The following is a 101,565-nucleotide window of genomic DNA, read 5'->3' on the forward strand; positions in this document are numbered from 1 at the left end:
GCTCCAGAACTATGAGCAGTACATTTCCGTTGTCGATAAGCTATCTATTCTGGGGTATGTTGGTATAGCAGTCCACAGGGAGGAAAAAGCACATCCCCGGACTGATAGATGAGAATGGGGTCCAGGCAAATCAACTCAATTCACTTTGTAGAAAACTTTTTTTCAAAAAATATTTTATTTATTTATTTGACAGAGAGAGAGAGAGAGAGAGAGAGAGAGGGTGAGAGAGAGCGTGAGAGGGAAGGAGGTCAGAAGGAGAAGCAGACTCCCTGCAGAGCTGGGAGCCCCAAGCAGGACTTGATCCCGGGAATCCGGGATCATGACCTGAGCCGAAGGCAGTCGCCCAACCAACTGAGCCACCCAGGCACCCCTAGAAAACTTTGTATTGTGAAAAACTTCAAATGTGCAGACGTAGAGGCAGAACGTTTTGTGAGCACCCTTGTGCCCAGGGCCCGGATTCAACCACTGTTAACATTTTGACGTATTTGCTTGTTATTTATCTGTATTTTTGTTGTACCCCTTCACATAAAAGTCTTCAGCTTGCATCTCTGAAGAAACAAGGACCTTCTCTGCATAACACAGTGACATTAGCACTCCTAACAAAATAAAAATGATCTCACAATCACACCTAACACTCAGTGTATAGTCAAGCTACCCAAACATCCCTACATTATGTATAAGGCACTTTTCTTCTGCCTGAGAGACAAGTGTATTAGACCTGTTCTGGAACAGTAAAGATCATGAAGGTCAAGATCACAGGAGATTCTGATACACCAGTAACCAAGCAGGCCACTAGGTGCAATTGATTTGCATATTGTAGGGTCTGGAGAGGCATCTGGATCCTAAGGCACTCAGGGTGGACCTGTTAAGGACTGATGAATGAATAAGGTGCTATGTTAGCTTTACTACGTGAATGCAAATTGCAAAGGGAACAAAAATGAGGAATTCCACCTGAAGGGTGTCCAGAAAGGGCCCCTGGAGCTGAGGCTTGAAGCATGAGGGAGCATGTGGTGTATGGGGGGCTCTATCCTGCATTGCTCGGCATGTCTGGCGTCCTGGGTGTGTGGGGGCTTTTAGAGGAGAGCGCCCCATGACCCCTCGGGGCAGCCATGCTGGAGTCAATTTGCATAGCTCAGAACGCACAGCGACCATTGCTCTCAGTGGGGAACCAACCGAGGAGGTGGGGGTGACCTGCTCAGACACAGATTTGAGAAGACCACTCCGGGGTGGCTCAGAAGCCAGACTGAGTTAGACGGCCTGTAGGTGAACCATGTGACAGATGTCAAGGGCACTGACAGTTGGGGAGGGGAAGGGGAAGGGGTCGGGGCGGGGAAGGGAACATTTCACAGGACCTGATGAGGGACAAAAAGGAAAGCAGCTGGAGAGACCCTGATATTTCAGAGTCGATAGTTGGAGAGGCAGCGAGGCCCTTCTGGAGAGGGGAAGCATGGGAGACCAAGCAAGGTGGCAGCTGAGATGGACATTAGACTGAAACCCACTGGCCCATGGGCCATACCAGGTAGAGCTGTGGGCTGGGAACTGCCGCTGGTGGCTCACATTCAGATGGCCTCAGGGTGAGGGCCCGGCTGGAAGCCAAGGCTGGCCATCTCCCTGTCCGCTCCTAAGTGGGAACCTGTGCCCTAGGAAGGGGTGCGTGGTCGCAGGAGGGTATGTGGAGAGGGAGAGAAAGGCAGGGGCACGTGTTGCTCCTAAGCGTGTGGTGGCCAAGCCCAGGAGATGGTGGAGAAGGAAGTGGGTGAGAGACCTCACGTGCAGGCTGTGAGGGAAGTGCCTTTCTAGCACGTTCCCAGCCTCCAGCTTTCACACAGAGCAGGTTTGGGTTCTGGTGCCCCTTAAAGCAAGTCACAAACACAGAAAATGATGCCTTGGCCATGAGCCAGGTAACAAGAATTTGAAGTGAATTTTCACAACGTTGGGGAGCATTGCTTCTGGTCTACTGCACTGTCTTTTTTCTCACGCTTTAACTAAGGAGACTGGGGATCACAATGAGGAGAAAGGAACTGTGGGATCGGGCAGATGTGTTTATACGCAGGAGGGTGGGGCTTCCTAGAGGCCTCCAGAAAGCCAGAGCACACTTTCTTCAGTATTCCAGTAGCTTCTGTTCCTCAGCTAGAGGAATGATAACTGGGGCAGAGTGTCAGGCACACTGGGGGTGTGTGTCCAGCTCTGCCACGTGCTGGGAGTGAGACCCTGGACGAGTCACCCAGGTGGACGTTCAGCTCCCCAGGCAAAGTTGTGGCTGGAGGCAGAGCCATGGATCTGAGGGGGTGTGGGGTAAGCTAGCAATCCCTTGGGAGGAGGGGGGCTGGCACGAAACCTCTGTGGGGTGAGGAGGCCTCGGTCTGGACAACTGTTTCTCCATCTAGATTAAAAGCAAAAGTGCCATTCAGTGGGTTAAGCTGCTGCCTTCAGCTCGGGTTGTGGTCTCAGGTTCCTGGGATCGAGCCCCGTATCGGGCTCCCTGCTCCTCAGGAAACCTGCTTCTTCCTCCCCTACTTCCCCTGCTTGTGTTCCCTCTCTCGCTGTGTCTCTGTCAAATAAGTAAATAAAGCCTTAAAAAAAAAAAAAAAAAGCAAAAGTGCTTTTAGATTCTGGAATGGACATTAAGGTTTAAAATTTCTTCTGTAGCCTGCATGGAAACTTCAATGTTGAGTTATTGCCTGCCTATGCCACCGTGTCACCCCAATGCAATGATTCTCAAACTTTTGGGGTTCAAGCTCTCTTAAATAGCTGAGGAAAGCTCTACACCTTTTCTCCAGAAAGTCTCCTAGGATCAACCCTCTTTGTGGGGTTCCACAGGCTCCAGTCTGCGAGTCTCGCCTGGGTGGAAGGGCCCATCCCTGTGGCCCAACACTGGCCCTCGATGACCAGGCTGTGTCTGGCTGGGAACAACCCGGGGTCATCCGCTCCCTGTCCCTGCCCGACACTCATGTTGGCTGTTCTCATTACTGGGAATGTTTTTTTTCCTTCCAAATATAGGAACAAAGGTGATGTTCTTTTCCGCTGACTTCAATTTGAATTTTTCTCTCTAAAGAAAGTGCCCAAAGAAGCCCGTGTTTTGGGGCTAATTCCAGGGTGAACGGTCCTCGCCTCTCCCAACTGGGCAGAAGGGCAAAGCAGAACTCTGCTTTTCGCAATGAGTTGTGCCAACATCAACCACAACACGTCTATAGAAAATAGGACCGGACTCTTCACACAAATACCTTGTCATTATGAGGCAGTTTTATGAAAACCTGACAGATAGGGGAACACCTCAGCCAGTCACCAATTCTGGCCTCATTTCTGCCCAGTTCCTCCGTCCCATGTGAATCCTTTCATGCTTTTTTCTAGGTGATCATATACATCTGAGTGTTACTTTGGGTATTTGTTTATGTAACTGGTGTTGTATGCAACTTGCCTTTTTCATTCACCAGTACGTAGTTCTCCCTGTCTTAGTACGCATTGCCCACCTCTGACTTTTGAACTTCTGCACCGTGATTCACAGCACGGATATAACCTGTTATTCGCAACATCTCCCCTCTTGCTCCATTTTGAGCTGTTTTTAATGGTTCATGAGTAGAAACAGTGCTGGGCTAAGCATTGTCATAAATGCATCTCGTGTGCATGGGTGTTTCTCTGGGGTGTAACACCAAGAAATGGAACCGTTGGCTCTTAGGCTGTGCATCTTTTTTTTTTTTTTTTTTTTTTGAAGTGGACTCCTCACCCCGCACAGAGCCCAACACAGGGCTTGAACTCATGAGACTGAAATCAAGACTCGCATGTTCTACCAACTGAGCCAGGCAGGTGCCCCAGGGCATATGCACGTTTTAAAATGCGAGTAGATACTACTTTCTTATTTCCTACTGCTGAGGGCCCTTTCCCTGTTGTTGCTGCATTGGTGCTTAAGCTGACAGGCAGGCCTCGCTGGACGGCCCTTCTTCCCACTTCTTCTTCTTCTTCTTCTTCTTTTTTTTTTTTAAAGATTTTATTTATTTATTTGACAGAGAGATAGAGACAGAGCACAAGTAAGCAGAGTGGCAGGTAGAGGGAGAAAGAGAAGCAGGCTCTCTGCTGAGCAGGGAGCCTGATGCGGGGCTCAATCCCAGGACCCTGGAATCATGACCTGAGTTGAAGGCAGCAGCTCAATCAACTGAGCCACCCAGGTGCCCCCTTCCCACTTCTATTAAACTGTTTTCATTACAGTAATAATTTAATAGCTGGCATTATGCTTTTCTTCATAACTTATTCAAAAACTTACCTTTTTAAAGCATGCAAAACTGGTTTTCAAAAATGAAAAAAGAGTGACTTGTGAGGAACAGGCTTAAGGAAATGTCAAAACTCACTAAATGATCAAAGGAATATAAAATTTTTTAAAAGACCTTATTTATTTATTTGACAGAGAGACAGAGAGGGAACATAAGCAGGGGGAGTGGGAGTGGGAGAGGGAGAAGCAGGCCCCCTGCTGAGCAGGGAGCTGAGCTGAGCCAGATGTGGGACTTGATTCCAGGACCCTGGGATCATGACCTGAGCCTAAGGCAGACACCCAACAGACTGAGCCACCCAGGTGCCCTATGAGGATATAAATTTAAAAAATAAACAGATGCCATCTTCTGTCTCCTATCCTTTAGTAAATATTTTTTTAAAAACCAACACTGGTTGGGGTGCCTGTGTGGCTCAGTGGGTTAAGGCTTCTGCCTTTGGCTCAGGTCATGATCCCAGGATCCTGGGACGGAGCCCCATGTCGGGCTCTCTGCTCAGCGGGGAGCCTGCTTCCCTTCCTCTCTCTGCCTGCCTCTCTGCCTATTTGTGATCTATCTGTAAAATAAATAAATAAATCTTTAAAAAATAAAATAAAATAAAAACCAACACTGATGAGAGAGCAGTAAAATAGGAATTTATCCTCTTCCTGCTGGTTGGTGTATAAACTGTTCCACTTCTTTGGAAAGTAATTCAAGAGTATGTATACGAACATGAAAAATGATCTTTACCCTTGATCTGTTCATTCCGCTTCAGGGAATCGATTCGGGTAAACCCTGGTATCATTCATGTGTGTTTTATCTTCTCCATCGGCCCCTAAACTCCCTGCATCTCCCACCAACCGGGTACCCCAGGGGGGATCCAGCCAAGGCTGCCACATCACAGAGCTCAGACCACGCCCACACACCCTCAGTTTGCCCCTCCCGTTCCTTCCCTGCAGCCTGCCTGAGCTTTAGTCCCTGGTTTGGGGGGCGGGCTGGGGGGCTCCACTTCCTCTCTGCAGGAAAGATCTTCTCTGACCTTGTCTGGTTGAAGAAACCCACTCTGGCCTCTCCCCTGCATAGTTCAGGGTCTCACGGGGTGGGTGGAGCCCAGACCTCGAGGCCTAGAGACAGGCAAGCTCCCACCTCCGCTGGTGGGTGTCCAAGCCCCCCAGGACTCGGGGTGCCCCCTGCCGGCCAGGGCGCGCCCTCCCTGTGAGGACTCGAGGCTTCAGCCCATTGATGGGATGGATCCTGTTGTCAGGACAGACTCTTCCTCTTTCGGAGAGGTGGGCCAGGTCCTGACTGCAACCCCCGGCCGGAACAGCAGGGCCTTGTGCGAAAACAGCGCGGTTTGGACACTTCGAGGGGATTTATAGCAGAGCAATAAATAAAGCCTGTGTTTCAAGCTCTTTCACTTCACGAATCAGTCCGCACATTCATTAAGTGAGGTGTCTGGATTCAAGGGCCGTGCACTCAGAAAGGGGGAAAGCTTTCGTGCAAAAGAAACAAACAAAATACCAAATTGACTCTCAGGCCCCTGGGATCCTGTCCTGAGCCACCCAGGCGCCCCGAAGCCTGTCTTTTTAAGTTGCTCAGAAAACTACTAATAACATTTGCCTTAGTGGATGGCACTGGGGGATAAGAGAGAGATGAAGAGGAAATGTAATTTGTATTCTATAATCTTTTGTATTTTGTGAACTTCGTACCTTTTAATTTAGAACACGTACATGTGGGCGCCTGGGTGGCTCAGTGGGTTAAAGCCTCTGCCTTCGCCTCAGGTCATGATCCCAGGGTCCTGGGATCGAGCCCCGCATCGGGCTCTCTGCTCCGCAGGGAGCCTGCTTCCTCCTCTCTCTCTCTCTCTCTGCCTGCCTCTCAGCCTACTTGTGATCTCTGTCTGTTAAATAAATAAATAAAATCTTTAAAAAAAAAAAAAAAAAAAAGAACACGTACATGTATTACCAATTCAAAATATTAATGGATCAGTGTGGTTTTGTTTTTGTTTTTGTTTTTGTTTTAATTGAGAGGGAGTGCATGAGAGTGGGGAGGGGTAGAGGGAGAATCTTAAGCAAACTCCATGCCCAGTGCCAAACCCCACACAGGGCTCCATCTCACAAGCCCAAGATCATGACCTGAGCTGACATCAAGAATTGGATGCTTAAATGACTAAGCCACCCAGGCACCCTGATCAGCGTTATTTTTCAAAATTTAGCTCCAAGGGCACCTGGGTGGCTCAGTCTGTTGAGCGGCTGCCTTCCGCTCAAGTCAGGAAACAACAGATGTTGGCGAGGGTGCAGAGAAAGGGGAACCCTCCTACACTGTTGGTGGGAATGCAAGCTGGTGCAACCACTCTGGAGAACAGTGTGGAGGTTCCTCAAAAAACTGAAAATAGAGTTACCCTACAACCCAGCAATCGCCCTACTGGGTATTTACCCCAAAGATACAAATGCAGTGATCTGAAGGAGCACGTGTACCCGAGTGTTTATAGCAGCAATGTCCACAATAGCCAAACTATGGAAAGAACCTAGATGTCCACTGACAGATGAATGGAGAAAGAAGATGTGGTACACACACACACACACACACACACACACACACACACACATTCAATGGAATATTATGCAGCCATCAAAAGAAATGAAATCTTGCCATTTGCAACGACATGGATGGAACTAGAGGGTATTATGCTGAGGGAAATAAGTCAATCAGACAAAGACAATTATCATATGATCTCTCTGATATGAGGAATTTGAGAGTCAGGGCAGGGGGTTCTGGGGGGTAGGGAAGGAAAAAAATGAAACAAGATGGGATCAGGAGGGAGACAAACTATAAGAGACTCTTAATCTCACAAAACAAACTGAAGGTTGCTAGGGGGTGTGGGGATGTAGGGATAGGGTGGTTGGGTTATGGACATTGGGGAGGGCATGTGCTATGGTGAATGCTGTGAAATGTGTAAGCTTGATGATTCACAGACTTGTACCCCTGGGGCAAATAATACATTATATGTTAATAAAAAAAATAATAAAAAAGAAAAACCATACAATTATCTCAGTAGATGCAGAGAAAGCATTTGACAAAATTCAATAAGCGTTCATGATAAAAACTCTTAGCAAAATAAACACAGGGAAGAATTTCCTCAAGCTGATTAAGGGCATCTACAAAACAAAACAACTACACTGGACTTCATGAAAATGTAAAACTTTCACGCATCAAAGGGCACTAGCAGGAAAGTGAAAAGACAACCCACAGAATAGGAGAATATATTTGTAAGTCATATATCTGACAAGGTTCTAATATCTAGAATACATAAAGAATTTTAATAACTCAACCATAAAAATAACTCAATTAAAAAAATAATCAAAGAACAGAAACAGACATTTTCCCAAAGAAGATATACAAACGACCAATAAGCACATGCAAAGATGTTCAACATAATTAGACATTAGGGAAATGCAAATCGAAACCAAAATGAGATACCACTTTACACCCAATAGGATAGCAATTTTCAAAAAAAAAAAAAAAAAAGGAAAACAAGTGTTGGTGAGTATGTGGAGAAACTGGAAGAGTTTTGCATTGAGGATGGAAATGCAAAATGATACAGGTGCTATGGAAAGCCATATGGTGGTTCCTCAAAAAATTAAAAATAGGGCGCCTGGGTGGCTCAGTGGGTTAAGCCGCTGCCTTCGGCTCAGGTCATGATCTCAGGGTCCTGGGATCGAGTCCCACATCGGGCTCTCTGCTCAGCAGAGATCCTGCTTCCCTCTCTCTCTCTCTCTGCCTGCCTCTCTGTCTACTTGTGATCTCTCTCTGTCAAATAAATAAATAAAAATCTTTAAAAAAAATTAAAAATAGAATTACCATAGGATCCAGCAACTTTACTTCTAAACACAAAAGAATTCAAAGCAGGGACTCAAACAGATATTTGTACATTTATGTTTATAGCAGCCTTATTCACAACAGTCAAGAGGTGGAAGCCACCCAAGTATCTGTAAAGGGATGATTGAATAAGTAAAATGTGGTATACCCATCCAAGGGAATGTTATTCTGCCTTCAAAACGAAAGAATTCTGACACATTCTACAACATGAATGAGCCTGGAGAACATTACACTGAATGGAATAAGCCAGTCACAGAGGGACAAATACTATGTGATTCAACTGCTATGAAATAGTAGTCAAATTCGTAGTGACAGAAAGTAGAATAGAGGTAACCTGGGGCTAGGGAAAGGGAAGGAATGATAAGTTATTTTGTTTGTTTGCTGTTGTTGTTGTTTTAAAGACTTATTTATTTGAGAGAGACATGGAGAGAGAGAGGGTGTGCACACAAGCAAGGGGGGGGCAGAGGGAGAGAGAATCAAGCAGACTCCCTGCTGAGTGTGGAGCTTGATCTCACCACCCATGAGATCATGACCTGAACCAAAACCAAGAATCTGGCATTTAACTGACTGGGGGGCTTTTTATTTTTTATTTTTAAAATAATTTTTAAATTTCAATTCCAATATAGTTAATGTAGAGTATTATATTGGTTTCACATGTACAATATAGTGATTCAACAATTCTATACAACACTCCGTGCTCATCATGATTAAGTGTGAGAAGTTAACATTTAATGGATACAGAGTTTCAGCTTGGGATGATGAAGAAATTCTGAAAACGGTTAGTGGTGATGAATGCACAACTGTGGGAGTGTGTTAATGTTACTGAACTACATATACCTAAAAATGACTAAAATGGTAAAATTTTACATTATATATATTTTACCACAATAAAAAAATAACAAAAACAATGACAAAATACTTGAGTAGAAATCTAACAAAATATGTTCAAGACCTGTTTTCCGAAAACCATAAAACACGGACGAAGAAATCAAGGAAGATATAAATAAATGGGGACCAGACCTCTTGTTTGTGCATTCAATATTGTTCAGTACTGATAAGATGCCGGTTCTGTCCAAACTGATCTACAGATTCAATGCAACCCCAATCAAAATGCTATCAGGAATTCTTTCTTTTAGAAAATCAACAAGGTGATTCCAAACTTTAGATGGAAAGTCAAAGGAGCCAAAAGAATTTTGAAAAAGAAGAATAAAATTAAAAGACTCACTTTACCTGACTTAAAGACTTACTATAAAGCTGCAGTCATGGACACAGTGTGGTATTGGGGAAAGGAGAGACACACTGACCAAAATGGACCAGAAAAGAGTTCAAAAATAGATCCATACGTATATGGTCAACTGATCAACAAAATGCAAAGTCCATGAAAAAAAGATAGTCTTTCAACAAATGATTCTGGAATGTTGGCTGTCCATGTGAAAGAATGAACTTTGATCCATACCTCGGACCATATACAAATATAACTCAACCTGGATCACAGACCTAAATGTACAAGCTAAAACTATAACCCTTCTGGAATATAAAATAGGAGAAAAATATTCTGAGCTTGGGTTAGGCAGAGATTTCTTAGCTACAATGTCAAAGTCATGAACCATAAGAGAAAAAATGATAAACTGAACTTTATAAAAATTAAGAATGTTTGCTCTGGGGTTGTTAGGAAAATGAAAAGTCAAGCCATGGATGTGGAGAAAGTATTTGCAAATTACATATCTGATAAAGGTTTTCTTTCTTTTCAAGATTTTATTTATTTATTTGTCAGAGAGAGAGAGCGTGGGCGGGTGGGGAGGAGCAACAGGCAGAAGGAGAAGCAGGCTCCCTGCTGAGCAAGGAACCCAATGTGGGGCTCCATCTCAGGACCCTGAGATCATGACCTGAGCCAAAGGCAGCCGCTCAGCCATCTGAGCCACCCAGGCCTCCCTCTGATAAAGGTTTTCTTTTCTTTTCTTTTCTTTTTAAAGATTTTATTTATTTATTTGACAGAGAGAGATCACAAGTAGGCAGAGAGGCAGGCAGAGAGAGAAGAGGAAGCAGGCTCCCTGCGGAGCAGAGAGCCTGATTCGGGGCTTGATCCCATGACCCTGGGACCATGACCTGAGCCGAAGGCAGAGGATTTAACCCACTGAGCCACCCAGGCACCCCTGATAAAGGTTTTCTAAATAACTCAATGACAAGAAAAGAAACAACTCAATAGAAAATGGGCAAGAGATTTGGAGAGATACTTCACTAAAGAAGATAATTCATGTACAAATAAGCACACTAAAAGAAAGTCAGCGTTATTAGTCATTTGAGAAATGCAAATTAGAATTATGATGAGGTACCATCTATTAGGATAGTGAAATTTATTTGTGTATTTATGTATTTTTTTTGAAGGAGAGAGAGCGCGAGCGGGGGGTGGGGTGGGGTGGGGTGGGGAGGAGCAGAGGGAGAGGGATAAAGAGAATCCCAAGCAGACTCCACGCTTGGCACAACGAACCTGAGATCATGACCTGAGCAGAAATCAAGAGACCACCTCCCACCTGACTGGGCCACCGAGGCACCCCAGGATGGGGCAAGTTTAAAATTTAAAAACAAATCTGACACGGGGTGCGATCTTGGGGTTGTGAGTCCAAGCCCCACGTGTGGTGTGGAGTTCACTTAAAAAACACCACAATGAATCCGACAATACCCAGTGCTGATAGAGCGCTTGGAGCAGAGCAAGAGGAACTCTCACGCATGGCTGCTGGGAATACAAACTGGGCAATAGCTCCGCAGCTTCTTTTAAGTTAAACCGTCAACCAGTCAACTCAGCAATCCCATCTCGAGGTACTTACCCAGGGGACTAGAAACTCATGTTCACATAGAAGCCTGTAGGTGGATATAGATAGCAGCTTTACTCATGACGACCCCAAACTGGAAATGACCACCCAAATGTGCCTCAACTGGGCATGCGTAAACAGACTGGTATACCCGTACAAGAGACGACTTCCAGGCAGGAAAAAGGCATGAATTCCTGCTGCATATGCAGCGACATGCTTGAGCCCGAAATGCCTTTTGCTAAGGGAAAGAAGCCAGACTCCAAAGACTACGGACTGTGTAATCCCATTTATATGACATTTTGGAAAAGGCAAAAATACAGCCACCCCAGGAGCTGGGGTTGGGGAGAGAGTGACTACAAAGGGTGTACCGGGGAATTTTCTGGGGGTGGGGAGTGTGATGGTCTGGCTGAAACTCTTGGCTGTGGTGGTAGTAATACAACTATATGCATTGTCAAGTTTTGCAGAGATGCATATTACAAAGGGTGAGCTCTACCGTTCGAAAATCATACTTCAATTAAAAAACTAGTAATAGAGCAAAATAGTATCACTCTGGAAATCTCTTTAGTGGTTTTTGTTTTTTTTTTGTTCTAAGATTTTATGTGATAGAGAGCACTTTGTTGAGCAAGGAGCCCAATGTGGGGTTTGATCCCAGGGCTCTGGGATCATGACCTGAGCCAAAGACAGACAGTTAACCCACTGAGCCACCCAGGCTATCTTCCTGTCACCTTTCACTACCTTTTCTTCATTGATCTTGCTGCTAATCAGAAATTCATCAGAGGCCAGTGCAGTAACAGGGTAGGGCACCTATACCAAGCACTGAATCCCTACAGTGATCCTGGGTGAGCAAAAGCTCATGCTTTTCTCAAAGCCTAAAATGTGTCTTTGGAGGCAATGTAGAAACACAGTTGGAAGTTATTCCAAGCCAAAAGACAGCAAAGGTCATCTTTTGTATGTGCCCAGGGACAAGATCCTCTGGACCGAAGCACTAGTGGCTCTTTCTTACACAACAACTGGCCCCATTTGGCTCCTGGTTTGGCCCTCCACCCCCACCTGGGGTGCTCCAGAAAGCCTGCAGGGAAGGATGAGGTGTGTCTCTATCGCCAGCCACTAGATGGCAGTAGACACCCCACTCTCCCAGGCACTGCGGGACCTAGAGAGTGCGTGGCCAACAGGACCGGTTTTTCGCCCACCGCTGTCATCTCTCTTGCCCCACACCAGTCCTCCTCCTCACATTCTAGGCTTTGCATAAAGTTTCTCTAGCCATAGCTGTCAATAGGCACATTGGTGATAACCCTGGGGAAGCCCTGAGGTTTATACACACATCTGGTGGTTTGCAAGCTTGGATAATGCTCTAGACAAGACAAGATTATGGCCAATGTATCCAATCGCTTAGGGCTTTTCAGAATTTGGAGTAGCAATTATGTCGTATTTGCATGTCCTGCACATAGATCCGACATAGGTACAGCTTCCTGTGTCCCCTAACAAGACCTTACAAATCTGCTGGAGAGCGCAAAACCGGCTTCAGGTGCACTTACAGGCTGGGAAGCGAGGGATTTGGCTTCCACTGGAAACACCATTTCCCCATATCCTTACCACCGGAATGGGGACTGCAATTCCCCTCCAGCCAGAGCCCCGGGATGACTGCATTCTGTCGCAGAGCAGGGTTTAATCTCACTGCTGCCTCAGGAATAAGATACTACATTTAGATAAATCTATACTTTATGTTCACGCTTTGTAGAACAGTGACCTTTGACAGAAACTGCTTCCCTGCGTGGCTTCGTAGTTTTCATTGATTCTAAAACAAGCTATGTGTCTTGAATGGATCTACTCATTCCTTCTAGGTATCAAGTACATTTGAACTACGCCGTTACTAAGAGTTTTTTTTTTTAACTTTCATACTTGTATGGGACTTGTCACCATTTAAACTCTAACGCCATCCTGTGGAATTTAACCTGACAGGTGTTTACCGAGAGCCTGCTGTGTGTTCCAGTCCTTTGGCAAATAGGGAATCTGCTCAGGTAGTTTTGATGGTGTCTCATTGTAAGACAAATCATGGTCTTCAGCATGGCTCCTAGGGCCCCATGACTTTCTTACAGTTCATGGTGCCTGGTATTGGGTAAGTAAGCCTTCACTGGATGCTCGCTACTAATTATGATGATTTCTTTTTAAACTTTTTAAAAAATAAATATATTTATTTGACAGACAGAGATCATAAGTAGGCAGAGAGGGGGAAGCAGGCTCCCTGCTGAGCAGAGAGCCCGATGTGGGGCTCGATCCCAGGACCCTGAGATGATGACCTGAGCTGAAGGCAGAGGCAGAGGTGCCCCTGATTGTGATGATTTCTCTGGCCTCCCTGCTTGCCACCCTCACCCTCTCTCCCACCCTCTGGTCACGCTGGCCACGGGCTGGTGCTGAATTTACTACACACTGTCATGTTGACTCATCGTCTTTGTTCATGTGATTTCTTCTGCTCAGATTGCTTCCCTTCATCGATTCCAAATCCTAACTCATCCTTCAAGACTTCGCTCAGATGTTACCCCTCCCATCAGGTCTTCTGGTGTCCTTCCCCTCTGACACATTTCTCCTGTCCATTGTCCCCCAGCACCTTGTTCTTGTGTTTTTACAGCATTGATCTTTGATAATCTTACCTTCCTGTTTGTATACATCTTTACTTCAAGTACTTCTTGAGGATGGGAATCATGTCTTATTATGAGTAACTCCAGCACTTAGAACTTAATTGGGTAGATGTAAAAACAAGAACAAACATTTCCTATGAGTCCTTTTGTCTGGCCAACAATGGTGCCGAGAGCACTACGGATCATTTACTCCTTGCCCTATAAGTAGATGATGTTGTAACCTATTTTACAGATGATGAAACCGAGGCACAGAGAATACTAAAAGCCTAAGGTCTTACATAGCAAGTAAGTAGCGTTGCTGGGAGATGTTCAATAAATGATTATCAGCATGCTGAATGGAGTTGAATTAAGATTTTTCCTATTCTGGGAAGATGTTTAAAAAAAAAAAAGCCATGGTCCCTGTCCTTGAAATAGTTAATTGGCAACACCTTTTTTTTTTTTCCCAAGCATTTTTTTTTTAATTAACGAAAGGGATTGAAACACTCAAATGCAAAGGCACTGTGGGACTCAAAACGCTCCAGTTTCTAAGTTGCAGAATCAGCACATACTGGAAAAATTCAATGATATTTGAAAATGTAAGATGAACTCTTTTCCTTGAGTTCCTTTCCTTGCATTTATAAACGGAGAGAGGGGCCCATCTGTTTGAGGGATTCTGTAGCCTTGACAGGTTCTTTTAACTTGTACTGCACCATGTTGAATGCCAGTGCTTTGATTTCTTATGCAGGAAGTGAAGAAACCGCGGACCCTTAACAGCTGATACCTATGAATCCTGTTGAGTGACGACAAAGTATGCAGAAAAGACCATGGAGTTTGCAAATGTGCTGAGGTTTGACACTGGTGCCATCACATCCCAGGAGCACACCCAGTGAGGGGAGCCAGACCACTGCATGTCCCCTCCCCCCCACCCCCCACCCCATGGACTGACGGTGGCTGGTTTTGGCGTCTGAGTGAGCTTTGATTCCTGCTTTTATCTGTTGGAGAGGCTGGGGCTGTCCCACCAGGTGGTGGGTTTTCTCTAGTGAATGGAGCTCTCTCTTTTTCTGAAAGTCTTCTAAATGCAAAGCAGGAAACAGTCTGTGAACCTAAAATTTCACATTTTCCATCTCAGTAGCCTGCTCCATATTCAGTTTTTCCTTCTTGGGGCACTGTACCTCTTGAGGCATTTTTTGTTAATGACAAGTTTAAAACCATATATTAGCAAAATTTCCATCAAGGTGGAAGCTGGAATTTCACTGCCATGGGCTGTGAAGATGGCTGCAATTTGACGCCATTATTTTCATTTGGTAGGTCCTGGAAGAAGGACCCGACTGTTGATAACATGGGTTTGACCCAAATTGACAGCACGCCTTTCTGGATGGCGAAGTAAGTGTTAATAACAAGGGAAGGCCGTGTCTATCATGAATGGTTCCTTCATCAGGGGGCACCGCTCTACTCTGAAGACCTGACTGACAGTTATAGATTTCCACACAGTTTCACTAGCTGCAGTGCCATGCTCTGCCCTAGGGTCCCGGGGTCAGCAGCAGCCGTGGGCACTTTGGCCAAGGACCCCTGCCGAGCATCCCCGGTGCTGGGACACAGGCTCCAGCCTGGGTCAGCGAGCCCTGGTCAGTGGGGATGGCGGGGAGACTCTAGCTCGCAAAACTCTGCATGTCAGTGTCCAGAAGCAGGGCTTCCATTCCATCTTTTATTATTATTATTATTTAAAGATTTTATTTATTTTTTTGACAGAGAGAGATACAGCGAGAGAGGGAACACAAGCAGGGGGAGTGGGAGAGGGAGAAGCAGGATTCCCACAGAGCAGGGAGCCTGATGCGGGGCTTGATCCCAGGAGCCTGGGATCATAACCCCAGCCGAAGGCAGACACTTAACGACTGAGCCAGCCAGGCGGCCCTCCCATTCCATCTTAAATTTCACTTAAAGTCATTAAATGCCTCTTCCCAAGTTACTACTGTAGCCAGGAAAAACAAAAACCACCTCCTGTCGAACACTTGATTAAACTCTGGATGAAGTCGTTCAGTTCCATCTTGTTCTCTTATTGGACTCAGATTTTACATCGCATCTTTACTTTGGCCATGACCTATGCTGACAATTTTCGGTTACCCACACACTGTGGCATACATATTACATAGAATAATGGCATTTACTCCGTCACGATTCTTACATCCCGTGTCCACACAGTCATGGGTACGGAAGAGCAGAGCGGGTAAGTTCCGCCTGCCGTCCAGGGACAGACCGCTTAAATCACACCCTAAGTCTCAGGGTCAGCTCCGAGCCTAAATGGTTTTTGCAGGGCGCCCACGCCTGTGAGCACCTGTGGCCTCGGGCGCCACGCTGTTCGCCACCGCCGACAGCAGGGGGCGGCCTCCGCCCAGCGCCGCGTGGCCGAGCTCCCGGGCCCCAGGTCTAGGGGCGCAGAGAATCACTCCCGGGGCGGGGCAAGGGGGTGCCGGGCCAGTTTCCCCAGAAGCTAAGCTCCTCTCTGGGGAATTTGGTGCAGAAGGTTCGGTCCTCAGAAGTCACTGCCCAGTGGCGAGACTGCGCCTCCTATGACCCCCGCGGCCTGGGCTCCATGAAGAAGAGGAGGGGAGCTCAGGTGGCAGGCGGGGCTCCCGGGAAATAAGTGTAGTCAGCGGCCTCGAAGCTTTGGTGCGCCAGAATTTGTCGTGAGACCATAACCATAACCCTTTGACTGCAGGAAGCTGCTTGCGACATTCTTCCCAGGCATTCTTCCCAGGCTCGGGAGCCTAACTGCCGCTGGTCCTTAAGAAGGACACACCCTGGGGCGCCTGGGGGGCTCAGTGGGTTAAAGCCTCTGCCTTCGGCTCAGGTCATGATCCCGGGGTCCTGGTATCCAGCCCGGTGTCGGGCTCTCTGCTCCGCGGACACCCTGCTTCCCTTCCTCTCTCTCTGCCTGCCTCTGCCTACATTTGATCTCTCTCTCTGTCAACAACAACAACAACAACAACAACAAACTTAAAAAAAGAAAAAAAGAAGAAGGACACACCCTGTCCAGATACCTCTTTCTCTAGCCCCAGACATTTCTGCTCTGGGGAGTAACCTGGGTGCCTTAGTGCTGGCATGGTTTCAATAGAATGAAGAATCAGAATCCCCGAAGATCTAAAGGACATGCTGAGAAGAAGGGGCATGCTACAAGGGGCAAAAGAAAAAGCCCTCTGTGTAATTCTAAAAAGCTCCCTCATAACCAGGGAGGCGTATCTTCATAGCAACACATGTGATTAAGGACTTTGACTTCGTTTTAGTTGTTGAAAATCGAAAAAGAAAAACCGCATACCTACTGTGTGTGTGATTTAAGTCATTAATTTTTTTTCAAAAAATATTTATTTAGAGAGAGAGCGGGGGAGAGGGGCAGAGGGAGAGAAGGAGAGAATCCTGAGCAGACTTCCTGCTACGGTCAGAGCCTTGTGGGGGGTGGATTGAGTGTTGGGGGAGTGGGCTCGATTTTAGAACCCTGAGATCATGGCCCGAGCTGAAATCAAGAGTTGGATGCTCAACAGACTGAGCCCCCCAGTTGTCCCTTAAGTCATTAATATCTTAGTGAGACTCACTCTTTTCCAGGCCAGGGAGGCTGGTGACCTGGCCCTCTGTGCTATGTGGGTCCCGCAGCATGAGAAGGGTGGGGAGCTGCCTCCCTGTCCAGGGCAGAGGCCTTGGGGGCACCCTGCTGACGTTCCACCTGAGACATGGAGAACTGAAGAAGTCACAACGTGAAAACACTTCTGCTACATGGCCATTGGAGGCTGAAACCCAAAACAAAGAGGAAAGGGCTTTTCATTAACCTAACCCTTTACTGAAATGGTTTCGGTGAATCTGGTCCAGGTGCCAGATGTGCACAGAGCTTGGGGTGAGAAGCAAGGCCATCCTGGGGGATGGGGAGGGGACAGAGGTCATGCCCCTGCTGAGTCAGGCCATCTGAACCTGGGCAGGTGATATGGGATTGCACAGCAGTTCCGCATATCAGAATGACCCTGAGCCCTTCCTGCCCCTGCACAGCTTCCTCCTCCCCCAGGGCTGATGGGGGAGCTAAATGACTGATACTGTTGCTTTTCTGGCGGTGACCCCGTCAGGTATACCCCCAGTCTACTGTAAGGACAGTGACTGGTGGGATCTGTAGCATAGAGACCGGGTCATTCACCTGAGCGGGAGGCCGGACCAGGGGATTCCTATGCCTCCCCCATCCCCCCTGGGAGACTCCCTTGTTAGGCTGAAGAAGCCTCCAGGAGACATTGTCAAAGCCCCAAATAAGTTATGCATGAATGCATTCAATCATCTTACAGAACAGAGGACAACCCTGTGGCATGCCTCATGAACAATGAACGTTGCCTCGTGGAATGGCAGCTCACCTACCCAGTGCTGGAGAGGTCTAGTGACAAAAGCACTGTCTTGAGTGTTTTCAGCATGAAGGGCTGCTCTGCTTATCGCTAAAGGCGCTGCGAATTGGCCCTGGTGTTTTTAGCATCACCTTCCTGTCCCTGTCCTGGATGACACTGTGCCCCTCCCCCACCGTGCAGCACTTGGTCCGCACTCCCACTTCACCTGGAATGCTCCGCTCCTGATTCCTGACCAAGCCCCCCACCCCCCCCCCCCCGCCCCCTGCAACTCAGCAACTCACTTCCTCAAACTCAGAGCCATCATCACTGCCTCCAGGAAGCCTGAGCCATGCTCACGGGTTCTCCCGGAGCCCTGTGTAAGCCCCTCCTGCCAGCCCTCTCCAGTGGGACTATGCAGTGCTGGTTACTGGAGGGCAGGGGCTCCAAGGTTACCCCGACCTACATTTGTTTTTTCCCCAACTCAATACACAACTTTTATTGCATCTTTAAAATACCACAAGTAAGTCTGAGGACTCACTGGACATCTTGCTGTTTCTGCATCTGGACCATTCAAATCTTATTCATCAGCCGTCTCTTGAAGTGTTTCTTTTCAGAAACATAGATACCATCCCCATGCTTTCTGGTACCCTTGTCTTTCTCTGTTGGGACTTGCTGAACCAAAGCAGTTGACTTTGATACAAGTTCAAGGTTGTTTCAAGAATTAACTCATCTTTCTGGGCCTGAGAGACTGAGCAGGCAAGCCTGGGCCTCAGGCACACCCTGCAGCTGTATTTTTTTTGGCCCAAGAAACGGCCGATTTCAACAAGAGAACCATTCTTATGAATAATGATGCTGATGGGAAAGCGAGCAGACCAGACCGTACGTTTTGCTGGAAGCCTGGTGTGACACTCTCGCTCATCTGTATGTGAGCACAGATGTGTGAACGGTAGCCAGGTCCTTTCTGGTTCCCCACCATTGGTAACCTGGAGCCTCTCCTTTTCCTTCTCAAGGGGGTGGAGTTCTGCACCGCTGTGATCCAGGTCTCTCTTGGCAGCTTCCTCTGGGCCCTTCGTGAAAACAGCGCGTCCCTGCGGAGTCATGCCAACATTTTCTGGAAGGTTGACAGTCTGATTGCGGAGATGGTCTTCATTCTTGGAATGGGTGTAGAAGAGCCAGAGATAGATGAACCATCGCAGACAGGAACATCTGATCTCCAAGGGCGTAAAGGAAGGGAAGCCTGACGGGTGCTGGGGCAGAGGGAGAGGTCGAAGCCGTGGAGCAGGAAGGCTTTGGCTCCTGCAAATCTGTCTGTTCTTGGGGTGCATCTGTTGGATGCAGTCATGAGCATACAGGTTCATATACTCTGCCTGAGCCTGGGAGCAGCCCAGTTGAACCCAGAGAGGCTCCACGGGGTGGCTCAGAGTCACCCAGCTGGTGAGTGGCGCCCATGGGCACAGCTCGGCACTTCCCACCATCTACAGGGAACACAAAGGGTTGGTTCAGAAGGCCTGCTGCTTCTGGTAATCATCCAGGCTTTTAGGCCACTGATTTTGTTCTTTGCTTATGCTTTTAAAAGCCTGTTCTAAGGGCGCCTGAGTGGCTCAGTAGGTTAAGTCTCTGACTCTTGATTTTGGCTCAGGTCATGATCTCTAGCTCGTGGGGTCCAGCCCACCACTGGACTCAGGGCTGCTGAGCATGGAGCCCACTTGGGATTCTCTCTCTCCCTCTGGCCCTCCCCTGAGCTCTCTCTCTCTCTCTCTCTCAATAAGAAAAGAAAAAAAAAAAAGTCTGTTCTATTTATAGCTTGCCTCCATGGAAAAAAGCATGATGATTAAAGCGTGTTGCATACTTTAATGTGGTTACTGCTGAGGAAAGCAAGGGAGGTATTTTCTGAGATTGCCTAAAGTCCTGAGTGCAGAATAATTATGGAACTGATTGTGAATGGCTTAACAAGTCAGGCAAAGCCTGTGTAAACCTTGGTGTAATCTACCTAAATATTTCTAACTTTCTCCAATACCTGAACAATTCCATTTGGCTGTGAAAGCTGCCATGATTCCCCCCCCCCCGCCGAATATTTAATTGTCAAAGAAATATCACCTGGCATTTCACAGCTCTGGATACCTTCACATATTGTCCTGTGACATCCTCTCAGTAGCCCTGGGAGAGGGGTTGGACAGGTTCCACATTCCACAGGCCACCAAAGACCGAAGAGGGCAAGGCACTTCAAGGTTACACAGCTACTGTAGTGTGACCTTGGGACCAGAGTCTGTTTTCTGACTCCTGGTTTGGATAGTGACATTTAGTGAAGTGCTAAGACAAGTGTTTTTCCTTTTATTTCGGGCTAGATGATCAAAGAGTAGGTGAACGGTATTTTGCAAGGAAGTCAATGATACGGTGAGCAGTCTGGTTGACTATGAAGATCACAAAAGTGGGCCGCTTGCTTGAGCTCATTTGGATTCTGGGAGGCTGGTCCGGGCTTCATGTTTCCTGGTTGTCTGTGCTCTGTGCCCCAGCCTGGCCTGTGGCTTCAGGGTCTCGGGCACCTCCCTGGGGGGGTCTCTCTGCTTCCCTGGAAGAGGCGTGACAATGCTCAAACCAAAGGCTTTGCAAAGCCAGCTCCAGACTCTGAGCAAGTGCCAACCGCAGACGTAAACCATGGGTCAGGACACCCAAGTACGTTGCTTGTAGGGTGCTCGCTCAAAGGCTTTTCCTGCGGGGAGTTATTTCTCTGAAGAAATCTTCCCTTAGACATTTAAGAACTAAAAGGCTTCACTTAATTAATAATTGCTACACCCCAAAATGCATGTTGAAGAAAGTAAGGAATTTCTCGTATGTCTACATTTATACTCAGAACTGAGAATATCCTGAGCAAATAAAATCTCGCAGATCTAAGTGTAGGAAGATCACCAACAGTTTGGTGAATCGTGAGCATATCTTTTAAACGTTCGTTCAGGGGCACATGGGTGGCTCAGTGGGTTAAGCCTCTGCCTTTGGCTCAGGTCATGATCTCAGGGTCCTGGGATAAAGCCCCGCATCGGGTTCTCTGCTCAGCAGGTACCCTGCTTCCCCCTCTCTCTCTGCCTGCCTCTCTGCCTACTTGTGATCTCTCTCTATCAAATAAATAAATAAAATCTTTTAAAAAAAGTTCATTCAAACAAGTCATACCGTTTATTAGAAAGTTCCATTCAGTGAAGTCGTAAAATGGTAAATTGGGGTGTTTCCAGAGAGGAAAGAGAACCCAGCCTCCTCTAAGATTATTATCACTGTGCTTCTGGGCGAGACCAGGGCACCTGGGCCCACGAGCACAAGGCACTCAGCAGTTCTGGGTTTTTCTGGAGGGTGGTCAGACATGGGGTAGGCTTTATATCCTCAAAGACACAACTATTACAAAGTGTAATTAAGATACAGTGTTCAGGGCACCTGGGTGGCTCAGTGGGTTGAGCTTCTGCCTTCGGCTCAGGTCATGATCTCAGGGTCCTGGGATCGAGTACCGCATCGGGCTCTCTGCCTGGCAGGGAGCCTGCTTCCCTCTCACTCTCTCTGCCTGTCTCTCTGCCTACTTGTGATCTCTCTCTGTCAAATAAATAAAAATTTAAAAAATCTAAAAAAAAAAAATAGAGTGTTCACAAGAAGGTAAACCTGTGGAAATAGACAAAGAACCCAGAACTACTTAAAAACACAATGTATTTGCTGTCCCAGCTGGATAATACACACCTCTTCTCCATTCCTGCTGGGAACTTTGGTGAGGTGTGGTATTTATTAGGTCACAGGCTGAGGGGGCAGAATCTGGAAAGAGCCTTGGAGAACTGTAATGCACAAATGTGAGGTATCAAGTGGGGCCTCGGTTTCCATCAGTGGTTTGCCCAAGGTCACATGGCTAGTTGGTATAGAGCCAGGAGTTGAACATAGAACCAGTTCTGATCCTTGTTCAATGTGCTACTCACACTTTTGTACGTTTCACCTTCAATCATAAGCATCTAAAATTTATGCTCAGGAGTGCCTGGGTGGCTCGGTCAGTTAAGCATCTGCCTTCAGCTCAGGTCATGATCCCAGGGTTCTGGAATGGAGCCCTGCAGGGGAGTCTGTTTCTCCTGCTTCTCCCTCTACCACTCCCCTGCTTGCATTCCTGCTCTCAGTCAAATAAATAAAATCTTAAAAACAAAAAATAAAAATTTATGCTCAATTACCCACATCAATGTTTTCAAAGTCACAAATGTATGCCTAAAGGACACTAATTTATGTTCAGAATGACCTTATCATAATATTAAATTACCATAATATTCTGGTATTGCTTTTTAGTTTCTCTTTTTTTCCTTCCAATACGTGTGGGCTTGGAGAAAGTTTCCTTTCCAGTTCATTCTACTAGTTGCTTTATATTATAAGAAGGTTCCCTTGAAGCAGTATAAAAACGGCTAAAGGTCGTCTGTGTGTACGTGTAAATAACCTACAGACTAGGAGACAGATACATACAGAAAGATTTTTTGAAACGATTGCTGTCAGGGAACCAGACAGCCTTTCCCAACACCACATATACTGAGCCCAGGTGATAAGAACAGTGGTCTGAGAACGAACATCTGTTCTCCAAAGCACAGGGGTTTCCAGGAAGCCTGGAGAACCAAGAGGCAGGTGATTGGTGCCTGCTTTTATTAATCCCTACCTTCACGTGTATTTACTATAGACACGGTCACTGCACGGCTGATCACCCCATTCAGATCATAAAAGGAAACTTTTTTTTTTTTTTTTAAGATTTTATTTATTTATTTGACAGACAGAGATCACAAGCAGGCAGAGAGGCAGGCAGAGAGAGAGGAGGAAGCAGGCTCTCCGCTGAGCAGAGAGCCCGATGCAGGGCTCCATCCCAGGACCCTGAGATCATGACCTGAGCCGAAGCCAGCGGCTTAACCCACTGAACCACCCAGGTGACCCGGAAACTCTTTTTTGATAGCAAATTTACCACTTAATAACCCAAGGGGAAGTGGTGGTAAGGCATCTGGGTAACTGACTCCCAAAGGGACTAATCCGCTGGGGTAGTTGGAGAGGGTGCGGCGGGGCACTACTCTTTGTACTCAGCGAGGGGCCTACAGCTTGCCTCTGAGAGGAGAGGCGGGTGGTGGTGGGATTTAGCCGTGCAAAGTGTCCAGAGAGGAGACCCTGGGTCAGCCTGTGGCTTGTGGAGGGGTCCCCACGGGTGTGGTCTGGTGAAAGCAACCTGGGTTATTGTACAGGCCGACCTCTGAATTTTAGGGGCCAGAGACAACAAAAGCCATGGAGGCTTCCCAAATATTTGCTGGCATTGATGGTGAATCAGGAACATAAGGGAAAAAGTTAAGGGCAGGTTGCAATTTTCACTCAACCCTCCTGTCCCGGCCTGATGATGGTACCGATCTGGTAAATGTGTAGATGTGCAGTCACGGTTCTTGACCCTTCACACGACTTATAGGACCAGTCATTAGAAAACCCAGATTTGATACTCTTCGTCAATAGGTCCGATGCTAAAGATGTAGAAGGGAAGTTACACACAGGAATGCTGCAGTAACTCAGTATGAACTACCAGAAAGGGGAATCTTCCCTGTTTTAAGTCTGTAACGAGCAGAGTGACATGCCCTTACTCGTTAGCTACCCAAAGATACCACCAGCACATATGCCTTAGGGGTGGTCTCTCGCTTTGCTCCATGATGGAAACCGAGAAAGTTCCTCACTTCTGGAAAACTGGACTCGGGAGTAGATGAACTTCGCTGCCATTCTATTGTCTGACTGAACTGGATGATTAAAAACGAAGTTCATATTGGAAAACAGAACCCAAGTAATCAGGGAAATGCTCTAGTGGATTTCCATGCTAAATCAGCCAATATACAACTTGAGTGAACTCCTAAGATTGATTCTAGCCAAATTATTTATGATAATCTATATAAAAGACAAAATCAGTCATCCAAGCTGGAGCGAAAAATGTTGAAACCAAGTATACAAATTTAATATTAGATGAGGATACACTGAGGGCCCGGATGGCCTCCTCGTTCTTCCTGAGTCCTTAAAAATACCATTACTAGATGTGCTACATTCTGCAACTCATCATGGCACAGAAAAAAATGACCTAAATTATGAAAAAGCTTTAGTGGGTGACTGTACCAAGGCTGCAAAATTGGTTTGTGACCAATGTCTGATTGATCAAACCCCTAACCCAGGAAGACCATTAAGATGGCCCACTAGATGGAACCTTCCTACTGCCTATAGGGCCATTTGAACACTTACAAATGGAATTCATTCTATTGCTCCCACAATGGGTTATCAATATGTCCTTGTCATTATTTGTATTTTCTCAGGATGGACTGACATCTCGCACAAGGGCTGATGTCACAACCATGGCCAAGAAACTCTTAGAAAAGATTATTTTCTTCATGGGGCATCCCCAGAGAGACCTCCAGTGATGGGGAGCTCATTTTGCTGGGCAAATAATTAAACAAATAGGGTGCTGCTGACGCAATGGCATTACTACTGTCCTTACCATCTTCAGTCATCCAGTAAAGTCAAATGGACAGATGGTAACTTAAAACTAAAGCTAGCTGAATTACCAGAATCGACTGGACCACCCTGGGCAAAAGTTCCACCTTCAGTTTTGATGGCAATGAGATCAACACTTATGGGAAAGCACAAATTAACATTTCATGAAATAGTAATAGGAAGACCTATGCCTTTGATGATAGGACCACGTGTGTCTCCATACTCATAAACTGGTATGACTTAGTACTGTAAAGTTTTAATGGATTATGCCACGGTGCCTTTCTACCAGGTGAAGGAAGCTTTTCATGACCCTCCTGCAGATGGTTGAAACTCCCACAGCTTTAGACCCTGGAGAGTGGGTCTTTTGACCTAAGAAAGAACCTGCCCTTGAACCTCATTAGAAAGAATCCTACTATGTTCTCCTCACTATCCAGATGGTAGCCAAACTTCAGAAACTTGAACCCTGGGTCCACAGCTTGTAGTTCAAAGGGCGCCTCCAGACTCTCAGAACTATACACCAGCCAGAGTGTGAGGTTGAAACTGAGCACAGAGGTCCTCCCGCAGAAGCATACAGCTCTCCCAGGATCATAGATCCAAATATTCATCTCCAATATGAAACCTTTATCCCTTTTGCCCATTTGCTATCGCCCTTTCTGTTACTGCATGGGAAGATAATACTGTAATTAGGACTTCACAAACAATAGCTACCGTAGGAAACGACACTAATTGCTGGATTCATCAGGCTAAGCCGAAATCAGGACCTGAAGGGAATCCTGAAGGCCTCGGCGTGCCTAAATTGTTCTGCAGGTGCGTTTTTATAAAGTTAATGCCCTAAGACTACATAGGCTTGTTTCTTGCCTCAATGTAACCCGAGCCTGGACTCGGAAAACAGGATTCACTGAACACATAGACCAAAGATGCTGCAGGGCAGCCAGTGTCCCTCAGACCATCTGTAGGCTTGCTGGCGGGCCCACACGTTTGGGTGGCCTTTCAACGTGGACAGTACGCTAGGTGAGTCCTGGATGAAGGCTGCCAACACCTCCATGACTGGCAATGGGTCTATGATGCTAACACCCGAGGGCACCCCATATGTACCTCCTGGCTACACCTTCACAGGCAGGGGTTTGGGCAGTGACCTCTACGCTTGGGCAACTTGTCCTGACAGCTGGAGGGTGAAAGGACAATGTGCCCTTGCTGTAGTTACTGTTCCACTGTCCCTTCACAATACCTTGGAAATGCGACAGCGTTCCATTCCCCTGAATTTACCAGAAAGAAGTTGACCCCTCTGCATGCACGTCATTTGGAAGGTCCCTTCTTCCCTGGCTTGGGGTTGTTAAAAACGAACATACGTTTAGACACTGACTCTTAACCCTGACAACCCCTGCTGAGTCTAAAGGCCACGGCTGCACAACACAAGTCCCCAGGCTCTGTCGCAGCAGTGGTCTGAGATAAAGAACTGCTTCCGGTTACTTGTTGGCTGACCGAGGGGGTCTGTGCCAGGGCAAATACCTCCGGCTGTTCCTAGATCAAGACCTCTGGTTTTGTAGAAATGCCAACACAAGAAATTAACAAACAAGCTCCTTGGACGCAGGTTGATCCCTCATCTGCTCTGTCCTCTGATTTATTTGATACTGGCTGGTTTGGGTCATGGCGGGGGTGGGGGATGGGGCAGGGCAGGGCAGGAGGACACTGCAGTGTCACGGTATTTTCCACCTAATAGGATCACGATCCAACTGGTGGGCCATGTTCTCTCAATGCTCTCGCAGGCAGGCTTGTAGCCACCAGCACGTGACGGTCACACGGCACTCGAAGAAACAGAAACGAGCTGAATGATGGGAAAAACAGTGACAGCCACTCTTCCACGGATCCAACACCACAGCCCAGGAGTTTCACAATGGGACAAGAGCAGTTTAACTCTGATGGTGACTGAGAGTGGCACAGCTACAAAAGTCTTGGGCAATCTCTCACGTACGGGAGGATGACCAAAGGGGGAGATTGTTAAATTAATTAAAAAGGAGGCCATCAGTTTGAGGTGGCTTCTAACGTCACAGCACCCACATAAGCAAACCACAATGGAAGCCCACATGTAAATTCTCACGGTCACAAGAGTGAACCTACGGTCAAGCCGTCCAAATAGCCAGAGAGGTTTCAGACGACAGCCAGGGGCTAAGTTCCTCACTTTGCCTTCGCCTTTTCTCTATAAAAGTTCTTCCCCAGCTCCCGTGGCCGGAGGCCTTCCAGCCACTTTTGCTTTGGTGCTACTTGACTGGAGCCGATTTTCGTTCAAGTAAATACCGAAAACTTTCATATGCCTCACTTTTATCTATTAACACATGCGTGGTAATTCCTGAAGCAGTTTTCGCAGTGCTTATCAAAGGCGGCAGACAGCAAACCCTGCCAACTTGGGGCTTTCGTATACCGACTTTCCCAGAGAGCCTGGATCTCCAGCTGTGTGGGCTGTGGGTCGTCTGGGGAAACAGGCGACACGCTTACGGAGGGACACAGAGAAGCAGAGTGCCATTGTTTCAATTTATTGCATTCTGAAGTACTGTGGGGGAGGGCCTGAGAACAAGTCCGCTTTATCAGCAGTTCTAAAGCCTTATTACCTGAGATTTACATTCTGGAGGAAAAGAATTGAGACTGAATTTTTAATACATACACCATATCCGAGACTGGGGTTTTGGCTCTGATAGAAGTACTTGCACTAGCCTGAAAAAGGCTATGTGAGATTAGAGAGAGACACCAGCTACACACCGAATCCGGGTAAAAGGTGTGGATTTAACCAGAAAGCCACATACGTTAGCCAAACACCTCCCTCTGGGGCTTGTCAGGGACACTTGATGTGTGCAGGCCACTCAAGGCAGCGTCTTCCCTGGGGCTCGCCGCCAGCCCCAGCATTCCCGGGAAGGCCCAGGCTGGGGGTCGCATTTCTCTGCCCCTCTCTGCTCCCCTTCACTTCTCATCATCCCGCCCGTAGTTAATGGTCTGTAAGGCCTGAGCTATGAGTGTCGCCATCTCCCGGGTGCCCGCAGCAACCACTCTGCAAGACATGAGGTCGAGAGGTCCACCTGAGGACAGAGAGAGAAGAGAGGGCACCTGAGTTACTGGAGGAGGCAGACGGTCGTGAATGAGGACTCGGCACACGAACATTCCCAGGAAAACAAAGGTCCCAGGCCAGGCAGAGGCAGGACCAGACGAGACTGGACCGGAGCCCGGCTCTAGGCACCTCAGCACCCCTCTGCTGCCCCAGCAAGAGACCAGTGGAGGCTGTGCTGGGCGAATGTAGGCTCAGGTCCAGCAATAGGGACTAAGGGTCATAGGATCAGTTAGACCCGGTAGGGGAAGGTAGTTCTCAAATGTCTGCTACCTGGGTGGCACCGGGGACCCCATGTGATGGAAGTCCCCATTCGGCAGGTCTAAAGTCTGAGCAGAGACCTGAAGCAGGCTGGCTAACAGGTCGTGCTGAGAAAGCTAGAGAATGGATCTAAAAAGATCCACTCAGTCTCAGACCCCCTGTTCCTAAATGTTAGAAGAGGGTCGGCCTGAAGTTCAGCAAGTTATGTGGTGAGTTAATAAGTTATGTGGGGGGGCACCTGGGTGGCTCAGTGGGTTAAGCCTCTGCCTTCGGCTCAGGTCACGATCCCAGAGTTCTGGGATCGAGCCCCACATCAGGCTCTCTGCTCAGCAGGGAGCCTGCTTCCCCCTCTCTCTCTCTGCCTGCCTCTCTGCCTACTTGTGATCTCTGTCTGTCAAATAAATAATAAATAAAATCTTTAAAAAAAAATAAGTTATGTGGGGAGAGATGCTATGGGACTTGCCCCCAGGGGGTTAGTCCCTGAGACACGAGGACCTTGACGTTGAAGAACAGGTCATTTTTTGGGGTCCATTCCCCTAAAACCTCACAGGGTGCTCACACTGTATACCCCGCTGACCCCGTGCTGAGTTACAGGGTGTGGGGGGTGCTAGCCTCCTCTTTGTGGAATGGGGAGCATGGTGCTTCTTCTGCCCATCTCATCGAATCTGGTGGGGTCAGGAACAGTTGGCTAGGAAACTGTCAAATGTACCTGAGTGTACAGTGGGGGTGCTGCTACTATGTGGCCGTATTGTGATCCTGGGGTCTCCTTCCCTGCCTCAAGGCGTAGAGAAGGAAGGCAGGAAAGCCGAGAATGCACTGGCCCATGGCTTTTCCAACGTCCTCATAGGGTCTCTCACCAACACGCTCTGAGGAACTGGTGGTGGGGGTGGGCATCTGGTCTGGTAGTTACTGGGGCTAATATCAGGGATGCTGGGTCTGGTGGCATCACTTGCTTTAGCCTGGGGGACACTGGGTCTGGTGGCATTACTGGGTCTAGTCTCCGCTGTCATTTCCCTGGGGACAGACAGCAGGCCGAGGGTCAGAGGGACTCACCTGAAGTGTCCATCACAATGCCACCCGCTTCTCTAATGATGACTGTGGCTGCGGCCAGGTCCCAGCAGTGCAGGCCAAACTGGTAGTAGGCGTCTGCGGCCCCCGAGGCCAGGTAGCAGAGAGCCAAGGTGGAGCTCCCGATCACTCGGACCCTGGAGGAAAGGGAAGAGGGCAAAGGCTCCTGTGAGTGGTGCTGTGTCCAAGTCGGATTCCTCTTAGATAGCTGACGACATCCAAAGTCACCCCCCCATGGGGCATTCCTAGTCATTAAAAATGAGCCATGGGGATTCTCTAATAAGCTCTAGATTCAAGATCTGGGTGCAGACCAGTGACATCCAAGAGAGCTTTCTGCGAGGACAGAAACGCTCCGCACTCTGGAAGTTACTAGCCACTGGTGGCTGATGAGCCCTTGTCGGCTACTGAGACTGAAGAACTCAAGTCTTAATTCCACTGAAATTTCATTTAAACTTAAATCGCCTCGTGGGAGAGAGTGGGAGATCGGAGCAGAGTCACTTGGACTTGGATTTATTTTTTCTAAATGTTTGCTAGAGTAATGTCATTTATGAAGGGCTCTAAGCCCAGAAGGACTCACAGCCTGGGGGCCTTAAGATCGGTCACCTGGCTTCTGGAAAAGCCGCTTGGGAAGGAACAAAGGTCCCCTGTGTGTTCCCTAACAGCGGGCCACATGAGGTAGCATCACACGGCTCTCCCAGGTCTATGTGGGGCACGGGTGGGCCTGCTCCCCTCACGGGGGATCTTTTCCTCTCTCCCTGGGGAACTGTGAGCATGACTCTGTGTTTGGCACTTTTGTCTTTGGCCCTGGGGTGTTCCAGGAATTGAAAAGTGATACCCGTGAGCTTTGGCGTGAAGTAACCTCTCCATGTTGCTCAGGAACAATTTCAGGGTGTCAGGGTCACGTCTGGGGCCGATTTCCGTGAGAACTAAGGCCTTGGAGAGGTCTGCAGTAGAAAGAATTCCCCGCGGTCAGGAAAATCGAGTCTAGGTTCTGACTGACGAGTCAGGGTTCCCTCGGAAGCAAACCTCAGGAGTCTGCCTCTCCTTCCCACTCAGAACAAGTACCATCTGCTGAGAGGTTCAGTTATGAGGTTTCTCCGACAGCTGTGTTGAGACATGAGGACACGGTGACAAGAGGCCAACAGAACCCGCACCTGACTATGTCATCCTCATTCCTGTAAGGCTGCTTTTGGTTTCAGATTTATGAGGGAGCAGATTCTCAGTTCTCTCTCTTTGCAGGGAGAGTTAGCACTAAAGAGCCAGGGAGAGGTGGGAGGCTAATGAGAGTCACCACCATCCAGTCATGAATAAAAACAAAATGACTCCGAACTGGGACCACCTGATGTCTGGAAGACAGAAAAGAAAAAAGCCTCACCCAATACATCCGTCTTTAATAACCTTTCTCTAGGGGTGCTGCCTGAGTGGCGCAGTGGGTTAAGTTTCCTACTCTTGTTTTCGACTCAGGTCTGATCTCGGGGTTGTGAGATCAAGCCCCGTGTCGGGCTCCATACTCAGTGCGGAGTCTGCTTGGGTTTCTCTCTCCCTCTCCCTTTGACTCTCTCTCTCTCTCCTTCAAATAAATAAAACTTAAAAACAGAAAAACCTTTCTCTAACTGCTACGATCATGAAGACAGAAACATCAACCCTGCAGAGAAATCAACTTTTAAATAACGACTTTGGAAAGGGAGTTCTCAGGCGTAACCCCACTGGGCGTAAAGAAGGCCAACACCGTGGCCGTGTGGCCTCCTCAGTGCAGGGTGGCTGGGCACTCAGGCCAAGCACTCGGTTCTGAGACAGGAGCGGGAAGCTGGCCTGAGGGCACAGAGGGACGTGCCTGGGCTCCCTTCCTGGGCCTGACTCACGGGCAGGCAATCACGAGCAGTTTGTCTGTGCTTTGCCATACTCCCAAACACAACCACATTTAGTCTGTCGTGTCTGGTCAGGCCTTCTGGCTCACAGTCAGCCACACCAACGTCTCCAGATAACAGAACAAGTTCACTCCACGAACTGGAGGGAAAACATACTCCACGAGTTATGTCTCTCAATGGGTCTAATCCTATGTTGGCATCTGCAAAGTCCCTCACTGCAGGACCAGATGACGGTGAGGGGTCCCCCTCCTCTCAGACAGAACCTATATCCATTTCCCCTTTTCTTAAATTGTAGGCTCTCATTGTCTACTTTCTGAAAACCACTCGGCTCCACACTGGTTACCTGCCTGGGAGACACGGTCTGAATCACTCCCTGCCAGGCACGCCAGCACCAAGGCTGAGCTAATGACATACCTCCCATGTGTCCAGTGTGTGAGTGAGGGGCTCTGCCCACGGAGGGCCATGGGGCCGGGTGGCTCCAGGATCCCCAGGGACAGGTCACTGCCCGAGCTTAACTCCTAATTCTCTCTCTGGGCTGCAAACTGAAAAGGTTATTTTCCCCAGGGGAGGGAAAGAAGACCTCTTTTGAAGAAAACGACATCAGGGGTGCCTGAGTGGCTTAGTCATTAAGCACCTACCTTCAGCTCAGGTCATGATCCCAGGATCCTGGGATTGAGCCCCGCATCGGGCTCCCTGCTCTGTGGGAAACCTGCTTCTTCCTCTCCCACTCCCCCTGTTTCTGTTCTCTGTCTCTGTCTCTGTCTCTCTCTCTCGCGCGCGCGCGTGTGCGCGCACTCGCTCTCAAATAAATAAATAATACATCTTTAAAAAAAAAAAAAAAGGCACAAAAAACGACATCAACAGAACCAGGGGCAGTAAGCGCTTAATAAACAGTCACTGAAGCAACAAGCACTTTCCTTCAAGCACCAGCATTAAAGAAACCCTGGTCAGAGTCTGCTTGTGTGGGTTGATTTGTTAAATTAGTAGAATTTTTAAATTTATGAGAGGAACGTTGGAGTAAAGTAGAATTTGGCTGGCTAGTGTAAGAATCTAATTAATCACTAGACATAACACTATTTTGGTGGGGGGGGTTGGTGAATTCTGAATGATAAATGTTTTCATTAAAAACATTCTTGAAAGAGAACCTGGGGCACCTGGGTGGCTCAGTGGGTTAAACCTCTGCCTTCAGCTCAGGTCATGATCTCCGGGTCCTGGGATCGAGCCCCACATCCGGCTCTCTGCTCAGCAGGGAGCCTGCTTCCCCCCCCCCCCCCCCCCCCCCTGCCTCTCTGCCTACTTGTGATCTCTCTGTTAAATAAATCAATAAAATATAAAAAAGAAAGACAGAAAGAGAACCTACTGAAATTTGGGGAGTGACTGTTAAATGAGAAAGGATGAACCTTCCTGGAGGAGGCAGAGGAGGGAAACAGAAGTGGAATTTGAGAGTATGCATATTTTAGATTTTGATTATTCTTTTTTCCCAAATGATTCCCCTCCCCCAAGCTGTATCCGTAGGACCACTGTCCCCTCCCCAGTAAGGTACAGTTCTGTACTATTTTCAAGACCTTACTCTGTGATATATGTTTCAGGAGTGATTTTTTTTTTCTTAATTTGCATTTTTTTAAATAAACATATATTTTTATCCCCAGGGGTACAGGTCTGTGAATCGCCAGGTTTACACACTTCACAGCACTCACCATAGCACATACCCTCCCCAATGTCCATAACCCCACCCCTCCCTCCCAACCCCCCTCCCCCCATCAACCCTGTTTGTTTTGTGAGATTAAGAGTCACTTATGGTTTGTCTCCCTCCCAATCCCATCTTGTTTCATTTACTCTTCTCCTACCCTCTTAACCCCTCATGTTGCATCTCCTCTCCCTCATATCAGGGAGATCATATGATAGTTGTCTTTCTCCGATTGACTTATTTCGTTAAACATGATACCCTCTAGTTCAGGAGTGATTTTTCTCAGAAAGCTAAGATCAGGAGAATAATCCCTACATACAAGGCATTTCCTGGCTCCAGGATCTCAGTCACCCCGGCGGAGGAAATTAAGGAACACACTGACAATTTCCTTCCAGGAACTAGAAAGCCTAACAATTTCGATAGGGAGATAAACACCTACTTTTAATCAGGTTTGGAAGACGTGACTACTGGGATATTATCTACACTACTGTGATGATTATTTTGCAATATATACACATGCTGAATCATGATGCTGTACACCCAAAACTACATAATGCTATACAGCAATTATACCTCATTAAAAAAAACGTGACTACTGGTTCGGGCCAAGGCCTAGCCCAATCTGTCCTTATCAGAGGGCTGGGCTGGCTGCAGGGTGAGTGGAGAGCAAAGTCCCGGAGGGCCAGCCTAGACAAGCAGATCCCCCTACACACAGGGCCGGTAGGGGAAGAGCAGAGGGTTTCAGACTAAGTGACACAAGGCTATTTCACAAAGGGAAACTCAGCAAAGTGTGGAAACAGTAGCTCACATTTACCAAGCTCTTGGTCTCTCCAGACAGGCCAGTGCTAAGCACTTACTACTTATGCCTCCATTCCTCTCTCTCTTTTCTCTGTTACATCTATGATACATTGATGACTCCATTCTTCTGTTACATTTATGATACATTTATGATTCCATTTCTCTTTTTTCTTCACTATTGCACTGCCCTTGTTTCACAGATGGAGGAACCAAGCCTACAGAAGTGACACTTCTGTAGGGGGTCATGTGGCACTTAGGTGCTGAGAGGGGTCATGTGGCACTTAGGTGCCGAGACCCAGACTTAACCTCTAGCTTGTCCAGTGATTATGTGAAAGAAAGTGTTTCTTCCCATAGCTTGTAGATTTGTGAAGAAATATCTCTGTATCCAGTTCTTTCCTCTCATTCTAGTGGCAATGCATCCATTCTTTATCTCTCTGGTTAGTATCTTTTTCCCAAATGCAATCAAAAACAAGGAAAAAGGAAGCCTGAGTGCGGCCACCTACAGACCAAATGCTTTCTTTGGTTTTATTTTGCTATAGATAAAACAATATTTAACATCATCTTATGATTATTTCTAGCTACCAATAATCACTGATTTTTACATTTTGTTATCCTTTATACTGTATTTACCATAATATTTTAGCTCAATCAAATGCTAACGTATATATGTATTTCTTAAAGATTTATTTTAAACAGAGAGAGAGAGAGAGAGAGATTGCGAGCGAGCAGAGGGAGGGTCAGAGGGAGAGGGAAAGAATCCCAAGCAGACCCCTCGCTGAGAACAGAGTGATGCGGGGCAATCCCAGAACACTGAGACCATGACCTGAGCTGAAATCAAGAGTCAGATGCTCAACCCACTGAGCCACCCAAGCACTCCCCTACAATGTATATATTTTTTAATTTAAAATATTCTCTGACTTCATGGATGTGTGTGTGTGTGTGTGTGGAGGGGATGGGGAGTTATTGCTTAATGGGTACACGGTTTCATTTGGAGAGATAAAAATTTTGGAAACAGATGGTGGTAATGGTTGGAAAACACTGTAAATGTAATGAATGCCACTAAATTACACATTTTAAGTGGCAAATTTTATGTTATATATATTTTGCCACACACACATACAAAATCCAAAAATTTTGAAGTAGGGCATCTCCGTATACTTTTTCAACAAACAGATTCTAGAATGAAAAAAAAAATCATCCATTAATAGACTTCCAACAGTTTGAAAACCCTTTTTCTGGTTGAGCAAGGTTAAAACACTCCAAGTATCAAGGAGTAATGCTCTCTCAAGAGAAATTTTACAACTTAAAGGTAAGAGAAGTAGTCATCTGTAGACACTGAAACATGTACTCATGGAAAAGGAGTCAATCATGCTTTCACATCCGGGAAACATCCCCTATGGACAGATATGGACTCTGCTGAACACACAGCCCCCATCCCCCCAACACCACTTACACTAGTGTATATTTTCACACACGTGTCCTAACTCTTTCAGTCTTCTTATAGACCATGAGCAGCTACTCACACAAAAACAAAATTTAATTCTCTTTAACTTAAAAGCATAAGTTACAGGAAAAAAACATAAGTACTAGACAGATGGAAGGTTGGAGGTTTGGCAGGGGGCTGGGGAGAGAGAGAGTGTGGGGTAAAGGGGCTCAGTGGGCACAGGGTTAGAACATGAAGCCAAGTGAGTGGGCAGCATTGTGAATGCACTAATTACCACTGAACGGCTCACTTTAAAATGGTTAACTTTAGGGACGCCTGTGTGGCTCACTTGGTTAAGCATCCGACTCTTGATTTTGGCTCAGGTTGTGATCACCGGGTCATGGAGGGGGCCCTGCGTTGGGCTCTGTGCTGGGCGTGGAGCCTGCTTTTGAGATTCTCTCTTTCCCTCTGCCCTCCCCTCTTCCCACACGCTCTGTCTAAAAATAAAATAAAATAAATGGTTAATTTTATGATATTTGACTTTCAGTTCAATATATTATTTTAAAATATTTAAAAACTTGTTCTTAATAAACAAGTAATTTGAGGGGAAAAAAAAGTATTGTTTAGAATTCTGGGAAAGAACTGGAAACCTCTGTAAAGGCCACACATAGTTTTTAACTTGTCCAAATCCCCTCTGATAAAAATAGAATAACTAGGACAGCAAAAAAGCAAAACTGCAGACACCATCTACAAAAGAAACTATATCCACAAGGTATATCCAAACCCCAAAACACAGGCGGGTGGGGGAACCTCCAATAGCCACAAGACCACATGGCATCAGGAGTAACAGACGCACTGAGCATCCCCAGAACAGGAGAACCTCAAAATCACCAACAGCCACCCCCTGCAAACCAGTGTGGGCCAATGTGAGAAGCTCACACGGAGAGGGGCCACGCACACACTGGTTCATGAGTCCGTGGCACTGGGGTGCATGGTCAGGGCTGAAGGGAGGGAGCCACCAGTCCTACAGTCTCTCAAAACTGACTTACAAGGACCTCTTAGGGGAAGGATCCAGCATGGGAGTAAGTTCCAAATTCACTAAACAAGAATAAAAGGGACTAAAGAAAAGAGATGATCCAGCTAACAGTTAAGGAGGGGAACAGAGCCAAAAAAAAATAATAATAAATAAATAAATAAATATATATATGTAAGACTGAGTCCAAGTTTCTGAACATTTCACCAAAACAGAAGAGGCAACTCTAGAGCTAGAAAAAACTACCAAAAACCTGAACTCACCCCCAACCCCCACTCTCCATAAGCCCCTCCCAATTTCAGGAATACAGGTTTTAAGTAGAAATAAGTAATTAAAAAGAATGATGGGTGAGTCCCACACACACGTACATGAAAAAGGAAAAAAAAAAGAATAAGAAGAACAACACCTTTCTAGTCAATCAAGGATTGAAAGATTTGTCCACAAAACAGAAGTAGTTTCATATTAAAAAAAATAAATAAGGAATAGATCAAAAATTCAACTTAACTAGAAAGTGGAGGGGATAGAACTTAGGAAGAATTGGAAAAGAAAATATTTCAGAAAAGAAGATTAAACTGAAGGAACCAAGAATAAATAAACAGAATAGATGGTGCTTCACAAGAAATGGAGGGAAAAAAAAAAAAAAAAAGAAAGATGGAACTTGTAAAAAGGATTAAATCACAAGAGACAAATAGAAAAGATAAGCAGGGAAGACCCAACATACTTATAACAGAAGACCCAGAAGACAAAAACAAAGCACAAGAATTTGGAAATGAACGAATACTAAAAACTGTAATTCAAGAAACCTCTTCTGAAAGAAAAAAAAAAGTCTTGAAATTGAATATTGAAGTGGTATAGCATGAAATCTTTAAAAAAAGAAGAAATGGTGAGCCATGATGAGCCTAGGAAACTGAAAACAAATAACACTGAGATATACTGTATTAAAATTATACTCTATTAAAATTATTTAATAGAGATAAACTCTATTAAATGAAAAAAAAAAAAGTCCTTTGGGCATTCAAGCAAAAAACTGAGGTTCCTTATAAGGGAAAGAAAAAGAAACTGTCTTCAGACTTCTCAACAACAAGGTTATGCCAGAAGATGACACGGGCAACTTAAGACAGTCAACACACGAAAGTGTGAGCCATGGTTTTTACTAGCAGAATAGACCTCCAAGTATATAGGCTACCGAAAAACTGCTGTGGACACGTAAGAACACAGGCAAGGACTGTTATTATTACTCCCAGGAGGTCTTCCTGAGGGACCCACTGGAGAGGACGTTCTCAGAGTGGGGTCCCTGAATCTGTGAAGTTAAACTAAGGTATTATTTGCCTTTTTTCCAGTATTAACACTTGCACAGAGTAGATAAAGCAAGGCAGAGCACACCTGTTCCTGTGGTTAATGCAGACTTTTCTGCTACACTCACAGTGGGAAAATATATCAGTTTTATTCCAGAATGAAGAAGGTGTGAACATTAGGAATGGCACTAGGTCTTGAAACCTAAGCACGTGTCTTTTCAATGTTCTGTGTGAGGAGATGGGACGTACACATGGAGAGCTTAGACAAGCTACCGGTAGTCAGAACTAGGTATCTGGAAGACATTTTCTGGAAAATGAAAGAAGTGAGTCCATCACTTCAATTGCTAAGGTTGCCAATGATAAAATTCAAGCCTTCAAGTACAAATTAGAATTTGGGAAGACTTGAACCTACTACCAAAAGCTTGACACCTTCCCCAAACTTACAGATTTCTCATAATAGTGGTGCTACTAGGGGCGCCTGGATGGCTCAGTCATGAAGCATCTGCGTTTGGCTCAGGTCATGGTCCCAGGGTCCTGGGATCGAGCTGCGCATCCAGCTCCCTGCTTGGCGGGAAACCTGCTTCTCCCTCTCCCACTCCCCCTGCTTGTGTTCCCTCTCTCGCTGTGTCTCTCTCTGTCAAATAAATAAATAAAATCTTAAAAAAAAAAAAAGAGTGGTGATACTAACAAATATGACTTTCTTAGTATTTTACAATGTAATAGGTCAATATTTAAAAGAGCCTGAAAATCTCAGTGAACCCTTATTTTCCCAATGACCAATGCATGATGTTACAAAGTCATCATGAGTAAAAGATCCATTCAAAGTAGGAGACTGCCCAATGGATTTCACAGTCACAGAGTACAAAAAATTCACTGATTTGTCTTTAGATTTCACACTGCAACTAAGCTTTAAGAAGCTACCACTTATTGAGTTCGGGTGTGGCATCAAAGAAGAATAACCTCATTCATCTGAAAAGCCTATTAAAATAGTCCTCACTCGACCCTTTTCCAACTACTTATCTGTGTGAGACCCGATCTTCTTCATACATTACAACAGATTAAAGATAGAAGTAGATATGAGAATTCAGTTGTCTTCTACTAAGCCAGACATTATAAAGGGATTTGGAGAAAATGTAAAACAAGGCCACTCATGAAAACTATTTTGGAAAATATGGTTGTTTCTCATTAAAAAAAAAAAAAGTGTGTGCGTGTATTATTCATGTTAACATGTAATGAGTTGTGTTTTTTTAGAGGGTTCTGTTTAAGTTTCAAATGCATAAACACTCGTAGATAACTTACATAAACGAAAGCTCTTTTGGGGTCTTCAATAACTTTTCACTAGTATAAATATGTTGGTCCTAAGATCAAAAAGTTTGAGAAATGCTGTACTAGCGAATGAGATGAGCTTCACACAACCAAAATGACGGGCCATACATCCACATAAAGGGCTGGTGGGGGGTATTAAGTCTAATTTATTTGTGGAACCAAGACCACACCCTAACTGACAGTTCTAGAGTGAGAGCATCGCCCACATGGCTGGCTGCCCTGGCAACCCACACCTGGGGCAGCACAACCACCCAGAGGTGGAAAGGTAACAAGGAGAGGGTGTGACTAGTAGAATGAGCTAGCCAATTGTCTCGTCGTAACTGACAGCAAAAATTAACTGGGCTTTAATCATATACTGGAGTATAAGAGGAGGGGGAAGAAGAGGTTACAAACTAACTTAAATGTTACTGAGAATCGGGAACCAAGAGACAATAACCCGATAAAGAGAGGACGAGGGATAGTATAGAAAAATTCTGTATAAAGGAAATCACTGGAACAAAAACATAAACCTTTCTAAATACCCAAAGCATACCAACACAGAGAATAAAAGCAAAGAACAAAACAACAACAAACTCAGCTGCTTATTAAACACACACACACACCCCTAAAATAAACAATGGAACCATAACCACTTCTTAGTATTCCCTAGGGTAAAGGACAAGGACAGAAGTTAAACCTCTTCAAATATACTTTGTTTTGGAGATCTGACTTTGGAACAAGGTACCTTTTTATATAATTACAAAATACAATCAGTTTTTAAAAACTAGTCTTCCTGATTCAAAAACAAAGTGAAACAAACGCATCTAGGTGATTATCCTCTGCTGGAGGCCCAGGCAAAGGGAACAAAGAGCCAAGTCCGACTCCAGAACCTGGGGGGCATCCGCTAAGGACAGAAAGAAGGACACAAGACCAAACAACATACAACATCCTTCCAGTTGCTTTAGGTAATGGTCTGTGGTTAGTAGGCTAGTATTATTATTCTGAATCTTCAACTCATAATGATTTTTATATTTAAAGACAACTTCCTAGCTCTGTCCAGTGAGAAGACCTAGCATGAAAGACTGACCCAGAAGCCACAAGGAGCCCTGAGAACTCAGGGTGGGGCCCTGAAGGGCTATTTCCCACAGGATGAGACAACTGGAAATCTGAACCCTGGTTATTTAATGACTTTAGGAATAACTGATAATTTTTAGAGGGGTGTGTCATTGGTATTGTGATTATGCATTTCAAAGAATTGTGTATAGAGAAGCATGCGTACTGCAATGCTGACTAGAAAATGATTCTACATCTGGGATTTGTCAGGGACTTGCTGGGGGCGGTGGGAACTGGGTGATGCTGTGGATGAAGCAGGGTTGGCCCCGAGAATTGGCAATATTGGACGCATGGTGAGTCACGTGGGTTTACGGTACTTTGTCTACTCACACAGGTTTGAAATTCTGCATGGTGGGATGTGAAGAAAAAGGTTCTAATCAAATTCTGGCCTCAATCTCATCCTCTACCCCATCCTGTGTAGTTCTGTTTGCTTTTTACTTTGTGCATGGAAGCCTTCCAAGAAGGTGTAATAGGAGTAAGGAAAGGAGAGAGAAAGATCAGGGGTGGGTGTCCTGTTCCCTAGGGTGGATTTCTCTAACCCAGAAATGCGTCCTAAACTTAACAACGGGCGTTAATCATCTTGTGCAAAGACTGAGGTTTCCTCTTTGATAACGACTCTCACCTTTGGGTACCCTGCACCGGGACCTGACTGAGCGCTTTCCCCTGTCTAACTACATTTATTCCTCCATTCCCATCATGTCACCCCACCCACCACACAAGGACAGCTCACAGCCCTGGAGGGTGGCAGAATGGGGACTGAAACCAGGTCTGCGTGACACCTAACCACTGTGCTGCAGGGTCCACTCCATCGTCTCCATAGAAACCTAGTCACCCCATAAGTTCTAAATGACCAGTGCTGAAAACAGCACATTAGACTCTCTTCAGAGTTTTTTTTTTAAGAAAATGAGCTCCAGAATGTGGGCGGTTTTGAGAGAAGTGGGAACCCCAGTGGTGTCGCAGAAGGGGTTTAGGACAGGGTCTGCACAAGACCAGAGGGCCTAAGACGGGTCGGAGGTAGAGGTGACCCGGAGGCCCTGCCCACACGGGTCTGAGAGCCGCACTGAGGATACGAAGTTGTCATGCGCGACCAGGAAGCCCAGAGAGTGTGAATGGAGCCGAGTGTTCTCATTAAATGGAATATGGAGCAAAGTTCACATAAGTGTGTTTAATGACATGCTTCCTCACTACTGATTAACCCAACATGCCCTGAGCGGTTACCTCTTGGCATGTGTATGTACAATTAGCGCTACTTTTCGTACAGCCAAACAAAACATTTCTGGGAGGCGGAGACATGGGGCGAGGCTGGAGGCTGTTCTGGAATCTCTCTGGGACTCAGAGGCAGTAACTGGTGAGTGTGTCCTGCTGGTCCCACCTCGGTGCGAAGCCTCATGTGATCTTCCCCTTCCCCTGGGCAGGCTTGTGAGTCTCAGGGGCCCCAGGCGGAGCCTCCTTGGTTTCCCCACTGGGCCAGACACACAGGGCTCCTGTCCTCCCACCCACCCAGGGCTCCTCGATCGGCGGTGCTCTCACCAGACCGCAAAGGTGGAGAACTTCTTGTCCTCGCTCGCTGAGGAGCCGCTGGAGGGTAGGGACACACCTTCCTCCTCTCACTGCCTCTGAGGCCATCTAGGCACATGGGTGTCACCCAGGGAGGAAGACAAGGCAGAAAAGAGAAAGGAAGCATAAAGAAAGGGGGAGGGCTGACACCCCCAGACTGAAGCCATGATGGGGGAGGGTACCTCAGGACGTCCTGCTGCGGAAACGTGTAAGAAAAGTTAGCAGGAACTGTGCTTTCTACCTTTCCAGACCTGAACGTGGACACGAGGGAGCTTTCAAAGTCTCTCCTAATCTAGCTGCTTCAAGGCCGAAGCTCCTCGTTCACTCCCGTCCCCGTCCCACGGGGCGAAAAAAATCCCTGACTTCATCAGTGTGAAAGCAAGGCCCAAACACCCTGCAAAACCTAAGCTGGCATATTGTCGACAGTACGTAGTTATGTGCAGTTTAACGTAACTACAGTAGCATCATAGAAGCTACTGGATGTCCCTGAGGTCCTGCTTCAGGAACAACACGGCTAGCGCTACAGGTGTGGTGTGTGGCAACATCACTTATTCACACTACTCAGTCCCATGGCTGCTCGTCTTCTCACGGAGACCAAAGCCCACGGCAGCCCGTCCATACCCAGGAAGCCACAGGCTACGCCTGGGTGACGTCACCCCGGTGACATGGGGATGATGGATGTTAACCTGGACGGTCTGAGAGCCAGACCATGCTTCTGACTTTGCTCTCGACCTTGGATTACTGGAGAGCCAGCCATACTGGGGTCTGGGTTTCTTTAAGCAAGAAAGCTGAAGGATACGAGTGTAAAACAGGGTGAGACTATGTAAACTCCTGGCCACATCCACGAAAACATGAAGACACAGAACTGGCTGGCCTTCCAGGTGCTCAGGGACGCATGTTCCTGAAGAAACTGAATGCTCAGCGGGAGCTTTCCAGCACCGTCTCCCAGAATGGTGATGCTGGCATTTCCCATTCACACTCCTCCCACTCTGCAGGGAGCCCGGCCCAGCCGCAGGAAGCCCCACCTGTCTCCCCGGAGACCTGGAGCCGCTGGCCATTGCAGAAGGCGCCCCGGCCCCTCCGGCCCGTGTACAGCCGCTCCTCTGTGCAGTGGTAAATCACTCCAAATTCGAGCTGCGGGGTGCAGGGGCAGGACGGAAAACAAACGCGCTTCACTCATTTGACCCAGAAAATCACAAAGCAGTTCAGAGGGGAACAATTCGAGGTATTACGACCCAGGTGATAGAAACTGCCTCTCAAAGGGGAATTGGGAAAGAAATTAGCATCTTGGTCCAAAACTGGATATGCGGGCAAATGGTCTCTTCCACAACAGCCTACTTAAAAATATACTAAAGCAGCGGCGCCTGGGTGGCTCAGTGGGTTAAAGCCTCTGCCTTCGGCTCAGGTCATGGTCCCAGGGTCCTGGGATGGAGCCCCACATCAGGCTCTCTGCTCAGCAGGGAGCCTGCTTCCCTTCCTCTCTCTCTGCCTGCCTCTCTGCCACCTTGTGATCTCTATCTGTCAAATAAATAAATAAAATCTTAAAAAAAATACTAAAACGAATACAGCTTTATTAAAAATTAACCTCATAATCAAGCATTAGGAGCTGAAAGTTACTGAAAAAGCTGAATTCTTCAGAAAGACCTCTGTTTTAGGGGTGGGGGACTGGAGGAGGCTACTTGTGACTAACGCCTCCCCATAAGAAACCCTCAAAGCTGCTGATGTGTCAAAAATTAAGAATATGTCTGTAAAGCCGAGGGGATCAGACTCAAGGAAGGCCAAGGAGGAGAGGTGAGTCACCAAGGAGGGGCGTGGTGCCAAACCGCAGCCACACTGCGTAAGGCAGGTGACAAATGCCTCCAACAGCAGCCTCCCAGTTGGAAACAGTAAAAAGAAGAGGCGAGCAAGGGGAGAAAAATGCTGCCTTACACTCGCTTTGTTTCTTTCTTCCTCCTCCGACTCGTCACTATTCAGGGTTAATAGGCGAGTGTATGTGTGATCTGGGGGTTGGCCATGTTTTGCCTTCCTGGAAAATGAAGAGAGACCCAGGTCTAGTCTCTTGGGAAAGTCTCGGCTGGCCTGGGGTGAGCTCGACCACAGTGGAATGGACTCCCCGACAGGGTAGGAAAAGGGTTTATTTCTGGGGAGGATCACACAGCCAGCTTTCCAGCAATCCTTAATTCTCTTCCCCTGCTTCCCACACCACTTTAAGGGGGTTCCCAAGTCAGGGTAGTCCTAGAACCATGTGGGCCTCTAGACCCTGTGCCCCTGGGGTGGGTCGGGTGCCGGGAGACCTTTGCTAGCAGGAGGGAAGGGTGAAGAAGGTATAAACTTCCCTCAGTCTCTGTGCTAGGGAACCACTGCTAGCGTTGAGGATAAAGGTGAAAACACTGAAACAGTGCCTACTAGAAGGTTGCTTTTGGAAAATACCAAACCCCTAGTCCTATTTAAATATAACTGCTGTGGGGCACCTGGGTGGCTCAGTGGGTTAAGCCTCTGCCTTCAGCTCAGGTCATGATCTCAGGGTCCTGGGATTGAGTCCCGCATCGGGCTCTCTGCTCATGGGAGAGCCTGCTTCCCCCGCTTCTCTCTGCCTGCCTCTCTGCCTACTTGGGATTTCTCTGTGTGTCAAATAAATAAAATCTTTAAAGATATATATAAAATAAATAAATATAACTGCTGTGACCACACAGAAGTGAAGGCTTTCCTAAGCATTACTGCTTAAATTGATTAATGCCTGACGCAGATCTCATGATGCTGCTCAACTCCAAGGTGATGGGAACCCTAAAGCAGCCGGGTTCTCATGCTAACAGCTAGGGAAAGATGGAGAAGAATGACTGAAAGATGGGGATTAAAAATGTCCTCCCAAAAAAGGAGTTTCTTCTGTGTGGGACTAGATCACACGCCCCAGGGGTCAGAGGGAAACTAATGTGGGGCATTTGCTCAGAACTTTCCCTTCCACGCTTCTCCAGCAGCATCCCAGAAAGACCACGGTGGAAACAAGGGCCCGCCACCATGGAGGTGGGCCAGCCATGGAGCCCCAAACCCACACACCCCAAAACCAGTTCTCCTTTGTTTATTGTCTCGGATCTCAAAAAGAAACATGCATGGGTTTACTAATCATGACTAAGGCACGTGACAAAGACAGCGAAATGGAGTACAGGGATCAAGTCCAAAAAGGACGATGCTAAGCCAGGCCCAAGGGGTTCAGGACCCCTCCACCACACACCTCTTGGTCTACAGCAAATCCGATGCTTACTGCCACAGTGGGAAACCTGCAAAGAAAAACAGAACGGTTCACCCTCTGAAACATAAGTGGTCTCATGCAAACTCTCAGCAGCCTCTGTGCGGCTGTGCTATGCAGCATTGTCACTGGAGGCACAGAAGGACCTTTCTACAGTGTGGGTGGGTTTGTTTTTTTAAAAAAATTACTTCCCACAACTTCACTAACTGCTTCCAAGACAAACAGGCTTAGTGGACTCCGGTGTGTAAGATAGCTGACCTTGAAAGAAAGCAGTATTCTGAAAGTCACGTACGACTGCTGTAATTCAACAATGACCACCAAGTACCCAATGGAGAGGGATTTTAATGGTCAGTTTTCTGGTTTTGAGAGACATAAAGGGATAGTAGAGACCTCCAAAAAGGCCAGACCCATGTTCCTGGTTAGGTGAGGAGGGGTCCCCAGGAAGTGACATCATAGCCTCCTACCAGAGGCTAGGTCTGGGTGACAATACCCCCCCGCCCATCTCCTGAGTGAGCTCAAAAGCGGCCAACTGCAGGCCTGGGCCAGAGCCGTCAGAGGCGGGCTGTGACATCGCAGATTGCCTGTGGTTTTATTTTGTGATTTTGTTGTCCCTGCGGCACCTCTTCGAAATAATCCCTCTTTTATGTGAAGATCAGCAGAGCTTACCAGGAGTAGGAAGGAGAAGCTGGGTGCTATTAACCTACAGGAAAACTATGAAACCAGTCCTCCACAGAGGTGAGCCCAGACTCAGGCTGCGGCAGCCGGCACAGTCACCTGGCGGTTGGCTCGATAGGCAAACACACCACATGCCAGGCTCCACTTTAGGTACCTGGGAAAGCTCTCCCCCACCTGCTTCAGCCCTGACGCTGCTGGACACAAGAAGGAATGGACGCTCTCTGAGCTGCGGTGGCCAAAGGCTTCTGATGTCTCTAGGCCACTAAGATCACTGTGCTGCAGCCCCTGAAGTGTTCTGGAACCGGGGCTGCAAGAGGCCCTCAGGGGGCTGTGTGGGTGTCACCGCATGACAAGCAGAGAGAAGAACAGGAGGGGAGACCTGAGCCTCCACCCCCATTCCTGCGGGGCGGGGTGGGGGAGGGTTGTCAGGCTTTAGCTTGCATTAGTCTGTTGATGCTGTTGTGGTCACCAGATGGCACTGTTCCATTGCCCAGAAAAGGCAATGTACGGGCGTGACTGACTGACTACATTCTCAAGCTAACTAACCCATGTTAGCAAAACCCACCTCATAGGTCAGGATGACTTTACATACTGACACATAAATATGCCATCTGAGGCCAAGCACAGAGGGCAGCCCCAAGAAGCCCCCCTCTGTGCTGATACTTTTTCACTTTTCAAAAGGAAACGGAGTATCTCCTAGTCATCTGGGGAGAGGGCTCTCAGAATGGGGTTCTGCACTGCTGGTGTCGATGCATGCTGGGGAGAAATGCTGGCGTGGAAGGGACCGGGAAGGGGCCTGGAACCTCTCCAGGAGGCCCCTCATGTGTTCATGCCAGAGAACCAACCACCTGTGGAAACCAGGCCCAATCCAGTGCTCTTGTGTCCTTGGACAACTCCGACGCCCATCCCACCGGTCAGAGCTTCTAGAGTCGAGGCCATGTCCTGATCACCTCCCTGAGCTCGCCTCCCCTCTCCTTGATGGCCTTTCTGACCTCCCTAAACCCTCCTGCTTTGTGGCTGTTATTTGCTCTGTCAGATTAGGCCTGGCCCCCTGCCAGGGGGTTCCTCATCCCACCTCATGGCTGCAGGAGGCTTGCTCTCGTCTCCACAGGCAGCTGTGGAAAGCCAGCCCTCCGGCGCTGCTATCTACACCTGTGCTCCTGCAGCCGCTGGACCACACACGCCGGTTTGCCCAGGGGCATCCTTAAGGGGTCCTTCTTAATTCAACCCAGCATTTTAAAGATGACAAACATGACAGATTTAAACAAATTAAGTACTTTCTATATGCTGAGAGTGTCTCACAAATGGAACACCTCACTTTAAAAAAGATCAAAACATGACCACCTTTTTAATGAGCCTATCAACCTCCTAGAGGTTTGTCTATATACTCCTGCCTCAAAAAAATGCTGTTTGGAGAAAGACAAAGTCTGAGAGAAAAGGACAGGTTAAGGACCAGACGAGGGGTGGCCCGTGCTGATGCTCACCTATGCACGAAGTTGCAGGTGCCGTCAATGGGGTCGACGATCCAGGTAGGGCTGGGGGTAAGCACGCACTTGGCCCCGGCGGCTGCAGACTCTTCCGCAATGAACCTGTGGTGGGCAGGAGCTCGGCCTGAGAACACTCACCAAGCACTCAGAACAAGGCGCTTCGAACTGATTCTGGTCCCATCAGAGACCAAGCAGACACCGCAGAAAGCTCATCACGGCTTCCCCGGGGCCAGCAGAGCAGTCTGTGAAAGACCGGCTGCTCTCGGAGCCGTCGGCCAGCAGGACTCGGAACACATGAAGTGATGACTTGGGAAAGCATGGGGGGAGGAGGCGGTGAATGGGCCAGGGGGACAAACACGAGAATGAAGAACACTGGGAAACAGACCTTACAACGCAAAGCTAAACCCTGCTCTAACTTGGGTCTGGAGGAGAAAAGGCTGAAGACAGACGATGAAGAGTGTGAGCAATGCTGGCCGGGGAGCAATGCTGGCTGGGGACAGGGCCCAGGACTCGGGCTTTAGCTCTCCTCCCACCCCCAGTAGTGCTGTGGCTGGGGGGGGACTGAAGCTGGACCCGAGGCACTGAGTGTCACCTACCGCTGACACCTCCCAGCTGTGTCCCCGGCCTGGCTGCCTCTGAACTGAAGACAATGTGACAGCTGGAGCCTCCCACCATTCGGGCTCAGCAGGAGCTGCCATCATCTCCTCAGAGGCCCCTTCCATCCCAGTATCTGGTCGAGGAGACCCTCGGTGGGCCACACCTTCCCCTTCATGCTCTGGCAGCCAGCTTGGAGGAACATGGCCAGCCCAGGCTGTGTACTGTCCGGCACCAGTGAGAGTGGCTTCTGCTCCCAGCCCCCCCAGCCCCGCCTTTATCATTAGTCCTTTGTACACAAGGCCTCTCAGAATCATCCTCACTCGAGCAGAAGCTATTTCCCGTGAGGAACCCCAACAAGGAAAATGCATCCCAATAAAGCTCACACAACAGGGCTCGGCACACTGAGTGTTTGGTCCATGTCTCTAACTGTCATGTAACAAACCCAGGTCCACTGAGGGGGTGGGGCCTTTGGCCTGTGTACCGCCTTGTCACCAGGGCCTGGTCCATGGCAGGCGCTGAGCAAACACGTGTTCTATGCGTGAATACCAGGCCTTGTGGAGAGCTTTCTAGCAGCTTCTCATGCTATGTCCACGTCTATACTGGAGAAAAAGGAGACCTGAAGACAACAGGTGTTTACTAAGCAGGATAAATGAGTGAAAAACAAGAAGCGTTCACTGTCCTCCTTTTGCCATCTGGTACGTTGTCAGCTATGGCCATCAGGCAGCTGCTTACCCCTGAAGAGACCAGAGCAGTCCCCTTCTGCTTGGCCTTGAATCGGCCCCGGGAACCACCTTCTCCAGAGGAACCAGGGGTCCTAAGATGTGGCAGCAAGGAACTTGCAGAGGAGACAGACACCACACTGCCGATAAAAGCACTGAGCTGGCAACGTCGCCACCCAGCATGGTACCAATGAGCTACGTGTGGCTGTTTAAGTTTAAATAATTTAAATTAAATGCAATCTCAAAAAACTAAGAAGTTCTTTACTTTCACTAGTCGCATCTCAAGTGCCATCCTCATTTGCAACACTGAGAGAAGAACCAGGGCTGTGCTGTCACTGGTTGCTCCTCGCCACTGTCACAGTCACTGCTCGTCACCCCAGCACTGGCCCCGGAACCACGAGCCCTGGAACTCATCTGGGACCACCCCTTTCCATTTCAGGGACTACAAAAGTCATGCCCTCCGTGGCACACACCAAGTTGTCTACCTACCCCTCTGAGAAAGGATCGGAGATCAGTCCATGTGTGTGAGGAGTGCACAGGTTATCATTCTCAGGTTATCACGTGTTTCCACCTCCCCCCAGCTGCTGCCCCTTGCAGAAGCCCCCGCAGCAGAGGCAGAACATGGGGACCTGACAAATGGCTGTGGTGCAGAGAAAGCCAGGGTGAGCAGCCTGCACCCAGGAGCTTACAATCTAGAGATGCACGGGCCGCCACTTCCTTGCTTTTGTTTGCTCCTGGTCCCCTCCTCCTGCTGGGAACTGTGTCCCTGTCCTCACTCCCCTCCTCGGGGTTTTGGGTCCAGATCATGTGATCCAGACAGGCAGGTCTAGATGGCAGATACAGCGTGGTGAAAAGACAGGAAGTCGGAGGAGCCAAGCTAGGCAGGGCACGGCCAGGCTGGGACTCCCGACCACTGCATGGAGGCAGGAGACGGGCGTGCAGAGTCACTGGTGATAATGCGTGGCGTGAGCTCTGCCAAGTTTTCTTAGCCAAAGACTTAAGGAATTACATCTCCTGTCAATGTCTTCTATAGCTACGTGATTTTCCTCCCATGCAATGGCTTGTGATCATGTTTCCAAAAAAAAGGGTCCACACCCTAAAAACATACATATATAGGGATCGAGTGCCAAAGCTCAAGTTGGGTACAAGGTGGATAAAGCAGAGAGATGACTTACCTTCTTTCAAGATAGAACTGGAAGCGACTCGCTTCCAAAGATAAATTCCTGAGAATGGAGGAGGAATGTGGAAACTTCTTCCTTTTTAAACCCGATTCAGGTGGGAAGCTGGTACCTACTAGTGTTGTGGGGTCTCCTGGGAAGGAAGGGGGAGAGTGCCTCTGCAGGGCTGGAAGCAAACACTTGTGTTGGGGAGCACAGACCACAGTGCACCGAGGGGGCTTCTCAGGACATGCAGGGCCAGGAGGGCTGGCTGCTGGCTCACCAGCACAGCAGGTGGGACGGACAGGGGCTACAGGGCCACCAAGCAGCATGTTTAAAGGAGCACCCACAGTGCTCCTGTCCACGTGGCTTTTGTTCTGCACAGCATTTCTGGAAGCACTCAGAGGAGCCACACCAAGACCTGGACTTTCCCAGCAGTGGATCACGCCCAAGAGTTCTCCTCGTCTCTACTCAGCTGCCTGAGTCAACCCAGGGAGAAAGAGCGTCCATCAACTCACTGTTGGCTCCGCACCTGTGGTGGCACTTTGGGACAGGGCCTTGGACCGTGTCCACTCCTCTGAGGTACCAAAAATACCTCCCTGGTATATGAGGAGGGATGGAGTCTATCCACTGAAACATGACTGTCTTCATGTGGGAAGTGGAGAGAACATTCTTCCACTCTCTGCTGAAGGAGTGGGGACATCAACTTGGACAGATGGAGGTGTGAAATAACAGACCTTAATAAAAGCACTAGGACACCTACATAAAATCCGTAACATCAATAGAAAAGAACAGTCTGTGTGCCTAAATTTAGGGAGCTCAAGGGCCTTTTCATAAGCCCATCTACCGTACAAGAGGAAAGCAGCAACTGGGGTCAGGTTCAAAGCTTGGTAACAAGTTAGAACGATATCCTGTTGCATAATTTAACTACTTTTTTTTTCTTATAGTCCTAACAAACCCTTATAATTTTGACAGCCAAGTGTATCTAGGCCTTTGTTCCCTGGCTAGTTTGTTTACTCTGTGACAAGGTCAGGGTCACCCTTGAGTTCACTAGGGAGCCAATTAATGCTCCGAGGCCTGGCCAGCATCGCATCAGGCTCTGCTGCCCGATGACATGAGTACCCAGCTCAAAACATGGTGGGAAAGTGGTAGAAAGCAAGCATTTAGCCAGTGGTGGCTAGCAACATAGTTTATTCCAAGCCTGGGGCACACAGGGCATGCTGCAGGGCCTGGGAGTCACCACGATGGATGAGGCTGTGTCCTGCCGAGGGAAGCCCAGACCAGGACAGAGGAGGCGGCTGGGTGTCCCTTGCAGCCCCAGCTGCTCTCCTCCCTTTGCCTACACCAACCCAGACAAAAGGGACACAGACAGGGTGTATATAAATATGGTTCAATGATGCTACTGAATATTTCCAAAGTTGCAGAACTTGGATCTGACTCAAAATCATCAACTAAAAACAGGTTTAGGCACCGCATAAAGGCAGGCCTGGATGGCGACTGAGCTAATGTGGTCAATGCCAGTCCTGTGCTTTAACTGTCAACCTTGACCTGCTGGTTTACTTTCTGTCATTACCACCATACAATGACCTTGGCCGGGTGCCTCGGTCCTGGATGAGGAGGCTGAGACCCTGAGAACGGGTGACTTTCCAAAGCTGCAGACAGTAGCAGGTTTAAATTTTACAGTTCTTTGGTTCAGTGGACTCCTGTCTTCCAGCTCAGGGACCCGGACTTTGGATTTCACAAATGAGCACAATAAAATAATAAAACAGGGAGCCTACACCAGGTTGTTTCTTTATTAAAAACAAAACAGTTTTGATCTTTAATAGTTTTGTAAGTGACTAAAAATGGGGACCAGCATACACTCAGAATAACAGGAAATCCTTCCTAAAAAAAGGATGATAGGCCAGTTTATGATAACTTATTGTTTAAGGGATATATTTAAATACTCTGAATGCAGAAAAATTACAATACGGTATTTTACTATGTGTATTCCATGTTTTCTCGTTGCAAATTTATCAATTTGTCCATGATCTAAAATACAATTAAATACTCCCAAATTTGTTTAAATCTCATCATTGGCAAAACGAACAAACAAAAAAACAAACAAACAAAAAACCCCACTCCACACTTGGCATAGATATGTTGAGAAATGATTTCATCTACCTGAGTTTTCTAGGCAAACCAAGCAGAGCAGAAGCAGGACATCCAGGCTTCCCTGAGTTCTGGTGTTGGCCTCGGAGCTGAGAAGCAAGTGGCAGAGAGCCAGGGGTGACCATGGGGCAGCCCCATCTCATCCCTCCCGGCCTGGCTGGCACGAGCTGGAGGCGGTTTGGGAACCGCTGCTCTAAATCACGGCTTCCTGGTCAGGTGTGTGTGTATCTGTCTCTCCCAGGGCTTTTACAGACACAGAGGCCTGGCATTAGCAGTTTGGAGAAGCGCAGGTAGGCCTGGCTCACACCCTAAGCAGGGTCCACTGTTCTGGGTCAATGGTCTTCCAAAGGGCCTTGGGAGTTTGGTGATCCCCCGGTGACCCCGGGCGGCAGGGTAGAGCGGGGGTGGGGGGGTGGGTTCGATCACTCATACAACACACTGACTTTTGTCCTGGGATGTGCGGCAATGAATATCTAAATACACCTTGTACGAATGGAATCCACACCCCATACTGACCCAAGAGTGGACCCAAACCACTTAGCAACTGTTGCCAACACATGCGACACGGGTGTAATTTCGGAATTCGGGTTCTCAGGAGGAATCTAACAAAAACCTGCTGGAAGCCTGATTAAGTATGTCTGGTCTGCGGTGACCTCCAGGCCTTTACCGGGACCCCACAGAGCCGAGCCAGCTGTAACCTCCGCCACAGCCACCTGGGCCAACACCATAGAAACCTCAAGTACCAAAACAGTTCCTCAACCAGAAACACCATGTTGGCTACTGTGGCCTTTTTCCTCTCAAAGGGTTAAAGCAATCTACAGAATTCTTTGGACATTTACCATTTAACTTGCATTTCAAGAAGTTAAAAAATCACAAACATTTTAGAGCTTGTAAATTTTATAACAGATGTCAGGAATCCCGACTTCACACTAAATAAGGAAGTAGGAAATAACAGACGTTCACACACAAAGGTTGTCCACAAAACAAACCAAAACAAACATGACCCATTGGCAGAGAGAATTTCGAAGGGAGAGTTGGTGACCCTGAGATGACCTAACCAGTTAGGAGGAAAACAGAGAGGAAAAAGGAGGTGTGTTTGAATGCCGGCTTGTCCCTTCTTTCACTTAATCATTCACAGGGGAAAACTCCATCACGCCCACCCTGTGCCAGACAGACGCTGAGGGAGGCCGCCCTCCATGTGTCTGCTGTAAGCCCATCAAACATGGAACCTTACTGCAATCAGTGACCCATACCCAGAAATCCAAGAGCTCCTACTCCAGTCTCCTCCGTGGGGAGAGGGAGCCCTCCCATCGGAGGCAGTGGGTTCCAACTCTCTTCTGCAGAGCTCCAGGGGCAACGGAGGGCCTGAGGACCACCCCCGCCCCTTGCCCAGAGCTCAAGGGGAATTTTCCTCTGAGGCCTAGGGTTCCCTTGGAACTAGAAGTAAAATGCTGCGTACGTATTTGAATTTTCCTGAGGAAAAGATTAATGGTTTGCACTGGATTCTCCACAGGGTGACCCCAAAAGGGTTAAGAACTTCTGCTCTAGAGAAGAAGGTGGAGTCGTCATAAGGGCCTTCTAGGATGGAGAGCAGCCTTCCCTGGCGCATAAGCTGGACTGACAGGGGAGATCAAGTCCCTGAGAACCAGCAGGGGGGCACCAATAAGCGTGGGCCCAGGTCTGCATCCCTCTTGGAAAGTCTGCATGGGGCCACCACGCAGACACAAGCACCAAACATGACTTGCTCCAAGTCCCTCCAGAAACATGTCAAGTGGTTTGGCAGAGGGGAATAGAGAGCGTGTTAGAGAAGTGGAGCCTTTTCAGTATTTGTAAGGTAACAGAGAGACGTGAGCGTTGTCAAGATGACAGTAAGAGGAATGAGAACATATCTACCACGCGATCTAAATATGGGAGGCAGACTGTGAGGCTTCCCGCTTCCCGTCCGCCCCCAGCAACCAGCAGTGTGGCACCGGGGTCCCTTCCAGAGGAACACACCCACCTGTGTGAAGGAAACCTTTTCTGCAGCTCAGAAATAATTAAATCTTCCACGAGGTGATCTGTTTCTGTCACGAGGTCAACAGCTGATGTTTTTGTGGAGACACGTTTTTCCTCAGAAAGGGCTTTTTTGATGATCTGAAATAAAAGTACAGGAATGTAAAGCAGGTAGTGAAATGGATGGTCTCCGCTTCCCCACCCGCCAGACGAATGCGCCCTCGCCTCCTGTGTACCAACTGAACGAAGCAGGTGGCGGGCATGGGGCTGAGAGCCACTGGCTGCTTCCATCACTGGCAGGCTGCGGGGGCTCAACACCATACCCAGGAGCTTCTGTTGGGGCGCCTAGTGAGCCTAACTACCCACTATCCTTCCACCAGACAGGTGGGCTCACTTGTTGAAGCTAGCCTGCCCTACCTGTGGAGCGATTCTCTGAAGGAAAAGAAAAAAGACCATGAATTTTCATCCAATGTAGGATGATGTAACTCACACGCCTTCACCCCCAAGATTCCGATTTATTGTAAAAACGTATTTTCCCTAATTCACTTTACGCATCACATGGAGTGCATCACGCACTTGTGAATCCAGATTACAAACGTTCAAACGGGGAGACCTGGGAGAGTTTAAGAGGTCCTTCACCAACAGGAAGGCATGCTCTCCCTCCCTGCCGCTCTGGTCAGGGCAACACTGCCGGCCACGGCAGACGCACCCAGCGGCTGGTTTCGGTGCCAGGACCTCACTGACCCTCAGGTCCGGGCTCACAGGCAGACTACCTGGTCCAAACCTGCTGCGGCCAAATACAGAGGTGAGGCCTGGAGGGCACTTCCCGGTGCCTCTGGCCTGGTCAGATCCAGCTCCAGGAACCGCTGGAAGGCCCATGCAGGAAGCCACGTAGAGTGGTTAATCAGTCACAGGACACCTTGGGAAGGACCAGGTCCACTCTGTGAAATAAAAGGCACTCCAGGCACTCCTTCTTCAGCCCGGGCCTTTCTTTTATATTTGTCTGTTGTAAAAGCTCAGTGTCTCCCGCAGCGTGACGACAAAGTCAGAACATCTAAACTCGAATTCAGACCTTTCCTCCAACACTGGCTACCACCTCAAGATCCTGCATTTCTTTCCAAAGCACCATCAGTCACTCAGCTACCCAGACTCCACATCCCCACTTTTTGTGCTCCTCACATTACTGCCCCCAGGAACAGGGCTGAGCCTGGACAGGTTTCCTTCCATTTTTCATCTTGGTCGCCAACAGATACATATTCCAGAAAATCAGAACATCTCAAGTGTAGTTTCGTAAATACTGCAAAAGACAAAGCATATAGCACTCGTGCATAATCCATTAACATTTCTGCACCAGTCCCCAGACTGTCTGCCACGTGGGGTCTTCCTGGCCCCTCTTTTTGCAACAGTCTGCCTAGCACTGTTAGGCTAATCTCCTTAAAATGTCAATTTGCACACAGTCAAGTTCCCACCAAACGAATCTCCACAGGTTCCGTGTTTATAAATTTGAAACTCCTCAAATCTAACTCCTATAGCACTGCCTTGTTCGCCAGGGATCCCTAAATTTTGGGCTAGTCCAGACCTCCTATCTAGGTTATTTGGCAGTGAGCTTGTATTTTGTATGGCAATTCAGTGTGGTGGTGTGTGTGTGTGTGTGTGTGTGTGTGTGTGCGCCTGTGTTTATATGTGCATGAATGTGATGTTTGTGTGGTTTATGCATATGCAGATGTGATGTGTGTGGTTTGTATATTTGTGTGTGTAGCCATGTGGTTTATGTGGGTGCATGTGACGTGTGTGGTTTGTGTATCTGTGTGTGAGATACCTGTGTGGTTTATGTGCGTGAATGGGATATGTGTGTGCTCCCTGTGTGTGTGGGAAGGAGTGAAGGGAGTGTGTACGGTTGTGTGTGGGGTGTGTATACATATGGTTAGAGGGAAGGAGAGAGGAAGACCAGAGCACATGGCACCAGAGTTTCTCAAACTTCGCTGTGCATGAGTCACCAGGTCTTGCTGAAGTGAAAACTGGTCAAGTGGGTGTGGGGTCTGGGACCTGACATTTGCATTTCTGACAAGTTCTGTGGTGACACTGACACGGGGGCCACACCAGAGTGGCTGGCCTGAGAGCAGGTTCTCAAACCCCAGAATGACACAGGGTCCTCAGGGGGCTGGGATGTTCTGAGCCGGTGCCACACACAAGTCCTGGGACTGTGACCCTGAGGGGACAAAGGCTTCCTGTTACCCTTGCCCCTCTCCGCACACGTCATGAGCATTCACACAGATCAAGGTTGGGATGCCAACTGTGAACCTTGCAGTCTCTGGAGTGAAGCTAGAGCGATTTTTAAAGCATACGTCAGCTCCTATCATGTTAGTGCTTAGAACTGCCCAATGGCTGCTATGGCTTTTAGGAAAAAGCCCCAGACCTACACGTCTCCCTTCCCATGGGCCACCCCCATGCTCGCCATCCCTCTGCCACTCTGGTTTTCTAGCTGATCCACACCAAATTTCTTTCTGTCCCAGGGACTTAGTATTTTCTGGTCTACCCAGAACTTCGTGCCATCTGAAATTATCCTGTTTGTCCCTTTAGTTGACGGTATGTCATCCCAGGAGAGTGGGAGATGCTCGATTTGGTTCCCTGCCGCATCCCTTGCCTCTAGAACCATACCCGGCATAGAGTAGGTGCTCAGAATTCTTTGCCTTGTGAAGAAAATACACACCAGACTGCTTGAATAGATTCTGCACATTTTTTCCAACTGGACCGTTACTGTTTATATCAACACTGACCACCTTGGTCTCTTTGTTTTGTTTCACTGTGGGTTTTGGCGACCTGGTGAGAAAGTTAAGATGTGCTTGGAGTCCCCTCCTCTAGCCTCCATCCACTGGCCCCACGCCCTGGAGCCAGCCGGAATCGGCTTTATGACACCCCTGTCCACTTACCACACGACAGTCAACAGGGCTTGCTAAAGCCCTGATCTTAATCACGGATCTCCCTAGCGTAACGCACTTCATGGCTCCCTGGCACTGAGAACACAAAACCCCTGAAGGTGGCATAACTACAGTTTCTTGAGAGTTGATCTCTCGCAGAGACTATCTGATCCCCAATAGCCAGTATTCTCTTCTTTTTTCTCGAACAGGAGCCCCAGGTTTAGCAAGGCTCAATAGCTCACAGCTCTCTGCCTCTTGTGCAGGGAGGCGTGGCCCTGTGCTCTGTCCAAGAGGAGGTGAACGTAAGGGATGTGTGCAACTTCTGAGTCACACCCTTAAAAGGCCACGGTTTGCCACTACTCCCTCCCTGTCCTTTTCCCCTTTGCCACCGGTTGGCGATGTGGCTGTGGCCGGAGGTCAGCTTTGGTCACGTGGGAAGAGAGCACCTCCTTAAAGCAACAAGCGACAAGGAGCCTGGGTCCCTGAGCGACTTCAAGAAGCAGAGCCCCCATTCCCCAGACTTCACTGGGCTGCCGCGGGAAAGAGAAAGAAACCTGCCTTGCTTCTGTCGCTGGTCTGTGAAGGAAGCCGAACCAGCAACCTAACAAGCGGGCCTCATCTGACCTCTGCATGCTCCTGTCCCGCCCCCTCCTCGCTCCGTGACTGCTATGCTCCAGCCAACGTAATCATTCACCCTCAAGCCTACTCCCACAGAACCGCCAGCCTTCTTCTGGCCCATGGGTTCTCTTTGGGACTCCGCTCACACATCACCTCCTCTCTGACGAGTCTCCAGCCTCTGCAGGCAGAGGGGCGTCGGCCCTCCAAGTGTGCTGCTAGGGCACTTGTGCAAGCCGCACAGCTGACCCCTCACGATTCCACGTTGGTCCATGCTGGGAAAGGAGCCCCATCCGTCCTGTCTCTGTATCCACCTCCCATGGGTAGACTTTGCACCCTATGCAGGGCCTGCCCCACGGTCAGGTCTTGAGGGACATCGGAATGAAGATTTCCTGGCTGCCACACACTGAGCTCCTAGGTAACTCAAGTGGAAAGCCTTTTCAGCAAATGTTCTTGGGAAGCCCTGCTATTTATGCATTTGGTCTTCCAGATCCAAAATACACCCGACTCTGGTGTGCTGAGGAGCGGCACGCTCGGGACCCGTGTGGGCAGTCTGGGGAAGGTCTGACAGCACCTGGGCACGCTTTCCAGAGGACCCAGGCCCTCACTACAAACCACACAGAGGGGAGATTTATGGATGCAGGAGGAGAGGGGCGAATCATGTGCTTTCTCAAAATATTTCTTGTCCGTGTCTATTAATGTTTATTACTCCTGTGCTATGATCATTTCAATGTGGGCATGTGTCACAAGGAAAGCCGTGGAGCTGGCACACCCCACGTCCCAGCGGCAGGGCAGGCCCCACCGCCATCCTTGTTCCCTGGCAACTTGCAGTGCGGTGCTATGGCCAGCCTCCCTCTCTCACCGGCTGTTGCTGCTCCAGGCCCTGGATCCCATCCACTGGGATACCTTAACTGCTCCCTCTCATCCACTGACACGCCCAGATAGGCAGATCCCATTTCTGAATGATTTCCAAAACCCAACTCTGCTAACATTCTCCCACGGCCTGCCATCACCTGCTTGTGTTGCTCAGCCTCCAAACCGCCTTTGGCCTTGCTCCTCTGAAGCGCTGTCCGCTCCGAGCACAGCAACCTCTCCAGAGAGCCAGTTTCACTCCTGGCACCCCCTGCAGCTTTGTCGGGCCCCCCAAGAGGATGGCAGGCCCACGTCCTGTGGGTGAGGACCTCTGCGGCCAGCCTGTGCAGCACGCGTCCCCACTGCCACACTCAGTCACTCTGCTGTTCTCCCTTCCACAGCTTTGTCTTGGGACACGATGTTCCTTCCTCCACGTGCTCGCTTCGGCAGCACATATACTAAAATTGGAACGATGTTCCTTCCTCCTGCAACGGCCAACCCTGTTTGTCCTGGAGGACCTGCTCCCATCTGGCTCCTCCAGGAAGCTGCCTATGGATCCATCCGCCCACTCACCCTGGGTGAGGCTCTTCCTCTTGGCTCAGTGGTTCCCACAGTACCAGGCACATCTTGGTTAGGGCAAACACACATTACTGGAAGGCACTGCCTTCTAGATGCTTCTGGAGGGCAAGGAGCTCTGCCTTCCATAGTAGCAGCTCTAGGACCCAGCCCTCCCTCACTAGGTAGGCCCCACCAGGCCCCACCCCACTTCCCATAACAACCCCCGTCGCCCCCCCAGCAAGGCAATAGGCATTGTGCTGGGACTTTACAAATGGGGGCCGGTGGGACTTCCCAGTGTGGGGAAGCTCTATAAACTAGCCTCCTCCCAGTTGCCCAGGACTCGGAAACGCTAGCTCTTCTAGTACTTCAGGGAGGAAATGCAATTCTTACTTGGACCCTTTTCATAGCATCACTAAGGAGCCCGGATGATACCCCCACAATGTGGAATCACACAGACCTGAATTCCAGCTGGGAGACCGGGGGTTGGGGGGGATCACTGAGCTTCTTGGAGCCCTAGTTCCCTCACCTGTAGTAACAGTCACACCTCAGACACTAGGTGCTTGTAAGAATTCCAGGAGGAATCCTAAGTAAAGGTCTTGGGACACAAAATGATGTCCATATACGCAAAGGCCTGCGCCACCTGCTGTTTTTGAGGGCAAATACCTGATGGACTTTATGACTTACGACAAAAATCCAAAACCTGTATACAATGTACAGATCTCAGACGGGATGACAAAATAATAGGTTAGGAAAAGTTTAACTCATGAATGTTCCTACCCTGCAAGGAACAGCCGTTGAGAGAAACAGCCCAGAGCCTGGCCTCTCCCCACAGGCCCATCCCCTGAGGCTGCCAGGACAGGTCCCTGCCACAGCCCTTTACCACAGTGATTTTCGCTCCTAGAATGTAAACATTCTCATTCTGCCAGCAGTAAGTCAGTGTACACTGTTTTTTTAATTAATGTTTTTCAGCTGCTTGCTAACGAAGCACACACTCCATGGACCTCCTGGCCTGGGTCTCTCCCTCCAGATAACATTCTATTAATGTGTAACACAGAAGGCATGGACTTTCAGTCCTGAAGCCTGACTTCCAAATGGAAAAGAAGGGAGACGCCATCTGCTTCAGTGTCAGCAGAGTCATTTGGGGTCCTGTCCCGATGCCTCCTTCTTGTCTGTATGCCATCTTGATTCTGTGCTCCTGTCCCAAGTCTGCTGCACCATCCGTCAGTCTCCCAGACCCCAGAGTGACCCACCCGTGTGTGCCCCCAAGCCCAGGGAACAGCTCGCCTCGAGAACTCTGCCTGAAGTGCGGCTTCCGAGAGGCTGCAGGTCTTTCCTCTGTTGGACCGGGAGAACGTGGCTACTGGGGGTGTCGTCCTGATGGCCCTGACTGCACATCTCAGGTTTAGACAGGTTCGAGCACAAGTGAGTGTGATCTGATGGTTCATCTTACTGTCGACTTGACTGGTCCATGGTAGTCTGGGTTCTTGTGCAAGTGTTGTTTTTGGATGAGAGTAACACTTTAACCAGGAAAGCAGACTGCCCTTCCTGATAGAGGTGGGCCTTGTCCCATTAGTGGAAGGTCTGAACAGAGGGAAAATCCTGACCCTTCTGAACAAGAACTCTCCAGCAGACTATGGTTGACTTCATCTGCAACATCTGCTCTTCCCCCCTGCGGCTTCTGAGCAGGTCCCTGGCTCTCCCTGGGTCTCCAGCCTGCCGGCCCACCAGAACTTGCTGGCCTCCAGTTGGTTCTGTTTCTCTGGAAAACTCTAAGACGCAGGACACTCTGTAAAACCTAGAAAGTGAATTCCACGCGGCTCTCGTGTAGCACAGAGGTCAGCAGGTAACATCGGCTAATACCTCACAAATGAACTTTAATCATGGGAAAGAGGAGGAGCTGGTTAAAGCAGAGGTGGGCCAGGGACACCAGATTCCCTTGGGCTCCCAGGCCAGCGAGTCTCACAGCACTCCAGTGTAACTGCCTCCCTCTTCAGCTTCACGGCTAACTTTCCTCCAACTTGCCATCGCTACTTTCTAAACTCCAGTCACCCCCTGCCTCCTATCTCCCTTGCACCTCGGTGCCTCCACACTGGCCCCACCGGGCGCCTGGCCACCTCGTGTGCCACATCCTGGGGACACCTTCACTTATACTGCAGCAGCCTTTTCTGTGTCACCGGACCCTCTCTACCTCAGGCCACTCCTTACAAGGGTCCAAGGTCTCAGGCTGGGCCCTGCCAGCAGGGCGACCCCCAGCACCCCAGCTACTGCATCCCCATGGCCAGGTCATCCCCCTGCCAGCACTCACACCTCCTGGGGGCTCACTCGGTCCCTGCACCATTCCAAGCAGTTCACGCATACCAACCACTGAACCCTCACACTAACTCCCACACATTAATAATTCTCTTCTCATCTTCCAAATGAGGAAACCGAGGCACCAAGAAATGAGGAAAAGTTGCCCATGGTCACAGCTGTAAGTGCAGGAAAAGGATCGCACAGCAGGCGCTCCCAGACTTCCATGGCTGACCGGGGCTGACCCCCACAGGGATCCCCTCGTCCCTGTCCGGTGTGGAGCTCTCAAGCAATGGAATCCACCCTGCTTCCTGAGGCAGAAACCCACAGGCTCTCCTCAAGGTCTCCGTCACCTTACAATACATGGCCAAGGTTGCCCACCACACTACCATGGGGACTCACCTTGGTCAGTCTGAGCAGGACAGCCCCTTGCAACCCATCATCTACTAAGGGCCTCCTTGTGCTCCCCCCCCCAAACTCCACCCACTGGCCTGACTCTCCTCTTCCATCTCAAGCTTTATCCAAGGTGACCTCCTTGCCATTCCCAAGTGCCGCCCTTGGCTTTCTCCCCTCAGGGTGTCCATCTTCTCTCTCTGCCCTTACCCCCTCACCACCCCCTACCCTCCCCAAGCCTGTCACCCACTTCTCCAGTGAGTCCCGCTTTTCTATTCACAGTCACAGGGCAGGTATGACTCCTTTCAGGAAGCTGTTCCATCTTCCAGGGCCTGGGAGGATGGCCATCACAGCCATCCTTCGAGCTACCGTGATCATCAGCTGAGGCCTCTGTCCCAGGAGGCCTGGGGGTGGGGGGTGGGGGCTGCAAGGCCCGCTTCATGCCCAGTGTACCACCCAGGCAGCCCAGCACTCCCCTGGCCCCCTGGGGTTGGGAGTTGGGACAGTGGGCACAGAGACCGTGAAACTGGCTTAATACATGGATGGGACACACCCCGCAGCTGAATTCTCCCCTCATTGCCCACGGGAGACAAACGTGAGCCCACCAGCCTTTGGTTCCAGCCTCACGAGGCCAAGAGACGGGGAGAAGCCTGCACGCAGGAGTCCCCTTCACCTGATGGTCTATTTTAGGTAACTAGGGTCTATTATCAAATTTTAAAAACTGACATTGGTAAAATGGGTGTTGTAGTCGGACAGCCTTTTACCACATGTGTTAATTCATGGGACCACTGCCCAATCAAGACACAGAACCACTCCATTAACACCAAGATCTCCCTCCTGTTGCCCCTTATAGTCACACTCCTCACCCTGCCCCTTCCTCATGTGATCCCCAATCACTGACAACCACTAACTTTTCCATCTTTATAATTTTCGTGTTTGGGGACTGTTACATGAATGGAATAGTGCATTACTTGGCCTTTTGAAACTTGAGTTTTTTTCGCTCAGAGATCCATGCAAGTTGTTGGGTGTATCAATAGTGCATCCTTTTTTGTTTCTATGTAATATTTTATGACGTGGAAATATAACCATCAGGAGAAACTGGATAAAATCTGAAACTAGACCTCTCTGTACTATTTCTGCAATTACCTGTGAATTTATAATCATTTTACTATTAAAAGTTTTCTTTAAAAGTTCCTTGGGGGAAAAAAGAATCCCCTTCTCTCCACACTTCAGGGTCTCTGGCTGAGCTCCTCCAGCCAGCCCCCCAGGCCTAGGGCTGGGGCTGGGGGATGGGCTAGAACTCACCAGCATCCCTTCCACGTCTAAGTGGTGAGATTTCAGCCTACTCTCCCCTCGGCCCCAGACCACTGTCTTCTCCACTAACGAGTGCCCCACTTGGGTTAGCGAGTAAGCATCTCGGGCTATGAAGGCTGATTTACCTCCATGTGGGAGTGACGCCAGCCTTTGCTTCCACCCCTTTGGTAAGATGGGGGATTTCACGGGGCTCCTCCCGCCAGCGCAGATGCAAATCCCTCTGAAACAAAGGGCTCCTTCTCATCCTCCACCCCAGCTCCCAAGTTAGCAGAGTGGGCAGAAGAAACAAGCCTCTTCCCCTACCACAGCATACAAGGAAAATGGCCAGTTGGCCTCGAACACAGGGTCAGAGAGGGATGGGCCCTGGACACTTGGGCCACATGTGCCCCCAAAAGGGCAGGTGCTACTCTGCGCCTGCCAGTTGTCTCTCTCCAGCTCTGTCTTGGCTGAGGTTTCAAATGCTGGAAAAAGTTTTACAACTGTAAGTGCAAACTGACTCCCACCTGTGGAGCCAGGCAGAAACCGGAGGCCAGGACCTGGGGCACAAAATGCCCCCTGGGGCCAGGGGAGGTGAGGAACAGGAGGTGGGCAGTGGAGAAATCTCCACCCACTACTCCCCTTCCTTCAGTGGCGGACACATTGAGCCCCGACGGGAGAGGAGCAGGGAGTCTCTTCTGAAAGAAATGGGTGACCCAAGACCTCCACATACTGACATCCGGGAATCTCCCAGAGAAAATCTCGGAGCTTGACTTGGGATCATCCCAAGGTGGATGAACCTGCTCTCTCCCCATCCAAAGACCTGGCCTGAAAGCCCATCCCAGGCCAAGGACTCCCAAATGGGTGTCTCCACCCTCAAGCTCTCCTCTGAACTCTGGATGCAAAGGCAACACCTCCATTTAGAAATCCACCAGCAATTCAAGCCCGGCGTGCTCGAAACACACTTGTCTTCTACCTCCAAACCTGTTCCTCCTGCCGTTTCCCCACTTTGGGAGATGGCAAATCCATTCAACCAGTTTTGCAGGCCCAAACCCTTGAAGGCATCCCTGCCCCTCCCTCCCCCTCCTGCCTCCACTCCAACAGCCAGCCGGGTAGCTCAGCCTCGGAAATGCAGCCGCTCTACCACCATCTTTGCTGCAACCCAGTCAATGCACCCTCATCTCTCACATGCACCATGTGAACAGCTCCTGTCAGACACCCATCCTGGCCCCCCAAGGAGTTGTAGGGCCCCACACCGCAGGGCCCCACACAGCAGCCAGGGCGGGCTCCCCGCTGCCCTGTAGGGCCCCGGATGGGGACTGCCCACAACTTCCTTATCACACTCAGAGTAAAGGTACAGCCCTTTCCAGAGTCACTCAGTAAGTGTTTGTTCAGTGGGGGAATACATTTCGAAGCAGCATTTTAGTACCACCATTGTAGAAACAAGAGCTAGCCAAGCCAAGCAACACGTGAAAAGGCACTTAGGCTCATTAGTCATTTCGGATGTGCAAATTAAAACAATGAAATACCATCTCAAACTCATCAGAATGGCTACAGTGGAAAAGACAGACAATGCAAGTGTTTGTTACCCAAGATGTGGAGCAAGTGGGGCCCTAACCCGTGCCCGGAGGCGTGGAAATTGGTACATCCACTAGAAAACCACCTGATGGGATTTCACACCTGATGATGCAGCAATAATTTCACTCCTTTTGTTAAAATACTGCCAGCAGAAATGGATACAGACATAACCAAAAGACACATGCGGGAATGTTCACAACACTCTCCGTAAATAACTCCAAGCTGGACATTATCCCAAGTTTCCTCAAGAGCTGAGTAAACAGTCACTTATTCACATAACAAAATACAGCAGTAGTTCTCAATGTGCTGTCTCCAGACCAGAAGCATCTTGGGAGAAATGCTAATTCTCGGTCGGGCTCCTCACCCAGTGGGTCAGAAACTCTGGGGATGGGACTGAGTCTACCTTAATGAGCCTCCTAGGTGCTTCTGATGCATGTGAATGTTTGAACACCCCTTCTCCACAGCAATGAACCTGATGGGTTTGATCACACTGAGGAGATCACTAAAAATTCTGTTGGGAAGTTTGGAAGATGACTGCTGGCAGGTACACGGAAGGCTAAGCAAATGAAAACAAAACAGAACGAAACAAAACAAAACTTGTTGTTGTTTTTTTAAGGGAAATATGAGTTGCCTCAGAAAGAAAATACGTAATACAACTGTACACCCGGCTCCACTGGCCATTACAGTCGTGTGGTCATCAGAATGTGAGCACGGACAACGACGGACCCGATCAGGTAATGCAGCCACACAACATAATAAACACAGCGTCCAAAACAGATGACTCCAGAACGAGCAGTGGAAGCCCATGATTTAGGAGACAGGTGTAACTATCAGGAAATGGAAAACAGCCACCTCTGGGAGCAGCGCGATGATGATGAGGGACTGGGCACTGCTGTTCTCCACACAGTCCTCTCAGGAGTAGTCCACTGACCGAGTTCTCTGTGTGACTAACTGATAAAAAGTAAAATCCCAAATCAGAAATGACACTGGGTTGGCAAAGCCAGCCAGACAAGGGGGTGACACTGGTCAGAGCCCCACCAATGGGCGCTCTCTGCCCTGGGGAGTCAGAGGTGGACAGGAGCATCAACATTCAGAGCACACTGCAGGGAAAGCACACCAACCAGACCAGGCACAGGCATAATGAGGAAGGTCACCTGGGAAGGGCCGTGAAGGAAAGGGCTGGGGAACCGAACCCTGGAGGGAGGCTACAGTTCTCAAGGAGCTTAAGAAGAAAGGCAGGAAAATACAGTGTGTGTTTTGAAAACACCAAGTAGTTCGGTCTGGCCAGCCAAAGGGCTGGTCCACACAGGGGCTGCGGGGACGGCACCCCGCCTTCTCAAGATCGGGCTTTGGGAAGCAGTACCCGCAGGGTACATAAGGCCAACTGGAGAGCCTAGAGGTCTAGAGCGCTGCGTGAGGATGGATCCTGGGCTTCTACTTTCTTGTCCTGTCCTAAGATTTTGTTCCCACCAGTCAACAGAGATGAATTTACTGTGAAGCCAATGCAGCTGGGGCTCCAAGGCTGCAGCGGCCCTCCCTGAGGTTCTGCGAGCTCCTTAGCACAGGGAACGCCTTTTTCAAGTGTGTAGAAGTCAGCTGTTCGAACTGCAGATGTAAGCACTGTCTCTTTCCACCATGACCTCCATTATATTTTGAGTCGGGTGGCACTGGAGTGGATCCTGGCATTTTTGGCTATAGGCGAGTGGAGATGAAATTTACCTTGGGCTTGATGGGAGATATCTGCGGGGCTTGCTGTTACACCTGTCTGTAAGTTATTATTAGACAACCTGTGTGGGAATGGCTTCCAGAAATGCTTCTACTGTCCACCATGCCGACTGACTTGGCCTGGGGACATGAAAGGCAGGGCCAGAAGAATGAGTGTGCACGAGCTGTGGCAACTGGCACACGGGATCATGAAAGAAATAAGCAACCACATGGAGCTAGAAGCCAGAAAAGTCTTCCATCTCTTCCAACTAACGTAGAAAAGAAAACTGACAGGATTCTCAAATTTGACGGCAATCCTAAGAATCTATATAACCCTACCCAATAATCAATGTGAAGCCCAAACAAACTTTCCTAAACTATCAATACTCAATTTCAATTAGTCGTGCTACAGGACAACTTGAACTTATCTTTCTATTGGCTCTATGGAAAAATACCACAAAATCCTTGTCATTCGAAGGCACAAAGAGCATGAAGCCAAAAATGGGAAAAAAGCATTAGAGAAGATTGAGAAGCAGCTAAAGAATTATTTTTATGCATCTTGTTTTATTGGTTAGCATCTTAAAATTTATACTGTCATGATCTTTCTTATTCCAAATAACGTTTATACCTAATTTTGAATTTGTAATTTTGTGTATATACATATATATGTATATATATATATATATTTTTTTTTTTTTTTCTTTTTTTCTTTTTTTCCCCTTCAAGAGGGCTCCTAAACTATCTAAGCTTCAGGCCCAACAAAACCTGGATCTACTCCTATGGGACAGTGAGAAAAAGCATTACTTCCGCTTTTTATCTAAAAAAAAAGATAGTTTTTTTTTAATCTAAAAAAGATTTTTTTTAATCTAAAAAAGATAGTTCCGTTCACACATCAAAGATGATAAACACCCATTTCAATGAATATTACCATTTGTACCTGTGGTGGTGATAGCAGTGGGACTAAAGTCACTGTCTTCCCCAAAGCCCCACAGCCGGGGGTGGGGATGGGGAGACACAAGACCTGCTCCAGTGGCCCCAGCATGGGTGCAGGAATGGGTGGTGGAGAGGCAAGGAACAAGGGAGAAGGAGCCAGGGAGGCCACTGTGGAAAGAGCAGCACTTTGGGGCAGGTGGCTTTTGTGAAGACCTCAGGATGGGGTAAAGGGGCAGTGGTGGAAAAGTGTGTAGGGTTGCCCTGACCCAAACCTATGTCTGAAAGATGAAGGGCACCGACATTTATCTCTTGGGAGGTTCTTCCCCACCCTCCATGCCCCCAACACTACTTTCAGCATATAGAACCCTCAGGACTCAGGAATTCAGCACATAGAACTGTCTCAGGAGCAGCTGAGAGGAACAAACTTAATAAAATGGCCAAACTTTGGGTACTGGTGAGGGGGTGGGCATGCTGGGTCACAAGGTCACTGTAACTGGGCCAAATACTCCTTTAGCTAAGGAAGACTCAGAAAAGAATCCCCACTAACTACCTTTTCATGCCTCTTTGGTCTATCCTCTGGGCTAAAGGCCAGATTTTCTCCAATCAGCACCCCATTCCTTAACATTATTAAGACAATCTGTCCCACTTTACACAGGTTGCAATGACCTTGTGTGGCTTCTGTTTGTTCCAGCCATAGACCATTCCAGCCACTCTCCCCTCCAGTGCCCGGCAGGCAGGAAGCATCGCATAATGCCCAAGAGGGAGCCCAGGACTCGAGGCTCCCTGACTGGACTCCTAATGGCAGAATCTTTATTTTACCCCTCCCCCACTCTCAAAAAAAAGTTCTTTTGTTGTTGGCAAGCTGTGAAAACTTAAGATATCTCTTAATAAGACCCTCAGAATTGTGCCTGCCATATTGCCACTTCTATATAAGCATCTGTTCAAGAAAATAAAGGTTTTAAAGACACTTCTGTTTCTTCAAGGATTTAAATTTGAAATACTGCAGAAACCCATAACAACTCACCAGGGTTTACCGTGTAGGGTCAGAATCCTAAGCTGGTTTCTCCTTAAAGCCTCAAGGAAGAAGAGTTTTATGGTAGAACCTAAAAGTTACTAAATATCCTGATGATGCTCACTCTGGAAAGGAAGTGAGGGGCCTGAGAGGGAAGGAGGGGGAAAGCAAGTGCTCTCTGCCCATAGTGGATCTGCTTTCCAGGAAGAATGTTTGTCCTGCAGCTACAAACTTCCGCATTCTAGGACTTAAGGTCTGGGGGGCTCCTTTTCCTATAGGAAGGAAAGGAGACAGAGCCACGGGATGAAATTTCACAACCCACCTTTTAAATCTTGCCTTCCTTACAGGCTGAATCTGGCATCCTTCAAACCACAGAGGGAGGGCCCTCCCACAAGATGTGTCTACTCATGTGTTGACCTAACTTTTAAAGGGGATTAGAGGATTCACACCAAAGTAAAGCACTGTCCACCAAGCATGTGACAAATTCAGGCTTGGTAACAGCTTGACTTTCACACCGAGGAAAAACCAGCAGAGCATTTTCATAGTGCTAGACCTGAGAAAGAAAATGCTGTTTGGATATAAAAAGTCAATCTGCTCACACTACTACTTCTTCAGATCACCAGAACACAATCACAAACCTTAACAAGGCAGGAGTAAGCCATCTCCCAACTCTAGCTTGACCCTGACCGGTCCTGGGACAACCACCATCGCACATTCACTGCACAAGGACCTGGGTCCTACAATGTGTCCGGCACTGCTTGGGGTACTGAGGAAAAGGTGGAGAACAAAGTGCAAAAATGAAAGTGAGAAAAGAGGAGCTGCACTCCCTTTTCAAACTCAAGTCACAGGTTCTCTTTGGCTATGCTGCTTGATTTTCATCCTCCTCCTGGTCAGTGTTAAGTTCCTCCAAACATTGAGTTGGAACCACTTTGCAGCTATGGGCCTGAGTAAGTACAGATTTGGGATGCTTGAGGAAAGACAAACAGCAAGCTCGCCAGATCTCCTGAGGCAGGGGTTTAAACCTGGGGGTAACCACACCCACGTCCTGGCAACAGGATCTATTCAAAGGTCCTTAAAAACAAACAGGTTGGGCATTCAAGCCTAGGAGGGCATCTTAAATCCCAGGACTTACTTACCTAGTCTATATATTCTAACCTACTCTCTCCGACGCAAAGATCAAGTCACCTACAGTTAGACATTCATTTAACTGCTAAAGGACAGCGGCCGTGTCGGGCGTGCTTCATGGGGGGGGCTGCCACCGGAGAAAGAGGTGCTCACCTCTCCGGTCTCCTGGGATGGAGAAAGTAAAGGGACGGTCCGTGCAGTAAACCAACACAAAGACTTCTTTCACCATATCACGGCCCAGCACCTTCGGCCCGCGGATACCAGACGCCCACCGCACGCGGTCAAGCCTCGCCGGACTCACTCTGCACCCGCGGGCCGCTCCCCCTGGGGCGTTAAGCCCGCGGCCTCACGCTGCGCGGGCCCGGCTGCCCCGAGCCCGGGAGGGTCTCCTTCCCGTCCCATAGGACTTCTGCTCGGACTCTGCGAAGTTTTCAGTGGGTACCCAGAGCGCCGCCCGGCCGAGTCCGCTGGGACTGTGCTCGCTGGGACCCTGCCGGGCGGGGGAGGACGACCTTGCCGCTCACCTGTCCCGCCCGCAGCGCCAGCTGCACAGCCGCCTCGAAGCACTCCTCCCAGGGGCCCCCCGCAGGCGCCGCCTCGTCCTCGCTGCTCGGCTTCATCGTGGCCTCGCCGGCCCCCGCCACCTCTAGCCCTTGTCGCCGGGCCACCACCGGCTCCCGCCGCCCCGAAGCCAAGCTCAGCACTGCTTCCTTCCAGTCCCGCCACTCCGCGCCTCGGCCTCCACCCGCTCCACAGCTGTGCCCGCGGGAAGGGCGGGGAGCGAGCCGCGGCGGGGGGAGCCGCGCGGAGCGTCCCGCGTCCCGCCCCGGCCCTGTCCGGAGGCCCGCCCCTAACCCCGCCACCCCGCCCTTCTCTCGGCGGCACCTCCCACCCATCGCCCCCAAGGCGTCGGTCCCCCGCCCCCTTCCGGCCCGTAGCCCCGCCCCCAGCACTGAGCCCCGCCCCTCCCAGAGAGGACTCCGGCGTCACGGGGAGCCCAGCTCCTCCTCGCTTCGGGTCCCTCTACCTCTGGCCCGCCCCTAGCCCCACCCTCCTCCCAGAGCCGCGCCCCTCCCCGTCGCGCCCCTCCCCGTCTCTCCGTTAGGCCCCGCCCAGAGACGGGCCCCGCCCCGCCAAGCCCCGCCCCGCCCGCTCCACGCTGAACGCCCCCGCCCTCTCCGCGCTCTCCGTACCGCGAGAAGGTTGGGTGCTGGGGACTGTGGGCCTCGGACAGAAGCACCGGAACAGGACTGGAGCAAGGTCTCGGGATAGGGACGGTGAGCGCCCGTGGCCACGACTCCAGCCGGGCACCGGATATGCAAGGGGCCCCCATGCGTCTGCGCAAGTTGCGGGCGCCTCCGACCCTCCGGTCTGGTCCAGGCGGTCGGCGCGCACGTGGCCCGAGGGGCGGCCAGGCTGAAGGAGTTTCCTTCAGTAACTAACGGGTTGCTCTTCCTCTGCCGAAAGCCACGGGACGCCGGGGTTGTCCTCCTGCTCGGTCACCCGCGGGCGCCCGCCCTCACAAAGCGCCTGTGTTCCCAAATGTTTGGATGCAAGCGAAAAGCCTTCACCCCCGCTAAAAACCACACACTACGGTGACAGTGGGTTTTAAAAACTTGTCTGAACTCAGAACTCCGATGTGGAGCCCAAACTGTGACTAGTCTTTATTTGTAAGGAGGAGTGACCTTTTCGACCTTGTATTCTTCAATGCTGCTGAACACTGGCACCACCGAAACATAAATACAAGACGTTTCCTGAGAAGGTGTCTCGAGTTTCCAAGAGTTTAATTTCATAAGCTGCTCTGCCTCCCCTTTTATAAAATATGCTGACCCATATAAAATTATTCTGGAGTGTCACTTAGCAGTCTGGGAGAACATGGGAGTTTGTACAAGAGCCTTGTTGGTACATCTTTTACACAACCTAACGATGGGATTAAACGTTTTTAGATTTTGTGAGCACATTATGTTGAAACATTTTGTAGAGAAATGGTAGGTTTATGGTGTAAAGAGATGAAAATTGCAAACAATAAAGAATTAGAAAGCTAGAGCTGGTCAGGGTTTTAGTTTGCACTCCAGCCTTGCCCAATAGCTTGGAAAACTAGGCAGAGAATTGCCCCAGCTCCCACAAAGGCCATTTGGGGGCAGCTAAAGGCATGATCTGCTCCATCTTTTTTGTTCTCATTTTTTGTTTTTGTTTTTGTTTTTTCAAGATATGGATCTAGACTTCTGAAAAAACACAAGACTATGTTCTGAATGCTTTACTTTAAAACTAAATGCATTCAGCTGTGGATCTTCATGGCTGATTTTCATGAGAGGTCCCTTCCAACACCAAGCAAAATTTGAAGTTAACAAAATTTCTATTTGGTGCCTTCTTGGCTCACCTTTCTGCTCACATCTCCCTCCCCGAACCACCCCCCCACAGCCGTCCTGGACCAAACTGAGTGCTCAATTATATCTTCAGATAAAGCTTTTCTATCTAAACATCTAGAGGAAAAGACTTCATAACTTCATTGCTTAACTCTGAGATATCTTAAGGTAGAATCATGTGGTTTGGAGTATGAAGTTTGGAGCCAGCCAGATTTTCCTAAGTTAAAATATTGGCTTCGTTTCTTCCTTGCTGTGTGGATTTGAGCAAATTACAAATAATCGTCTCTTTGCTTCAGTTTCAGTTGTTCCTCAAAAGATGATTTTTTGGGGGTATTATATGGGTTCCCATCCAGGTGTTCGGCACTTGTGTGTTTGCTCTGGTTATTAAAGACTGGCTCACCAGTAATCAGCATATCGCTTGGCACATAATAGGAATTTAGTAATTATCTGTTAATCATTGAAGACTGAAATCAGCTTGTCTAATAGATTATCCAAGTTTCTCATGCTTTACTGACCATTCTCCGTGGAAACAACATAGTTCTTTCACCATCATGACTTGTATGCTAGTCCGCTCGTTACCTCCTTCAGAGGCCCTGGGAAATCACATTTACTTTGTTAAACCCCTAGAGCACAGTGTTCTGCCTTGAAAAACTACTATTTAACTGTCCCTTCTACCCTGACCCTGAGGATGCAGCCTCATTGGACACTCTAGTTCCATCAGGAGATGGAATGCAAGGTGACTGTGCAGAAGCCAAAGGGTTGGTGGGGGGAGGAGGCAGTGAGAGAGAAGAAGGGCAGACAGGACAGACTGTCTCCTTTTTGCCATGCCTTTTATACCCTTATTAATCTGGGATTCCTCTTTCCTGAGGTCCTTTCTGGAACAAAGCAAAGTCTAAATAAAATGTCAACAAAGTTCTTCTTTCTACATACTTCTAGTTTACTCCAGATTACTTTGATATCTGATTCTCCTGGGCCAAGACTCACTGTTTGTGACATTTGAAGAGTTTTGTTGGTTCATCTCATCTGAATTCCTAGAAGTAGGCCCAGGATAAAGTTTGACTGTTCTTAGCCTCGGGTGTGGAAAGTTGGTGTTATGGGCTGAAGCTTGTTGCCCCCAAAATTCATATGTTGAAGGCCTAACCCCCAGCACCTCAGAATGTGACTGTACTTAGAGACAGGGCTTTTAAATAGATAATTATGTTAAAATGAGGTTGTTAGGGTGAGCCCCAATCCAATATGACTGGTATCTTTATAAGGAAAGGGATTTGAGGGCATGCCTGAGTGGCTCAGTCAGTCGAGCGTCTGACTAGGTTTCGGCTCAGATCATGATCTTAGAGTCCTGAGATCGAGCCCCGTGTCGGGCTTGGTGCTTAGTGGGGAGTTTACTTGAGAGTCTCTCCTCCCCCCCCACTACCATTGTGCTCTCTCTCTAAAATAAATAAATAAATCTTTAAAAAGAGAGAGAAAGAGGGAGGGAGGAAGGAAAGAAGGAAGGAAGGAAAGGGAATTTGGCCACAGACACAAAAAGAGAAGATCAGCTACGAGCCGAGAGGAGAGGCCTCATGGGAAACCAGACCTATGGACACCTTGACCTTCTATTTCTTGCCTCCAGAACTGTGAGAAAATACATTTCGAAGTCACTCAGTCTGGGAGCTTGAGGCAGTCATAGCAGTTTCCCAAAGAAGACTGCCTGTGCATCACCACACTTAGGGTTATAAGGAGCTTTTCTTAGCCAAGAGTCTTGTAGAGGGCCATAGGGAGCTTGGGTCTCCAGGATGGAACAACAGAGCCAACTCTTCCGCCCACCACCCAGCTCCCCACCAAAGCTCTGTGCATGTGTGTGTGGGGGTGGGGTGGGGTGGAGGGAGGTCACTTACGCATAATCAGAGTCAGCCAACATCACAACTTCTCATGAAATTGAGTCAGACAGGTGATGACCCACAAATGCTCTGTATTTAAATATTGCCCAACATATTGTGCATGACTCCACAACAAAGAACAGTCCGGGAGTCCTTGCAAAGCTCTGTTCCAGAGGAGTTGTCTATTAAAAAACATTCTCTGAAGGTTATTTGTCCTCATTTACTTCCATGGGAAAACTAGAGATGCTTTTTCCTACTCCGGAAAAACTTTCCAAGTCATTATTCCCATTGAGGAAGGGGTTAGTGTGGTGGTCATTACCCCTCCTGCTGAATGTGACCCTGTACCAGATAATCCCTGAGAATTCACCAGGTGTGCTGGCTTTCAGAATTTTGCAAAGCTTTTCTAGGGCTCCTGTTTCTTCTTGCTATTTTCTCAACTCACTGCTTACTTGGATTCTGTGTCTGTGGATCCCACCATCATAGATCCTGGAGACAGTGAAATTAAACTTCAATAAGTTCAGATGCCACCTTCATCATGTTAACCTAACTTGCAAGACCTCAGTTCTGTAAAATAAATTTCCAATATTTCCTGTTCCATGCACCTGAAATTCTTCATGAGAGGTTTCATAAAATTAATCATACAAGCAAAGCAGATGGTATTTCACAACCCAACTCTTTATTTCCCAGTGACTGGATTCTTTCTAGCTTCCCCTCCTGCCGATGGCAGAAAACTTACTTCTAGGACAACTCAGATATGTCCGTGAATTTTCAGACTTTCCAAGTTCAAAATTCAACTAATTCAGCTTTGGGCTGTCTCCCTTTTCCCTAGGTGGGTCCATGCAAAGAGGTCTCAGTCTTGGGAGAAGACCTTCCCCCTTGAACCTCGCTCTATCTTGCGCTAACAGAAGGCTGAGATGGGACATGCCCTATCCAGGCCACTATGGTCATTCCTGCTTTTGACAGCCTTGGCCATCCTGATTTGGGGTACTGACAGATGGTGCTAGTTTTTCCCTCGGCCCCTGGGCCCTTTCGGGTCTTGGGAACCCCTCTCTGGGGACACTGCGGATATGGGATGCTCCCCAGGCGAGGTTCCCAGCTCGTCTTTCCAGCTTGGACATTTTCGCTTTTGCTGGCTCACCCTCCCCCAAGCTGATGTCGTGTGGAAGGAAATCAGGTCGTGTATGCTTCCCAGATCCAGCCAGGAAGGGGCCCAGGCTTCCTAAAGTTTTCCAGGAAAAGATCGCCTCTCCCGCTACCCCCAGCTCCGCCCTTCTGCAGGAATGGGCTGAGTGGCTGGCCTTAAGCGTTAACTCTTCCCTCCCAGGGCTCCTCCTCCGCCCCTCCCCCATCGCGTTCTACTAAGGGTGGGAGGGATACAGCCTCTGCCTCACCATATCTTTTTTCAGAATTTTTGTTTAGTCAGCACTGACCAAATGGGCAAGCTTTGTTCTGAGTTCTCATGATAGTACCCCTCCCACCCACGAAGGGTAACTCACCCTCGGATCTCACTGCCTGAAGGGGGAAGTTTCTTGGGGTTGCAAATGAAAGGCAACGGGACCTTACTAACAAACTCCTCCATCTGCCTGTATTTTAAAACTGGATTGTTTTCAGGGAAATGTTTCTCTGCCTTTTTATTGAAAGCTTCTGTTCCATTTGCAAAGCTTTTTTTTTCTTTTCTTTTCTTTTTTTTTTAACCTAAAAAGGCATTGTTAGATTATTGTGGGGAAAGTTTGTTGGTACATACAAAATGCTACGAAGTTATTAATAACATTTGAGAGGAAGACGCAGTGAGAGTCGGCTGCATTTAATCCAATTATGGCTGCATTTGACTTGACATTTTGAAGTGGATGGAACAATGACCAGCCCTGAGTCAAGGAAATTCATCTCAAAGCTTTATGTCTTCATTACACAGACGCTGGCTTTTCAAAGTGTGGATACTTGCACTTTCTTTTTTAGGTTATTTTGACAACTGCAGAAAGGGGGAAGTATTTGAATATGTTCAGTCGTGCCAGACCTTTCTTCACCTGACAGTTCTTTGTTTTTCACACATCCTTCTGCGGACCAGCTTTGTTGCATAAAGCCCTTTTAGAAGTTCACATGCCTTTGGAAGATAGATTAAGTTTATTAAAATGGAGTTTCTGGCAATTATCAACATCAGTCACGTTTTCATTAAGGCAATGTTTTTTATCGAACTTTACAAAATCTGTTCTGAACTTAAACATAGAAAGTACTTTCTAGGATAGGTGAATATGGGTGTGTGTTTACGTGTGTTTGTGTATACACACATGAAGACAGAGAGAGAGAGAGAGAGAGAGAGAGAGAGACAATACATCACCATATACCTTTAGGGAATATATAGCTGACAGAATAAAGCGAGCAAATATAGAACTTCACTAAGAATTTCCATTTCTGGGGCACCTGGGTGGCTCAGTGGTTTAAGTCTCTGCCTTCGGCTCAGGTCATGATCTCAGGGTCCTGGGACCAAGTCCCACGTCGGGGAGGGGGGGGCGGGTGGGGGGGCGGGGGGGGGGGTCCTGCTCAGCGGGGAGTCTGCTTCTCCCTCTCCCTCTGCCTGCAGCTCCCCTGGCTTCTGTTCTCTCTCTCACTGACAAATAAATAAATAAAATCTTAATAAAAATCACTTTTAAAAGTGAATGTTTAAATTTGCTAAATAGAAAATGAATTAAGTTGAACTAGAAACTTACTAATAAATACTAATTTTTAGGACCAAAGACACCCCTTTCATTTGCATGAATACCACCCTTGAGGACACTAAAAAATTCGCTGAGTCATCTCTTGGAGGTAATGGTGATTGTGGGGGGGACCATCACTGAGACCACAGACAGAAAACAAAGTAAAACAAAGACAATCCTTTTATTTCCATATAAAAGAGCTCTCTTGAGCTCTTTTATATGGAAACCCTACTTTTCCCAACTTAGGGGGCAACCTAAGGCAACCCTACTTTTCCCGACTTAGGGGGAAAAAAGTGTTCATATTTATATCATGAGCATCGTTCTTATGCCAGCCGTATTCCAGAACTTAATTTGCCTTTTGTTAGCTATTTGCAATGCTTTCTAACATTTATAACAAAGGACACACTTCAACTCTCAAGCTGCTAGGGTTTTAAGTTTCTTATTTCACATTGGTGGACTGTTGAATTAACTTGGTGTCTTATAAAACAGTTTACTTAAGAGAGCATATTTCCCCAGGATTCCAAATAGTTTTGTGATTAAAAGTGAAGTCTTCCAGGAGTGCCTGGGTGGCTCAGTAGGTTAAGCAGCTGCCTTTGGCTCAGGTCATGATCCCAGGGTCCTGGGATGGAGTCCCGTATGGAGCTCCCCGCTCAGCAGAGAGCCTGCTTCTCCCTCTCCCGCTGCTTGCCGCTCTGCCTACTTGTGCGACCTCTCTCTCTCTCTGTCAAATAAAAAAATAAAAATCTTAAAAAAAAAAAAAGAGGTCTTCTGGAAACAGTACAGAAAGAGAAAGGGGCTGCCATCCACTTCTCCCTAAGTTTCAGAATCAAAAACCAGGAGACACACTCTGAGGCCATATTGTTAAGGCTAAGCCAGAGGTATTGTGTGATCCCACCCACAGTAAAAGCATCATTACAGCAAACCTGGGGCCTCCTGTGTCAGGCCTACTGCAGAGCACAGACTTCTGGGAATTCCTCAGGCCACCAATATGGCCACTCGCAAGCTACCCTTGGGAAGTATGTACATGTTTGTGGTAGGCTCCAGATTTAAGCAGGGCCAAAGAAAGCACATTCTTTATTTTGCAATGTGAACCCATAGACAATAAGTAACCTGAAAGGATTCTGAATTTTGCCCAGCATGGAATGAACAGAAATCTTAGGCATAAAGTCCAGCTGGGTCAACGAGTTTCTTTCTCCTTATGCTTGGCTTTATTGGACCAGCAACTGAAGCCAGCACCACTTGTCTGTGTCTCAATGGCTTGAACATTTTTAAATATAATGCCTTCTCTTTCCACTGTGCAAATAAGTAAACACTTATGCAAACATGAGCAGATGATTGAAAACTTTCATTTTCAACTGATTTATAAAATTAAAAAAATTGTGAAGACACTGCCAAAAACATAGATTCTGATTTGCTTAAAATGAATAAGAAAGATTTCAAATAAGAAATTGTGAAAATAATGCAGCATTATTCACAATAGTATGTGAACAACCTAAGTGCTATTAACAGATGAATGGATAAAGAAAATATGGTGTGCGTATGTGTATATATACTCACACATACACACAAACACAATGGAATATTGTTCAGCCTTTAAAATGAAGGAAATCCTGTCATTTCTGATAACATGGATGAACCTGGAGCATATTATGTTAAGTGAAATAGGCCAGATAGAAAGCATGGTATCACTTATATGCAGAATCGAAAAAAGAAGTGAACTCATAGAAACAGAGAGTGGAAAAATGGTGCCAGGGACTGGGGTTGGGGGAAATAGGGAGAGGTTGGTAAAAGGTTATAGACTTCCAGCTCTAAGATGATTAAGATCAGAGGATCTTATATATAACTCGGTGAATAAAGCTGATGGGACTGTATGTAGAAAGGAAGTTTGCTAACGGGCTGGGTGGTTCGGTTGGTTGAGCTTCCGACTCTTTTTTTTTTTTTTAAAGATTTTATTTATTTGACAGAGATCACAGTAGGCAGAGAGGCGGGCAGAGAGAGATAGAGGAGGAAGCAGGCTCCCTGCTGAGCATAGAGCCCGATGTGGGGCTAGATCCCAGGACTCTGGGATCATGACCGGAGTTGAAGGCAGAGGCTTTAACCCACTGAGCCACCCAGGCACCCCAAGCTTCCAACTCAATTTCAGCTCAGGTCTTGCTTGCAGGGTCCTGAGCTCAAGCCCCCAACTGGGCTCCACGCTGGGCATGGAGCCTACTTACAGAACCAACAACAAAACCTAAAATGAAGTTCGTTAAGAGAGTAGAACTTTAACGTTCACACCAAAAAAAAAGGGGGGGGTGTAACTGAGGTGATGTGTGTGTGTGTGTTAATTAACTACACGTGGGGAACTATTTCACACAAATTAATGTGTCAAATCATCACATTACGCATTTTAAATATCCTAGAATTTTGTCAATTATACCTCAGTAAAGAAAAAACAAAACAAAACAAAACAAAAAAAAACCAAAATAGATGATACACTGTCCAGCAGTGATTTTTTTGGTGTAAATTAAATTACTGTTTTGGATTAACTACCTCTTAATCAAATTACTTTGGATCAAATGGTCTGCCACACAAAATGCACATGAAGGATGGATATAAGGCACAGAGAGGACAGGATCAGATTTTTCTAAAAGTATAATCTCAACCTTGTCCTAAGGCTAATGGGACTTCTAGTAGGTTTGCTTGCTTCCAGGAGAGGAGGGGAAGAAAGGGTATGTGAATGGGGAGGGGGGGACAGCAGTGTCCACTCAGACTTGCTTATCCTTCCAGGTCCTCAAATCATGATCTGCAGGCTCTTTATGGCACAAGAGACCCTTTGGGTGACTCCTAACTGCCCCCCAGTGCAGGGAGCTTGCCTTCCTTGTCGGTTGCTCTGGGTACTCTATAGAAAAGGCTGAAGTAGGGAGAGAAAGATTTGCTCGGTACTCAGAACACAGCAGCAGCAAAAATGGTTCATAGCTTCCCTGCCTTCTAAGATCACTAAGAATCAAATGTCTTTAGAAGAAATACACTGTGGGGCGCCTGGGTGCTTCAGTTGGTTGAGCGTCTGCTTTCAGCTCAGGTCACGATCCCAGGGTCCTGGCACCAAGCCCCACATCGGGCTCCCTGCTCAGCGGAGAGCCTGCTTCTCCTGCTTGTCATGCCCCCTGCTTGTGTGCGCTCTCTCTCTCTCTCTGTCAAATAAATAGATAAAGTCTTTAAAAAAGAAAGAAAGGAAGGAAGGAGAAAGAAATACCCTGTGATGCCTGGGATGGGGAAGAGAGCGTAAGGACTCTTTCTAGAGATGTGATTTATTGGGCAAACAGCATTGTCCTCTCAGAGTAATTCGGGACATGGAAGGAGAATTGCTCATGAATGTGATAAATTATCCTGAAACTTCAAGGTATATGGATGGGTCTTGGGTATATCTGTTCTTACGTAGAACAGTTAGTGGTATAAATAGGCTGTGTCCAGGAAGAGAAGAGGTGTGGACCAGGAAAGTCTATTTCTGAGCTCTTCTCAGTCAGTACTGTCCAAAGTCAACTTAGATCAACCCTGACGGCGAACATGGTAGAAGGCTGTTCTCTTTCTGGGCTTTGAGCCCATTCTCATTTCTCATGCACTCTTCTCCCATTGCTGATACTGTGCCAGGCTTGATCACTGAGCATCCCCGATACCCAATTCTCTGTTAGACCCCTGCCCCCAAGACACACACACACACACACACACACACACACACACACACACATACACACTCAACATCTCTTCCCAGAAAGCTCTTCTCTCTTCTGGTCCTAAATGAAACTTGGCTTTTTCTAAGAATAAAGTCCCCCTTCCAAAACTCTTCCACATCCCAGGGCCTGGGGCCTGTGAGGATGGAAAGATGGGAGCTGGGAGAAGGAGGTTAGCATTTTCCACCCCCTCGTCCAGCTCCCCAGTCTTCTGCCTGTCCCATCTTTGCCTGGCTCTTAGTCATCTCTGTAGTCCATTCCCATATTCCACTTCCTGTCTGAACTGTCCATACTTCTTTCTCTCCTGCACCTATTCCCACTCCCTTAACTGTCCCAGTATCTCCAGGAGTGGAGCACTGGAAAGAGTGTGACTTCAGACCAACCTGGGTTCAAATTCCAGGTATGCTACTGGCTAGGACATCAGGCTTTTCATGATGACTGAACCTCTTCCAGTCTTCCCTTGGTCATCTAGAAAGTGGCTATAATACCAACTTCAATAGGACAGTCTAGAGAAGTTAATGAAGTAACGTCTAAAAGATCTAGCACATAGTAGGTGCTCATTAAATGTTGGCTTCTTCTTTCTACTTCCTCAACTTTGGTGCTACTCTGCAGAGATTTTCCTCTCCCCTTCACTGACATGTCCAAACCCTGTCTGCTCTCTGTTCAAATGCCCTATTACCTATTTCACTAGGAGGTAATTCACTTTGGGACACACAACACCCTTCCCCTGTACCTATTTTCTTCTGATTCAAAGGAAGATGCGCTTCTCCTCTATTTCCTCCCCATTGTGCTCTGGACCGGCTCCTCCATTCTCCTTCTGGACCTCACTTCATCAATTACCTCCTCTCTCTGGTATGTTTACTCCCTGTATTCATGTCCACTGACTCTTTCTTCCTTCTTGCCCAGCCCATAGACATCTGATGTTTTCCTCTTCTTTTTTTTTTTTTTAAAGATTTTATTTATTTATTTGTCAGAAAGAGAGAGAGAGAGAGAGCACAGGCAGACAGAGTGGCAGGCAGAGGCAGAGGGAGAAGCAGGCTCCCCACAGAACAAGGAGCCTGATGTGGGACTCCATCCCAGGACGCTGGGATCATGACCTAAGCCAAAGGCAGCTGCTTAACCAACTGAGCCACCCAGGCATCCCTGATGTTTTCCTCTTCTTAAATGTCTTCTGTATAGCCCCGCACTCCTTCTAGTCTCCACTTTCCCATTGTGTCTGGATCTTCTTGAAGGAGCCCTCCCTCTCCTTAGTGCCCAGCCGGGCCGTCCTCAGCCTACCGCAGTGTGACTCCCTGTAACACCCTGCCTCACTTGCTCTCAAATGTCACCAGTTCCCTTCTGAGTCCTGCATATCAGACACTTTCTCATCTTTCTTCCTACAGTTCTCGACAGCAATCTCACTCTGGGGGTTACTTCTCCTTGGCACGCCCTTCTCTTTGTTTCCAGAACCTCGATATCTGCTGATATGTCTTCTGCTTCTTTCTCAGTCTCCTTTGAAAACTCTTAGTTCCTCTCATCTAAGTCCACTCTCTCCAACATTTACTGGGTGCCTATGGTGGGCCAGACCTGTGTGGATGGATGTGTTGCAGAGAGACTAAGACAATAATAGAAGTGTTTGTTGAGTTCAGAAGCAGTGCAAAGACCAGACCCACAGTCAGAAAGGGCCAGAGCGCGGTCACAGGAGGCTTCACGGAGACGTAGGAGGAAAAGAGTAGGTGTCCACAGATAGGAAAGGAAAGACAGGTTATTTCATGTAGAGGAAACATTCTCAGGGCATTGCCAAAAAGGTAGGTGGAAGTAGATTTACGCAACTAAAATTTGGAGCAACTCAAGTCCCCGAGGTACTATGTCCCTCTTTTTCAGTGTTCTCAACCAGTGTGATCTGGCCCTTCAGGAGACATTTGGCAATGTCCAGAAACAAGTTTGGTTGTCATAGTGTGGGGAGGGCTGCCAGCATCTAGTAGAGAAAAACCAAGGATACTGCCCACAATGCAGAATTTTCCAGCCCCCAATGTTATTAATGTTGAGGTTGAGACATGATATTTTAACTCTAGTCTGAAGAGTCTGGCTCCAGGCCAACATTCTAAGTGTGATTTGTTTCAGACCAGACCTTAGGCAATTACGAAGTTTTACCTGGCAGGTCTCACAGGGGGTGGGCTCTGCCCTTCCCACCCTAGACTGGGTGCTTAGCCAGCGTACTGCCGTTTTCTGGAAAGCGTGGAAAGATCTAGAGTTCAGCCCCACAGTGCTCTCCCACCCTCAGCCATGCTCTGAGGCCTATCTGCAAGTCTGGTCCAAGCACCGCCATTCCCATGGCCTCTTTTTGTGGGGGAGGTGCCTCAGATGAGACTTTTCTCAGGACCTCTGCCAAGACCACCTGGTCTGGGGGTCCTCAAAGCCACTTCTCTCTACTCTGACTCAGCATTCAGTCCTTTTCCACTCTTAGCCTTGCACCCATCTCCCACTTTCCTTCTCCAGAGGCAATTACTGTTTACACACCATTCTTTAGGAGGGTGGATGACAAACCCGAAGAGGTCCAAGGAAACAACTGGATAAATGAAGAATGTTTATCATGGAGAAGGAAAGACTTCCTAACATGGTGGAGAAGAAGGTGACATGAAGAATTTTCCAGAAAAGAGACTGGAGCAGAAGTGGATTTGCTCTGGCTCTCATGGAACAGAAGCTTCTGCACTGCACCCCCTTAGCCCCCCAACCCCGCCTTGCCCTGTCTTCTTTGAAGCCTTCAACCTATTACCCTGTTCATAATTGTTATTCTTTTTTTTTTTTTTTTCTTTCCTGAAAGAGAGACCACCCCACCCCGGCCCCCAAATTGAATAAGATTAGCTCCACTAATTCTGGATCCTGCCTTGAGCTAGAATTAGTTTACATAATTCCTTGGGACAAAACTAGGATTAATAGTAGAAAGTTACAGTGAGGCAAACATTGCTCAAGATCTGGAAATTCTCCTAGTTAGAGCTATTAAAAATTGGGATGGGCTGTGGAAAACCAGAGAGTACGTCATTAGATGCTTAGGGTAGAGGTGCGTGAGGCAGGAGTGTTGTAAGCCGGGGTGGTGATCTCTTCCAGTTCTAGGAATTGGTATCTGAGAGAAGCTATAGAGCACTGGGAAAGCATTTGTTTGGCTATGTACCAATAGTAGGTAACCCTAGTTCAGACACGTATTAATATGCTAGCTTTAAGTCACTGTATTATAATCATATAATAAAAATATTCAAAAGTATTCAGCATTTTAGAATAGACTTTCTCAAACATATTCAAACCAGCAGGAAGTTACTGAATTTAGTTTGCAGTAGACTCCTAATCTGTTACTCCTAGTACCCTGCTCCTCTAGCTATGCTCTTAGATGCTGAACACGCATGGTCGTGTTATTCCTGAAAGCTCTCTGGGGCAGGGAGAAGTAGTAGGTAACCCACCATCCCAGTAATGTTTGCTGCTGTGGGACATCCAAGGGCAGTGGCCACTGGTCCTCCAAGGCATGTCAGCAGACACTTCCTCACCATGAATCCCTGACCGTAATTTCACTAATGGTGACGCCGTCATACACTTTGGGTTACTAGTGTCCCGTTTTCATCAGGAAGAAACTCTGCACTGCATTTTCTTTCTTTCTTTCTTTTTTCTTTTTTTAAGATTTTATTTATTTATCTGACAGACAGAGATCACAAGCAGGCAGAGAGACAGGCAGAGAGAGAGAGGGGGAAGCAGGCTCCCCTCTGAGCAGAGAGCCCGACGTGGGGCTTGATCTCAGGACCCTGGGATCATGACCTGAGTCAAAGGCAGAGGCTTTACCCCACGGAGCCACCCAGGCGCCCCTGCACTGCGTTTCCAAGGCCAAACACATGTGGGTCAATCCCCTATTCTGACCTTTAAAAGTCTGTTTTCTTGGACCACTCACACCCAGTGTGATATTGATCATGGTTCTCAGGACCAGGGAGAACTGAATCTAAGAAATTGGCTAAGCAGGTAAAAAGGCAAAAAACAGCAAAGTGTTTAGTCAGCAAAGACAGTGTAAAAATATACACTGGGGCAGGAAGCAGCTCCCAGCCTTAGGGCTGGCTGGGAAAACAAGGCAGAGGCTGGGATGCCAGAACCTGCCAGCTGGGAGGGGTGCCCTGGGGCTGGGAGCCTTCCTCAGAAGGAAGGACAGAGGCTTCCAGAGGGCCTTGGAAGAGCAAGGGTGCTGTTTGGTGGAACTGTCACCTCTGTAAGGCACATGCAGCCTGGCGTGCGGGTCTGGAAAAGAGCTGGGAGTTCGCCAGTGCCATGGTGACAAGAACAGCAGGCAAGCAGGTGCCCATTCCCTCCTCAAGCCTCCCAATCTCCTCTCAGCACTCCTACTGGTAGATTCCCAGGGAGCCAGCTGGCAAAGGGCAATGGATTTGCAGAGCCTTAGCCTTGAAGTCTAACTGCAGAGCAGAGAAGGGTGGTGCTGAGCTGGAGGCCAATAGCTTAATAACCAGCTCGGCCTCCCCTGCCTGCGGGAGACCCCCAGACCCCTCACGATCTGGTCTGCTGACCAGACTTGCCTTCCCTGTGTCTCCTTCCCACCCTGGTGAAGGGTTGCTGTCCCTCCTCGCCATTTCTCAGAAAGAACTGATGATGCCCCCCTCCCTTATGCTCCATTGTATCTGCCCAGGTCATTAAGAAAGCACTGGGAACACTTCCCAAGCGTTGGTCAACGTGTCGGTTTCTTCCTATTAAATTCCTAAGCGCCTTGGTGGAAAAGGGTGAGTTTTCATTATTGTGTCTCCAAAGCCAAAGCTATAGTTGGCACATGGTAGGTACTTTAAAAACACTTGCTGAGTGAATGAACATGTCTTAGATGTTTGCCCAATCATGGCACTGATATTCCAATTGGAAGAGGTCATATGAATCATTTATATACAGATTGAAAGTCTTTATTATTATTGTTTCTGAAGATTTTATTTATTCCAGACAGAGAGACAGCACATGAGAGCATGAGAGAGAGGGAAAGAGAGAGAGAGAGAGAGAGAGAGAGAGAGGGGTGGGGGGGGGGGAGAGGGAGAAGCAGACTCCTCACTGAGCAGGGAACCCAAAGTTGGGGTCTGTCTCAGGACCCTGGGATCATGACCTTAGCCGAAAGCAGACGCTAACCAACAGAGCCACTCTGGAGTCCCACAAATTGAAAGTGTTTAAAGGAAAGTGAAGCATACTGCACATTAAAATTTATATTTTAATTTTTCTGAGTTTGTGGAAAACTCTAACATAACTTCCGTTTAGTAATTAAATGTATTAGGTAGCTTTTCAGGGGTCTCTAAAACTCTACTATAACTTCCTGTTAGTAATCAAAGATATTAGGAGCTTTTCAGGAAGTTTAAAATCCTCCATCTCTCTCCGAGATGGATAACACATGGAAATTACTTGTGGTCTGAGAACAGAGGTGTTTTCATATATGGAAGGGTTTTTCTTTTTTCCCATTTTCTTTGGGAAAGATGGTTATAGAAACAGCAAAACAATTCTAAATCTCCTCCCAGGAAAGCACACGGGCCCCACAGAGGACGCTTCCCAGCTCTGAAGAGGGAGTTCCTTCTCATAGCTGTCCCCTGGAGAAGGGATGGGCTCAAATGATGTCTTTGGGCTCATGACTGGCCCAGTGACAACTCTGGAGGCTAAAATAATGCGGACAATAATAACTCGAAAGGCTCCTTAAACAAGGGACACAGACACTTTAAAGAGTATGAAGCTGACATTTGCGCCCACTAAGAGGAAAGGAGGGCCAGGCAGCTCAGGGCTCAGAGGGAGGAGACCCAGAGGGGCGTCCTTGCGCATGCGTAAGGAAGCCGAAATGAGGAAAGGAGGTGGGGCGGGGGACCCGCGCTCCCGCACCACCCCCATCTCGCGCTGTCTGCCTTGTCTCTGGGGCTGTAATTCCCAGGTGAGCACCGTCAGCCCCCAAGTGACACAACCACACAAGAGTAATAGGGACAACCCTGTGAGATTTCCATTCAGCTAAATACATTTCATGTGAAAAAAAAAAAACAAAAAACGTCCTTGGCCGATCTTGTCCTTTCTGCATTTTGATGTTAAAATGTCCTATCTGTAATAAAATGATTGTGATGTGAAATGGCAGGGTTTTGTTTTTGTTTTTCCTTCCCATTTGGCCACATAAATGATTGACAAATCTATGTAGGTCACTAAAAAAAAAAAAAAAAAAAAAAGGAAAAGGAAAAAAGTGTGTATTTTTGGGATTTTTTTTGGTTTTGGTTTTTTTTTTAGATTTTTTTTTTCCCAGATGTTCCCAGAAGTCTGGGAACCATGATAAAAGCCATGTCCCACGGGACACCGCCCCCCCCCCCACACACACACCTGAGTCTTTCCTTAACCAAGAGGGGAAGTATTGTGTGGAGGGGGTCAGCAGAACATGGCTCTTCATCCTTGTTAATAAAGCAAGAAAAACAAGTCATTGGTGAGAATCCCTAGAACTTCCCAGGCTTGTGAACTTCTCCAAGTACTAAACAGGGATCCCCCCCCCCTCCCCCCGTCCAACTCCACTTCCTCTCTCTCTGTCTCTTTTGCAAAATGTCCTTCCAGGAAGAAGAAAAAAAAAAAAAAAAAAAGAACCCTCTTAGAAAACACAGTTGTTATATAAATATTCCAAAAATTGTATTAATCTGAAAAAAGTTGTGTGGGTTTTAGGAGAAAAGAGCCTTGGCCTTTCTGTGGCATGGGCAACTGCACCTCTTCTACTTTCCTAAACTGTGGTAGAGAGCTGTCAATGGGGAGGTAGCATTATTCTCCAAAAAGAAAATACTTTTTTAAAATCAATAGTTAATGATCTAAAATTATAAAATTAAAAACTAAAAGTTCTTCACCCTTTACCCTCCATTGATAAATCTTGTGCAACTAGTCAACCATCTAATAATGTTAGAAGGTCAAAAGACAACTTTTCCTTGTTCTTTCATCCACGCTCAATTTGTGTATTAATTTGACAGATTAAATTCCCCTAAACAACAGTATTTCCCAACTTGGCTAACTTATCTTAGATAATTCAAGCTGTAATTACGAATGTAATATCTAATTCTTTCAAATACTTCAACTTGGAGTTTTTATAATTCTCAGGGGCAAAATCGCCTTATGCACTTAAGTGTGCTTCTCCATCTAATAATGATCAGAACCCAACAAATCAGGTTCCCCAACCCTATCAAACATCCTCACAGCAGACAAACCATACATAAAATAGTGTAAAGATTCCCTAACTTACTGTCTCAACTATATAAACACAAGTCAAGCAAGTCCCATATAATACGGGCTTCATTTCCTTCTTCATCCCAGAGTTAAAAATGTGCTCTTCAGCCCAGGCATCAGATCCCACATCCCAGGCAACAGAGTAGGTGTGGGGTCTCAGGACTGAAGCAGAGGCCCAGTGAGTCAGGCTGGTACCCTCACTCCCAAGGACCTCCTTGATACCTGGTAACTCACTTCTTTGCTTTTATGAATTTTTTCACTCTGAATGTTTTCCTCCCTGATTATAGCTAACCCCTGCCTGGTCCCCACCTCCTTCTCTCTGGTCCCCTATCCCCCTCAGAGGAACCCAGAGTCAGTCCTGTAGTTGCAGATCAACTCTCCATGCCCTGATTCACTCTGCCTGACATTATACAAACAAACAAAATACAATATACAAACAACATACAAACTTGGTGTATAATCAGGGGTTATCCATACATAGCATTTTCTGAATCTGTTATTAGAAATTTATGTATAGCTTTCCCAAAGCATACCTCATACCGTTGGCCTCTTTTGAGGTCATAATGGACTCATGGTTTTTTAGAGAATGATTATTTTCTTTTTAATGCTCAAATTGTCACAGTGTAGCCCATGGGAGCCCCTTATTTAAACTGGCTCCTTAGTGATCATGAAATACCCCGTATCTTTGACAGCAAGCGAGTTGTGTCAGGCTGGGTTTTATTTTCCCTCTCTCACAGCACGGAAGTAGCTGCTCAGAGTGAAAGCAGCTGAGGGACCCTGGGGGAAATGACACTGATTTAGGCCACTTTAGTAAATGCCATGAGTTCACATTTTGTATCTAATTTTACCCCCATCTCTACTGAGTGCTCTTTTTATTTAAAGCAATCTGATGTAAAATAAGATTTTCGATGTTTCCTTCCCTAAGCCACCCTCTTCTCTTTTCTGACATATCTATATCCTCTGCCAACTTTTTTGGTTTATTTTAAGTAGGCTCCGTGCTGAGTTTGGATCCCAAAACAGGGCTCGAATTCACCATCCTGAGATCAAGACTTGTGCTAAGATCAAGAACCTGATACCTGACCGACTGAGCCACCCAGGGACCCCTCCTCTTGCCAGCTTGAATGCATCATACTATATGCTATTTCCCCCAACCGTTTGATTAAATCATACCATCTAACCTTTCTGCTACACAAGTGTGTACCTATTTAGATCTTGGAACCCTCACTTGGACTGCCTGCTCTTTTAAAATCCTTATGTATGTCATTGGCCATTGTTCTGGATTCGTTTGACAACTACCATACTCTATTAGGAGCCAGAACCTAGGGGTTAGAGATAGAAGACTGAAATGTAAATATGCTTTCATATCTCTCATGACTTCAAAATCAGTAAGATGCTTTGTGACTATCAGACATTAATGTTAAACTGTTTATGTATGAACAGGTTATATTTACATACCAAAGCACACTTTGATTTTTGACTGCATTTTTGTTACCTTAGTGTCTGTGCCTGCAAATGGCAGAAACAGAGAAAAGAGAAGGGACAGGTCCTTTCAGTCACTGTTGGCTCAGTTCACTTACAAATATTAATTCCACAAGCATGTGAGTTCCTACTATGTGCCATGCCCTCTTTCAGATCCGGGGATCCCTGTCCTTGTGGGGATTACGCTCTAGTGCCGGCACATACTCTGTTGAGTAAAGCACGTTTGCTTTTAAAACCTGATTGAAGCATGCTAGAATTCCCAAGGAGACCGGAAGAGCAGAAAAAGGCTCCCTTACTACAGGCATATAATCTCTCCAACTGAAGTGCTATAGCCTGGAACTCTTTTAACAGAGAACAATGCCTTCCAACTAAAAGGCAGAAATCTAGGACACAGTTACATTTTGAGTCACTGAATTGCTATGAATGATTTTCCATTGAAATACAAATGTTAACATTCCAGGCTTTGCTGACTTCCTAGAGAGATTAGAAAGTAGGAATGTACAGAGAGTGTGCATCCGGGAGTTTTGAGAGAAGGCAGGCAACAGACAGGAGGGACTGAGGGTGCCTGGAGCTGGTCTGTGTCCCAAGCCCATCCAGGTGGCTTGCCAAGCACACACAGGCCTGCATGACCAATGGTGGTCGGTGCTCTGCTCTTTGCCTAGAGATTTTATTTAATTTTTAAAAACTTTTTATTGAGGTACGTATATAGTCAGAAAAGTACATAGAACTTAACTGAATTTTTTCTTTTCTTTTTTTTTTTTTAAAGATTTTTAATTTATTATTTGAGATAGAGAGAGAGCCGGAGAGCTGGGTGAGAGCCAGAGGGAGAAGTAGACTCCCCACTGAGCAGGGAGCCCAATGTGAAACTTGATCCCAGGGCTCCTGGATCATGACTGAGCTAAAGGCAGGTGCTCAGCAGACTGAGCCACCCAGGGGCCCTAGCTGAATTTTTTCTTACAAAGTTTTTCTCGCTCTTAAACATAGAACTCACTGAATTTTCACCACTTGAACATACCTATGCAACTAGCCACAATGAAAAAGCAAAGTTTTATTTTAATAATAGGAATACTTTTGCGTATGAATGAAATCCAAAAGGTCAAAAAGGGTATGTATGAAATAAACCTCTCCCCTACCCCATTTTCCAGTCACCCAGTTCTCTTTCCTAGAGAAAATACATTGTTTCTAGTTTCTTAATCAGTGGGCTTCATTTATTTTTAAAACATTTTAATGACAGTATAGTGAACATACAGTATTATATTAGTTGCAGGTGTACTATATAGTGATTCAACAATTCTATACAGCACTCAGTGCTCATTGCAAGTGTACTCTTAATCCCCTTCACTAATTTCCCCCAACTCCCCACCCACCTCCCCTCTGGCAACCATCCGTTTGTCCTCTACTGTTAGTAGAGGTAGAGGTTAGTAGTCTTTTTTTTTTTTTAAACTAATGAGTTTCTTTTTAAAAAGATTTTATTTACTTGAGAGAGAGAGAGAGAAAGAGAGAGCTCGTGTGCCTGTGAGCATGAGTGGGGAGGAGAGGCATAAGGGGGAGGGAAAAGCAGACTCCCCAGAGAGCAGGGAGCCTTACCTGCCAGGACCCTGAGATCACTACCTGAGCCCAAGGCAGACGCTTAAGGGACTGAGCCACCCAGGCGCCTGAACCAATGGTTTAAAAAAAATTTTTTTTTAAGATTTTATGTATTTGACAGAGAGAGAGAGAGATCACAAGTAGGTGGAGAGGCAGGCAGAGAGAGAGAGAGAGAGGAGGAAGCAGGCTCCCCACTGAGCAGAGAGCCCGATATGGGGCTCGATCCCAGGACCCTGGGATCACGTCCTGAGCTGAAGGCAGAGGCTTTAACCCACTGAGTCACCCAGGTGCCCCTGAACCAATGGTTTTAAATCAGACTTTCTCACAGCTATATGAGGGCTGGGTGCGGGGAGGGAGGGTGAAGTCCTGGAAGGTTCTTTATGTGAGCCAAATAAGGCCCCTGAACCTGTACCAGCGTCGGCCTGGCCCAGGCTTCCCAGGGACAGTAGCCAAGGAGAAGGGTCCAGACACCAGGTTCAAGCCAACAGCCATCCCAAGTCCTGCCCGGGGCACCCCTCCAAGTCCCTGTCCCGTCCCCGCGTGCATGACAGGGTGGGGGAAGGGGGTTAACAGAGGCCGGAGGGTGGGGGGGGGGATCTGAGACTCAAGTCTTATGGGCCCTTGGCCACCAACGAGGAAGCTTCCGGGCGGATCAGGCACAAAGGTGGGCAGAGGGCCATTGTCAGTCCTGGGAAAGGGGACTGCAAGGAGGCGGAGAGGACGGCCTTTTCCAGAGAGAACGGGGAAAGAAGGCAGAGCCTGCCACGCCTAGAAGGAAGAGAGCAAGGCCGCATGGAGACCGCCCCCTCCGGGGGTTTCTGGGGGGCGGATCCCCAGGGTCTGGAGGCGGTCCCCCCTCCGGGGGTGGGGGAGCTGGGGACTGTCTTCCCTCCGGGGTCCGGAGGCGGTTCTCTCGCGGGGTGTCCGGGGACGGTCCTCTCGCTGGCCAGGCTGCAGCACAGAGGCTGGCAGGACCCGGCTGCAGTGGCCCGGCCCCGCGGTACTTTTATTTTGGGGATCTCCAGGACGGATTTTAAAAATAGCCTGGCTGACATGCGAAGAGTGACTTTCTATAGCAAGTGATGAGTGCCTGCTCAACTGCAAGCCTGAGGACTCAGTGAAGAGGACAAACAGGGACCGTAGCCGCCTGCAGGGATAAGCGTGAATGCACCCGCCTGAAGTGGGACAAAGGTCGCCCGTGGGACCCACCGCCTGCGGAGGCCCAGACGCTGTGGTTCTTGTGCCCAAAGCTCAGCCAAGGCATTTGTATTTTCAAGATAATAGAGAAAACAGAATTTTTCATTAAATGTCTTTTTTTTTTTTTTCCCCTCTCCTGGAGCAGGGTACACTTTTACCTGGGTCATCTTTTGGCCTGGCTTTTTTTTTTTTTCTTTTTTCTTTTCTTTCTCCTTCCCTCCTTTCCTTCCTTCCTTCCTCCCCCCCCCTTTTCCTTCCCTTTCTTAATAAAGAAACTGACAACGATCTCCTTCATGTATTCATCTTTACCCGGTGCCAAATGAAGAGTTATTTTAACTCATCAGCACTTCAGTTGAGTTTGAAGCTAGTTATTAATTAGATAACAAGTGTTTATGGACACTTGAGTTTAGTCTGAGCTATGCCATTTCGGGGGGTACGAAGGCGTAACCTTGGCTTTCTGGTCCTCAGGTTTATTATCTCTGGGAGGACGAAACTAGCGCCTTGGACGTCATATATGGCACAGTAATGCAATTTGCGTTAAATTGCGAAATCAGACGACGATTTTTCTAAGACTTCGGAGGAGAAGAGATCAATGAGAAAAAAGGAAATCAGGGCAACATTCCAAGAAAGGGCCCATCTTCAAGTTTAGATGAGATTTCAGTCCGTACTCATTGGGTTACACTGAATTAAGCCTCCTGGAATCTTTGTTGCGTTTTATAACAGGAAGGCGGGGTGTTCATGGAAAGCTCTCCCCACACTGCGGTATACTCGTCGCCCAGGTGAACGCGCAAGCTATCCTAGCACCCCGGAAGCTCCCCTTGTGCCTAACCCCCCCGCCCCCCCCGCTACTCCTCCCTCCCCCCTCCACGAGGTAACCACTGTCTCAATATTAACACCACGTATCCATTTTGTTTGCTTCTGAACGTTAATATATGTCTTCTGCGCCAGCTCTCAAGCTGCAGCCTCTTGATTCCAAACCCGACTGCGGGTGGGACTCCCTTCGACCGACCCCTTCGTCCCCGGACGGACCAGAAAGCCTCAGAGAACCTGCGGCGGGGCGGAGGGGGGCGGGACTAGCCTCTTCCTGCTGGCTTCCTGTTGGCTCCCTTTCCTGCCAATGTTACCCTAGCAACCCGCTCCCCGCCCCCGCACGCCCCTCTCTGCCCGCAGCAGTAGCAGCTTCCTGCGGGCGTTCGTTTCGTCTAGTTTGTAAGTTTCGCAGCATTTACAGAACCAGCCTCAGCGCACCCGGGAACGCCAATCCCAGCACCAGAGGGGTTGGGCCGGGGCCCTGCCCTCAAGCTGCTGGATTTCAGGAATTCCCACTTTTCTCCTTTTATTCCCCAAGCGGAAGGGGTTAGTAGCTACCTCCCTGAAACCTCTTTTTGACTTTTAATCGTCTAGTTAATAGTTTTATACCTAGCTCGCAGTTCTTTATACTGCCTTCTCTCTCTTGGGATAAGCCACGGTGTGGTTTGTCTCCCCTTCCTGGATGCTGACTATAGAATCTGTTCAGGGTTAATTCTTCTCTGTCTGGCTTCTTTCCCGCATCCTGTGAGACTCCTCGGGCTTAGTCCGTGCAGCTAGATAGAGTTCGGGAATTGTCGCTGCAGTTGATTTGCCCTCCATCGTGTGGACACGCCACCATTTATTTATCCAAATACTGTTGGTGGTTTTGCAGTTTGGGCTGCTATATGACGCTGTTGTGAATATCCTTGCACGGGAGGGTTGATGTCTAATGTGCGTGCGTTTCTGTACGGGTGTCCTTGAAGTGGACTTGCATGATAGGGTATGTATCTGTTCATGCACACGATTAGGGAGATCATTCACACGGTGTTCCAGAATGGTGGTACCTGTTGTACACCCACCAGCAGCGGTGCAAGGAGAATTCCCTTTCTGCACATGGTAACCAGTTCTCGACATGTCAAACTTCAAAATTTTAGGTATTCTGGTATATGTGTGGTGTATCTATCCTCTTGGATACACCATCTACATTACAAATTACCCCCAAATTTGGTGGCTTAAAAACCTCATTACCTCTCGTTTCTGTGGGTCACGGTTTCTTTGGGAGTGACTTAGCAGGATGGTTCTGCTCAGGGTCTTTTCCTCAGAGTTTGGATTCAGCTCCAGTTCCTCACCGTTTGGGTCTCCCTAGGGCTCTCTGAGCAGCCAGCTGCTTGATATGGCAGCTGGTTCCCTACTCTGAGTGACTCGTGAGAGATTGGGGGGGGGGGCACACACTTCCATCTGCTTTATTCTCTCTGTCTGAAACCAGTGTTTACTCAGAGTGCCCTCAAAGAAGCTAGTCCACATGTCTTGAAGGGAGAAGTAGCAAAGAATATGTCAACTTATTTTATTTTTAAAAGATTTTATTTCAGGGCACGAGAGTGCATGAGCAGGGGAGTGGCAGGTAGAGGAAGAAGCAGGCTCCCCACTGAGCAAGGAGCCCCATGCAGGACTAGATCCCAGGACCCTGGGGTCATGACCTGAGCCAAAGGCAGACGCTTAACCGACTGAGTCACCCAGGCATCCCTGGACTTATTTTAAAGCCCTCACACACACCATGGTTTTCATTTACAGCTGGTTACTAACAAAATTGAGACTGTCCATTTGAGTATCCTCCTTGGGGAAGTGTCTATTCACATCTGTTGCTCATTTTTCTCTTTATTGTTTTTTTTTTTTTTTTAAATTGATTTGTAGGACTTCTTTGTACATTCTGGACACAAGCTCTTGTTAGAAGTCTGTGTGGCCAATATCTACTCAGGCATGGGAAATTTCTTGTAGGCCGTGCCATGTTTTCGAGTTTCTTGCCGTTCACATACATTACTTTTATATTTTAAAGGAGCTTTAAAAAATAAAATTCTGGTGTTAGACGGACAGGGAAGCAGATGGCCGGGAGTTAAAACATCAGTGGATGTGAGGAAAGGAGGACAGTAGGTGCTGACAGGACAACTATTCACTGGAAATTAGTCACTGACCTGAACATTCCAAATCCGTGTTTGAGGGCAGACGTTTAAGAAGCCTTAATTAATAAAATTCTGTTTTCTGTCCCAGATTTTGAAGATGATTCCGAGGATAACATACTATGTTCCTTGCCTTCCCAAAGAGGGATACCTTGTCCCTGGGGATACAGATGTTTTCAGTTTTACTTACTGTTTGTTTGCTCACAAAAAAATGCATTAGCCCCGAGCTCAAAGTGTGAGCAAGAACACTGTATTTGTTTCTAAGAAACTAGCAAAGCAGCAGAAACATTGGCTGATCTCAACAATCTCTAATCAATATGCCCTTTCCTGAGGTTTCCTTGGGAATTGATTTATCCTTAATTTGTTACAGGAGAGCCTTCTCCATGATAAGCCCTTCACCAATTAATACAAATATTTCCAGATACCATAATTCTTGGTACTTTGTTGTCCTTTGCCACTTAATGTAAAACTCTACCTTGAAAGAATTCTTAACTTTTCAGCGCCCAAAACGATATGAATGTGACAATACTGTGTGTGAGGTCATTGTGTGCTTTTAAACAGTTCAACACGAGAAATAACATTAAAAGCCTCCAGGTTTTGTCTTCCCTACTTAATGTCTCTTGGAATTCTGCTGACTGATTTCCTTCCTAACCTAACTCCTCACCGGGTTAGGATCTACTGTTTGAATCAGCATATGAAGGAGAAGCCGATTTCCATCCTGAATGGACCAGGCTGCGGAGTCTCATCACAGTAGAGGGCCGCTTGCGCCACCTGCTGGGAACATCGATAGTTCTTGTCGTCTCTGCTGAGTCTAGTTAGATCACAGCCTGACCACTTTTGGTATTTCTGACAATTATTTGCCTGGAGACCCTCTGTCTTTAAGATTACGTTTCAGAGAAAAGCAAAATGTAACTTACCCTAGAGATAAAAATAAACTCAACCCAAAATATGTAGACATATCTCAGCCATTATCTGCTCTTACCCCAAAGGATGTTCTCAAGAGGGGCTAAGGTAATAGGTATAGCCAGAAAATGCCTAATTTCTTTAGGGTGATCACTGTGGTGTGTGTGTGTGTGTGTGTGTGTGTACTCTTATTCCCTCCAAAATGATGTCCCTCTCTCTTCCTTCCTTCCTTCCTTTTCTTTGTCATCTTCCTTCCTTTCTTTCCTTCCCTTGACCCTTCCACCCTTATTCATCGTCCTCTTCTTCCTTCTTCTTTGTCTCCCTCTCCCTCACTCTTTCTCTAATGAACAAAACCGTTTATTGAAAATCTGGTATGCCTCTGGAACAAAAACTGTGAGCGAAATAGCTCCATGTATATTCTTCTGTTGACAAACTTTCTTTTTCCTTTTTTTTTTTTTTTAAAGATTTTATTTTTATTTATTTGACAGAGAGAGAGAGATCACAAGGAGGCAGAGAGGCAGGCAGAGAGAGGGAGGAGGAAGCAGGCTCCCTGCTGAGCAGAGATCCCGATGCGGGGCTCGATCCCAGGACCCTGAGATCATGACCTGAGCCGAAGGCAGAGGCTTTAACCCACTGAGCCACCCAGGCGCCCCTTCTTTTTCCTTTTTTAAGATTTTATTCATTCACTTGAGAGAGAGAGAGACAGCACAAGCAGGGGGAGCGGCAGGCAGAGGGAGAGGGAGAAGCAGGTTCCCCACGGAGCAGGGAGCCTGATATGGGGCTGGATCTCAGGACCCTGGGATTATCACCTGAGCTGAAGGCAGACACTTAACCGACTGAGCCACCCAGGCACCCCATGTTGGCAAACTTCCCAAGCTTCAGATTCCTGCAGAATTCTGTGGTGTGCACTGAGGAAACAGAGTGGCCACATACTCCCATGTTTGTGTGGTTCTCCAGTGCTGCACTCAGAATACCCTGCCACAAGCCAGTCTGTTGGGGCCTCTGCTCCCTAAGGAGACAGGAAGAGCACAATCAAAGACTTGGGCTTAGAGGTTCAAAACTTGGCACTTATAATTTATTAGTATCAGTTGCTTCTTTGATCACGGTCCAGCCTGCAGAAACGCTGAGTCCCTGAACTCTCTATTGTCTGCTGGATTCCTACCCCCTCATCCCTGCCCTTTGCCCCACACCTGCACTCCTCTCTGCCCCCCCACCCCTGTCCTGGAGCACCCCTACTCTGTGATGGTCTGGACTGCTGGCCTTCTTAGTCTGGTCTTCCTTGCTCCCACTCTTGGACCCCAGCCAGACGCCACCCAAGGACACACTTCATTAGCTCTGTGCTCCTCAAGGAAAGATTGAACAATGAGTTGAATACCCCATCCACAGCTTTCTTTGCTTGGTTACAACTGGTTGCTATTTCAAGCTCCATCCAGTTGATCCAACCTAAATACTTAATTTTCTCTGGATGTGATGGCTGTGTTTCCACACTGATGATGCCAGTAGGTTTTACTTGCAGAGATCTAAGAAAAATTGCTTTGTCTTATATGAATTGGAAACTCAGTGAACTAATTGCATAAGCTCTGCTACTTTATCAGCTGGGTTAGAGTGAGTCATTGTAGGTGATGAGTCTTAGGGTCACAAGGAGTTGTGACTTAGGACTTGCCTATACTTCCATTGTGCTCACAGAGCAGCCTAAAAGTTATATTTCCTTTTCTTTTTATTGTTCCTGAATATAGGGGGAGTGTGATCGTGTCTACTCTTTGACAAGAGTTTGAGATAATTAATATTTGAACATCTCTATGTTAGAATAAAAAGCAGTCTCTTTTGTCTAACATCCCTTTTGTAAAGTTACGAAAATAATTTTTAAATACTGTCTTCTGAGACAATTATGCCTTCAGAGGAAATTGTTCAGATTTTCTTGAAGGTCTACACTTTATTCTTCTGTCCTGTCTTTCAGGATGATGCCTACCACTGTGAACCCAGCGTTTTGGCAGACAGTTTTGCTCATTTCTTGCCTGAAAGTCTAGAGAGCACCAGAGCCAGGGACCATCACACTTGATTTTAAAAATTATAAATAGTTATCCTAGCAAATTAAATTAGGTAAAATTTAAAAGTGTCACAATACAATGGAGTACTTTCTTATGCACTGGTGATGGCAATAGTCAAGAAAACAAAAAATCTTGGAGATTCTCAAAAGGTCTAATTTGATAATGGGACTTCATTGTTGACATATTCAATAATTTATATTGAAGCAAAGGCTGGTGGCATTTTAGGGAAAAGATCAGAAGTCCCAGCCCTCCCTTGACTCACTGGTGATCTTGGATAGGTTATTGAACCTTTCTAAGCTTTAGTTTCCACACCTGTAAAAACAACAACAACAACAGATGATAATAATAAGGTTCATCCCATAGGATTGTTGTTCTTATTTCTTTTTTAAAAAAATAATGTATTCATTTATTTGAGAGAGAGAGATAGCGAGATAGTGAGATAGTGAGAGAGAGCATGAGTAGGTGGCAGGGAAAGGGAGAAGTGGCTCCTTGTTGAGCAGGAAGCCTGATACGGAACTCGATCCCACGACCCTGGGATCACAGCCTGAGTCAAAAGCAGACGCTTAACTGACTGAGCCACCCAGGTGTCCTTCACTGAGTTCTTTTAAGATTTCGTTTATTTATTTATTTGACAGAAAGGGAGAGAGAGACAACAAGGGAGGGAACACAAGCAGGGGGAGTGGGAGAGGGAGAAGCAGGCTTCCTGCTGAGCAGGGAGCCTGATGTGGGGCTCTACTCCAGGACCCTGGGATCATGACCTGAGCTGAAGGCACAAGCCCAACCACTTAGCCACCCAGGTGCCCTTCATTTAATTCTTTTAAATGAGTTACCGGGACAGGGTATGTAGTAAGTGCTCAATAAATGCTACCGAGAGAAACAAATTAGTTTCAGTTTCTCTTTGGTAATATATACTGTGGTAACTAGCCTCCTGATTCGGGCCTTTGGAGAATCTTCACCCACGTTGTACCAGAGGTTGTCTGTGGACATAGCAGAAGTCAGTGCGGGTTACACCTGTGATTGGCTATAAAAGACTGGGTCTTGGGCTCTCCTCGTTCTGGGGGTGACATTCAGGTTGCTGACAGTTTGGCTACTTAGTAAGGAACTGGGGTATTTGACCAACAGCCGGCAGGACCTAGAAGTACTGACAGACATGTGTGTGAGCCTGGAAGTGAATTCTCGAGCCCCAGATGAAGGCAGCCCCAGCCGACAGCTTCACTGCAACCCCATAAAAGAGCCTGCACCAGATCCCCAGAGTCTAAAATAGGGATGCATCTCACAGTTGATGATGGCTTAGATTTCGAGAAATATTCTCGTCTCTCTAGATCATATCATAGTTACATGATCAATCCCCACCCCCCCCAAACCATACTTCTTTAACTGCCATGATCTTTATTTTTGGAATAAATGATGATGTTTGAAACAGAGGTGCCTGGCACATTTGCCATCTAGAGGCATTTTGGCTATTACTGACCAACCGTGAAACTAACCTATCAATATGCAATTGTTTTTATATAGAAGGTGCCGCTAGGGGTGTTGTTGAAGGTTAAGAGGAGCTGATGACTTAGAAACCTGTAAAGGAGTCCTTGGCAGGCACTGAGAGAAAGGCTGTGATTGTGAATCAGTTGGGTACATGGGGACTTTATTCTATGGCTTATCAATCTCGCCTACAAGTCACTGGTAGGTTGGTCACTGATATTATGGGATAGAATGAAGCTTGCGGGGAAAAGGTGTCTCTCTCTGTGCTCCCTCCCCGCATCCCGCATTCACATTAGCCCGTGTTGGAAGTAGTGTGAGGTGAGGTGAGGAGGGAGGAGGTAAGGAATATAAATGAGATGCTTCAGAATTTCTCCATGGTGACAAGAAGGTAGTTTGTCAGCAGAGGAAACTTGGGTCCCTAACATCAGACTCTCATGTGTTTAAATTTATGTAGATGGTGAACATTCTCGTAATGCATTTATTAGGTTATCAAAGAACTGACGTATTCATTGTAGGGCGTGATCTAACAGAATTATCATGAGCTCCATATTTGTTAAATAATTATTATTTCTGCCTTGCAGTGCCCTGCAGATGCCTCTTTTTATATTTTCTCTCCATCACCCTAATATAGCACTTGAGTTGTTTTCGTTTGGCTTACCCTTCTTCTGTGCACCATGATGCTCTCGCATTGAGTTTCCCAAAGCATTACAGTGCTCACAAACTGCTCTAGATGCTGTGGTCAGCAGAATAACACCCCCTCCCCTGCCAAAGATGTTCACATTCTCACCCCTAGAACCTGTGAAATGTTACCCTCCCTGGCAAAGGAGGATTAAAGTTGCTGCGGTAAGATCAGAAAGATACTTGGTCTTTGTCCCAGTTCCTGAAACAGAGCTTCTCGAACTCTTAGAATTTCTGGAATGATGAGGTGTTCCAATGAGGTGACTTTTGCTATCCTAGATAGCATCAGGGTAGCAGCCAGTCACCAGAAAGGTCAAGAGTTGATCAGAATCTTGGAATTTTATGCTTCATTCTCCCTACCCCCTCTCCCCCAACCTCTGGGGAGGGAGGAAGACCTGGAGATTGAGTTCATTGACAATGGGGCCACAAGCATGCTTAAATAATGACACTTCCATAAAAACACCTGAATAATGGGATTTGGGGAGATTCTGAGTTGGCAAACACATCCATGTGCTGGGAGGGTGGCATACCTCAACTCCACCGGGACTGAGGCTCCTGCACTTGAGGCACTTCTGGTCCTTGTCCTATGTACTTCTTCATCTGGCTGTATTTGTATCCTTTAAAACAAACTCTCATAGCATGTACAGCATTTGCCTGAGTTCTTTGAGTCGTTGTAGTAACAGTGGACATTGAATGTTGAACGTTGAATGTTGGTAGGGGGTGTGGGGGAACCTGCAACTTTGTAGCAGGTTCAAGGAGAAATGAGGCTATCCTGGGGACTCGATACTTGCAACTGGTGTCTAAAATGAGTGCAGTCTTCAATAAGATACCACTTCCCACTTCACCGTGGGATACCACTGTCCTACTTCACAACAGTCAGAATGGCTAAAATTAACAAGTCAGGAAACAACGGATGTTGGCGAGGATGCGGAGAAAGGGGAACCCTCCTACACTGTTGGTGGGAATGCAAGCTGGTGCAGCCACTCTGGGAAACAGTATAGAAGTTCCTCAAAAAGTTGAAAATAGAGCTACCCTATGACCCAGCAATCACACTACTGGGTATTTACCCCAGAGATACAAATGTAGTGATCTGAAGAGGCATGTGCACCCGAATGTTTATAGCATCAAAATCCACATAGCCAAACTAGGAAAGAGCCAGATGTCCATTGACAGATGAGGGGATAAAGATGTGAGATACACACACACACACACACACATAATGGAATACCTCAAAAAAAAGAGAAACGATTGTATTCACTCATACAAGCTAACACATTATTTTTTTTAAAGTAATACATTTTTAAAATTATTTATTTATTTATTTGACAGAGAAAGAGAGAGATCACAAGTAGGCAGAGAGGCAGGCAGACAGAGTGGGGGAAGCAGGCTCCCCGCTGATCAGAAAGCCCGATGTGAGGCTCTATCCCAGGACCCTGAGACCACCACCCGAGCCGAAGGCAGAGGCTTAACCCGCTGAACCACCCAAGCACCCCTTAAAGTAATATTTACCCCAATGTGGGGCTCAAACTCACAATCCTGAGATCAACAGTCCAATGATGCTCTACAGACTGAGCCAGCCGGGAGCCCCAGACTAACACATTATTGACTGATTGTGGGGGGAGAAACAGAGCAGACAACTTTTTTTTTTTAAAGATTTTATTTATTTATTTGACAGAGAGAGATCACAAGTAGGCAGAAAGACAGGCAGAGAGAGAGGAAGGGAAGCAGGCTCCCTGCTGAGCAGAGAGCCCCATGTGGGACTCGATCCCAGGACCCTGAGATCATGACCTGAGCCGAAGGCAGCGGCTTAACCCACTGAGCCACCCAGGCGCCCAGACAAGTTTTTTTTTTTTTAAGTGAAGTTATGTGATGCATTTTAAAAAAAAAGATTTATTTATTTATTTGACAGACATCACAAGTAGGCAGAGAGGCAGGCAGAGAGAGAGAGAAAGCAGGCTCCCTGCTGAGCAGAGAGCCCGATGCGGGGCTCGATCCCAGGACCCTGAGATCATGACCTGAGCCGAAAGCAGAGAATTTAACCCACTGAGCCACCCAGGTGCCCCTATGTGATGCATTTTGTAGTTTGCATGGCCTGTAGTGATTTTTATTTGTTGTATGTAATATCTTCCCATGTTTGGCTCAACTTAGACTGGGGATGAAGGGTTCCCAAATACGCCAATGTTCTCTAATAACTGTTTGGTTTATTTAAGCCATATTTGTGTGAGTAAAACAAAAACATGTCTATATTAGAAGATCGAGGGCTCAACCCTCTCATTTTAGGTGGGGAGAATATTTCCTGTCATCTAGCTCAGTAATTTTCAGCTTTTCGATGATATAACTTCAAGGGAATTTTGAAAACTGTGTACCCCCTCACCCACATTAAGTTGTCCTCAAATATTTTCTTCATAAGCTTAAAGAGTTGCAAAGGATTTAATTGCTAGTCAATGCAAATATCAGTACATTTAAATGAAACTGTTACATCTGTCTTTTAAAAGTATCCGAGGAAATATGAATGTCATAGTGATTTATATCCACAGCTATACATTTAAGAAAAATGAACAAGCTCTTTGTAAAGTTAGAAATCTTACATTTTTCTCTCATCTTAAAATCGTATTTCCATCACATACACTTAGGCTTGAACTTTTGTTACTGATCCCTGCATGAAGATAAGTATATAAATGAAAATCAAATTTTTAGAAAATCTCTTGTAACCACAAAGCTTTAGGTGTTTAATCATTCCCCTCTGGATTAATCCAGAGTGAGGCTGATGAAAAATGGTTTTCGCCCTTAAGGAAAATGCATTCTTCTTGGGAAGGCAAGACTCGAATGCAGATGACTGTTGAACCGTGTTTGCAGAGGTCGAGGCATAGAATTTTAGAAAGCAGGTGACTGCCAGGAGCTGGAGTGTCTGGACCACCAAACTGCAGTTGCATGGGTAGAGAAAGGACATCTTCAAATCTGTATCAGAATAAATTGTTAATTTTTTTTTTTTGCTTTTTGGTTTTTTAATGTTTTGTTTTGTTTTGCATGAAAATATCCAAATTCAGTTACCTGTGGCCCAAGTAAGTTCTGTTTACTGCATTGTGCTAAGTGTTGGGGATACAGCAGTGAATAAAGGATTTTACATACTACTATGGACCATTCTTCTTCCCAGTGGTGATATTGGGGGACCAGAATATATCCAGGAAGAGATAACCATTAA

The 101,565-nt window shown here is 47.5% G+C and overlaps 1 protein-coding gene and 2 pseudogenes across 1 annotated transcript; all 3 read right to left on the reverse strand.

Annotated features, from left to right (window-relative positions):
• Positions 1-14,120: 14,120 nt before the first annotated feature.
• LOC111142674 lies at positions 14,121-15,122 on the reverse strand (annotated as a pseudogene).
• A 3,339-nt stretch (positions 15,123-18,461) lies between these two features.
• Positions 18,462-25,434, reverse strand: LOC111142675 (annotated as a pseudogene).
• Positions 25,435-26,904: 1,470 nt separating this feature from the next.
• On the reverse strand, positions 26,905-68,800 carry LOC111142598 (inositol monophosphatase 2). The gene is made up of 8 exons (XM_022495898.1): positions 68,705-68,800; positions 52,921-53,054; positions 46,295-46,399; positions 44,121-44,166; positions 41,917-42,025; positions 29,648-29,756; positions 28,798-28,949; positions 26,905-27,457 (listed from the first exon to the last, which is right to left on the reverse strand). The coding sequence occupies exons 1-8, from the start codon at positions 68,798-68,800 to the stop codon at positions 27,342-27,344; spliced, it is 867 nt and encodes a 288-aa protein (XP_022351606.1). The 3' UTR covers positions 26,905-27,341.
• Between the last annotated feature and the right edge of the window lie 32,765 nt (positions 68,801-101,565).

The sequence above is a fragment of the Enhydra lutris genome, unplaced genomic scaffold, assembly GCF_002288905.1.
Source record: "Enhydra lutris kenyoni isolate GAN:26980312 unplaced genomic scaffold, ASM228890v2 scaffoldscaffold8, whole genome shotgun sequence".
Taxonomy (NCBI): Eukaryota; Metazoa; Chordata; class Mammalia; order Carnivora; family Mustelidae; genus Enhydra; species Enhydra lutris.

Excerpts from the sequence above, each read along its gene's own strand:
- LOC111142598 (XM_022495898.1), bottom strand. The coding sequence starts at position 68,800 with ATGAAGCCGAGCAGCGAGGACGAGGCGGCGCCTGCGGGGGGCCCCTGG. Across the intron at positions 44,167-46,294 it reads ACCTGCAACTTCGTGCATAG|GTTTCCCACTGTGGCAGTAA; the intron begins GTGAGCATCAGC and ends TTTTCTTTGCAG. Across the intron at positions 42,026-44,120 it reads GATTTGCTGTAGACCAAGAG|CTCGAATTTGGAGTGATTTA; the intron begins GTGTGTGGTGGA and ends TGCACCCCGCAG.